General features: G+C 44.7%; 2 protein-coding genes across 3 annotated transcripts in view; one reads left to right on the forward strand and one right to left on the reverse strand.

Annotated features, from left to right (window-relative positions):
- Positions 1–15431: 15431 nt before the first annotated feature.
- On the forward strand, positions 15432–67844 carry LOC138292886 (uncharacterized). 2 transcript variants are annotated; one of them, XM_069231738.1, is made up of 6 exons: positions 15432–15483; positions 35480–35537; positions 35958–36097; positions 46075–46198; positions 64054–64162; positions 65684–67844. In XM_069231738.1, the coding sequence occupies exons 1-6, from the start codon at positions 15472–15474 to the stop codon at positions 65928–65930; spliced, it is 690 nt and encodes a 229-aa protein (XP_069087839.1). In that variant the 5' UTR covers positions 15432–15471; the 3' UTR covers positions 65931–67844. The 2 variants fall into 2 exon arrangements, with proteins under 2 accessions (XP_069087839.1, XP_069087840.1); XM_069231739.1 differs by lacking the exon at positions 64054–64162 and having other exon boundaries at positions 65684–65778.
- A 23870-nt stretch (positions 67845–91714) lies between these two features.
- Positions 91715–144179, reverse strand: part of COLGALT1 (collagen beta(1-O)galactosyltransferase 1) — a 59871-nt gene continuing 7406 nt past the window's right edge. The window contains exons 2-12 of the mRNA XM_069231740.1: positions 142364–142474; positions 141605–141722; positions 114060–114194; positions 113238–113442; positions 112531–112650; positions 109145–109221; positions 108169–108275; positions 97924–98056; positions 96617–96744; positions 96238–96444; positions 91715–93238 (exon numbers count right to left, since the gene is read on the reverse strand). Coding sequence (XP_069087841.1) covers positions 92971–93238; positions 96238–96444; positions 96617–96744; positions 97924–98056; positions 108169–108275; positions 109145–109221; positions 112531–112650; positions 113238–113442; positions 114060–114194; positions 141605–141722; positions 142364–142474 — 1609 coding nt within the window. The 3' untranslated portion in view covers positions 91715–92970. The remainder of the gene's footprint in view (positions 93239–96237; positions 96445–96616; positions 96745–97923; positions 98057–108168; positions 108276–109144; positions 109222–112530; positions 112651–113237; positions 113443–114059; positions 114195–141604; positions 141723–142363; positions 142475–144179) is intronic.

Raw genomic sequence — 144179 nt, forward strand, 5'->3', positions numbered from 1 at the left:
TCCTCGAGCTAAGTCATTAGGCTCCCATTGTTGGCACTCCATAGATCGTCAAGATTGCGACTAAGCCAGACCCCCAGATAGTGCACTGGCTCTCTTGCCCAACAGAGCGGATATTTCAAGGGGAATTCCTCAGTTACGTCCATAAGGGGAAACAGGACTGACTTAGCCGAGTTGATAAAAATACCTGAGATGCCCCTGAATCTAAGAAATTCCCAAATCAATAGGTCGATGTTATCTCACTAGTGTCACGTGTATAATGTGATATCCTCAGCGTACATGCAGACCAAGATGTGGCTGGGTGCAAATAACAGACCCTGGTCAGAGTGATGTTGATGGAGGCATGCTGCAAGGGGTTCCATAGCAATAGCGAATAATATGGGGGATAGGAGGCACCCCTGACATGTGCCCTGAGAGATTGGAAAGGGAGCAGTGATCACTCCATTGATCTGCAGGCTGGCCACTAGTTGGGTATAAAGCAGGTGAATGAGTTGAATAAATCTGGGGCTCATGTCCAGCTGCAAAAGCATTGCAAACAGATAGGGCCATTCAAGGGAGTCGAATGCTTTTGTAACATCCAGAAACACAGCAGCCGCATGAAGGTCAGGGTTTATGGTGTGCAGATTGTGTGCCGTTGACCACCTGGGTACAAAGCCCGATTGGTTCTGGTGGGTAATAATAGGTAAGACTGGTAACAGGTGTGAGGCAATAAGTTTAGCAAGGATTTTATTGTCCACACTGATCATGGACAGTGGGTGATAGGATTTGCAGTGGCGAGGGTCTTTGCCCGACAAGAGGATTGCAATGATCAGCACTCCACGCAGTGAAGGGGGAAGCAAGCTCTTTGCAAGGGACTCCTTATATAATGCTAGCAGTTGAGGGACAAGAATGTTCGCGTAGTTGCAAAAAGTGGAGGAGAGGCCATCCAGACCCAGGGTCTTATCTCAGGACAAGGAGATGATGACCCGCTTGACGTCCTTCGCTGTGAACAGCTCATCTAGATGCCGTCATTGGCCCTCATCTAGCCACAGCAGTTGTAGCAATTCAAGGTAGGGTTTGAGGTCCGGTGGCAACTTAGTTTGAGCCGCCATGTAGAGTTTCATAAAAAAGGCAATCATTTCCTTCTTGGACTGCTGCAGTCCCAACATGTTTGCCTTGCTGGTCATCTACTGACTCAACAATGTACACGCTTGCTCAGGGTCTGCAAAACACAGTAGCCAGGGTCTTGCCATCATGATCCCCGTCCCTGAAGTGACGGCCTCCTTACCAAAATATTGGCCTTCATTTTGACTCTGGCGGTCCGAAGACCTTCAGGGCAGCGGCGAAGACCACTACATTATGAGTGTGGCGCGTTTGCCTCTGCCAACCCACCACATCCCCGCTTGTACTGCCAGGACCGTTGGACAGCCGGGCCGAAGATTAGCATCTCTGACCCGGTAGTCCACTGAAGACCACCAGCAGTATAATGAGTTGACTTTCCGCCAGGGTTTCCGTGGCGGTAGCACCGCCATGGAAACCCTGGCAGAAAGGTTACCAATGACAGGAAATGTATTTCCTGTCACCGGCAGATGACTCCCCCAACTCCCCTGCAAACCCAATACTCCCCACCCCTCCTTCCAGAACAGCACCCCCCTCCCCCACTCCAGAACAGCACCGCACGCCAGAACAGCACCCCCCTCACCTCACTCCTGAACAGCACACCCTCCCCGCATACACGCACACACATGCACCCCACATACATTCATTCACCTACACCTGCATACATTCACTCACCCGCATCCATACTCACATTCACTCACATGCATCTATACTCGTATTCACTCACACGCATCCATACTCACATTCATTCATAAGCATTCATACTCGCATTCACTCACACGCATCCATACTCGCATTCACTCACACGCAACCATAATCGCATTCACTCACACGCATTCAAACATGCATTCAAACACCCATACACACACATGCATACACATTCACACTTACATTCACACATGCAGACAACACCAACTCACACACGCACACACAACACCCCCACCCTACTTCCCTGTCGCACGATTGACTTGGCTTGTCCGGCAAGGAGGTCGTCCGGCAGTCAACAGGTGCTTCCACCGCTGGCAGTACCCCGCAATCAGGACACCGCCAGGCCGTATTACAGGTCATAATACACCTTGCGGAATCCTTTTGGCGGAGTGGGACCGGTGGTGGATTCCCGCCTGAGCCTCTAACAGCCAGCACAACTACTGGAGGATTTTCGGCCAAACTGTGGCGGAAATCCTTCCGTACTCGTAATATGGTGGTTGGAAGACTGCCAGCACTGGCGGTCTTCTGGCGCTTGTGGCTTCGGCAGTCTTTTGAAAAGACCGCCGAAGTCATAATGAGGGCCAATGTGCCTCCCTCTATGCTGCTTCCCTGTATTCCCTTACCTTATCTCTGATGGTGGTCAGTAGGGATATGTCAATACTTGCAAAATATTGAAGCTCCAGGGAGCAGATCTCGCACTCCAGTCGTGCTTGGTCGCCTCACAGTGCACACAGTACTCCTGCCTGTTTCCCAATGCAACCCTCCATAGGAGGCTGGTTCAGTTGATGGTGTGCTCCTATGGTGTGGCACCCTATACTGAGTTCAGGCAACCCTTAGTGATAGTGTGTTGGTGCCTAGGTAGCCAAAGCTTTCTAGGGGTAGCTATGGAGAGCAGATCAGGCTTAGCAGGGATAAGTGTAAAGCACTTATGATACCACAATAGTCAGTCAGTGATGTTCACACAAGAAAGAACCACATTAGATGTTATAAAAATGAAATATTCTTTATTATAATACTAGTACTAACCTAACTTTGGTATATCTCCTCTCAGAGATATATACACACAACAAATATACTTAGATCTACAAGGAACTGGTGCAGCGCTGTGCCAAAATTGGCAGCACCGTGCTGCAGCAGTCCTGAAATGCAAGAATGCGCTGTATTAAAAAAAAAAATACAGCACACCCCTGTGTTCCCCCTAGCACTGGTGCTAAATTTAGCTGCCAGTGCCAATTCAGGCATCCTTGCATCAAAGTGAAAGGTTGTCTGCACTGAAGGGAATGATTGTTTATGTGCAGGAAGGTGTCCCTTCCTGCACATAAACAATCTACAATGGCGATTTGGCACTTCTATGTGTGCTGCAGAATGCAGCATACATAAAAGTAGCAAATCTTCATTATTGAATCATTGTTTATAAGCAGGAAGGAACACCTTCTTGCACATAGACAATCACTCATGGCGTTTTGCTCTTTTGGTGTGTGTTGCAGAATGCACCAAACACGGAAAAAGCAAAAACAACGAGAAATAAAAGTATTTCTCCTCGATGGGCCATGCTAATTCCACCCCTGGGATGGTGTCGGTTTTTGGTGCTGCCACAGATTTACGAATTCTTGTAAATCTGGAGCCACGTCAAAAGCAATTGGCGGTGTGGTGGTACACCCACAGCAACACCCAATGCACGTCCCTCTGCTGTAGAAAACTGCTTCAGATGGGCCCATATTTACAAGGTGGCATTAAGCCACAACATTTGCCCTTGTAAATATGGCGTAGTGCACAGCGCCACCGGAGCGGTACATAAAGCGATGCTCCGGTGGCACTAGTTGCTTGTAAACATGCCCCTTAGGGCAATAAAAATCATAGGAATACATGGGGCCCTATGGGGGGGGGCAAACCATATACTAAGAAAATGGTATAAGAATGGAGGTGTTCAACCAAGGTAAGTGTGTTAGGGTACCAGGGGCTGGGGAAGTACAAAAGGTGAGTAGTAGAAATCCCCCAGGCACCCATGTACAGAGCTGTTATCTAGCCGGGTGTCCGATAGGCTAACACAGCCTGCCAGGGAGCCCGGGTGCAGAAGGGTGAAGTGACGTTGGAAACTTGTGTTTGAATCAATGGTAGCCTCATTTGCCCAGCTCCTGTCGGGATCCATGAACCAGGTCGGTGGAACTCAAGGGATTCTAGACAAGAAGCACTTGAAAAAGAAGAGGACAGAGTCCAGACCACTCAGATGTCCAGGCCATGCAGGTAAGCAATGTTCACCCTTCTTGGGAAGAAGTTGCTGTACATTGGTGATGGAAAGGGTACAGCTGCAGAGTCCAGGTGATGCAGGAAGATCCTTGGATTCACCCACGAGCTGTCGCCCGTCGGTTGCCGGGGTGCAGAAGGGTCAGTGGTCAGCAGACCCACCAACAATCATAGGCAAACGTAGTAAGAAGCTGCAGGAGAGTTTGCAGGATTTTGGGGACCAGCAAGGTCCAAGCGACTCGACCCTTGGAGGGGAGTCAGGGCTGGCCCTTAGCAAGCAGGAGAGCCAGTAGGAATCGTTTGAGCCCCCATGAGGACCCACTGGAGCAGGCACAAGGAGTTGCAGGGAGGCCTCAGCAGCACAACAGAGAAGGAGTACTAAGCCACAGGAGTTGAAGGGAGGCTGCTTTTTTTGGACTTGCAAAGTACTGGAGGCCGGGGCTTCTTCAAACTCAAAGATCTTTAGCAGGAACAGTCACCAAGCCTTGGTAACAGCAATAGACACGGTCCACAGGGGTTTCATCCCAGTGGCTACCGCAAAGGCCCACTGTCTCCCAAATTGGACAGAAAACAAGTTGCACCTCGAGAGGGACACAGAACCACCACCTGTGTAGCAGAGCCTTTCGATGTTCGTGTGACAGCAGGCTCCACCAGCCAGTCGTTGTCACTGAGGTGCCTGCAGATGCAGGGGAGTGACTCCTTCACTCCAAGGGAGAGTCCTTCTTGCTTCCTGGTGCAGGCAGAGTCCTTGTGACCTGGAGGATGCACAGCCTCGGATGTTGAAGAGTTCTTGCATGAGCTGGAGAACCAATGTAGCAGTAGACATCCACCCACTGCATACAGTAGTGTTTCAGATCCTAAGGCAGACCAGCATCGGTTCCGGAGGGCAGGTTGGAGAAGTGTCTTGTAGAGAGTTCCTTGTAGAGTCTTGCTTGGCGAATCTAGGGTCCCAGGCCAGGCCTCGAAAAATCATAAAAATTTTACTAGACCTGCAGGTAGAGTAGCTTGAATAATCTACTCGACCAAACTGTAATGTACTTGAATCGGAAATGGGTCTCAAATTGTGTGATTCTAGGCAAATAATGTATTTTACAGTCACCTTTTTCTTCAATCTCACATATCAGCGCACCTTCAAATAAGTGAGTTCAGCATTTCTGCTGTAAAAAATCCTCTTTTGTTTGAATAAATACACTAAACGTTTGCTCCATGTATAATAAATCTAGCACACATATAGGGTACACATGATCCATTCATGACTTGCCTCTTAGTTTACTGATTGCTTTGCCATCAGGGCAGGAGTGTTTCTCAGTTTATGTTTAAACACTCACTTGTAATAAATATATTATTAAAGCACGATGTGGTAGCGCACGGTCATTTATAGACAGTAAATTTCCAAGAAATGTCCAAAAACCTTCCCACTAACTTGCAACTTTACTGATAAAACTATAACATTTATTAACAATAATCTGTGAAAATTGGGTTTCAGAAAATATTTATCATTTGCACATCACCAAGTAGTGTTCTGACTTTTTTCATCCTATTAAAATATTTTTTTCATCAAACAGAAGTACAAAGAAATGGTATTTCACAGCTACTGAAATATATTTCGAAATGTTTGTAAAGTTGACTTAGTTATATAAATGTTGTGTGTTTGGAAAAAGCTGATACTAAAAGCCTCTCACTTCACATAGGTCAGACAATTAGTTCACCTTACAAAATCCTTGAACTCTGAAGTCACAAGGAAAAGTATTTCCATTGCAAGAAGACAAACTGACATTTGACCTCTATGGAACAGAGCAAACCTGACAAGAATAAGATTTAAAGGCATCTTAATTGCAAATTCAGTTTCTGACTGAACAGAACACCTGTTCTTTGTAAACTGCCAGAAAGGGGCCAGAAGAGTGGAGTGGAATCTAAAAATAGCTTGACATCATAAAATAAAATTCGCCAATGGGGGTGGTGGAGTAGATTTTTCCAGCAAGCCTCCAGGTCCTCAATATTTGTTATGGATGACCTCCAGTATCCCCTCCATGTGAATCAGCTTTTCACTGGTCGCCTGGTGTCAGTCTTCAATCTCTGAGGATTGGTGTTCAATTTTGGTATCAATCGCAGTGATGCTCTGTTTGAGGTCCATTAACATGGTGCGTATATCTGGTTCTGGGGGGCACCTGGTCATCACCCGGCACCGGCGGCGAGCCCTCCTTGGACATGTCTGCCAGTCGTGTATGGTTACACTGTTCAAATGTGATCTTGGCCTGCTTGGCCTTGTGCTTCCCCATGATATCTCCAGAGGCATCCGTGGTTCAACAAGGTGGTGCCCAAGGATACACTTTGGGAAAAGCTGAAGGTGTCAGGTAGCTTGCACAGGGTCGTGCTTCACCCCTAGGGAAGGAAGTTGAGCCATGGGGGGAGCGGGCAAAAGCAGATCCATGCCACAGAATTCCAAAATTAGCACTACGGCGTGCCCACCCAAATCAAGACGGCCAGCTGATCCAGGGAAAGCAACAGCGCCAAATCACAGCCAGGTAACACAGACAGCCAGGTAAGTCCAAGTGTACCAAGAACAGGCCCTATTTCACTTAAATGGCGCCTTCACGAGGGGACTCCCTAGGATGCCCAACCTGATTGTCAGCGGCAGTCCCCTGGATTCAGGGTTTCTCTGGGTCACAGCAGGGCGATCATGGGAGTAGTGGCAAGGGTGTGCAAGAGAGACAGGAGCCAGTCAGTTCACTTCGGGTGCAGATCAAGGCCCCCAAAATGCAGGTCCACCAGGGGGAAAGCCCGCACAGGGGTCCAGGACCACAAGCAGGAGCCCCAGTTGTTGCAGCCAGTTAGTGATCTGGGGGAACGAGGCAATGCCAGTGATAATAATCCTAGCCGCTCACCCGAGCGGCCTCCATCATGCAGTGGACCCTCACGCACAAGCACCGCCCCTAAGCCGCTCGACCCATATGTGAGCCAGATGGCTCCAAAGAGTCCGGGGTCTGAGGAGGGGAAGAAGGACAAGCCAAGACAGTCTTTAATGGTGGGCTCATTAGTTGTCCGACGAGACTCCCCCAGGCGTCGGCCTCTCCAAATAGCTTGCAGTTCAGGATTTATGCAAACAAGCGCTGGGCTGCCAGCAGTAAGGTACAGTCACAGAAGCCAGAGGAGCTCAGCGCACCAGGATGTTGTGGTCTGCCCACAGCCCTAGCTGATGTGAGTCCGCTCTCTGGCCAGTCCTCATATCGCTGCTACCCCTAGTCCCTTAGTGGGTGTGCTATTGGCGTTTATCACAATATCATGCATGCAACACAATAAATGCTAGGACAACATTTGTGGGTATAATATGTCGCAAGTTTATTATTTACACAGGTTGGGTTAGCTTACGGGCGATCCCGGTGTCGGTGATGAGTTTCTTAAACATTGGCCGACACCCATCCTGAGAAAGCTAGAGCTGTTCCATCTGGTGTTCTCTGCACCAGCACGCTTAGCATCTTACAGCTCTTTCCTTTATTGTGGTTTACCACTTTATCAATTTGTCATGCTCCTGACAAGTCAGAGCGAGACCCCGGCCAGTCTCCACAGTTGCTCAGGATTCCAACTGTCCCTTGCGGGATTAAGGAGCGCCGTCACGTCATCCCAGGCCCCGCCGTAAAAGGCTCCCAGCAGCCTGAGGAATAGCTTTTGGCTCCAGGAATCACCATCTGGAGGCCTTTTAATCATTTATAAGCTTTAGGATCGCCCTGTAACTCCGCTTTGCGACGCTTCGATGTTCCTGTAGAGAAATTCATGTTGTAAACACCTCTTTCACATATGTAATCGCCTCTTCATCTCTGAATGCATGAGCTTGTTTGCCCTGTCGTAGGGGTGGGTGGGAGGTTGCTCGCCTTTCGTCAAAAGAGGCCCAGCCCTGAGAGGTCACCCTTTAAATGGACCTCCTATCATTGCCGGCATCTTTGCCCACTTCAAAATGTCGAGTGTGACTGAACTCCGGGCCTTAAATCAGGAAGCCTTCCTCACCCGGCTGCCAGAAAAGAGAACTGGTGATAACTGCTTATGACTGGGAGTAAATCCTTCGCGCGCGCTATTTGGGAAATGTGGCGTTATATAGCTTAGGGCTATGACCTGTACTAGCGGAGCGCAGCCCAGCGCACCTGTGTTAAAAGTATCTTCCTGTTTACATCCTCTTCATGCCACACCTCACCCAAACAGTCCCGTCATTGATAAAACAGGTTTCCGTCCCTATGTCACGTGTGTTGTTGGCAAGCAACGTGTACAACGCTGCTAGGGGCACCGATGGAATGCCGGGTTGAGATTCTGATGTGGTCAGAGATATGAACAGGCAATTCATGGCGTGGGGGGGGGGGGTTTGGCCCTTTGCGGCATCGGCTCGCCCCAGCACGTGTGTTTGCAATTTGGGGGGGGGGGGAGCGACTCTTGCGAAGTCTTTCATTTCATCCTGATGCCGGCTTCGAATCCCGATGCAGCGCACGTACTCGCACGCCTCGCAGCCTGGTGCCCACCCCTCACACGAGCCCTGGTAGGCTCTGAGTGCCTTGTGTGCCGAAGCGGCTGTCTGCCCCCGACCCCGCTGCACCGAGCCCTGGTAGGCTCTAAGTGCCTTGTGTGCCGAAGCGGCTGTCTGCCCCCGACCCCGCTGCACCTAAACTCCCTCCAAGTGGGCGCTTCAGATGTCGCGCACGGAAGGTGAGGCACAATCGATAAACCATTATTTATCTTTACAACTTTCCCCTCTGAGCGCCCGCCACCATGCGGGCGCTGGGGGAGTTGAGGTGTCCGCGCGCCCTCGCCACGTCCTTTTCCTTTATTTCCGCTATTTCATTTATTATTATTATTTTTATTTATTTTTCAAATTCTTATGCCGACACCGGCGCGCCCGCCACCATACGGGCGTTGGGGGAGGTGGAGGTTACCGCGTGCCCGCGGCACTTCCTTTTGTTTTTCTGGCGTTTTTTTTTCTTCTTTTTTTTTATCGCCTCGCGCGCCCGCCGCCATACGGGCGTTGGGTCTCGCGGGCATTATGGGTGGAGGTGTCTGCGCGCACTCCTCCGAGCGGCACCTCCTTTCCTTCGTTTTGCTTCTTTTTGCCTCGCTCCGCGCCCCATATGCTGAGGGTGAGGAGGCGCGGCTTAAGCCTCCAGGTCCTCCGCCCGTTAGCAACAACGGGTCGGGGAGTTTGCACGCGGCGTGGGGACTGCCGCGGCCCGGGCGCCGCACCAGCAGCTCCCCGCAGCTATGCCCCTTCCCAGGAGGCAGAGCCAGCAGCTGCCACGCGCCTGCTGCCTGCCTCATCGGCGGCCCTCCCGCCAAGGGCCGGCGCGGAAAGGCCTCGCCCTTCTGTTCCGAGTACGCGTAGGTCGCCTCTTGGACCGGGTTCTTTACTATGCCCGGCGCCCAAGGAACCAGCAACTACGCCGGCGCTGCCCTCACAGGACGAGAGCCTCTGCGAAGTGCGGGGAGAGAGGGGCTTTACTTCGGTGCCCGACCGAAGTCTGTGACAGAGTACTGGTAAGGTGGAAGGAGGGAGGAAGGGTTTACGGGTGGCAGCGGCTGAAGGGAGCGGGTGGCTATGGATCTGTAACTTTCGTCTTCCCCGCTTTCTCTGACCCATATCCCTTTCCAACACGCAGGGATTTGCCACTGCCTCCAACCCTTGCAACCCCCTCCTCTGACTCACCTCAGCTCAGCCTTGCCCTGCCAGATGTCCGTATCAGGACTCAGCCTCTCTCCCGTCCAGCGCGTTGCTCGCCTTTCGTCAAAAGAGGCCCAGCCCTGAGAGGTCACCCTTTAAATGGACCTCCTGGCCTCACTCCTCCCTCCTCGCCTTTTTGGGGCCATAAACAAGGGGGTGGACCACCCTCCCTAACTACGGAGGCCCCTCCTGGCCATTTTCTCTCTAACAGGGGAGCGACGCTAAGAAGCTGTCCCCCTTATTGTCGCCCTACGTGCGACGTGGCCAGCCACAGTCTCTGTCTCAGAGGGGGAGTCAGTTTGTGCTCAGGCACTTGGCGCACACGCGGCGGTGGCCCTCTTCCCCTCAACGTGGGGGTACCTGAACCACAGGCACCCACAGTCGCACAGGAAGCACCACAGCGCCCTAGGCCCGCAACGAGACTCTGCGGCTTCAATAAGCCCCAGCGACTCCGCAGGTCGAGTCTGCCCAAAAACGGGCTCTGGGCAGCTAAAAATAGATTAAAGAAGCCAATCTTGATGGTGAAGCAGCTGTCCAAGATGAGGCTTCCGATCCCTGGACTATGGGTGGCTTGTTGACGGATGAAAGCGCCGGCCTATAGAGCCTCACACAAAGGTGGCCATTTTTCAGCTGGGCTCTCTAGTGCACCAGTCAAGGTGGACGTTGGCTGCAGTGGGTGGCAGCAGCAGCGATCCAGAAATACAGTGGCAGTTGTGCCAAACGGTACTCGAGCTGTGGTTCACGGGCAGTGGCTCCCTCAAGGCTCCTGCTGAATGGACAGCTCCCTGCTGCACCCCCTGATGGTGGAGCGATGAAGCGGTGGCAGCTGGCAGAGCTTCTTTGGCCTGCCATCTAGCGTGGTGCACAGATGAACGGCACCTACCCAACATTGGTAACAGTTGTGCTGAGCATGTCGCCACAGAGGCAGGGGAGTAACAGCGAAAAATAACTGTGTTGCTTCTAGGGTGACCACCTGGCTGTAAATTTCACGGACTGCCCATAATTTCACCCTGCCATCCGTTGACCTTTTGGTGAAAGGCTACAATTACGGACAAATCGCCCTTCCATCTGTTGTCGTGATGAAAGGCTTAACGGACGGCATTTGTCCATAATTTTAGCCTTTCACCAAAAGGACAACAGACAGCAGGGCGAAATTACAGGCAGATTAGTTTCCCCAGCTGGATTTAAAGGCAGGGAGGCTCATGTGCTCTGAGGGAGGGAGGGGCAGGCAGATAAGAAACAGACCTTCTTGCCAGGGTGTCTCCTTCCCTAAAGAAATGCAGAAGTCGGCAACTTGCAAAAAAACTTGCATTTACTTTAACCAAAGGAGTCACTTGAAGCTTTCTGATGGCAAAGATATTTTCTTTTAGAGAGGTATTGTAATGGTGTTCCAAGGTGAGCTGTGGAGTGTGTGGTTTTAATGGAGTGTTATAAAAAAATGTTAGTACTAGGTATCAATTGTATATTATTCAAATCTGTATTTGAGAAGCTCTTTTTTTATTTAATCGAAATGTATTTGCGCATTTTGTAGCAGCCTATATTATGACGTAATTATATAGCGCTTACTAACCTTGACGAGTTGTTGAATGCATGTTTAAAATAAGGATTTACATATTCACAGTTCATTCAGGGACCTCGGTACCTCATAGTACTAAAAAACATTGGCAAAGCCAATAGGTCTTGTCTACACAAGAGTCATTGGCTTTGCCAATGTGTTTTAGCCATGTTATACACCAGAGTGGCTGCTGTTCAGCATGGCTAAAAGTTAGTGGCATGGTGGTGTGGAGTGTAGTAGAGTGGCATAGGAGCAGTGGCGAAGTGCCCAGTGGTGCAGGGTACAGTGCAGTGGGCTACAGTGCACATGTTTAGGGTGCAGTGGTTTCGATTATTTAAGGTGGTTGTAAGCAAGGAGTTGATCGGGGTGAAGATGGTAGTCTGCCTCAAGGGTTAGGAAATTTAGTAGCTCACTGTCCAGAAACAAATCCCACAATTTTAGGATACCTGCAGCATGCTACTGATGGAGTTCCCCTGAGCACAGCCGTCCTGTGCGAGTGGGAAGGCTTAGCAAAGGTAGTGCAGGAGCATAGGGTTTCTTCATGTCAGTGAGTTTACAGGTTCTAGCAAGGCGAGAAAGCTGTGCATGATAACCCCGGATGGTGATCTGTAGAATGGTCAGTAGGAAACAATGAGCAGTGCATTAAGCCTTCCTTAAAAGTCTTTACTGGTAAACCCTCATCTCATGCAGGGAGGTGGGCAGAAAGCCAGCGAGCCACCCATTTGACCTGTGCAGCTGAATAATAGCATTCTAAGTCAAGAAGACCTGATCCACCCGCAGTCACTGGTAGCTTTAGAGTGGAAAGAGCTACTCGACGGCACCGCAGCGACCAAATCAGATGTGTGGCATGTATGAAAAAGGAATGAAGGACGAGCAGGGGAAGGTTTGCAAAACAATACTGTCATTGGGGTAGCACACCATCTTCACTAGTGGCACGTGGCCCACTACAGAAAGCAGAAGAGAAGACCAAAAAGCAAACTAGGCTTGGAGGGACCGTGAAGCTCTGCCGAGATTTCCATCCTGCAAATCAGTGGGAGAATAGTAGATATTAATCACTAGGTATCAAAAGCTAACTGGTTACCAGTTCAATCTGAAATCTAATTATATATAAAGGGGAAAACAGTGCCATATGTTAAAGAAATACTAATTACATTTTAAAATTCTTACATTTGTATGTGCAATTTACATCCCAAATATTTTGAAGATTCTATGTGTACTTGACACTTAGAGATAACCCAGGTCACTAGTTTGGCTTTTGCTCAATTTCAAAACCATTTAAAGACATGGACAAAGTGGGTAATTGCCTTGCACAACCTTGCAAGGGGTCTGGCCCCTGCTCACCCTTCCCAAGCACGAACAGCGTACCATTGCACCAGAAGAGTTTGCCAAGGTAGATGGGGGTTGCTTGTGCAACCACTTGACAGTGCCTCTTCTGTTTCTCTCCTGTGTGCAGAGACAACTCCCCAGGTACCCAATACCTTCTGTTAGTCCTGGTGGACCCACCTTGTCTGATTTTAGGAATTGTCCGACCTTGTTCTCTTCCTTATTTATCCAGTTATTAGCAACAATCCCTTGAATCACTAGCTGTGGATCGCCCATTTGATCTCAATTTCCTCCTCCTCTTTTATTATCTTTGATTGGTAGCCCTGGCTCCCATTTCTGAGATAAACGTAGAGTCCCAGACATACACTCTAGTGCTGTGAGATTACAGACAAGTTGTGGGTACCTCACATCCTGAAATTAGGTGTGAGACTGTCACCCACACCATCTGCCCTGCCTCTTTAATTTTTTTTTTAGGGTGAAAGTCCATGGGCGGTTGGGTTAAGCCAGATGTTTTTGTTCAATTTGTTTAAACTAGCATAGGGTTAATTACCTTAAGGTTTCCCAAACTGTTTGCCAGGGGTTTTAAAATGTTCAGAAACATAATAAAAATGTTGCTGTTACTTTCTCTTCAAGAAAGATTGGGTAGCTTTGGGTAGGGGTGATGGCCTTTCCGCAGTACTGAAGGGCATTCATTTACTACTGAACAAGGACGTAATGTGACACCTGAATGTAGCATACCAGGAGGCAATCACAAAAAGACCACAGTGAATAAATAGTGCTATGTTAAAAAAGAGTAAATAAATAACCTGACAACATAGTGAGGCATGGTTTCTCTTGCGTGTGTCTGTAAATCTGACGTTTGTTCTTGAATTTCTGTCCTAATTTTGACCCTTTGTCTTGAATTTTTGTACTGAATTTTGACCCTTTGTGCTGAATTGTTTATAGTCCTGTCCCGAATTTGCCTCAATGCCAGGTGGTCACCCTAGTCGCTTCACCCTTCTTTCTGATGACAGATGAGTGCTTCCGGAACAGGCCGGCAGGTCCTTCCGGGTCCTTTATGAGTCAAATCTGTGATGGGCCAAAACACAGAACTCTTCCACAATTGCATTAACCAACAACGTTACTTTACCATTATTATAATCCCTTGAAAATTGCCGGGCATACAAAGATCTCTGCAGCAGCTGTAAGGTATTTTGGCACCAGCCTTTTTGTGACCAATTAAGTAAATTAGAATAGATTTCCTTGCACTTTTGTCCTTTTTGCTAATTTCTCCTGCCATGCCTTAAACCCAGGGGCTATGTTAAACCGCCCCTACCCTCACTTCAGCAGCTACAGCAGGGGTGGGGTTCTTGATGGACCTCTTCTGTCTGCAACTCAGCAAAGGCTCATAATAAACCTAAAATGATAGGAGGATGAGTGAGTGGATGAATGGATGTGTGAATTGGTGGATGGATGGGTGAGTGAAAGGGTGGATGGACAGCTACATGGATGAATGAGTGAAAGTATGGATGTAAGGATGGATGAGTGAAAGGGAAGAAGGATTATTGGATGGATGAGTGAGTGAAAAGGTGGATTTATGAGTGAAAAGGTGGATGGATGGATGAAAGGATGAATGGATGAGTGAATGAAAAGGTGGATGGCTGAGTAAAAGGGAGGGTAGATGATGGCTGGATGAAAGGCTGGACGGACGGATGAGTGGAAGGGTGAAAGGATGGACTGGTGAGCAGATAGATGGACTAAAAGGCTGGATGAATGGATGAGTGAAAGGGTGAATGGATGGATGAAAGGGAGAGTAGATGGATGGATGGGTGAAAGGGTAGGTGGATGGATGAGGGAAAGGGTGAATGGAAGGACAGATGAGTGAAAGGGTGGATGGATGAGTGAGTGAGTGAAAGGACAGATGGAAGGGTGAAAGGGTAAATGGGTGGCTGGAGGAGTAGATGAATGGGTAAAGAGTGGATGGATGAGTAAAAAGGAGGATACCTGGAGTGAAAGGGTGGATGGATGGTTGAGGCAACAGGGTGGATGGATGGTTGGAGCGAAAGGGTGGATGGATGAGCAAAAGGATGGATGCATGATTGAACGATGGAAGGATGTATGGATGAAAAGGGATGACTGAGTAAAAGGTGAATGGATGGATATGTTTGATGGATAGATTTGAATTTGGATGAGCGGATGGATGGACGAAATCGTGACAGACTGAATGCTGGATGAAAGACAATAGATAACAGAATGTGTAGATGAAATGGTGGACATATGCTGGTGGGTGGAAGGATGAATGGATAGATGCTTGGATGGAAGAAACAAGCAAGCTCTTTGGGGAGGGTCGCAATGACTTCCTTCACTTGCTTGGTGCCATAACAGCTTTGGTTCAGAATTATTATCATTTAAATTTTCTGGCTACTATCTTGCTTGAACCCCCTGAATAAATATTTTCCAATTCCAGCATTATCCTGGCTTGCTAAAATGAGTATCACTTGGATTGAGTGATTATAGTTATATTAAAAATGGTCCAGGCAAAACAGTTTTGTGAAAGTACTTTGCAAATAAAATTATTCTTCTGCAATGTATTGCTAATGGGTGCCACAGAACAACGGGTTCGACTATGATAAAAAAGAAACTCTACAACTGCCAAAATGCACCGACTTGTATGTGAAATCTCGCACACCCATAAAGTGGCCTCATTTCTCTTTGTTTATCGTCGTTCACAGTCAGTGGGTGATGGATGAGGCTGTAGTGCCACCTACAGGAGGCCTACTTCAGCGCACTCTGTACTAGCTACAAACACAGACACTTCCCTAGCAACGGGATACTGAGAGACTCACAACAAGGGACTGAACAGAAATTCGGCATGAGCAGCGCGGTGAGTTCCAGCCCTCTATTAACAGGGTCTCTGCAACGACCCTCAAGCTCACTCTTCCACACCAGTCTCTCTGACAGAACCCCCTCAAACTAACTTGCTTCATCCCGGGCCCTTCTCTACGGCTTCTGGTGCCCCCCTCAAACTCTGTGCTCCGCCCCTATCTACAGGCCGTATGCTCTTTGCTAGCGCCCTCTTCACCCTCCCTCCCCCACCCTTTCTTGTCTTACCCGCCTTCATTTTCTTTATCCAGCTCTCACTGCCCAATATCCACTTCTTCCCGCTCTTCCATCTTTTGTCTACTGCAGTGCCTCGAAGTCAGATTTCATCTAATTGGCCCTACATTCCAATAATATTATTTTCTTGTACAGCCCTCCCACCTAATTCTTTACCCTTCAGGCTCCAGTTGCATTCTCTCCCTTAAACAATTGCTATCTATCTATCTATCTATCTATCTATCTATCTATCTATCTATCTATCTATCTATCTATCTATTTTTCCTTCCACACTAAACTCTCTCCTCTCACCCCTTGCACCACACCAACCCAAACCAAACCAGTCTTTTGGCAAGTGACTTTGGACCCGATTTAGAGTTTGGCGGACGAGGTTACTCAGTCACAAACGTGATGGATATCCCGCCTGCCTCATTACAATTCCATTATGTCCTGTGGACATCATAATACAGTGGACGGAATGTCCGTCTCATTTGTGATGGAGCAACTTGTCCGCCAAACTCTAAATCAGGCCCTTTGCCTCTAATTTATGTTCCTCATTCCGATTTCTCTTGCTACGCTACTCACTGCCCCCGCCCGTCTTACTGCTTTCTTCTGTACCCCCCTCCTACTCCATCCATCTCGACAGGCAGATGCCCATTTGGCCAGCTGCATTGAAGATTCCAGGGCTGATCTCCAGCTGATTTAGGGTTCCATTATTGCATTAGATCACGACCCCTCCTTTCTTCTCCACCAAAACAGTACAGACAGCAAAGTTCAATAATGCTTTTCCTCAAAAATCAAGGGGCATATTTATACTTTTTGATGCAAAACTGCACTAACGCAGTTTTGCATCAAAAAGTTTAGCATTGGCTTGCGCCATTTGTGAGCGCAAGCTGTGCGCCATATTTATGGAATGGTGCAAGCCGGCGCAAAGGGTGGGCTAGTGTAAAAAAAAAAAAAATGACATTAGCCAGGTGGGGGTGGCAGTATGGGAGAAGGGGGTTTTGCACCAAGAAATTACTTAGGCTGGTTAAAGGCGAAAAAAATGCCTCTAACCAACCTAGTGTGATTTTCTGACGCAAAACCATCCATACCACATGACTCCTGTCTTACAAAAGACAGGAGTCATGCCCACCACCCCAGTGTCCAGCACAGATAAGCAGTGTCCCCTGGCCATGGCCACTGCACCCTGTGCCTTGCAGGGGGGCCCCAAGGTGGACCCCCAATGGCACTCCAATTAAAAAAAGAAATATTTACCTATACTTACCTGGGATGGAGGAGGCCACCAGTGGTCCCATTCCATGGTGTTTAACCATGGAAATGGGTCTACAGGTCCCCTAACACCTGGTCTGACGAGGCGTTAAATAATGGTGCAAAGCAAGCTTTGCACCATTATTTAGCCCATCCTCCTACCCGTGCGTCATGTTAGCATGGGTAGATAAATATGGGGCTATGGGGTTAACACCATTTTTTAGACGGAAAGGCTTACCTTGCGTCTCATTGACACAAGGTAGGTTTGCACATCTAAAAAATGATGCAGACTCCAATATTTTTACGTTAGACATGGAGTTAGATTTGCGTCAATTTTGCATTAAAAAAATGACGCAAATTTGGTGCAAATGGAGTATAAATATGCCACTGAGTCTTTATACTTTCGATTCTCTCCAAACTCTTTGGCCATAACCCCCTGTTAGCCTTTTTACCCAAAATGCTTAAAAGAAGCAGTGGTAATTCCACTGCCTAGGAAAATTGGCTGTCCCCCTAATGTATCCTGTTTTCTAATTTCCTTTCTTCCAAATACCTTATGTTCAACCAGTTTACCCTTTCGTTACCCCCCAAAAGGTTTTACACGCTAAAGGCTTGCATGTTTTACGGAATGTTTCCTTTCTCTCGTAACCTGTGGACCCCTGGGGGTCAGTGACTCCTACTCAGTGTGTGTGTATATGTATATGTGTATATATATATATATATATCAAATACACTTCCTTAAATAAACATTAAGGCTCCAGCACTCCACGAAGCCTGAATTGTTAAAAGAATGGGCAGAACATAATGCATCCAGCTCTGCAGGGATGATGAAGATACTGATCAAATATGCCCATATAGAAAGAGAGAAAATCTTAGAGAAAATTGACGATATTACCAAATTAATTGAGACTTTTGCTGATAAAAAGTTGGTTGAATCATTGCACAAAGCTATGGAGGAGCGATTAAGTAAAATTGAGGAAGAAATAATTTCAAAAAATCACGTAAATTTAACAGGGACACTTTTGATTATGAAACAGGTCAAATATATACATTTGCCAAGAAATTTGATTATTGGAGACAACTAAAAGGCAAAGAATCAAGTAAGAAAGATTTTGACACGGAAAGGAAAATTTCTAATGTGGGAACTAGCGAGAGTTCTGATACAGATTTTGAAGAATCGACACGGGTCAAGTCACATACTTCATTGCAAGATGAATTTGATTTTTTAAGGAGAGACCGAAGAACAAATCACAGACCCTGGAGGGGAGGAATCAGACCAAGAGGAAGAGGCAGAGGCAGAAGAGACGAGGGGGTAAGAGAAATCTCAACCGACGAAGGAGGAAAGATGACTCGAAGCAACAAGCGATACTAGGAGATGATAAGACTGTGGTGAATTTGTTGAATGTCGAATTAGACGAAGAAGATAAAGAAAATTTGCGATTAGGCCTTTCTTACTGCCAGCCCCATGACTTTGATTACGTACAAACTCGCATAGACTTGTTTTTATTCATAAGAAAATTAAAATTATTTAAAATTCATTCAAACAAGAACAAAATGATATTACCACAGGGAGTGAACATTGAACAATCAGGGTCCTCAATTGAGAGTCACATCAGTCAGAACTTACTCATTGAAGATGTGATGTTAATCAAGGATCTTTGGGAACTGGAAGAGGGTTCCATGGAAGAATTTAGTGAAGAACAAGTAATTACCAGACTGGAATCAGAGGGCATATGTCTGGATCGAGAAGGGTCATCAGGGCTGAAGCCCAAGTCTAGAACTATTCCCGCATACAGTGGAGATATAATTGATCAATTTTCTGACACTTTAACTAAAGGTCTTAAGATCCTGAGGGCTCAGACAGCCAAGAAAGCAAACACACAGACCAGTAGGTACCACAATACACTGAAAAAATTGTCTAACAATCCTGAAATTGTGGTGCGAGGCTCTGACAAAGGAGGAAATGTTGTAATATGGCCTAAACAACAATACATGGAGGAGGCTTACACACAGTTAAATGATCCTGGATGTTACAAAAGAATTGACTTGGAATATGTGGCAAATGTTAAAACAAGTTTTGATTTAGAATTGTTACAATGGAGAGATAGAGGTCTTTTAAGTGAACAAGAATATAAGTTTCTCAAAGTAGAATTTCCTAAATTACCTGTGTTCTATTTAATACCCAAGATCCACAAAAACGCATGTAAACCACCTGGGAGGCCCATTGTATCTATCAAAGGGAGTTTGTTTGAATTTGTATCCCAGTATTTAGATGCATATTTACAACCTTTGGTTAGAAACCTATCATCTTACCTACGGGACAGCAGTGATTTTTTAAGAATGATTTTTGATATTAGCTGGGAGAAAGATTTCCTTCTGATGACGCTAGATGTAACGGCGTTATACACAAGTATTCCGCATCATTTGGGAATCCAGGCAGTTGACTATTTTCTAAAAAAGCGATCTATCAACTTTTATCAGCACAGCAAAATGCTACTAGAAATGATCACATGGTGTTTACAACATAACATGTTTTATTTTAATAATGAGATATTCGAGCAGGTATGCGGTACAGCGATGGGAACCTGCTTTGCTCCTAGTTATGCCAATCTTTTCATGGGGTGGTGGGAAGAACAGATTTTAAATAATTCTCCCCTAGACAAATGGAGTGACAATATTATTATGTGGCTCAGGTACATTGATGATATCTTTATAATTTGGAAGGGAGACTTAACCACTGCCCATGAATTTATCAAAGAAATCAATGACAACACTTGCAATTTGAGATTCACAGGCAAGATTGATTCGCAAAAGATTGAGTTTTTAGATATATCAGTGATCGTAATGGACGATAGAATTGAGACAACACTACACAGGAAGAGCACAGCTGGAAACAGTATATTACATGCCAAAAGTTATCATCCACAGCCATTGAAACATAATATTCCTTATGGAGAGTTGTTAAGAGCAAAAAGGATTTGTAGTACAGAACAAAATTATGCTAATGTAGAGAGTGAAATGATAGAAAGATTGAAACAGAGAGGCTATGCCAATGAGGTTTTAGAGAACACTGTTAGAAGAGTAAAATCCCGAATGAGGGAACAGTTACTATTTACGACAAATAATAAAACTAATGTGCTGGACATCAAGAATGACAAAAAACACAATGATACGGGGATCGTGAGATTTATTACTACATTTAATACTGCACATGACTCCGTAAGAAAGTTACTGCAACAACATTGGCATATGCTCAAAAGTGATCCAGTTATAGGCACACTAATAAGCAATAGGCCCACCATAACTTATAGAAAGGGAAAATCAATGAAAGATTTGTTGGTCAAAAATGATGTGAGACAAGAGAAACCATCGATTAAGAGTTGGTTAAAGGCACCAGATGGATTTTTCAAATGCACCAAGTGTAAGGCATGTAAAAATGGGGAAAACATCAAAACTATTCAATTAACCGACAGAACTACACATACCATCAAAGGCAGATACGACTGCAAAAGTGACTATGTAGTTTATATTTTAAAATGTAGTTGCCCCAAGCTATATGTAGGTAGCACCAAACTCCAAGTGCACAAAAGAATTTTACAACATTTAAGGGCCATAGTTAATAGAGATGGGTCTTACCCGGTTGCCCGACACATCCATGAATTTCATGGAGGTCGCATGGAAGAAGTTAAATATAGTGTAATAGATGGAATCAGGAAGGATATCCGTGGAGGAGATAGGGAAAAACAGCTGAGGAGATTAGAGTCTAGATATATATTGGCATTCGATTCAAGAGAACCAGTGGGGCTTAACTCGAGTGAAGAGTTATACATACATTTAGGTTAGCATTGTTAAATTATGGATTACTTTTCATTAATGATATGAATAAGTTTATTATAACGTGTTAACTATTTTTTGAGATGGTGAATGAGTATATGGGAATCTTTTTCATTTTAATAATTGTCCCTACAAACAATGCCCTACTGAATATTAATATCAATGTGATTGGACCTGGTGGATTTCTCATACATATTTTCTTCAGATGAATACACACAGCAGTTTCCCAGAGACAAATATCTTATTTCATTCATTAATATTTACTAAGATGTGTAAAGTTTCATTATTGTTTCTTTGATATCTTTATGTGTGTACTTGTTCATTTTGTCATGTTTATTAGCATATTGGGGCACTAGGTTTATATATTTTTTCATATAATTCACAAATTTTTTCTCAAATGGAGTATAATGTAGTGGTTATTTAATTTTCAAAGGGAGTGTACTGCTTTAAATCAATGTTACTACTAAGGATATTTAAAGGGGGCCAAAATGGCGGCCCGCAGGTTGAAGAAGGCGGTCACGCCGAAACGCGTTCCTGCTCGGTTATAATAAACCTTTCTAACCTTCGTGGAGTGCTGGAGCCTTAATGTTTATTTAAGGAAGTGTATTTGAAGTACAAGACGAGGTGGCGTGCGTCTAAGTCCAAGCACCATCGGCGATTAGGTGCAGAGAGAGAAGCGCCAAACGAAGTGTTTATATATATATATATATATATATATATATATATATATATATATATATATATATATATAATATATATATAACAGCCAAACATAAAATAGAACATTTTAAACTGTTCTGTACGTGTGAAGGAATTTGAATTTGGAGGCTAAAGATTAAGTTGGTATCATTAGCTGGATTTGTGGGAGCAGCCAAGGACAACAAACAGAATATAGTATGGATGATGAGTGTCCTCAATTGATGCACTGACAAAAAGACTGCCAGACTCGTAGTGGCGGTCGGACTGCAGCGGCTGTGGCGGTCTGACTGCCACATTACGACACTGGCGGTCCAGCCGCCAGTGGCCGACATCTGCACCAGGATCTCTGATCATGACGGGATGATGGCAGTCTTGGTTGTGATCAGCCAGGGCAACGCTGAAGTCAGCACCATCCTGATCATTACAATCTTGTTCTCCGTTCTGACCGCCATAAAAAGGCTGGTGGAGAACAAGTGCAAGGGGACACAGGGGGACCCATGGCACGGGCAGTGCAGGGGTTCCCCCTGCACAGCACCCTTGAAATGCACACTGTCTGCTGTGCAGAAAGTGCACATTTCAAGGGTGCTGGTGCACCCTGCATGCACCAGCTCTGCCGCTGGCTCAATTATGAGCTGGGAACAATGCTACTGCACCTTTCCCACTGGGCCGACGGGTGGAAATCTAGGTCCCTTCCTGTCAGCCCAGTGGGAAAGTTGTAATGGGGATGTTTCCGACCACTAACCTTGTAATGACCCCCAAAGTGTAATACAAGAGTCTAGTATATTGCTTTGTCTTTTAAAATTAAAAAACAAATTAGAAAAACTTAAACATCGTGATAAAACTAAAAGTTTGCTTTTTCTATATTTGTTTGTTGTGCATTTAATCAAATATTTAATCATTTGTGAATCTTTTTGATGTATACTTGTTTCTTTATTTTATGTATTGTTTTGAGGTTTAAATTGTAAAGACAGCTTAGACTGGAGTTCTGAGCTTCCTGTAATGACTTAGAGCACGATTACGAATTTGGCAGTCCGAGGACCGCCAAACTTGTATTGGCGGTCGGACGGCCTCACTCCTGACGGTCCGACTGCCAGATTATGATCCTGGTGGTTGCACCACCAGTAGACCGCCACCTCCAACGGGATCAGGGGTCTTGACGGGTTGGCGGCAGTCAGAGTTGTGGTCAGCCATGGCAGTGCGAGTTCAGCACCGCCCTGCAGATCACAACTCCACTTTCTGCCAGCTTTTCCATGGCGGTGGCACCGCCAAGAAAAGTCTGGCAGAAGCCAGTGTTGGCGGCCACAGGGGGCCCCTGCACTGCCCACGACCATGTCCTGGGCAGTGCAGCGGCTCCCCTGCCAGTACCCTCGGAATGGGCACACATTCCTAGGGTGCTTGTGTGCTACGGCATTGACCTCAGTTCCCTAAGGGAGCCAAGGCCAATGCCATCGCACTGGTTTCACCAGGCTGACCGGCAGAAATGTAGTAATACAATGTTTCTACAAGTCAGGCCAGTGGAAACATTGTAATACGACAGGAGGGGGGACGGTTGGGAGGCCGCTGGCTTGATAACAGCCTCATCTCCGGGGCTTTGGCTGTCCGACAGTCGGACCACCAAAGTCGTAATCAGGCCCTTAGTGTGAGTTCCTGTTATTCCGGTAATGAGTCAGTGGGGGTTCCTGGGTTCCAGTAATTACAGAGCAGGAGTCCAAATAATTCAAAAGGTTAAGGACTTCTCACATACATGTTAATATTGGTTCTTACTACAGCTTTACATTCTCTGATTGCATGCTGTCTCAGAAAGCCTCCCCCTATGATATTCCTTTAGCCTTACTTGAAAATTGACTTTTATTTACAACGCTTAATTGATTCCTCTCCTTTCTGCCTTCAGAGTGACCCTGTCCTTACCTTTCTTCCTCTCCATGACTCTTCTTTCTGACCGTAACCTTCTCGGGTGCATGGTTGTCTCCCTTGATTGCCACTATCGTATATATGCAAATAGGTCACACTTCATTTCGTAGGTAACAAGGTCCCCTTCCTTAAAGCCCTATCCCTGCAACCTACAAAAATTAATCTCCACCAACCTATCTATGCATCTCATCAATCGTTTTTCACCTGGACCCTATTAATTTAATCTACCACAAAGGAATGAGTAAATGCAAAGAATTGTTTCTGGTGGCACATGACTAATTCCAATAACCAAAAATAACCAATAAAGAATGGATTACCCCAAGTTTCAGATTGGTGTATTATTCAGTATAAAGTGATTCAATGCCTCATCAGGGGTAGTAGGTGCTATAAAAATGCAAATAGCATACAAAACATATTTGAACCACTGCAATCAAGGTAGTGGTAACATCACTCCACAAAAACTGCCTTTATACAGTGGTCAGACTTCATCACCACATTTACTGTAGCTATGGTCAACGTTTCCACGACAATGACAACACTGATCTCCCAAGGTATTTCTGGCATCTCATAACTTCTCCTGTATCTTGTCTGATCCAAATTCTGGTGTGTAATGTCATCCTCATCTGGCAGTGAGCGTTTTGCAGGAAGCAGTTAAGGGCCACCATCTTTTTCTCGTTACACTAATTTCCTTGCCAGTTACACCTTGGACTCTTCAGTATTCTCGTTGACCAGTAAAGTGTCTTTTCATTTCCCATCATCACCACTCACTTTGAGCATAGAAGTCCTGATTATCTCATAACTTTGTGATGCTGGAAGCTTCTCCACTACACCTCATGCTTTACTCTTTTAACAACTTAGTGATTGACTTCCTATCATCCACTGCCCCCATTGCCTTACATTATGCCAAATTCTAATTCGAAAATCTTTATTTTTATGGTGAATTAAAACCATACAAATACATTTTATGAAGACATAAAAGTAAAACTTACAAAAAACTCCTGCTTGGGAAGTTTGTTGCAGTACTGGACCTCTCTCTTTTAGTAAAGAATCTTAAAATGTGTTAATGGTAGCTGGAGCAAAATTGATGATTGGTCTTTTGCAACTTTCTAAATGAAATGTCCATTTATATTACAAGTCTACTCAACAAAAATACACACCTATTCTATATAATGTAGGGTCACAGTTAAATCTGATTCATCATTCTCAATACACCTTTACAAATCCATTTGTGCTGCCCTCATCTTATGTATTAGACGTTTACTGATAATAGCATTTAAATGTATTGCTGGCTAACAAGCTTTCCTGCTAGTGCTGTAAGACTTTCTTCAGAAATATTTTTGCAAACCTCTGGGCTTGTTTTTCCACCACAAAATTGCAGACTTGAGAGGCAGAATAGTAACTGAGATTTTGTTTAAAAAATGTTGATGTTATTATTCAAAGTAAATGCAAGTCAGAATTTAAAAGTTTCATCCCTTTGCTGTCCAATGACATCAAATCAATTGTTGCTAATTTATTACCAATGGAGGCTAAATTAGATGCTTTCCTATCTTCATTGGGTAAGCGTAACATATAACTTGAAGGTTTTAATGTCATGCTTGGTAAATTCTTTCCTTTTAGAGGCTGGTATCCCACAGAACTATTATACTAACTCTAATAAAGCAAGCATTGACAAAGCCAAGAGATCTGGCTAAAAGCAAAAATATTTTTAAATCCCAAAAAGCACACATTGCCATAGCAATTCCTAGCACTGAAGGGAACTGCGCCAACGCAGTTGTGCGTCAAAAAATCTAACGCCATTCTGAAGCGCCATGCGGGCGCCGTATTTATTCAATGACGTTAGCCGGCGGAGCTGCCTGGTGTGCGTGAAAAAAAATGACGTACACCAGGCAGCGCCGGCGTAGGGGAATATGGAGCTTGGGCGCCAAAAAATGGGGCAAGTCAGGTTGAGGCAAAATTTTCGCCTCAACCCGATTTGCGCCATTTTTTTTAACTCCCAACCCCCATTGAAATGACTCCTGTCTTAGCAAAGACAGGAGTCATGCCCCCTTATGTCCCCTGGACATGGTCATTGGGCATAGTGGCATGTAGGGGGGCACAAATCAGGCCCCCCTATGCCACAAAAAAAAAAAGAAATGACTTTCCTGAACTTACCTTATGTTCCCTGGGATGGGTCCCTCCATCCTTAGGCGTCCTCCTGGGGTTGGCAAAGGTGACAGGGGGGGTCCCTGGGGGCATGGGAGGGCACCTCTGGGCTCCTTCCGAGCCCACAGGTCTCTTAACACCTGCCCTGACCAGGCGCTAAAAAACTACGCTAAAGCGGCTGGACGTCATTTTTTTTGACCCGCCCACTCCCGGGCGTGATTTTTGCCCGGGAGTGTAAATACGGCGCACATGCCTCAGAGTCAATTTTTTAGACGGGAACGCCTACCTTGCATATCATTAACGCAAAGTAGGTGTCCACGCTAAAAAGTAACGCAAACTCCATGGACTTTGGCGCTAGACGCGTCTAACACTAGAGTATAAATATGGAGTTAGTTTTGCTTCGAATATGCGTTAAAAAAAACTACGCAAATCCGGCGCAAACGGAGTATAAATATGCCCCTTTATTCTTTTTGTTCTCTTACTCACCCATGTGTTTTTGTCCCACTTCACAACTCTCACCCATGAGTTGCTGTTCCCCCCCACATCACTCGCTCACCTGTGTGCTTCTGTACCCCCTACCCACTATGTTGCTCTCATTTGTTAGTACAAGCTTCTCCACCACCATCCTCCATGTTACAGCCCTCCACGACCCGCTACAGGACCCCATTAACATATGGCCACCAGAGACCCGGGCCAGTGTTTGCAGGCCCCTCCTGTCTGCCCACTCAAAATCTGGTTGACCATTGTCCCTGGCTTTCTGCAGGGTGAAGGCTCTTAGGGGCATATTTATGAGCCCCTAGCGCCACCTTGCACCACATTAGCGTAGTTTTGTTTTTTATGTTAATGTCGTCCAACAAGTCCAAAATCCTCACGCCATATTTACAAAGTGGCACAATACATGCATTGCGCCACTTTGTAACTCTTTGTGCCACATTATGCCTGTACCAGGCATAATGTATGCAAAGGGGGTGTTCCTCTGTTATGGGCCCGAAAAAATGGCGCAAGGAAATCTACCACACTTCCTTGCATCATTTTTTACGGCACTTTTAACTCCTGCTCAGAGCAGGTGTTGAAATGGGGCTTCCATTACTTATAATAGGCCCCTATGTACTCTGCAGGAGTAGCGGCAATATTTTGGTGCTACTCCTGCAGAGTACATCTATAGCGTCAATAAAAATGACGTTATTGCCCCCTACCCTGCCCCATGGTGCGGTGTATCTTAGATAGGGGGCACACATTGTAGCAGTAGGGGGGCGCATAGAAAGTGGCGCTGCACTAGGCGCAGCCCCACTTTCCTTAGATATGCCCCTATGACTCTGCTGCCTACAACATGCACAAAGGAGTGTGGATTTGCTCTGCATTGTTCGCCACACCTTTCCAATCAAATTGACAGCTAAATGAATGTATCTTGCTGCCCCCCGAGTGGGTGCATGCCCTGTGTGCCCCCAACCACCTTCCTTCTCTATCTCTACAGCATCACTGGATGTAAATAACTCTTCCCTGTCCTTGTCACTGCTTTCTGTTTGACCTCTGCCCTCCCCAAACTTTCATCGCGCTGAAATAACTTTAGCATGGGGTTGGGATACTTGCGATTTGGCTTTTTAGTTTAGACTAACAAAATAAAGTGGCTATTTTTTTCAGAGGGCTGCCCACACCATATTGAGCAGCCCATCTCCTTCCGTGGTTTATTCATTTATGAAAGTATCTTGTCTCGCTCAGATTTACAGAATTAGTTCTAATCATGCAAAGCACTCAAAAGCCCTCGGGCCGAGCTTTCGCTATACAAAACTGCAAAAAATAAAAATGTGGGCACCGGGAATGGGATATTGCTTTCTTACCTTAGCTTAATATTGTTGGCTCATTCACAACAGAGCCTAGAGATGCAGCCAAGGTAGAGCCGAGTATATCCAGGTTAACACAGAATTAATTTCCGTCTGGAGCACACGTTGCTGTTGAGGCACCTGGGCTGCGGTCGCTGCTTCCAGTGCAGAGTTAACTTTAATCCACACACATGCAACAAGATTGTTTATAAAACTGTTACTATCCAGAGTGCAATATGTGAAGCACTACAGCTGACCTATGGGCACAGATAAAAAGAGAGAGAGGAAAAGGGACCTGAGCAATAGTTTCCAAGAAACTATTCACACACACAAGTGCCTAGGTCACATGAAAGGAGGATCCACCTCTGGAGTCATATTTACCCATGCAGAGGGTATTGATAACGATATTTGCAGAGCTCATGTTACCCACGTTTTTTCTGTGGTATGCTTCATGATTGGTGAGCTCTCCATGCAAGGATTGCTGACTGTCACCTTGATGGACTCAACCAGTCCTTGGAGTTCCAAATCATTTTTGACTGGATAAAAGCAGGGATGTGTTATAAAAATATCTTGGGTATACCCTAAAGTTATTACTTTTATTTGGTGTGTACCCTAAGTATGATTTGAAGGTTCTTTGTAAAATATTTAATGACAATCAATGTTTCATCCATCCATAATGTCTTGCCAACATGTTTCGATCTAATTATGTGCCCAAACAGACACTGGCCTTCCTCAGGGCTCCTATAATCCATGCTTAGTGTGCATTCTAAATCATGCAATAGAATGAGGCATAGGGCTCTCAAACCTGTTTCTAAATGTTTTTCATGAAACATATAAACAACAATTGTTAAAAATATTGTATTAATATTGGATTTCATATATTCCCCCCTTAAACACAGTGGACGCTGCAAATCAAATAAACTATGGACCTGATTTAGGGCTTGGCGGAGAGGGTACTCCATCACAATGATGACAAAGTACCCTCGCCTCCAAAATGGACATCTGCCCACCTCATTTAGAGTTGAGCAGACCTTCAGAATGTCACCCAGTTTAGAGTAGTTGTTCGAACGGCCAGTTTTTACATTCACATATGAAAAATGGGAACAATAAGAGAAAGTAAAAGGTTTTAAATGAAACCACATCATGAGAGAAAACTTCCATGGTAAATGGGGGGGGGAGCTCATTAGTGTTTTCATGTTCAAAAAACGAAAATTCCGCTTTGGAATTTTGTTCTTGAAAATAAAAAAAACATATTGAAAGTGTATCAGATGGCATCGTCAGGTTGAGGTATTTGTACAGCATACTTGCAATACATTGACAGGAACCACAGTAATGAGAGTACCTGCCAATGTTAAGAGAGGTCTGCTGGATATCTCTAAGGGGCTCAATATGAGTTTGGTGGTCAGACAAGCCAAACGCCAAACTCGCCGAGATGAGACGGCCATCAACCCAGCGGCCTCACCCCGCCGTATTACAATGTTCCCACCGGGCTGACCGGTAGGAACATTTTATTACGCGTTCCCGCCATTCAGCCCAGCGGAAACATTGCTACGGTATTGGTCTTGGCTCCCTTAAAGGAGCCGAAGCCAATACCGTAGTACACCAGCACCCTCGGAATGTCCACTGTATGCAAAGCAGACCAGACATAGCGCCATCCGAGGGTGTTGGGAAGGGGGACCCTGCACTGCCTATGCCATGGGCAGTGCAGGGGCCCTGCTGAGGCCCTCTGCACTGTGTTTCTGCCAGACTTTTCATAGCGGGCTCCCTGACTCATGCTCCGGGCAGGCACTGCAGTCCCCTGGCAATCCGACCACCAGGGTTATAAAGTGGCAGTCGGAATTCCAGGAGTGCGGCGGGCCGAACACCACCATGAGTCAGCTGGTCCTTGGACCGCCAGACTCGATATGAGGCTCTAAATTTGGCATGCGTAGGACCCTCGGAATAGTGGAATTTAAGTACTTCACCATACTGTAGCATTTACCTTCATCCGCCAAAGTATAAATCAGGCCCTCAAAAGTGTACCAGGTGATGTATAACTTCGGTTCACTGCAAAACTGCGAACATGATCATATGTGTGTCGCATATTCACACATCATTGTAACTTACGCAGTTTTAGGGCTGTTTGCTTTTTCTGGTCACTTTCCTGTAGTCTCCAACTTAGAGGTGTAATAAATCAGCGTAGCAACATTCGATGATTGCTTATCAATTTTCAAGTCATTGGGTCATTTATTTGATTATCATTCTCATAATTAGGATCAACATAGACAAACAGGGATGCAAACGACTGACAAACACCTAGGCTTATGTTAGCAGTTTACACATAAATGTAAAAACCTTACTACAGATCACTTAACAATCTATGCTTTAAGGGACTTACACACGAAGATGCTCATTTTAGCTGTTTATAAGTAAACATCAAGACAAGTGCAAATGTGGGCTCTTGTGATTGCTGTAGATTTCATGAGCATTAGAATTTTCATTCCAATACTATTTTTTAGTTTTGATAGACTAAGGGCCCAATTACAAGGTGTTCCGAGGACCGCCAGACTCATGGTGAAGGTCAGACCTCCGCACTCCAGGCGGTGTGACCTCCACATTATGACCCTGGGGGTCGGACTGAGTTGTACTCAGCCAGGGCGGCTCTGAACTCAGCTCTGCCTGGCTGATAACAACTCAGCTGTCTGCCAGCCTTCTCATGGCGGGGTCCCTGCCATGAGAGGGCTGGTGGGAAAGCAAGTGCTGGGGGGCACAGGGGAGCCCTGCACTGCCCCTGCATGGGCAGTGCAGTGGACCCTCTGCTCAGCACCTTCGGAATGCGCACTGTCAGCTTTGCATCCAGTATGCATTCTGATGGCGCTGGAGAGCTACGATATTGGACCCGGCTCCCTTAAAGAGCCAAGGCCAATATTGTAGAACTACTCCCGCTGGTCAGCCCGGTGGGAATGCGTAATACAATGTTCCTGTCGGTCAGCCCGGTGGGAACATTGTAATACGCTTGGGGTGCCACCGATCTGATAGTGGCATCCTCCCCACGGTGTTGGCGGTCTGCCTTTACGACCGCCAAAGTTGTTATAAGGCCCTTACTTCTTCAAGGGTTGAGTGCCACTGACAAACCTCTCCTTCCTCTATGCATGATGAGTACTGTAGCTTTTACTGTTTTCTATTGGTGTGGAGGCTTACGTTGTGTATTTGAATGTTTACCGATTGATTTTAGCACTCATTGCTAGAAATGTTTCATGTGCTAAAACAAATGCCCTCTTTTTATGATTTTGTGTGGGCATGATAGACTTACGTCATATACATTGACAGTATTGTATCATGGAGTACAAACATCCTGCTAAGGTAGCTAGGGTATGTAGTAATAGGTTTTTATGGCATGGTGGCTATATTTATGGGGGTATAATTGTGTAAGGTGTCGGTGTCATTTTAACTCCATGTCTTAAATGTTGCAGTGTCATTGTTTATGTAGCCATGCTAAAAACTCTCCTTGTCAGCAGGAGTATGTGTGTTTTGTAATACGTCAAGTTAATCTGACCGAGACAAAGAGCACAATTTGTATGGCTTGATTGGGTACTTATACATGTTTCACATACTGATCTACTTTGTTTGAAATTAGCTGGGCCCAAAAGACATTGCTGTTCAATGCCTGGTCACATGCCCTAAGGCGAGAAATCCAGCGCTGTTCAAAGTAAAGCAGTTTGAAATCCATATTTTTGGTGTCCAGAGCGAGTTTTTCGTTAAGATACAGTTCAAGGTCCTTTTCAATATGCCCCTCCTCTAGAAAGTTGTTTATACGTGTTTTGATTTTTCGTGTTGCCATTCAATATAATTAAGTTTGCATAAGCAGATGATAATATCAGACATTATTTGAATCACAATTGCTGTGTTTTTTTTTTTTTGTTGAGATCCATAGTGCACAGAGACCGAGATCTAGTTGTTTTACTATTTCTGTAGTTAGACAAATATTGCAGTGTACACAGGGAAAATGACCAGCTACTGTAGGACAACTGCATAAAGATCTTACAGTGTGTGGTGATGTACCTTTTCTTGGTCTTGTATGACAAGGTATTTTTTAAATGCCTACCACATCTGAATGAGAACATAGTTTTTTGCATATTTGAATGATCCAGTCATGAGGATACTTTAGTTCGTATTAATGTAGTTTTTACATGACTGGAGTGAATTCCAAGCATTGTAATCCATATTAGGTGATCGGTCTCTGTTTTGTTAAATGTTTGAAGTAGTTGTTCCAAGGAATTGTTCAGTGCCCATTTAACTTTTCACTGAGGCCCTCATTATGAGTTTGGCGGATGGGAAAGAATATCCGTGAAGCTCCCGACAGGGTGGCTGCCGCCGTCGTGGCGACCACACCACCAGGCCTCTTAGGAGTTTCCCGCAAGGACGGTGGGCGGAAACCTCGGTTTCGGCCCGCAGGCCTAGCAGGAAACACGCTACAGCATTGTCTTTGACTCAGCATTGAGCCTGCGGCAACGCTGTAGCCCGCAGGGTGCACCAGCATTCCCAAAGTGTTCACTGTCTGCACAGCAGACAGTGAACATAGCGACAGTGCTGGGCAGGGGCACCCCTGCACTGCCCATGCCAAGTGCATGGGCAGTGCCAGGGCCCTCTGTGGCCCCCGTACCTGTTCTCCTCCAGCCTTTTCATGGTGGTGAATCTACCATGTAAAGGCTGGCGGAGAACAAAGTCTAAATCCGCATGGCAGTGCTGCATGCAGCGCTGTCCTGGCAGATTATGATCTCTGCCACTGCCACACCGTCAGGATTACCGATCCCAGTGGTGCTGGTGGAACCCTGGTGGTCTGAGTGCCAGGGTCTTTATTTGGTGGTTGGACTGCCACAATAGCGGCGGTCCTGACCGCCACTGTGGGGCAGGCGGTCTGAAGACCGCCAGCCTCGTAATGAGGCTCTGAGTTTGTGAGTTAATTCGTTTGCATGCTCATATGAGACTTTCTAGACAAAAAGCATCCGGAAAATGAAGTTGAATGGTATCTTATTGAAAAACTACCCCCAGACACCCAAAACATGGATTCCAAACTGCTCTACTTTGAACAGGTCTGGATTTATCTTCTAAGGACATCTGATCAAGGATTGAACTAAAAGGTTGTATGGACTCAGCTACTGTCAAACCAGTATGATCGGTATGTGAAACATATATAAGTACCTAATCAAGCCATACAAAGTGGGCCATTGGTAATTATGTGGATGATAATGACGTGCATTGCCCTATGAGATGAAAATTGATAAAGAATTACCAAATGTTGCTAACCTAATTTATTGCACCTCTAAGCTTGTGACAACAGGGAGGTGTCACCAAGTTGTGACCAGAAAAAGCAACCAGCCATAAAATAAGCTAAGTGATAGTGATCTGTGAATTTGCAAAACATGCATCACCATATTTACAGTTTTGAAGGGAATCAATTTCACACATCACTTGGTACACAGTTTTTTGATTTACAGTATCCACTGTGCTTGGGGTGCCAGTTTAAAATCCGAATGGAAATAAAAAATGTTCAAGCTAGCCTGGCTGATGAAAGGGTGATACCCTGAAACCGGTCCCAGGATGCTTGTTTCCAGTCCAGGGAGGACCTGGCTTGGCAGTTCGGGCTGGACTGTTCCCATGAGGAACAGGGACAAGACTGATTTGCATATAGCTGGGTCCAAACTGGAGTGGCATGGTGAGCAAATGAACGATGGATTAAACCCAGATCTGTGACTGGGGGTGAGTGTTTGCATTGTTCAGCACTCCGTCCATCATCCTTTTGTGTTGCTAAAGTTGCCCTAAGTAGGAAGGGTATGCCCAGATGTGGGTCCCTTGTTCACTGTGCCACTGGATTCAAGCTAGCCTGGCTGATGAAGCGTAATACCCTGAAACCGGTCCCAGGATGCTTGTTTCCGGTCCAGGGAGGCCCTGGCTTGGCAGTTCAGACTGGACTGTTCCCAACAGGGTCAAGACTGAATTGCATATGGCTGGGTCCAAACTAGGGTGGCATGGTGAACAATAGAACAATGGATTAAACACAGATCTGTGACTGGGGGGTGAGTGTATGCATTGTTCAGCACTCCGTCCATCATCCTTTTGTGTTGCTAAAGTTGCCATAAGTGGGAAGTGTATGCCCAGACGTGGGTCCCTTGTTCACTGTGCCACTGGATTCAAGCTAGCCTGGCTGATGAAGGGTGATACCCTGAAACCGGTCCCAGGATGCTTGTTTCCGGTCCAGGGAGGCCCTGGCTTGGCAGTTCAGACTGGACTGTTCCCAACAGGGTCAAGACTGATTTGCATATGGCTGGGTCCAAACTAGGGTGGCATGTTGAACAATAGAACGATGGATTAAACACAGATCTGTGACTGGGGGTGAGTGTATGCATTGTTCAGCACTCCGTCCATCATCCTTTTGTGTTGATGAAGTCATTCTAGGCAGCGAATATAGGAGACCTGAAGAAGGCCGGGTACCGGCTTGGGCACACAATTTGGCAGAAACATGTTAGCGAGACATCATGGAAGGATGAAGCATTTATTTTCATCAAACATTCAGCAAAGAACCTTTTAAACATATCTAGGGTTCCCACTAAATGCAAGGAAAATCTTTAGATTGCACCCTAAAATATTTTTACAATACATCTGAATCCCTGCTTTTACCCAGATAAAATGTATTCTAAATTCTCAGGACTGTTTGAGTCCTTCAGGGTGGCATTCCCCTACCTTGGCAGGGAGAGGTAACCAATTATTATGTATACCACTACAAACTGTGGGTGAGGTGACCTCTTCACATATCTTTATACACCTGCATAGGTACAGAGGACACCACAGGTGGGCCCTGCTTTCATAACACCTAGTATGTGTACTACAACTGACCTGCCCATCTGCCCTGAGCTATTCTTTCTTGGTCTGGTCCCATTCACAGAAGTGATATGCCTCAATACAGCTTTCTCAGTGCCTTCAATGAGTGAGCACATTGTCCAGTTATTACAGACAAAAGTCAGGCAATCCACTCATTTATGAAGCTCATGGGTTTGCATATAAATGTCATAGTGCATTAACAAATCCCACACAAAGATAAATGAAAGATCTGCAAAGATTACTCTATTTGGTCAAAAAGTGAAGCTAGAACACAAGTCCTTTGGCCCTGAAACGTCTCCTTGGGCCACAGTCAGCAATCTAGTAGTAGACCACAAGCCACATTAAAGAAAACAAGTATTAACAAAGCCATTACATCTCACCTACGAGAGAGCTATTGGCTTTGTCAATGTATTTGGCTATGTTTTACAGCAGTGCATGGTTGAAAGTGGAAAAAAGCGATATGATGTTTTTTTATGTTTATTGTCTGTATTATTGTTTGTAATATGACTCCCTTGAAGCTGGATACTTTCTTGAATAGTTTGGAATGTAAGATATTAATAAATACAAACATTTAAACTGTGGACAAAAATAAATACACTTATATGGCAGTACATATTTCAGGTGCAATACATCTACTGGATAATCCAGATGGGATACAACGTCCACTCAGCTCAGATCCCATGCAGCTACAGCATGTCGGACACGCAGATCCCACATATCTAGGTTATGTACTGCTCCCCCGTATCAAAGGAATCATAGAGCTGTCATGTATCTGAGGTGACATGCAGCTGCAGAGTGACAGGACTTAAACTGCAAAGATTGACTGAACACAATGCATGGATACCCACAACGAAGTTTCAGTCTTTTCAAATTTTTTTCACAGTTGGACCTCACAAACATGGACCCACAACTTTGGGCTTCTCTCCGAATGAAAAAAGGTGTCCCTTTTTCTGTTGCGAAGTCCAACTTTTCCTATCTCCATTGGAAGGCACATTACCAAATATTTCCTGACTTTATTCCGTGAAATGCCATTTGCCCTTGTATAACAAAGGTGGGCATTCATTCAGTGGCAATAATCATCTTTTGCCTTAATTGTTTGATGGCTTTTTGATACTAGTGTGACTTTGTAAAGATTTGGCTGCAGATATCACTTCATTGTTTATTCGTGAGTCATTGTAACACTCAGCGCTCTCTCCTCCTTTCAAATTTCTGTACTCCATCTGCTCATCCTAGTATTGTTCTAAGTGTCTGATCTCTGCTTATTCTTCACAGGCTTTTATGAGATGGGAGCTTCCAGAGCGGTTTCTGAAATCCCCTTATCCCAGTCAAGGTAAGACTCGATTTAAGGCATTAGTCTAGATGGTCAGAGAAACTTCCAAAAGCAACCCTTCCATAATAGCAGATTCAGAATGTAGGAGGAAAATGGAACGGGACCCCGGGGGCGGGCAATATTTTGTGTATGGGGTGAGGCACAGAACCACGGAGAGGAGAACAAAGGGGAGAGAGCAAGGTGAGTGAACAGTCAAAGTCTGGCTTAAGAGTGGCTTATGTATTTTAGACGATGAAATGGGATGAACCAACAATAGAAAATTACACTTTCATCACAGTGAGAGGAAGATATTCAAAGGCGTATAGACAGAGAGGAGGGTGAGACTCATGCAAGAGGGGAGAGGAGCAAGAAAAAAGGAAATTGACTTTCGGTCTACACTTGAGTTCACAAAATGTTTCCATTGAATGTCGTTACCTGTAGGTGGAGCAGATGGCACACCCTCCTTGAGACGCCCGGTGCAAAGGTCTCTTAGAAGTGACCAGAGGAGTTGGGAGGCCAAGCCAACAAGAAGTAAGGCTTTGGTCACTGCATCATGGCCACCACCACAAACTGAGAACAAGGTGAATTTACTTTATGTAAGATTTTCATAGCACCCATACCATTTTACCCGTTTTTTCAACACCTGGTCGAATGTATAGCAACACTACTAGCTGAACAAACTAGGCACATTAGATTTCAACAAGCAGCGAAAAATCTATATGAAAAGTAATATGAGGAATATGATTTACAGAGATATAATCTATTGCCAAGATTGCATCAAGTTTCTTGCTATGCCAATTAATAGGGTCTGTGGTCTGCTGAGTTACGAGTGTATGTGTGTGTAGAGCATGCACACCTGTGGATGGGAGATTTTATGGCATGACATGGAGGCTAACGTTATGCAATCTCCTTATATTGCCCACTCACAGCAGCAACAATAGAGTAAGGACTTAAAACACTTTAAACACTCCAAGGGACTATAAGGTTCAGCAACCAGTAGCCATTTCCTGCTTTTGTTGCTGCTGCTCACAAGATAAGTACCTCTCTACCCTTTGATTACTATTACCTCTGCTAGCATTTATTGATGTCTATAAATTATTATATTATGTTTATTTAACGTGTTTACTGCTATGTATTTGTATATTATTCTTTCCTGTGTGCTCCTGTCCATTTAATATTACTGTGGTATTGGTTTCCTTTTAATATTATATAGCCGTTACTATTAGCTTTTAACTCGGTGCTTTACACTCGGGTGCTTATTTGCCCTTCCCACAGTGATTTCCTGGCTTCGTTAGCTTTGTTTGCCCCAGCGCTGTGAAATCGCATTGCTTGCTCTGTCTTGAACTATGCGCCTGCATCTCGGTGCATCTCTCCCCTCCGTTGCTGCCTCGGGAAGAGGGCGTGTCGGCAATGAGACCACGCGCGCTTGCGCACGCCTTAGCAATTCAGAGAAGACGACTCTGCTTTTGAGGTAAGCATGCGTCCCCTCTTCCTCGCGGCAAGACGCTCCAGCACATCAGCCATGCGCTGTATTCATACTGAAACGCACGTTATCAATGCCTTCTAAAATCCATTGGCTGACCGGCGCTTCGCCTCACTTCCGGTACCTGCCTCTTACCTCGCCATTTAATTTCTGAGAGTTGACCCAGTTTATGCCGCTGGCTCCCCCTCGCTCTATCTGGACCTTCAAACAAGGATTAACTGCTGTTTCTTTCCCTCACTCCCCCTTCGAGATTAAAGAAAAGTCCCTTACGCCCTCCTTTCGGTTTTCCCTTGTCTTCCTCTTAAAGGAAAATGTATTAGGAGGATTAATATCCTTTTGTTTATATATAATTATTATAGTAATATAATTTGAACTATAATGTTTGAGAGCCAATTAGAGGAGAAATTACAACAAAGGCTTAAAGGGATGTTCAGTGATGCCCTAGGTCAGCTAATGAGACCATTACTAAAAAAAGATTGAGATCCTGGCTAAAAATGATACATTTTCTAAAGATAGTGAACACTCAGAATCTTCTACCAAACCACAAATTAAAAAGAATCTCGGGGGCTGACCATAACACCAAAAGTAAAAAAATCTAAATTGGCAGGTCCTGACTGCACAATTTGGTGGTCACATTGATCTTAGTGCTACTGGCACCGTGGATGGCCAGTATGAAGGCCCGAATGTTCCCGTACCTGTTTACAGTGATAGCAACTCCAACCCGGAAAGTTACCTTTGTTACACATCTCAGTTTGATTCCGAACCGGAGAGTTTGGAGTTCAGGGACATGGGAACATCAGAAGAGGCGTCTAGGGCCTCAGGTTAAAATATGGGTATACTAGACCCTCTGGGTCACGAAATGTTTGATCCCCCTCTTGATAAATCACCCCTTTTCTCCTGAGTGGGCTCCCTCTAAACATGTGGCAGATTATAGCTCCTTTTGGGTGAGAAGGGAAATTCCTAAAGAGGTGAGGTCTCGATTGAGATCTGAATATCCACGACCCTCTCTCCCAAATATAATTACTATAACACCTGATTTAGATGCTAAGGTGGTCGCATTTATCAGGACAAGTGGGAAAGACCCCAGAAAAGGCCTTGATAGAGGCTTCAAATTCTGGCAAGTCCGTCTTTTGGACATCAATGGTCTTTTAACAAAAATGTTTGAGATGGCTGAAGAGGGCTATATGAATGATGTTCCAGTGGACCCCAAATAATTACGCCAGTGGGCGCAAAGAGCGGTTTGCCTTTTGGGCAATGCCAATATGGCTGTATCTACTTAGAGAAGAAAGAGTATTGTTCTAAAAATTGATCCTAAACTAAAAGAACTGGCTAATAAGGAAGGAGGACCCTCCTCACAAGGTCACCTCTTTGGGGACGACTTTATCAAAGATATGGCAAAGTACGTGGGTGTATTTAGCTCCATCCAAAAGTCCCAAACAGACATAAAAAAAGTATTCAAAGACAAAGTTTTTGTCAGGGTCGGGAGAGTGCAGGGTTTGTTCCCCGGCTGGGGACAGACCAGTTATTGGCCCTATTTGGGATATTCGAAGTTCGGACAAGCACCTTCTGGATCCTTCCAGGGATTCTATCCTCAAAGACAGAAGATCCGCAACAGACCCTTTAGAGGAGATAGGAGATCAAGAGGATTTTCTTCAGATAGGGGCTTTCCAAGACCTTTCACATATCCCTATAAGGGCGGGTTGCAGCTTAGCCCAGTTTTGTGAGAATTGGGTGTTACTGATTAGGGACCCTTGGATTCTAGAAACTGTCAAGGATTACAAACTGGAGTTTTTAGATACCCCGGTTCAAACAATCACTCCCCAAGAAACTTCCTTTTTGGAGGAAGACTCCAGGTTGGTGACCCAAGAGGTTCAGGAATTGTTGGGAAAAGAGGCCATCCGGGATGACACAGATGGGGACTTCGGGTTCATCAGAAACATTTTCTTGGTCAAAAAGAAAGACAAAGGTCTGCGACCGGTGATAAATTTAAAGAGTCTCAACAAGTAGATAGTATGTTACAATTTCAAAATGGAGGGTATTCACCTACTAAAGGACATACTAAGGAAAAGAGACTGTTTAACAAGACTAGACCTAAAAGAAGCATACTTGACTATACCCATTTGGCCCTGCACCAGAAGTTCCTCGGGTTCAGATGGATGGGAAAACTGTGGCAAATCCGCATTCTCCCATTCGGCCTCTCTTTAGCACCTTGGTGCTTTACCAAGGTTCTTCACCAAGTGGTGACCTGGCTACGATCAAGTGAGGTGAGACTGGTAATTTACTTAGATTACATTCTATTTATGGGTCAATTCCCAGACGTTGTCACAGAACATACTCAGATGACTCTAGAGTTACTTGAATATCTGAGTTTCGCTATAAACACAAAACAATCATCCCTGACTCCGAGCCAAGAGACTCAGTTCCTCAAGTTTGTTGTGGATACGGTTCAAGGAGAGTTGAGATTGCCAAGAGAAAAGCTAAAGCGATTGAGGAAAGAGTTGAGGAAGGTGTTGGGCCCCCTGTATTACCGAGCCCTTCAGAGACTGAAGGCCAAATTGTCAGGAACCAATTGGTCTTATTCTCAGATGATATCTCTTGACCAAAAATGTGTGGAGGAATTTGAGTGGTGGCTCAAAAATGTGGCGCGTTGGAATGGCAGAGCGATTTTTGGGAAAGAACCTGCCTTGGTGATAGATTCAGATGTGAGTTTGGAAGGATGGGGAGCGAGATGTGGAAATTCATTCTTGGGTGGTCGTTGGTTGACTTGAGAGGAGATTACATATCAATTGCTTAGAATTGCTGGCAGGTTCATTGACAATTCGTTGCTTTACCCGGGGAATGGTGAATTGTCCTGTTATGTCCGGAGTGAGGTATGTCAACAAGTTGGATCTAGCCAAAGATTTCTGGAATTATTGTTTGAACAAGAATATTTATGTAGTGGTGGAACATATTCCTGGTCTAAGCAATGGTAGGCCGGATTGGTCATCCAGGAATTTTCAAGACTCCAGCAATTGGAGGTTGAACAGAGACATATTCCTGAGTATTCAAGGGAAATGGTGTCCCTTTGGTGTAGATTTCTTTGCGGACAGACTGAATGCTCAGATTTTGAAATTCTTCAGCTGGAGACAGGACCCAGATGCTTGGGAAATAGATGCCTTCCCACAAGATTGGAAAGGCCTAGCTCCGTACACCTTCCCTCCCTTTGCTTTGATATCCAAAGTGCTTCTACATTTATCCCAGTGCGGGAGGACAGCTGCATTGGTAACTCCGAGTTGGAGGTATCAGGCATGGTTTCCAATATCAATGGAGATGTCAGTAGACTTTCCCCTTCTAATTCATATTTTCAGAGAGGTAATTCTAGGCAAGGAAGGAGACTATCACCCCCTAATAGAGCAGGGACTTCTAGACTTGATGGCCTGGAGGATTTCGGGAGACAATGGAAAATCCCAGGTCTTTCGGCAGAAGCTTTCAAGCTTATATCAGAATCCTGGGCATCGGGAAGCAGGAAAACATATAGGCCCTCATTATGACCCTGGTGGTCCGAAGACCACCAAGGCCGCGGTGGCGGTCTCACCATCGATGGGTCGGCAGTGAAGACCACCAAATTACAAGATTGGCAGCTAGGCCGAAGCCAAACTGCTGATACTCCGCCTGTCCCGCCACTTTTCCGTTGTCCGCCGGACAGGAGGTGAGCACCTCCAGCACAGCAGATGCCGTAATACTGCTAGGAGTATTGTGACGCAGGACACCGCCAGCATTTTTCTGGCGGTCACACCGCCAGAAAAAGCTAGCAATCTTGCATCCTGGCGAAAGGAATAAACATTCCTGTCGCCAGGATACACGCACACACACTTCCACATACCTACACGCATGCACTCACACACAAACACATCCCCACTCACCCACTCAAATGAGACATATACACCCATTCACACTGACATACATAACTAAACAGTGCTGACACGCACGCATTCACTCCCGCCCTCCCCCTCTCCAGCGCATACCCACATTCACACCCCTCTCCCCACATGCATCCATTCACACCCCCCTCCGCACCGCATAGACCCATTCACTCCCCCCTTCCACACCGCACACATGCACTCACACCATCCATCCGCATTCACCAACATACATGCACCCACCTCCCCCTGCATTCACGACGCTCACACACGCATACATCTCCCCATCCCCTCTCCTGTCGAACTGTCACTTACTTGGTCCGTCGAGGAGGTCATCTGGGAGGGGACAGGTCCCGTCGCTTCCACCCCCAGCAGCACCCACCATCAGGACACTGCCACACCACATTGCAGGTTGTAATAGGAAGTGCGGTGTCCTTTTGGCATGGTGGTGCTGGCAGTGAAACCGCCTCTTCCCCGATGACCACTAGCATGAATGCGGTGAGATTTCCACCCAATTTCAGGCGGAAATCTGACAGCAGTCGTAAGGCGGCGGTGTTAAGACCTCCAGCACTGGTGGTCTTTCGACACTCGTGGCTTCGGTGGCCTTGTAAAAAGACCGCCAAAGTAGTAATGAGGGCTAAAGACTGGCTTGGAAAAAATAGATTTGTTGGTGTGTTCACCAGGATTAGGATCCTGTTTCAGCAGATATAGCCCACGTGATTAATTTTCTAACTGGGTTGTTTGGCTCAGATTTTTCTTATAGAACAGTTAATGTTTATCGCTCAGCGACTGCTACTGGTCATTGCTTGGTGGATGGTGTCTCTGTAGGACAGAATATACTAACCAAAACGATTATGCGCAGTATGCGATTCCTCAAACTCCCAATTCCCAAATATTTATCTTTGTGGGATGTTGGTCAGTTCTTAAAAAACTCTGGTAAGTTGGGGCGCCAATTGTCCTCTATCTCTCAAACTTTTATCTTATAAATTGACTGTTTTACTTTGTTTAGTTTCATTCAGAAGAACGTCTAATGTAAGGGCTCTATATAGTACTACTAGAGCTTATCAAATGAAGGGTGTTTGCTTCTACCTAAGGAGGTGAACAAAAACAGAATTTACATCTATATTTTATCCATTTTGTGTTTCGAATGGGACTCTCTGTGTGGTTCAGTGTTTGAAAGAATATGAGAGGAGGACTACGTGTTTGAGGAATCATAGTGCTCAATTACGTACTTCCTACAGATGGCCTCATAAAGCCGTCTCCCCACATACCTTGCAAAGATGGGTGAAAGAGGTCATGAGTGAGGCTGGCGTGGGTGTTTGCAGGTTTGGAGCGCATTCTGTTAGGGCTGCATCTTCTTCAAAGGCCCTTGTTTGGGTCTCATCCTGCAGGATATCTCAAGAGCCGCAGATTGGTCAAATGAAAACATGTTTAAAACCTGTTATTTGTTATTTTAAACCTGTGGTAAATGTTATTGATAATGTTTTAACAGCACTTTAAAGTTGCATTATGTTAGCCTCTGTGTCATGCCATAAAATGTAGATTTTCCGCAGCCTGATGGGCAGAAAATCTAGATTTTTATTAAAGACACGGAGGTTAGGATTATCCCACCTCATTACCCTCCCTGGTGAGTTGTAACTTCTTTCTCTTTCAGACTAGGAGTGCTCCTGAAATGTTTTTTTCCAATTTGTTGTGGCTGAGCCTTTGGAACAGTTTTGGATCAATAATTCTTGTTTTGGGTTTATCTTGCCTGCAGCGTCCAAAAGAAGGAAGATGGCTGCTGGTTGCTGAACCTCATAGTCCTTTGGGATGTTTAAAGTGTTCTAAGTTCTTACTCTATTGTTGCTGCTCTGAGCGGCCAATAAAAGGAGATTGCATAATTCTGGCCTCCGTGTCTTTATTAAAATCCAGATTTTCTACCCATCAGGCTATGGAAATCTAAATTATGTTATGAGGGGAGAGGAATTAATCAATTGGGATTTTTAAAGTGCGTTAATCACCCAAAAGGGTATACAGGCACTTGCAGCTCCTGGAGGCTCATTCAAACAGCCACTTCTTGAAGGCCCCTCGGAATTCCAGAAGTGAAGTTATGGTCCAGAGTTGTGTGGGGAGGCTGCTCTAGGCCTTTGATGCAATGTGGGAGGAGTGTCCCCCACTTCTAGTATGGTAGATGCGGGGAGTATGGGCAGGTGATAGGGAGGTAAAGTATAGTCACCTCAACGATAGGTGGATGAATCAGAGATAGGCCAAGCTGAGCAAAGGTCACTGTATATGTAATATGTGGAGGCAATGTTTTTTTCCTGTCTGAGGAGTACAATGAGGTCTCATCCTTACCATGAGGCGGTAAGGCCATCTCCTGTGTGAGGGGAACAATGAGAAGACAAGCTCCCATTCTGTGTGAGTATGAGAAGATGTGGTGACAATCATCCTGTGTGAGCCTAAAAAAGAGATAACTGTTCATCCTGTGAGTACAGAAGGCAAGGTTTAATCCTATATATGTAAAATGACTCCAGAAGTGATCAGGTTTATTGGCTTTGTAAGGATAGGAAAGATGATCTCGGACCATCTTTAAGAGGTAGAAAGACCCCAGACTGTGCATGTGTTAGACCAGGGTTATGGGAGTCTCTCTGTGTAGGAAAGTGCCACTGTTAGCATGGTTACCCCCCACTTTTGTCTGATATTGATGCCATCTTTGATTGAAAGTGTGCTGGAATCCTGCTAATCAGGCCCCAGCACCAGTGTTCTTTCCCAAAATCTGTACCTTTGTTTTCACAATAGGCACACCCATGGCACACAGTTAAGTCCCTTGTAAAAGGTACCCGTGGTACCCAGGGCCCTGTGGCCAGGGAAGGTTCTCAAGGGCTGCAGCATGTATAATGCCACCCTGGGGGACCCCTCTCCAAGCACATGCACACTGCCTTTGTAGCTTGTGTGGGCTGGTGGGAAGAAAAGGCAAAGTCGACATGGCACCCCTCTCCGGGTTAAATTTGTGTCCCCCTCCCAAAGGGAGTGGACATAAGATGGGTGTAGCCACACCCAGGGACAGTAGCCATTGGATACTGCCCTCTGACTCCTAAAATGTCCCTAAATCCAGGATTTAAGGCCCCCCTGAACCCAGCTAACCAGAATCCTGGTGACCTGACATGAAAGAAGAAGGACTGCTAAGCTGAACCCCCAGCAGAGAAGAAGGAAGATGCAAACTGACTCAGCCCAAGCCCTACTGGCCTGTTTCCTGCTTAAAAGAACCTGCAACAAGAAGCAACGCATCCAGAGTGACCAGCAACCTCTGCCAAGCTCCAGGACAGCCCTGCATCCCAAAGGACCACACCAAGGGACTCCAGAGCCTCCCCGGATCTGTGAGTCCTGACCATCCTGCACCCGACGCCTTGAGTAGATGACCAGGTGGCCCAACCAGCTAGAGAGAGTCCCCAGGTGATTGTGAGCAAGTGCCCACCCTGGGTTGACCACTTCACTCCTCCACAACGACTCCTGCAGAGAGAATCCCGAGGACCGAAGTGACAGTGAACGCTCCGGATGAAGATATCCGAAGCTTCAAAGACCACTGCACCCGCCGCCCCCAGGCCTTGGAGAATCCGACCTCCGGTGCAGCTGCGTTCAGCAGGCGGTCCTCCTCTCCGTCTAGCCTGTGCACTCTGCACCTTTGAAGATCACAGATTTAGGGAGAGCCTAGGCTTGGCCTGAGAATTCACCCTTTGCAAAGAGTAGAGGAAGCAGTATCATGGATTACCCAGCTTCCTAGACAGAACCTGTGTTTGAGGAACATAAGGACATAAGTCTGTTAGAGGAGAGAAAGTACCAGGGGGAATACATCGTTCAATTTAAACAGGCTAGAAAAGTAAAAGTTAATACTTTTTTATATAATGGATGACGAATATATTGTCTCACAGTACCTGATTGGTGTTTTCCTGAAATGAAAGGGAAAATGTAGATAAATGCCTTCAGATCTAGACAATTATTACAGCACTGGTATATGTATCTGTTGTTATGACACAGACCAGAGGGAGTTTTCTGATGAATGACAAGCTGCATGAAGGAGGGACCACTTCACATATACTTACATGGGGGGCAGTTTAGGGTTTGGTGGAGGGGAGAGTTGCTTTAAATCTGCAGTTTTCAGACTGTGCCAAAACGAATTAGCCTTCACCATTTATAGGTGGAGAGACTAATTCGTTTCAGACAGAAACCTTTATCTGGCACCAACTAATTCACGTTAGAAGACCTACCGTACAGAGGACAGGTGTTGTCCATTTTTCATGCCTGGAACTCCCATGTGAGGCAACGTAGTAAGCAACTGTGCTAGTGACTCAGAGAGAAGTCTCATGCATGTCAAGCTCCTTTCTTTTCTCACAAACAAATCTAAGTTTGGGTGTTTGCTTCTGAAAAACAAAGATCATATACATTAGAATGGCATGACATACCAGTCTGCCTTGCATTGATATTTTGCTGTGAATACTCCCATCCTGCAGGACCGTACCCTTTCGATGAAAATACCCTGCCTAAGCAGAAATGGAGTGAAAAGAAAATGCAAACGAGTTATGCCAAGCCAGCAGCATGGTGAACAACTTGCCCTTTCCTAAATAAGTTGGTGGATAACTCGCCCTTCCCTAAATAAGACCCTCGATATCTGAATTCAAGTGTACCAACCAGTGAGCCTGGCCTTCAGTGGGAGGGACAGGGTTGAACAGATCACATCGTGATAGACTCTTAACACTCAAAGAGAGGCACCTTCCTGCATGACTGCCTTCATATCCCTCTCAAAGTCCACCCCTCCGACTGCCCCAAATCTACAACAATCAAAGAAAGGTCCAATGGATAACCACTTGGACCCAATGAGGGACAGTATTCAACTCCCTGGTAAAACAGATCGTGCATAAATTGTTTTCAAGATGCTAAACCAAAAAAGTACATACAATGATGTCTAATTAGTCCTTAAAAAGGATCAGCCTCTGAAAGGCGGCTGTTTGAGAGTATGGGTTGGAAATAATACATTGAGTGAGTTAGATTACGACAGAGAAGAACTACTGTAAGAAGAAAGCTCTGTGTCTTACAGAAAAGCATGAGAGTAGTCAGCAGGGGAAAGGAGGAGCTGAGCATCAACAAAAGAAATGCTGAATTCATTTACACTTGTGTAATATGACATTTATGTTTCCTCAAGACTAACTTGGACATGACCCCGACCAAAACCATTCTTCAAGCCGACCGTGGTGCACTGGAGACTGAAAGATCCAGAAGGGAGGCTGCAGGACGTGTGGAAAGTCAGAGAAGAACAAATATATCCCGTGAGTGGGCAATACATGAAGCTGTTGCATCTGTGTTGATGAATGAATAAATTAACTTTTAAAAATGATAAGATGCCAGGGGGCCATAGCAGCAGCTTCTATTGCAGACCAATGGTTAGTTATACCATCCAAAGTTGATAAGCATTAAGATTATTTATATCAATAGTTACAATATAATAATGAGCTACCTATATTCATTCATATAAAGGCAAACAAAAGCTGACAGCACTTTCAACTGGTTCCCAAAGCATCTGTCTGGACGCTGGCCTCCTTTAGTTTACTTTGGTCTCCCTTGTTCCCAAATCCTATTTTGTAAACAATCTAATTATTCTCGGTACACCATGTAATCTTCATTATGGTTCCCGTATACATGGCCTCTTCTTAGGGATGCCCACCTCTAACTATCTTTTAACCCCCACGCTCATCCAAGCTAATCTGGAAGGCTCGGTAGCAGTCCAGGTACCCCCACTGGCGGCGTTTTGATCTCACTAGTATAGCGGATGGACCATCACAACTGGATAACAATTCATGAAAAGAATAATATTTGGCATTTTATGGCTTGGTTTTGGATACTGTGAAGACCAAATAAGTTTCTTTTCCATGCCGATTACCAGACTGGATGGATTTCTTCCAAATAATTTTTAAGACATGCAATTTATCTAGGAATATTAGCAGACTTTTAGAAAAAGATTTCTATCTTCTCTGTAACAGAATATCTCCTTAGCTACCTTTCTGCTACCACTTCTGCTTACTCGTTATGTATTAGATGTTTAGGTGAATAATCAGTCATAAATACTCCCATTGAAAATGAACAGTGTTCACATTGAGCATTGATTACTATTTTTCTGTCACTTATTCAGTAGCACACCGAAAAGTATGTTTTCAACTCTCAAATGCTCAAGTGTATCAGATTTTTGATATTCCAACATGTATGTTAGTTTATCCCTCATATCTTAAAAAATATATATTTTTTCTAAAAAAGTGACTAAAGATGTCAAAACTGACCAAACTCCTACACATGCACAGCAATAAAAAATGAAAAGGTGATAGTACCCGTGCAAGTACTGCCCCGCCCCTACAAGTCTAGCAGGTTTGGTAAACAACATTATCTCTTTAACAAGTGACCAAGTGTAAATGAAACTGAAAAGTAAGGTTTGCGAATACAAAGTACTGACTAAGTAGATGACGTTCTCAAGTCCTCGGTCACCTGCACATACTGCTTAATACATCTCACCACACGTAAAAACATTTGTTGAAAATGAACTCCATTTTGGAAAAACTGCATAGAGGTAGTACCTTCTGTTCTAACATCAGAAACCCTCAAAAAGATATCAAGTGTAATAACACCACAAGCTTAGCAGATAACTTTTTCAATGCTAGTTGATCATTATCTGTCAGGAATTAAACAATTGTAACACCGAAATTGACATCACACATCGAAGTGTAGCAAGGCATTGGTAGATTTGAATACGAAATTCCTGTAGTAACTTACACACTAGGGAATGTTCACCTGCCAGCTTACTGTCCACCTTCAGATGCACCACTGAAATGGCTGATCTGTACCCATTTTTGCATGATATGATTTTATTGAGATGCCATAGACGATAAGAAATAACAAAATGAGAAGACATTTCTTTCCATAGGACTTTCTTCCATACACCAGCGAGAACGAGACCTGTTTGAAGGTGTAGGCAAAGTAGGCCATTACCCAGGACCCCTACATTACAAGATGAATGTCAAACCAAATATTTTCTCTATCTTACTTTTGTCTATTTCTTTATCTCAACTTTTGACCTATAGTTCAATATTGTTTTGCTTCATAGGGCCTGAATTAACGGACAATAAGTAATAACATTCAAAGTTGTACTAAACAGGGACCACTAAGGTCTAGATTGTGATAGTGTCATTCTGGGTTCATCAACATCGGCCGAATGATTGGTAACAGAATAAAATAGAATGACAACTCTAGCAGGGAAGGATACTGAGGCTGCTTTCTAGTTAGAGGAATTACCATGACTACCCATGCTCCTAAACTTCTGATCTCTAGAAGACACCTTGATATTCTTGGTAATGTCACAAGTGGGGGAAAAATTTACACATGTTGCAAGACCAATTTGCGTAAAATCATCTGTTGCCAGTGTCTTTTGGGGATAGTCTCCAACTGAAGAAATGATGTAGTTGTGCTGATAATTGGGAGGCGATAAAGTTTACCACAAAAGGGCCCCAAAATTTGTCACGGCCATGAAGATCCAAGGATGCAGCTGCCAATTGCTGCCATCTTCGAGGTCCAATCTGCCACTGTATAGCAGGCACCCAAAAGATATGCACTATCAATTATATTCCCTGATGAAGAGAGAACTTCTATAGGGACTTGGAAAGATCTTCTAATAGGTTCGATTTTGGTCCCACCTATACGATTGATGTTCCTTACTGAGGTTAAACTGTCCATAGGCAGCAATTTTGCACAATTGACATAGCTGTTCATAAAGCTTCTGATCAGAAAAGAGCCTGCAAGTAGCTCAAAACAATTGATAACCAGTAACAACTCCTTCTTTAACCATCTTCCTGCAGTAGAGAAGCTGCCACATTGGGCACTCCAATCCCAGAGATCTGCATCTCATTCTTATATATGGAGATGCTAGAAAAATGGCCTGACTGTTCCATACATCTACTTGAGCCAAGCACCAGACCATCTCGTCCCAGACCACTTGATCTAAAGGCACTTTGTAGGTTAAACTTCTTTGTATATGCCTTCTGTTTAGGAGCTGCAGAGCCTGACAATAAAAGGGACCCTGAAATATCACCTGAATGGAGGATGTTAGTAGACCCACCAGTCTTGCTAGATGGCAGAGAAAATATCTGAATATACTTTGGTGGTCATTATGACTTTGGCGGTCTTTTTCCAAGACCGCTGAAGCCGCTGCCGTCAACTCAACTGACCACCAGTGCTGGCAGTCCGAAGACTGCCATATTTTGACTTACGTAGGATTTCCGCCTGTTTACGGGTGGAAATCTGACCCCGTCTGCCTGGCCGACGGAGCAAGAGAGGCAGTTCCACCACCAGCACCACCACGCCAACAAGACTCCGCCCGCTGTATTGCAATACGTGATATGGCATGGCGGAGTCCTGTTAGCGGTGCTGTGCTGGCGGACCTATGCCCTCCCGGACACCCAGCTCGCTGGAAAAGGTAAGTTGATAGTCTGAAAGGGGTGGGGGGGGGCTGTTGGGTGCTTGGAGGGGTGTCTGGGTGCGTGTATGTGTACAAATCGGGTTGCCTGGGTGTGTGTATGTGTGCAAATGGGGGTGTCTGGGTGTGTGTATATGGGCGTGTATGTGTGCAAATGGGGGTGTCGGTGTGTGTATGTGTGCGAATGAGGGTATGTGTGCGAATGGGTTGTTTGGGTGCGTGAATGGATGCGGTGTCTGGGTGTGTTCATGAATGTGGAGCGGGAGTGCGTGTGCATTAATGCGGAGGGGGGAGTGCGTGAATGGATGCAGTGGGGGGAGTGCGTAAATGGATGCAGTGGGGGGTGCATGATTGCAGAGGGGGGGTGTATGTGTCAATGCAAGTGGGGGTGTGTGTATTGTTGTGTGCGGTTGGGTGGGGAGGGTGCGTGCATGTAAGTGGGGGGAAGGTATTTGCATGTGCGTGGAAGTGGGGGGGGGAAGGTGTTTGCATGTGCGTGGAAGTGGGGAGGGAGTGTGTGCATGTATGTGCACATGGAGAGTGTGTGCCAGCAACAGGAATGGAGATTCCTGTCGCCATGTGCGTTACCGCCAGGGTTTTCGTGGTGGTGCGACTGCCACGGAAAGCCTGGCGGTCTGCTGGGTCATAATACTGCCGGCGGTCTCACGGCTGCTGCAGGGCTGGAGGTGCTCCTCTCCGGCCCAGCGGTCCAACCGCCCTGGTGGTTCTGGCGGCATTGAGGTGGTTTGGCTGTAGCCAAACCACCTTTCTCATAATGCAGTGGTCTTCACCGCCAGCGTCGTAATGACCACCATAATTCCTTTTAGTTCTTTTTTTGATCAAATTAAATTGTGTTACTGGTGATAAAAGGAACCCTATCTATAATTCTACCATAAACCTCAGGATTCAATCTTTTGAGATGGGATAGATCTGATTTCCCTAAATTTACAATGAAGGCTGAGGACTGAATCAAATCTTTGCATTCTGCAATTGGTTTAACAACATTTATTTCTCCTGAGTCAAGAAGATCATTTCATCGAAAAAGATGATCTCCTGAGTTTCCGAGTTCAGAGCATTGTTACAAGAGGCTTCAGTAACTTAGGTGAACACCAAGACAAACAGAGAGGAAACAAGGAAAACCTGAAGGCTTGCTCCTGCCAAAGAAACTGTAGGAGTTTCCTTTGGGTTGAAAGTCTTGGACTGTAAGATAGGTGCCTTTCAAGTCCAACCACATTTCCAACTCTTGGGAAGAAGACCATCACTGAGGTAATCTATTGTTTCCATCCTGAAGTGACAATACAACACAAACTGGTTGAAATCCTTCAGATTTATTACAGGGCAATTTGTTTCCTTTCTCTGTCTAGAAAAATGTTGCTAGCAATGGGTTCTTTTGCCCTCTTCATAAGCAATTCCTTCACCTTGGTGGAAATTAAATCATTTCCCTCCTGAGAAAAATGAATCAGGTTTGGAAACCTGTGCTGAATTAGATATAAGTTAGAATCTATTTGAAAGCCACGTACCTTTTGCAAACCCCCCGTGTTGTTTAAAATATTTAATCAATTTTGGGCATGGAGAGCTAACCTACCCCTCATCTTTGTAGGGTCAGTGGGAATAATACTCATTCTTGGCAAAATGACCCCTAGATCTGCCTGCCCTAGAAGAGACCCGACCCCCAAAATATGTAGCCATGGAGGAATGGGCCTTGTCTAGGGAGACGAAGAGCTGAACATATTTTCATGTTGCTCTGTTGTAACCACCCACATAAAACAGACCATGGTTTTCCTGATCTATTTCTGAATCCTTTAACTTTAGGAACACAAAAGGATGATTGACAAAGTGCTGAAACTTTTCAAACACTCACCCCCGGTCACAGATCTGGGTTTAATCCATTGTTCTTTTGCTCACCATGCCACCCCAGTTTGGAACCAGCCATATGCAAGTCAGTCTTGCCCCTGTTCTCCATTGAGACAGGCTAGCCCAAACTGCTAGGCCAAGTCCTACCTTGACCAGAAACAAGCATCCTAGGACTGGTTTTAGGGTAGAAATTCTTCATCAGCCAGGCTAGCTTGAATCCAGTGGCACAGTGAGCACAGGACCCACATCTGGGCATACCCTTCCCACTTAAGACAACTTTAGCAACACAAAAGGATGATGTACGGAGTGCTGAAACTTTTCAAACACTCAACCCCAGTTACAGATCTGGGTTTAGTCCATTGTTCTTTTGTACCTCACCACCAAAGCCTGGAACAACCTCCCTCTCTACCTTAAAACCACTCCTTCCCTCCCCATGTTCACGAAGAAGTTCAAGACCGGGCTTTTTGAAGAGAGGTAGTCAGCTCATAGTGTCACCCCCAGCACCTGGATACTCCTTGGGGTGATAAAATGCACTATGCAAATACGGATTGGATTGGATTTGATTTGATATGATGATTGTGAATTAGCATTCCTCAGGAAAGAGCTCACTGAGCCCAACTAGAAATTACATCAGAAGGTTCCGAGGAACATTTTACTTGTACTGCTAGACATAAAATATGGGTTATTGGGCCCAGGTTTTCCAAAGGCTTGTCTTGGCATGATGCTCAGACTCTCGCCACTCCTATTCTAGGGTCTTTTCTCCTCTACTTAGAAACGGAACTATTTTGGGGTTCCTTATTTGCTACAGTCAGCCAGGGACATCCCACCTTCATCCTGGATCTCGTTGCCTACCTATAGAAGTCATATTCCTGGATTAGAAATAATTCTCCACATATATAGGTGGAGAAAACTCAGAGGAATTTAGGTGCTGAACAACCCAGGGTCATACAAGGGGATATCCTCCATCCACAGTAGTAACCTTGTCTTGCATTTATTTTCATTGCGATCATCATGATATACATTATCATTATACAAGTTAAATAAACATTGATAATCAAAAGGCTGCTTGGCTGAACCAACAAACATCTAAAAATTATGGGTGAGAACTTTTGACTGAGGGTGTGCAAAACTTGCCTAAGTTGCTGTAGCATAATCGTGAGAAAGTACCACAGAATTATGCTAAACTACGAGTAATTACACAAAATGCATCTTGCCCTCAAAAAATTACCTGAATAGTCCGTAAGGCTTAAAACTCAAAACTGTATTTGTGATTTGATTTTTGGGCGCTCATGTTCAAAACACTACATCTTGTGTTCAGCTTTGTAGTTCATGCTCGAAAAATCTGAAATGTTTATAGACTGCCTACCTTAAAGAAACTGCCACTCACATTCAACACTGCCACTCACATTCAGATTTGTAGTTTTGCACTGAGCAGTCTGCTTGGGTACAAAATTGACCTGAAATGTTTGTTGAGGGCCACATACATACACACATACCGGAGTGCTACTCACATACAAAACACTGCTGGTAGTACTAATAAAATTACCCAACTGTACATCTCATATTAAATTTCTAGTCGAATAGAGTATCTTTACGCGACGTGGTATAATGGTGAAATCTCAGTCATTTTGTGTAAAGCTTGTTACCCGAAATTACCAAAACTATGCCAATTATGCTGGCGTCATTATTTAGCCCAGGCCTATTGTTGACCTGATGTTATCATCAATATGCAGATTTAAGCCATCATATCTAAAAATGCTCTCATTACTAGAATCATTACAGGGCATCAGGTTTAGCAATTCTCTCATTTTACTGCCTCTGTGCTCCCAAACCAGCAGATAAACCTGGAAATGCCAGGCCCGAATATTGAGGATACAGTTTGCTACCAGCAGCAGAGTGGGACGAAGTATTTGAAATTGCCCTTGCAACTTTATTCCCATGTCAGAGACAACATGCGTTAAATAAGTTTGGACAGGGAGTGTGACAGGGAACTGACTGAGTTTGTAAAGCACTCCTTCAAGGAGTATGTATTGATCCAAACGAGCCCTGGGTTGGAGCCTTATTTGGAATGTGTAGGTCACCCTTGGGAAAGGATGTTACTCACCAGGTTTCGATTGGGGTCAGTTAGGTTTAAACTTTGCTTCGCCTTTGGCCAGTATGATATTACTAGTATATGTTGTTGCCCTTGTGACAAACTCCCCCCCCCCCAACCTTGCTTCATTTTATATTTTATTTGCAAATATAATAAACATCTGGTGAGAGATCTTTTGATTCCAATTTTAAAGAAGTTATAGATCAAAAATGAGGCGCAGCACTGATTTACTTGCAGTGCTAATACACGGAGGAAGTGGGTATTAGGGTTGGATATTTTTTTTAAAGTAGCTATTAGTCTTCGTAATTCTATGATGTTTTCTAGGACGTGGTTAGTCTGTTATTAGTCATTGGATATTATTCTGATGTATGGTTAATCAATGTTAAAGTTTTAGAGCATCAATTGTGTCTTTGGGAGTCTGATGATAATTTGATTTCGAATATTTTTAGTTGTGATAGCTATGAATGTAATACCCATTTTCTAACTAGTATCTGAAATATCTTTGTATAATTTAGCATTAATTTTATCTTTTTAATATTTGTGCTTTTATGGTCTAAAACGAAAACAATACAGTTGAACGTTGAGTAGGACATAGAGTTTTGTATGGAACAAGCCACTGAAACCTCCAACAAATCATAGAGGTTTCTTTCAAACACTTCATCATCCTCCACTTTATAGGCCTTGTTGTCAGAATTCATATTCAGTATTTTAAAAATATGTATACTGCAATCAAACATAGGTATTTAAATGCTCACGTATAAAGGAAAAATCATACCACGTTCTGGTAGAAAAGAAAAACTACTATGTAGCAAGATTCTTAGAGCCCCACCGTAATTAAGAAGCAAACATGTCCCCAGTGGAGCAAAATAGATACAATGTAGAGCAGGGGTTCTCAAACTAGGGGACAGGTCCCCCTAGTGGGACCTCAAATGATCCCAGGAGGAGCACCAGGCTCTGGCCAAAAGAAGCATTATGCAGATAACAGGGCTTAGTTTTAAACTGAAAAAACATGATCAGCATCAAACCACTCTGTAATGGGCCATCACTAAAATTATTTGTTATATCCAAGTTGGGAGTGTGTCAAAAGAGAAGGGACTCCCAATACTCTTCAAAAGCCCTGTCCCCAACCATCACTCTGTGGATACTTTTACACTTAGTAAATCCTGCCTGACCAGAATAGTATGTTTGGCATCACATACTTGTTTGCATTTTTAAAACAGTAACAGAAATTAAGTGCAATGTTTAAATAATTCTAAACATATTTAAACATTGCCAATTTAATAGAATTACTGTGAAAACTTTGTAAGGGGACCAATTATTTTTTTCTACTGGAGGGCGTGGCATTAAAAAGTTTGAAGACCACTGATGTAGAGGGTATCCCTTGCAAATTAAATAAACACCTTATTTTTGCTAGTTAATGGAAACACAATAGTGATCAAACTACACACACAACATGCACAAGCAGCAGGCCAAGCGAAGTAAAAAATGTAGCAAAATTCAGTATAGTGCAAACTTCTTTCTTTAGTACAATGAAAGAGGAGCTAAAGCATTTAGCTTGCCAGCAACAAGAAAAGATGATGTTGATTGGAGTGATTACTGTTTATACATTATAGTGTCCTGTCTTTGTGTTTCTACTCTGTGCATAGATGAGCATGTTTTCAGTAATTGTAGTTCTTGGCTTTGGATATGTGCTACTGAAATAAACATCAAGTAGAAAGAATGCACAACAGTGCCTGCTTTCTTGTAATAAAATTGGAAAGTTCAAAGGCAAGCCTAAGCCCAAGAAGTATTCCTAATGAATGTGAGCAAGAGGCCAAGAGAACCAAATTCGCATTCCAGTGAGTGATCTGCAAATCGCAAGTTTGAATCCCATCAAATATAACTCAGACAAAGGTCAGCAAATTAGGTTCCACTGAGCTGAATGGTGGCTGCACCTGTTTTCAGGGCTTTGAGACTGCAAGGCAGTGTCACGTATACTTATGTATATGAATATATTAACTTAAGAAGCATGGATGAAATGATACAGGGCAATTCCCTGCTCTGCTGGCTCCGAGACTCCACACTGGTACCCTTAAGGGTATCCTCCATGCCATTGCGTGCCTCAGTAAGGGGCTGATGAAATATGACATCACACTCACCCTGATGGAACTCCACTTGCTCTCCTTGCAGCTCACATCATCTGCAAAACCAGCTGCATGATCCATAAAGCCATCACTACTGGCACCCGCCTATCTGGCTGACAAACCCACCACCATCTCACATGCCTTTCCTCACACATACAGCGAGAATGCCATCAGACTGGAGGTCAAGACAAGGCAACAGGATTTCTCCATCTATTCACCAAGGGTCTGGAATTACATCCCTGTATCCATCAGGACTACCATAACCATGCCCCAGTTTAGGAAAGAGTGGAAGATGACATCTCTTTAACGAACACTACATTATGATGCAGCAACTGTCTGCTTTCACTCTTAGAAATCAGCTACTCCTCAATCACACACTGACTGTGCCTTTGGCTTGGACACTGTAAAACCCTCTGCTGCCTTTCTACTAGCTTTGTGCTGTATCATTACCACATATATGCAAACATATATACAGACATGAAGTAAGTCTGAAGAATAATTGTGGTATATCCCAATCATCATTCGGAACAGTCAATATGGTGGCCATGTCTGAAGGGTCTTAAATAAAGACACAAAACTAAGGGCCTCATTTACAAGGAACTGGTGCATCAACTCCGATGTGCCAGTTTTCTTGCATCGCCCTGCGCCCCCTAACGACACCATGGTAGCGCTATATTTTTAATACAGCTCACCATGGCACTCATTAGCACAACTGCATCAACATTTTTGGCGCAGTTGGGGCGCGTTGCTGGGCTAGCATCCAAAATGTTTACGCTAGTCCAGCAAAGTATGGGGAGGCCCCATTGAAAAGAGCCTAGCATCAGTTTAACGGCTGCCGTGGGCAGGCGTTAAAAAATTATGCTAGAATGGCGCAGTGTAATCTTGTAGATTTCACTGCGCCATTCTTTGGGCCTCCCTGCGGGGGAATGCCTCACTGGCATATATTACACCTGGTGCAGGTGTAATGTGGCACAGGGGTTTACAAACTGGTGTCATGATGACATTGCTCCAGTTTGTAAATACAGCACTAGGTGGGGAATTGTTTTGCGCTGCCATAGGTTAAAAAAAAGTATGCTATGATGGCGCAAGGGGCTTGTAAATGAGCCCCTAGGCTTGAAAGAAATGGCTGTACATAGCGACAACAGAAAGAGACATTAATAAATAACTTTGTAGCAAACACTGTCATGCCTAAAGGAAGGGTATCATGTAATTCAACTCACTACCTAGAGGTGCCTCCCCCAGTCTGGGAGGACAACACCTAGAGCCTGGGGAGGAACTGTAAGGTGTGGCTGGAGGTCCAGCTTCTTATTGCTCTAATAGAGCATCATGACTGGCTTTCAATCAGGGCATTCTCTAGAAAAGACAGAAATATCAAAATCTCTGGCAAACACTGTGTGCACACTTTACCCGTAAAGGATTATTAAACACTGCATTTTCAACTCAACATGTTAGGAGCCAGTTGAATCGATAGCAACTTTTTAACACAACACTACAAATCCTGACACACAACTGCGCACTTTAATATGTTTGTGAACATGGACACCACTTGACTGCGGATCATTCAAGGTCGCCTCTCAATAATCATGTAACACAGACTGCTTGAAAAACCACTCTTGTTATGGAAATCTTGAAGAGGGAAGTACTGGTGAGCTGGGCAACGACAAAGTATCATATCTCAATGCTAGAGATCAGAACAAGAAGGAACGTCTCACACACCTTTGAGGAGGACAAAAGTCAGAAATAAAGGTGAGTAAGGCCACAGAAAGGTTTTAAGACAACACAGATCAGTTAGCCAAGAGACATCAATACCTCAGACTTGACCCATTATTTTGTCCTCCAGTGCACACAGTTAAAGAAGGAAGCAAAGCAGAGTCTAGTGATATGAGGTCAAACCAATCGAGTTGCAGAAACACTAAGGTGCTCCAGATCACAAGGGACATCGTGTCTCACAAACACTTGTAAGGAGAGGTATCCAGTAATAGTCACTTCCATGAAACCGTCATGGACTATAGCGGATCCTTGAGGAGAGAGAAGGGCAAAAGAAATAGAAGATTTGCCAGTACACTAGCATCTCGGAAATCAGAATGCAAATGCACCAGAGAAAAGCAACACAGAGGAGAGAGAACTAAGAGACAGTGGTCAATCACACAAGGGAGGAATGGCAACAAGACTTACTCGGGCCGAAGGCATAGAAAAAGAAACTCCCAATGGCGACATCAAAGTACAGTCATCAAACAGGGAAGAGAGAACATAAGTGCCAAATGAGAATGAAATTCTCCAGTTTGAAGCAGCACACCAACTGGAAAAGCCTCTGAGAACAGCTGATGGCTGAAGGCTAGAAAACACCAGAAGACACTAGTCTGTTGAGTCAGTGGAATCACCACCCGCAACACAATCAAGTTTGTCAAAGGAAATTTTGGGTAATTGGGTTACCAGTTGAGGGGAGGTGAAGCCCTACTCAAGCACCAGCCACAATTCTTGACTGAGGGATACATGTCCCAACCCCCAAAGTAGCCTGTGCCTAACCATCTTTAAACACAGCTCAAATCAATCTGGCTTAACTTAGAAAATAGATTAAAATGTAATACATTATATGAGAACAAAACAGCAAAAACCCAATTAAGAATTGGAGATGCGCAATTTTAAAGATTTACGTGAAAATAGTGTTTAGATACACAAATCGCCAATTGTGATTATCTGGTCGCTCCAGACCATTGGCAAACTCACAAGTTCAGGCCAAACTTGATGGAGCACGGGCCGGATACAGGGACCAAGTTAGGCCCGCTGAACAAAGTGCTTTAGATTTGAGTTGCAAAGTATTCTGGGGTCTCGTGTCGAGGATGCATTGCACATCACTACCCTCACATCCAACATCCTCTTCCTTACCGAAAACCTGGCTCAAACCCATGTGCACCCCAGACTTTGCCATAGCAATCCCTGATGAATATAAAATCAGTCACGAAGACGGCACCAGCAAGCCAGGAGGAGAAGCAGCCAGAGTCCACAGAGAAACCATACAGTGCACCACCTCCACCAACAACACTACCACCAGCATGGAGCACCTCAACTTCAAGCTCTGCATGGACGACAAGACTACCATCATAGAAACCCTAGCATACAGACCCCCAAGCCTGCATGCCAGCTTCCTCACCACCATTCAACACCATCACAGTTTTAATTGCACCCCTAGCCTTAGAATCCAAGGACTACATCTTCCTCGGCGACCTTAACTTCCACATTGACGACCTCAATGACAAAAACACCGCACACCTCCTCGACAGTGTGAGCTGCCTTGGATTAACCCAGACCGTCCACGACCCTACGTGCACTGCAGGACACACGCTGGACCCCATCTTCACCTCCAGCAGCCGCATCACATACAGTCATGTAATCAAACTCACAAGGACTGACTATTCTGTCGTCCACTTCAACATCTCCAGCCCCCTCACCAATAGCTCCAGGACATCTAGCAACCCCCGGGCGTACATCAAAGTTTCAGAGACCAACTAGTCTGATGCCTTCAACATCTCCAGCCCCCCCCCCACCGACCTCGAACAAGGAGTAAAGAACTTCAGTTCTTGGATCACCAACTGTGCTGACAGCATTGTCCCCATCAAAAGCAGCATCCAGAGAAAACCCTATAAAAAGGCCAGCTGGTACAGCCTTGAACTCAGAACAGCTAAACCAGATAGCAAACAGCTGGAGAGGAAGTGGCATGCCAGCAAAGACACCTTCGACAGGGCAGCTTTCAAGTCCTCCCATAACCTCTACCATTGCCTACTGAGCGCAACAAAGAAAGCAGCACTAGCCAGGCATATCGAAACAAGCTGCAACAACACCAAGGAACTCTTTAACATCATTAAGAACTTCCCCAACCTGGCAGCTACTGAAAGCAGCATCACACCCTCAGGAGATGTGCGACAACCTTGCCGACTTTTTTCACAACGATTGCAACCATTTACAGGAACCTTGAACCCCAACCTACACATACTGACTTCATTGACAGATTCACCCACCACCACAACCAACACCAGCCAAGCACTAACCACCTGGAACCTTCTCTCCATCAAAGTCACCATCTCCACCATGAAATCCATCCACCCGGGAGCCCCCACAAACCTCTGCCCGCACCACATCTTTAATCTTGGAAACTAATGGATCAGCCAAGAACTCACCACTATATGGTTATAACTATCTAGTGCTCCTGTGTCTCTCACTTGTAGAAGCACTCCCTGTTCTGTAACGGAACGGGAAGGACCCTATGATGAAGCATGCCACCAAGGGGTAACTCTGGTGGGTGAGGGTTTTACTAAAGTATCAAGTGCTTTTTCTACCTGTAGGGGATATAATGTATTTTTCTTGCACACTAGGGCTCTCTTTTTCTGTTTAATTAGATGAAAAGACAGACAGTTGCTCCATAGTTGGGAGAAAGATTGTTTTGTCGCCTCTCAGTGCTTCATCTGCTCGGAATTAACTAATAGGAAGGCCTATTGCTTTTTTATAATGCATGAAATAAGTATGTCACCTTGCAGGAAACATAATGCAAACTACGGCACAACAGGAATTGGCAAAGCAAATAGGTCTCACTCAGTTTTACAGCATTAGTGAAAAGTTTCACAACTTTTAAAGGAGAATAAGATTTCTTACTACTAGTCTTCAACACCGGATTCTTGACTAAAACCCAATCACCAACATTTACAAAAGTCTTCTTCACAGCATTCCTTCTATCAAAATAACTTTTACTCTTAGAAACTTTCTTTTGTTCCCTGAATTCCCAATCCTTATTAAAACTCTTTCTTCCTTTCTCCTCCAAAAATTCATTGACCCAATGTGGCTCAAGTATAGTATTCCCTCGTCTTCCTCGAAACAAAACAAAAGGAATCTGTCCTGTTGTGGAATGTGGAGTATGTCTATATACTGCAACTTTTTTAATTACTTCTTGTTTCCAGTTAAGACGATTATCTTTAGCCAAAGATATAGTTTCCTTTAAAACTCGGTTGAACCTCTCAACTAATCCATTACACTCGGGATGATATAACGCACATAACTTATGTTTTATGCCACATTTCTTAAGAAATTCCTCCATCTCTCTCGAAATCAATTGTACCCCATTGTCAGTAAGTAAAGTGGAAGGGATGCCTTCTCTAGTAAAGAGAGGTTTAAGACACTCTATTACAGTTCGTGTATCTATCCCTTTAGTAAAAAAAACTTCAGGCCATCTTGAATACATATCCATGACTACAATAACATAGTCAATAGACCCATCACCATATATGGGACCCAAAATATCTAGAGAAATATCTTCCCAAGGTCCCTTCGGTTTATCTCTAATTATCATCGGTTGAACTCTTGACTTCATAGTCTTCTCATTAAGAGCACACTGCATACAGTCGCGAACAACTCTCTCAACTTGAGTATCCATCCCAGGCCACCAATACGAAGATCTTAACCTCTCTTTCGTTTTAGATATTCCCATGTGACTGTCATGTGCCCGACCAATAAGTAGACCTCTTACACTAGATGGTGGAATTAACCTCATACCTCTAAGTAATAAATCTCGATCAACACTTAATTGATCCCTCACATTCCAGAATTCTCTGCACTCCACACTGCCTTGATTCTTGCTCATCCAACCAGAACACACTAACTTACTTATTTCTTGTAAAACTTTGTCAGACTTAGTATCTTCACGCCACTTTTCCTCAGTTATTATTTCGAAATCCACTGTACAAACTTTATCAAGTTGTTCAAAGTCTTCAACATCTTCAAAATCTGCCATTTTAGGAGATACTAATCTTGACAACACATCTGCAGAGTAATTATCAATCCCAGGAACATACTCAACAAGAAAATCATACTCTTGTAACGCTATGATCCATTTGGTAATTCTGCTTGAGATTGCATCAACACCTTTGGACTTAAAAACTTCAACCAATGGTTTGTGATCAGTTTTCACAACAAAAGGCCTTCCCCACAAAAACTTTTTAAATTTCTTTATTGCCCAATAAACCGCCAGAGCCTCTCTCTCTATAACAGAGTAATTTGTCTCCGTATCTTTCAGACTTCTAGAGATGAATGCTATGGTATTCTCAGCACTACGCAAACCTTGTTGCAGAACAGCACCCAACCCTTTACTACTGGCATCAGTTGTCAGTATAGACTGCAATTTAGGATTAAAATTCTTCAGTTTGGGAGCATTACACAAACAATCTTTTAATTTGACGAATTCCTTCTCACACACCTCATCCCACAGAAATTCTTTACCTTTCTTTAATAACTGTCTCATATTAAAGCATGAGCTAGCAAAATCCTGAACGAATTTACTATAGTATTCAGCCATCCCCAAAAATCTCATTAGCTCTTCCTTGGAGGTTGGAGAAGCCAAACTTTTAATCGTGTCAACCAGATCTTTCTTGGGAACCAAACCACCACAAGATATGGTGTGTCCAAGGTAGTCAATGTTCTCCACTGCAAATTTGCATTTCTCCACCTTAATAGTCAAACCATGTTCAGAAATTTTCATTAACACCTTTCTGAGGATTTCATCATGGGCATAACTGTTCTCCCCATAAATTAGAATATCATCCTGATATATACACACACCATTGATCCCTTTTAAAATGCGTTCCATTGCCCTTTGAAAAACAGACGCAGCCGAGATTAAGCCGAAAGGCAATCTGATGAATCTGAACGTACCAAAAGGTGTAACAAAGGAGGTTAGATCTCTTGAAGATTCATCTAAGATAATCTGATGATAAGCTGAAGTTAAGTCAATCGTAGAGAAAACCTTAGCACCCGAAACCATGGTTAGTAAATCAGAAATGTTGGGAAGTGGATATCTGTCAACCATTACACATCTATTAAGTTTGCGAAGATCAACACAAAGCCTGATTTTACCATTAGGTTTTTTAGCTACAACTATGGGAGACAACCAATCAGTTCCCTCCACCTCTTCAATTATCCCTTGATCTTTTAATTTTTTGAGTTCCAATTGTAACTCATCTCTTACCGCAAACGGAACATTCCGTACTTTACTACAGAACGGTATAGCATCAGGAAGCAATTTGATTTTATGAGAATAACCTTTCATACAACCTATTCTGTCACTGAAAACATTCGGAAATTCTTTACATAATTTCTCAGTGAGATTAGTTGTAGACATTATATCCACTCCATCTATGTCTCCTGAATGTTTTATTATAATAGGAGGTGAACTGTTGGGATCAAGCATCACTCCAAGATCTTTCTGATGCCACCAACTTATGATGCTGTCTCCTTTTTTAGAAACGTAGACTTTTGCAGAAGTAAAACGTTGATCATATTCTATCAAACCAACAAAATAACCATGTAAATCAATGGGCTCCAGGTCTGGCGTGAACCTTGACTAAAACATTAAAAAAGCCACCTTCTGTAATAAAAACACAAATAAAAACATACATTTTTTTGTACAAAATGCATCTATGTAAGAATTTAATTTGTGTATATTCAGAGAAAGTTTGAGTTGTAAATTATACACCTCTACATTTCAATGCAATCACCCCAAGGCGGGATGATACATGAAAAAGCTAGAACATTAGTTGAGAAAGCAATACTCCTTTGGGCGGTGCCAAAGCCCACCCTTTATATATTCTAAAGAATTGGTAGCAATAATCATACAGACTGCTGGGTGGAAGGCCAGAGCTAACAAGTGGCATATGAGGCTTGCATTCAAGTGGCTAGGAATGAAACTGTGGCATCAAATACTGACCAATGACGTGGGCGTAGCTGCAGGGAATCGTTTCAATGAACAGTGCTCACTGAATCACCCTGTAGTCCCAGCACAATCTAAGACTGATGGATTTTATCTTTTAATATAGTTAAACTTGCAATTGTTGATTAATCTAATGGCCTACTGAATCATACTGCTATTTACAATGGCACATGCCCTTCGGCTCGGTTTGATAGCCTGCTCCATATTAGAGGCTCCTGGTAGTGTTTGATACATGTGACACCGTGTGTGGAGTTGAGGAAACCATTTTAAATGTTAACATCTGGAAAAGAGTAACTATGGCATATTCATATTCAGAATGAAACTATTGGGTGTAGAATCATTTTGAGCTGTGCAGCACTTACAGAACTGCTGCTGGTAAGACACCGGGCCTTATTTACAGAAAAAGACATATAGACACCCAAACACATACATATAATACCAGCCATTGCTTTCTCAGTAGAAAGGCGAGTTTCCACAGGGAATCTTTGGAGAACAAATCACCGTTTACATTTCAATAATCTTCTGAATCTTGTCTGGGAACTTCGAGAATTGTTACCAGTAGGTGAGACTCTTGTAAAACCCTTTTGCTCTCAGAAGGTTGGAAAATGTCAGCTTGTCACTTTTAAAAATGACTCGTCAACCTGCTGATCCTGAGAAAGGGGTTGGAGTTTTTCTAGTCTGGTCCAAGCCTACAAACAGACTCACTTATGTGTTTCATTTCATAGACATTTCACACCTAGGGGGACTTTAAACTATGATTGGGTGTTGAGAATTGTTTGATAATAGGTTTCAAGTACAGAGGGATACACCCACACCAAAACAATCTTTCTCTTTCTTCACAATTTTAGCGCACAGGTCCCCCATCCACTCTCGCAGAGCGATGAATGTAGAAATGAAGGCCGAGAAACACAATAAAGAAGAAACAGGGACAGCTTGTCAACAATCAATGCAGCCGCAGTGAGTACCCCCACTTGAATGAAGAAAGTGGCTATCATGTCATATAGCTTTGGATGATCAGCTGTTGACTATTACACTTGATTCCAAGAGTTTCAAACAAGCAGATCTACATCATCCTGTGCGTGTAGGGGAGTCAGGTCAAAGCCAAAGTACGCTTTTTGGACAAAAGACTAAAAACATCTGTCTATAATGATTGATCCTCTCATCACTATCGATCTAGCTGTTATATGTCTATTTATCAATAACTCCCAAAGCCAGGACTCGGTCCTTGTGCGCCTCCAGTGAAGACAAGCAAAAGCCAAGCTTCACCTACTCAGAGTAAAGCTTCCAGTCCAGCAAATTATCTTGAGTAAATTCCCCATCTACAAGGGTGTCTCCTCCCGCAAGTCCCCAGACAAGTGAACCCATTGCTTTAATCCCCCCTCCCCTATTCTCAAGGTGACCTAAAAGTGGAACCATGTGAAATTTATGTTGTTTTTCCAGCAATCCCAAAAAGTACCACTTACAGGGGCCCATCAGTCTCTTTCTGGTTAAGGTTCCTAGGAAGGCAGTGGACGGGTGAGCTGTAACTTACAAAATAAATTAAAATAGAAGCCATTTCCTTCCCATTACTCCAAAGGTGGAAATGGCCACTTAAGTTACCCCCTATACCAGCAGTACTCTTGTTCAGAAACATCATTTTCTAATTGATGGCCTGGTCTGAGGTGGTTTCACTGAGCTCTCACGAGCTTAATCAATGAACATTTTATCCTTTCAGCCTCTTGGCAAACGGGGCAGAGATATTTTAAAGATCGCCATTGTCTGAATTTTGTGCACTATGGCACATGGTCATATGCCTGAGAACGTTGATCAGGATGCTCAAACACCAAAGATTTACAATCTGGCAAATATTCTTCCCGAACCCTTGTAATTCAGTTTGTCACTCCCCCCAGTTTGGTAGTTCTCTTAATAGTCCTATCATTTTAGTTTAGGGCAGGAATATGTTGCAACAATAACAACCACTAAAATAGGCAGACTGGAAGGGCGCGGAATCCCCATCTGTCCGCAAAATTGATCCACTGATAGAGTTTGATCGATCATCAAATCTTAATCCTTTTCCTCTTTAGCAGACCACTTACAAATCCCCACTTTGCAGTACTCACATTTTAGTGGATTAATAGTTTAACATTTTTTGTAATGTAAGCATGAGAGCATTTGTTATATGATTAATATATATAGTGGAATTCTCGAAGTGGTTGTTTCTCTTTGTAATTTCAAACAATTGAGATAAAATTAGTGTATGAAAATGGGTACAGGATAAACTCTTTTCAGTATATATATATGATTTAAAAATAACTTTCCTGCAGAGTCTCACTTAAAGACTTCTACCTGCTATTTAAAATGTCCATCAAAACGAGGTCCTAAAAGATGCAGAAGGCTGAATAATAGATATATTATCAAGTGACAAACAAGCCCTGTATTCAGGTTTGAAGTACTTTGTGACTGCAAAACTGATCCTAATGTTGTTTTCTTGCATAACAGACGCCAAACACCAGCAGTCCAGCTCCCACCACTGACTCCAGTCCAGAAGAAAACCATTGAAGGCCAAAAGCATCCACGCCACCTTCGTCTTCTCACACCTGGCACAAGAGCCAACAAGACCCTCTACCAAACATGGCATGGCCGCCCCATTTACCACGACTACCACACCTCTTTCCGCTGGTCCATGTTTGCTAATGTACGCAGAGGGCATGCGCAGGAGTATCTCATTCACCCAGATTGGAACTAATTATGAATGTTTGTGTGGCAGAATGGAAACAGTAGGGGCAGACACATGGCCCAGATCACTGATTGATAACATATTACAGCACACAACGCAATTATGAGTTGTGCGATAAGCACTGCACCCCCTGTACATTTTAGTAGTAACAGGAGATGGAGATTTTGGGGTTACAAACACCACAATCGGCATATTATACCCCATTTTTCAGACAATAGCTGTAACTGGGTGTTATTTATTGCAACCGATAAATTCCAATTCCAGGCATGTCAGGATATATCAGGTGATATATATATATCACACCTATTTCTGGCTGGCCTTAATTGAGGCGTGCAAATTTGATATTTTGGTAATTTCAGGTACTGTCAAGTTTATGAACTATAAGTAAAATGCAATAGCATAGAACACTTATCTCGTAGGTTTATCATTAGGATCATGCAAAGATTGTGAACGGAGAATGGATACCTTAGTTTGCTGCTGCAGTTTGCACCACAGCTGCATTAATAAATGAAGGATGGCTGCACTATTTAAAGAGGAATACATTTGCCCTAAAGCCACCAGATTTCTAAGGCGCTGACCAAAATTTAAACCAGCATGGCACTGAGGCTGATGGAGAACAGCTCACGCTGGGGAAAGCAGAGCACGGTTATGACCATCAGTGCTTATAGGCGATGATAGCTTATACACAGCCCCAGCAGTTGAAGCTTCTTCAGAGCCTTCTCTTGACGCACTGGCATACATTAGCCTACCCTAGACAAAGCACACCTACAAATATTAGTTTTTTTTTGTATATTTTTACTTTATGAACATTTTGTACCCACTCCTCCTGTTACGAATAGGACACTAGTGCATTTTTCTCATAGAACTCCACTTCAGCAGTTCTACTGGTCACTGCACAGCCACATGTGGGATAGGTTTCATTCTTTCCTACCTTGATCTCAGTAGCGGGTAGCATATTGAGTCTTTCTAGGGAGAACCATCTTCTTTCCTCTTAGTTCTCCATTCCTGGCAATTAATTATTTGTTTTGTACAGGCCTTCTGAGTTTTCGACCAGCAGTAGATGTTTTGTTGGTTAACTTTCTTTTCCTCTCTCAGTTCTGACCATCTCATAGGCTGAATACATGTGTGGCGTTGATCAGGTCCTTGCGGATATGTTCCTCTTGAGGTAAATGGAAGAGGTGTCAGACCTAATAGTTCAATTTCCTGTTCAATTAGTTTTATTTTGGGGTTGGGACAGGATCAAACAAAAGCAGTTCTGACCACACATTGTCTATCACGCTGCCATCTAGTGTGCTGTGGTGAGTTCCTAGCTGGTAATGATAGTGGCTAAAACCACATGTTAACTACACAGGCGGTGTGAAGTTGAAAGCTTTTTTTTTTTTTTACAGAATTGACTTTGTACTCTATCAACTGGGTTGAAGCAGTTTCCGAGGCCCCAATCTTCAGCTCCACAGGACATAATATAACCAGATGTGGCTTGGTTGATCTGTTTTTTATGATTTAGCCTCCCGTCATCCCATCACCATGTCCCTGGGTGTATCTCAGAATGCCATGTGCTTCTTCTCTCTTTGTTTCTCTTGAGGTGTGTGGGGTACAGCTGAGAGGCGACAGTATGGGGATTCCTAAATATTTAAATTGCTTCACTTTCTCATGGAGTTCCCTGCCATATGTAAATGTTCTTACTTGCAATTTGGCTCTTTTAGGACACAGTGTTGTGTTTTTTCTTTGTATTAGTCTTTGGTGATGATTATTTCTAGGTTCTTGCAAAATGTTTCCATTTGGTTCAGTAACATTGGCAAAGTGTTCCCACTTCTTGCTGGTAACACAGACTGATTGTTGTAAAGTAATACCTGGATGTTTAGATCCTAAATATTTAATTTGGGTACAACAAACAGATACGTTCCCTGTTAAACAGCTTAATTGAAAATAAAATAAGAAAAAAGGTGCAGTGGGAATGTTAGAAATTGGGGCATGGAATGCATGCCTGCTGCTGTGCAGCCTCCTTTTGGTGCCTAGCTGAAAAACAGACATTTGGTGAGGTCTGTGCCCAGAGGGGATGTGTCTAAAGTTATACATTTACTCCATAAATTGGAAAGTTGAAGTAGGTTCACATGGTATACCAAGATAGCTGTATGAACAATGAAGGTAGCTCGTCAGGACACTTGAGCTTGGTTTTGTGATGAAAATTGAGCCACATCAAAGAAACGGTTACAGGAGCAAACTAGCATCAAAAGATACAACTACAGCAAGTTGGAATCTGCCACCCAAATACGTGAAGACGATGAAACCAGAAAAAAAGATTAATCTTTGTCCGAACACCACCGGGGAGCAGACAGCAAGGCAGCATCGAAGGAACTGCCACGCGGTGGATTTACAATTCATCAAACACTCCAGAGAGGACACCTTAGGCTTCTGTGTCCCTCATGGATAGAAATATAATTGTAACATTAACCGATGTTCCAAGATGCTCGAGTTAGGATTTACAAGCAAAATTAAAATATATGGCATTGTTAGGCTCGCCGTAGAGGAACATTTTAAAAATGCTTTTACCCATTGGTGTGCAGTTCACTTCTATTGTACATTCATATGCTGCGTACACTGATTATCATTTAGTCTTGAGACCAGATTACTGGAAGCTCTTATACCTCAATCTATTTATTTGGCATCAAGCGTGAGTACCATGGCCTATTCCTGCGTCACCTGAATCCCACACTGTATTTGGATTTAGGAAAGATCAAAGCTGCAAGTCACCAAACACAAGTGGTGTATTATTCACTTGCACCAGAAATAGACATGTACCTCAGCTCTTAGTTATTGTTGCACAATAGCTGCCGTCAGAGCTAAAGTTCTAGTTGGCCAGACCTTAAACACCGTGAAGGGTGGATCAGAGGAAAGATGGAGCTCACCAGGCCTCTGATAAGTAGGCTACCCATGTGGAGACTCCACACACTTCCATTTTAGGTTTGACACAAAAGTAAAAAATTAATGGGGTAGAAAAACATGCAAACCATTTTTTTCTAATTTCTAGTGTGAAGTAGTCGGGTATTTTAACTCGAACCAGACAGAATGGTAGGCTTGGCAGCCCTATTTACCATTACGGTGATGTTTCTGCAGGCACTGACCATTTCCGGCTTCACTACTCTGTGATCATAAATCGGTTTATTGTCCATTCCAAGCAGTGCTATGACGTCAGAAGCCCATTTGTTGTGATCTTTACCAGATTTCCTCTCGACAATGGCGCAGCCCTGTACTTCACATTGGAGCCTATACATCTGTGTCTGCCCTTGCATTGTGAGGGATGCTAGAGTACATGAAACATGACACATACCATCCAACCATTTTTCAGGGTTCGCTGTTCATCACCTCATGAACTTAGAGCACATCATTGCTTTGGATGAAACTAGACAACATCTCTGCTTTGGATGGTTCTCGAAGTCTTGGCTGGTCTGCCCGATAACGGCTCTTGTTTCGCAAAAAACAGACATTTTAAATATTGTTGGACCAAACACCTGCCACTCCCTTCCACCCACCTCCACTGCAACTCCAACATCATTTCTCCTCAGCTTTACATAAGTCCAACCCAAAATGCAGGTTCTATCAAGCTCATGGTCTCTTTATAGCCGAGATCAAACCCACAATTACTTCTGTGTCCTGGAGCACGTTATAACAATTGTGCCAGAAATCGAAGCACTGTCCCCATAGTTTCTGAAATTGCCATTTATTTTCTGCCAATCTATAGGTCGTCTTCTCCCTTCACAACAGTGACCAAACAAAACGTTTTCGAATTTGAACAAAACCTCCACAATACCCCACCCACTGGTAAGATGTAAAGTCAGGAACAATTCTCCGTTCTGGGCAAACGTCCCACAGAACTGGCCAAGAGTGTCCAGTCTGTGTAACACCATTCATTTAGCATCTCTACATGCAACTACTTCAGAAAATGGTGCCCTGCAGCCATCCCGTGCTTGCCTTCTTATCGTGCATATGTAGTTCAGACAGATGGTTTTAAAGTTTTGAGTATCCATTTTCGGGAGTAGCCAGTGGGAGGACACGAAAGAGATACAATATTTTAGCTAAGATCAGCATTCTCACCTCTGCTATTTGCCCCTTCAACGAGATTTGGTGTTTATGCCAGTTAAACATTTCTGCCTTAGCCATACAAGTGATCTCGTTACGTTTCTTTTTGTCTCCGGCAAAGTTTTAGCTGGGACTGTTCCCAGATATTGCAGCTCACCCACCTAAAAGGGGTTGTGGTTTGAAGGGCCCATATGGCTGCTTCGGCTGCACGGAGGTTCAAATCCCCAGATTTGACTAAGATCATTGTAAAGCCAGAGACCACCTGGGGCTGATGTGGTCCCGTTAGCAGTGCTGGGATTGATAATTAGGTGCTGGTCAGACTGAGCATTATGTCCTCAGTACATGTAGTTTTGAAGATATCCAATTCTGATTTTATCCCCTTCCTGCCTGGATTGTCCCGGCTCTGCTGTAAGCATGTCTCAAGATATTGGGTATAGATGTTTCAAGTTCACCTCTGTCTTCTTCAGGTATTACTAAAAGTGGTGTGTCCAAGAGATAGTTTCCCCTATAACCCACAGGTTTCTGTGATATACAGATCAGTGTAAACCCTATTGAAGCCATTTTATTTGTCTGCTTCAGTAGTGGTATTCTGGGTTGAATACCACTCATGTGGAGTCTTGGCTGCTAGCAGGCGTACCTGTTTTATTAATTTCTACATTATATCTAGCACTTCTGTGATTTAGAAGACAGGAGACCCTATCTGCCTCAGAACTAGCTCATTGTAATGATGGGCCATTGTTTTTAGATTCCAATAATGACAACTCTAGTGAGTGGTTTTTCATGATGAACCCTCACTGACATTAGATTCTGGACATCTCAGCGATAAGTCGCCCTCTCTGTCTTCATTGCACCCAAGAGCACAGCAGCATTCACTGCTAGATCCCCGGCATTGTTTGTTCAGTATGACGAAATAGTACCTGCCTGTAACATTTATTGGGCAGCTTGTCCTACAGATCACATGAGGGGCACACCCTGGTCATCTAGTACTGGGCATGGAACAGTCAAACTTTGTTTTTCTTTGAAGGAGGAGTTTTAGCTTTGATACCTCCTCAGATCACCACAATGCACAAGGAAAAAGACCCCACTCCAGAGTGTGTTTTCCACATACCTATGTATAAGCATGGATATGCTACTTATTCCTAGGTTTGTGAACTGAAGAAGTAATATAGGGCGATAAAGCAAGCAAGCATTATTGAAGTATCCAGACACGTTACCATGCACTCACGTCCAGGGGTGCAGCTATGGGCCACATTACTCCATAGCTGCGAACCGATTGTTAAATGTAAGTAACATTTTCCATTGGCAGCGTGTGCTGCTGAAAATCATATGCTGTACGTAGACTGAAAAACAGTATCCAGGACCCTAAAGTGGCGGCTTGAGAAGGAGAAACGTGAAATAACGTGAGTGCTGTTGGTTCGACTTGTCCACCTAGTAGTTCTTAGTTATCACGTGGATAAATTACCAAGTAGACGCTTTACAGTTTTCTGCTATTGAGATCTTGCCCAGGAAAGCCATTTTGGTTCCATTTTGTGCAAAATGTGCCCTAGGCACAGAATGCAATGTACTTTTAGCCTCAGCATAAGAAATCTGAATGCATTTTTACAATCCACCTGGCAAGACCAGCTTTTGAAATTCGGACGCGAAAGCAACAACTAGTTGCTTTACATTTAATGGTCTTTGCACAATCAACAAAGTACATCATGGTGAATACCTACTGCTCTTTCAGTCACCGACTGTGGCTGAGAAAACAATCTACTGATGGACTTGAACAGGAGAGACTATCATTTTCAAGAAACAAGGGTTTCATGGACAACTTAATTCTTATGTGCATGCATGAAAAGTCTGCATCACTCACAGAGCAAAATTATAACTTCAAGCAAAGAAATTGCAGAGGGCACAAATGAAGTGCCATGAAAGCAGACATACCGGTCCTGTAAGGACAAAACTGAAGTCCTACGAAGGGATTAACAGTAACCTCAAAGGGGTTACATTGTTAAAAACTTCCATAAAGTTTTAAAAACAGGAATACTAAAGATAGACAGGCATTGCCTGTTCCGTAGACAGGTGGGTACTGCTGCCGGGAGCACACATATTGAAGGATAGGCTTGTTTTTTGAAGGTGTAATAAATAGCAAATCATATTTTGCACTGTGACCATCAAAGTCTGCTGTATTGTTAAGATTGTTATACTGATGTACAAATCGTTTCCATTTAGCTGCATAGTAGAGTTTCTGGCCTCTTAAGATTTGTATGCATTTTTGAGGACGCAGAAAAGACCAAGATTCTAGGACTTCAAGCACCAGGTCGCAAGCCTGAGTTCCTTCATGTTGGAGTATATTAACTGTCCCTGACGTTTTGTGGGTAGCTGTCAGCACATCTGCACCATGTTACAAGGGTGGATAGACTTTCTAGACATAGAGAGAACCCTGGTAGAGAGGACCAATTTATTTTTTTATTTTTTTTTAAACAACTTTATTGTTTCATGGTAATAAAACCATTGCTGATTGACACTAAAACATAGAACAGCATCGTTACAAGCATGGCATAAAATTTACCGTAATCCCACTTAAGAAAATTATCAATGCAAATGTTACAGCGGTCCCAACCCTGGTATGGACTAATTTAATTGGTGATGGTCTGCACTTTCATGATGACATATGGAATCACTGGTAGTCAGAGAAAAGCATATACAAATATCTCTCACCATTAGATCCACAGAGCATGCAGCAACAGACAGCCAGCAAGGATACTTGGATGCAAAATGTTCCATTTGTGGGTTTATTGATTACTTGCTCAATAAATCTGCATAGTTATTGCCCTCTGCTGGGAGATGTTCCACCAAGGATACTTGATGATGCATCACTCAATTCCAAATTGTATGTGCCAGCCTGGAAAATTGCAGTTAGTACACGACCCAGTGTTTAATGTAATATATGGCAGCCATGTTTCCATACAAACAAGAACCACCTTGTTGTGAATTCCCTTTGGAAAAGCTTGAACAGCTAAATGTACCACCACAACTTCCACCATATCAATGTGCAAGGGACCATGTTGGGTAGGCGGCTGGTCACCTATGTGAGCTCCCCAAACCACGCAAAACATATGTGCATTGACGGTCACATGGAGCTGTGGGGTGAGAAACAAATTGCTCAGCGACAAGTTTTAGTGACTTTGCCACTGCAGTTTGTGCTAAATACTGGGCTGCACCAAAAATAAATCTGCTTAATCCCCAGTCAATTCAGACCATAGACTTGAAAGGCATTCATGTGGGGGACAAATGCATAACCTAGCATTCAGAACTCAGGCAATCATCAAGCCATAATTCCTAGCAGTTTCGTTATCACTCTCAATGTCTGAGGATTTGGTAAAAGGAAAGCAGCCTTTGAAACCCCTTCACACTCATTGCTTTGGTACACTTTGCCTGTAACTGCACTGAGTGTGGCTCCCAGGAACATTAGAGACTCTTGAAGGCACAGGTGCATTTTGTTCACATTGATTGTGCAGCCCAAGTTCTGAAGGAGCAGAAGTATTTATGGAGTGTGGGCAAAGCATTGAAGTTAGCTGCTTACTTTTACCAGGCAGCTGCATAGCTTCATTTAGAAGTGACTTGATGTAATGTAGCAGTTTCCCACTCAGAGGTCAAGGAACGGCAACAACTCTTGCCCTTTTTGGGAACAAGAAAATGTAGAACATACTCACCATCTCCTCTATAATGTGCTAAGTCAATGCCAAAGCTGCATTTGAGAAGCCCTTATACCTCCTCTAGAACTCGCTTGTGGAAATTCTTGCTGAGGCTGTGGGTGCAGGGTGATATGTCAGGTAGATGGTTTGGAACTCTACACGTCTGTGGGCGATGATGGAGAGCATGCTCTACCCAAAGTTATACTGTTCCCATGAAAGAGGTTTAATAGTAGATGTCACCCAACAGGTATCGGATGGTCAGGGAAGGCAGGGAGTAAGAACAGATCAGTTCTTATTGGCAGAAGTACCTATACCTTGGGCATCTCTGTCCTTAATGTACAAGTTACTTACCTTCGGTAACAATATATTTGGTAGAGACATATTCTAGTTGCAGATTCCTTACCTTTGAATTTTCCCCCAGGCGTCAGACTGTATCCGGAGATTTTTTCTTCGAACAATACCCTTGCGCATCGGTAGGTGGCATTGGTCGACTCCACAGGCGTCCTTGGCATCGTAGTCGCTGTGATGACATCAGTACTACATAGATGCCGCCTCAGCGCAGTGACGTCAGTTCTTTTCTTTCCAAGCCACAAACTGATCCAGAGAGAGCTACCCTTGGTCAATTTTTGACCGACGAGTTTGTGATTTTTGGTGCATCGAGGGATGTCCCCAAAGACCAGCTTCAAACCATGTGAGGACTGTCACCGCATGATGTCGTTGACGGATCCGCAATGGGTCTGCTTGTGGTGCCTGGAGCGCGACCACGACCTGAATTCGTGCTCTGAGTGCAGGGCAATGCACCCGAAGGCCTTGAGTGAGCGGTCCCTCAAGCTTATGGTGGCCTGGCCCTCAACGCCACATAGGTCCCGGTCTCACTTGAGGGGAAGGTCTCGAGACCCATCACAGAGCAACCACCACTCGTCTTCTTCGAAGTCTTTGGTTCAAGGTAAGCATCATAGTTTTGGTCTGTTGGCCTAATTCATGGTAAGAGGCAATGGATCTGCAGACATGTGCTGGTCAGCCTTAATGTATTGAGCCTGCTGGGGACAACTGTGATAGTGAGGTAATTTCTACCTTTATGTTTTATAGGATTAGAGTAGGCCCTGAGCTCCTCAGATATAGCCTACTCATAAATAAGCCTGCCTTTTTTCCTGAAGGCTGCATGGTGGAAAAAGGATGACCAATGTCTGGGACAATATAAGCAGTTCTGTCTAGCATCCGGTTGTTCACTTTCTTCTTGTGAAGCGTAGTTGGTTTGTTAGTGCCGAAAGCTAGTCAGTTTTATCTCAGCATCAAGTCTGGGTACTTCATCCTCCAGAATCCTCCGGCCTTGAAGGTTCTGTTTTATACCACCCGGTCTGGACTGTTGGGGTAGTACTGGCTTATCAAGCCTTTTTCAGAGATTTATCTGGTAAGGCATGGAATTTTTGGAGTCATTCTGTAGCTTCCCGTTGAGGCGGACAATCAGCAGAGGGAAGATCACCAGTGTGCAGTGGGACAGAATCTGCTCGAGACTTTGAGTATTGTGCCTAGCTCCCAAGGATGAGGTCAGAAACCAAAGGTGTGTTGTTCTTTGTCCTCAGTGCAGGTTTCATGAAGGTTATGGAAAGCCTTTGTTGTCAGAGTAATCTGAGGACATATACATAGTACTCTGAACCGGAGACAACCCACTGCATTGGAATTTATTATTGCAAGAAAAGAAGAATTTAAACGGTGAGTTCTCTCTGCACTTCCTCCAAATGAGCAACTTGCATACGACCTGGCCCTGGGGTTGTTAAATAATTCAGTTCCAAAGCAGTCAATGGTAGGAAGATGTATCTGAGGTCTATATGACTGGTGCCCTTATCCTCTGGCATCAAAATCTAGACCTCAGTGTGCAACAGCAACAGACCACTCAACACATCTGAACCATATATTGCGGAAAACAAAACAATCTGAGGTGTGTGCCAGTCCATTGTGGATTTTAGGGGAGATATCTCGAGTAACCTCGAAACTAAAACTCCTTCAAAGAAAAACAACTAACATTCCAAGCCCAACACTAGATGACAGGAGTGTGTACAGCATGATATTTAAAGAAGCACATACTGCAAATCCTTTAATTCATGTGTATACATTGTTCCTACCTAGCGGATCTTTAGGCGAAGTTTAGTTCAATCTTCAGTGGCCTCTCTGTATAGAGGTCCTAACTCCCCCTCTGTAGTTTTCCTGTGAGTGGACCATGTAAGCTATAGCGACCAGGTCTTGAGCAACCTCCTCCACCATGCAAAATAGGCTTATCTGCCAAAAGGTGATAATACTGTACATAGGTGCAATGCGTTGCTGAGCAATGGGAGTAGTCTGTGAAATGTGGGTACCGAATCGCCATAAATCCATTAATCCCATATCTTCCAGTCATTCCTACTCTTCGCCAGGCAATGCCACTGATCATCCTTCTCGGTGTTGGGTTTTGTCTACAGTTAAAGACATGGTTAAATCGAACTACATTTCCCCCTTAATATAAGGTGTCATTTCACTCTATGGAGCATTTCTTCTGTGGCCTTGGGGGGGGGGCTACCTTTTCGCTCTGTATTAGGGACACATAATGTGGCAATAGATTGTGTGACATCTTTAATCATGCCATTAATCTGGGTCTATCCTTTTCAATGTGACAGTCTTGAATTTTGTACCCTAACTGTTATAACGCACAAGTATGTGGAGGAGCCATACAACTGCTAAAAGTTCTTCATCTCAACCTACCTCTGGTCTCTCCTAGGAAGTGTGTCTCCTGTAAGACATATCAGACTGCATGCTTTTTAATTCCTTTATAACACTAATACACTTAGTTGCGCTCTAAGTCCCCGGAAGTGGCATATTTAATATAAATTTAATATGGATATCTAGTGCAGACATCTCATCCAATTAACTTTTTTCTACCAGTCCACAAGTTTGTGAGTTGTGGCTTCTCTCATGATCTCTCCCTACATGGGCCTTCACATGCAATGTCCTCCTCCCAGCCCGCCTCAGTTGCACTTGTAAACTAGTTATGGCTCCTTCCCTTACTCCTTGCACTATTACTTGGTTTAGGCGTTTGCTGGGCTGCTCAATGTAGTGTCCCCAGTTACGCCACACACCAGTCTCCCACTGGTCTCGGGGAACTCACTTTGGATTGTTTTCAATCAGTCGTTTTCGTGAGATTCCCCTTCCTAATTGGCCTCCTGTCAGGGGAATCCTCCTAACAAAGAACCATACTGTCTGTGCCTTGATCAGCAACCATTGCTACCCGACTCACCAAGTCAGTTGGTTGGTCTTACTGGGTGATTCTTTTGTTGTATGTTTGGCCCACCTCCTTCCAATAACACAGCATGCTAAAAATGCGCTGAGGGTCCTGTAAGGGTATTGGTCCAATCGCAGGACCGTCCCAGAATCAGCTAAATGCATGCAGTCCTCAGGCTGCAGCTGCTGCCACCATCATCATTCACAGATTGTTGCACCCCAAGGATCACCACTGTTTGGACTTGGGTCGTTCATTAAAAGATTCAGCCTGGAGCACTGTTACCCGTGTTTGCATAGTACTATCGTTGGGGGCCGAAGCAGCATGAGGCACCTGGTGGGACTGGGGGAGCCACCTCTTAGGCACCTGGGACAGGGCAGATGCTCAACTTGTCTGCCACCATCTTGAGTGCAGCAGAAATTCAGTACCTTTGGACTTTTTTATGAAAACAAAACCAATTGCTGCTCTTGTGTGTAAACCGCTTTAGCACAGAAGCTCAATTTAAAAGTTGGCTATGGTAGGCTTGTAAGCACCTCACACATGTTCTAAGCTGCCAACACCTTTCTGTATTCAATCAAACAGTACAAGTTACTTACCTTCTATAACGAAATATCTGGTAGACAAATATTCTGGTTGCAGATTCCTTACCTTAGAATTTCCCCAGGCGTCAGACTGGACCCAGAGATTTTCCTTCAAGCAATAGTCTTGTGCGCAGCAGGTGGCGTCGGTCGACTCCGCTGGCGTCATAGTCGCCGTGATGACGTCAGGAGTAGTATATAGACGCTGCCCTCGTGCAGTGACATCAGTTTATTTTAACTACTTTCCATGCCAAAGTGCAGAGCCGCTAAGAACACAGATTGGTGCACCAGAGCTAAGGACGTGAAAGGGGGAATCCCTGTCCCTAGAAATCAGTTTGCAAGCGGGGAGGATGGGTGGGCGGTAAGGCATCTGCAACTAGAATATGTCTCTACCAGATACTTCATTACCGAAGGTAAGTAACTTGTACATCTGATAGAGACTTCTAGTTGCAGATTCCTTACCTTACAATAGATACCCGAGCAATGCCATCCTTGGTGGTGGGCTAGGAACCAAGATCATACTAGTAAGTCCTGCAGGACCGAACAACCAAAATAGACGTCCCAACAGATCTGACTGTCTAGGCAGTAGTGCTTAGCAAACATGTGCAGGGACACCTAGTAGCAGGAACTCCGCATGCTAACGCAGTGGAAGCAGCAGTTGCTCTGGTAGAATGAGCACGCAAGCCCACAGGGGGTTGCTTCTTGGCCAAAGCATAGCACATTTTGATGCAAAGACACACCCATCGAGAGATGGTACACTTTTGCACCGCCTTCCCTTTTTCGCATTCACCTACCCAACGAAGAGTTGACTGTCCACCCGTAAATCTTTAGTACGATTGAGGTAGAATGCCAATGCTCTTTTTGAGTCCAGACGGTGTAGTCTCTCCTCCTCAAGAGAAGGATGTGGGGGTGAGTAGAAAGTAGGCAAAGTGATAGACTGGCCTACATGAAAGGGTGTAATCACCTAAGGAAGGAAGGAAGCCTTAGTGCGCAACACTACTTTGTCAGGGTGCACAGACAAGTATGGAGGTTTTGAGGAAAGGGCCTGAAGCTCACTCACCCTGCAAGCACAGGTAATAGCAACAAGAAAGACAGTTTTGAAGGTGAGGAGCCGCAAGGGACAATTATGCATTGGCTCAAAGGGAGTACACATCAAATAAGTAAGTACAAGATTGAGGTTCCACTGAGGCATGATAAATGGAGTGTGAGGAAATAAATGGGTGAGTCCTTTTAGGAATCTACTCACAATAGGAGATTTAAAGAGTGAGGGCTGATCAGGTAGCCTAAGAAAGGCCGAAATGGCAGATAAATACCCTTTAAGGGTGTCCAAAGCAGAGCCCTGCTGGGCCAAAAAAAGAATTAACAGAAAAACCTTGGATAGAGGGTCAGAAAGGGGGATCAACAGATGTGTTGGTACACCATGCCACAAATTTATTCCAATGACAGGCGCATACAGTTTTGGTTGATGGACACCTGGCTGCCAAGATAACATTGCAGACTTCGGGTGGAAGTGCAAAAACCGTCAACTGTTGGTCGTGTCCAGCCTACATCGGATTGTGAACTTTGCTGCATCTCTCCCATCATTCACAGCTTGGGAGACAATAGCACAGGCCTCCTCCGGTATCTGCGGCAGGACTTGTGCAACTGTATCCCACAAAGAGTGGGTATAGCGGCCCAGAAGGCATGCGGTGTTCACAGACTGCAGCGTGAGACTGGAGGAAGAAAATAACTTCTTGCCAAACTGTTCCAGCCTTTTGGATTCCCTGTCCGGGGGGTGCGGAAGGGAATGCATCTGAAGAAGAGGAAGCCTGGATAATAAGACTCTCAGGCGTAGGGTGTTGGGACAGGCATTTAGGGTCGTTCGGATCGGGCCAATGGCGGCATGCGATAGTCCTATTCACAGGAGCCCCTGTGTTGGGTTTGGACCAGGTACCCAAAAGGACATCGGTAAGGGCTTCATTAAATGGCAAAAGGGGTTCTGAAGTAGAAGCCCCAGACTGAAGCACCTCCGTCAGGAGATTAGACCTGACCTCAACAGTGGGAATCTCAAGGCCAAGGATCTCAGCTGCCTTACTGACCACCACACCATGTCGCTCCCACGGTAGGAGGAGACAGCATGCCAGCGTCAGGAGAAGTATCCAGACCACTGGCGTCTCCCAGTTCCTGAGCCCAGTCCACAGAATGGTCATCCTGGTATTCATAAGCGTCCAGGGACCTCTCTAATCCCTCCAATCCCTCCCCATATTCGTACCCATAAGAAAAAGGGTCAGAATCCGACCGGGGGCGAATGGGCCCCATCGAAGTCAAAGGCGGCATCGGCTGACGCCGCTCTGACTGAGTCGTGTGCAACTGGCACCGGTGCAGATCTACGTGCGGATCCGGAGGTGACCTCGGTGGCCAGAGCCAAAGCCACTGGTGCGGAACCTGAAGGCCCTTCCTCCGAACCCCTTGGGCCGTATTGGGGTCAGACCACCCAAAGATTAGGTGCATGGCCTCATAAAATTCTTTAAACTGGGTGGGGGTCGCTCCGGCTCCGGGAAACTCTGGGAAGCGCGGAGCCGACCAGACGCAGGCTCCGAGGACAGAGGCCTTGGGCGTGGACGCTCACCCGTGTCACGTCAGTTGACCTGAGGATTTGGAAGAAGATGAGTGGTGATGGCTCCATGACCGGTCTCAAGACCTTCCTCTCGATCGAGACCAGGACCTACGCGGACTTGAGTGCCGGGCCGCCATCAGCTTCAGAGACCACTCCCTCAAAGCCTTCGGGTGCATGGCCCGGAACTCGGAGCACGACTTCGGGTCGTGGTTGCGCTCGAGAACACCACAGACAAACCCGATGAGGATCCATCACGGACACCGTACGATGACAGTCCTCGCACAGCTTGAAACCAGACTTCGGGGACATCCTCGACGCACCAAAATTCTCACCAAAAACTCGACAAAACGTTCCTAGTCGGTCAAAAAGAGACCAGGGTAGCTCTTCTCCGGATCAGCGTGTGGCGCGGAAAGAAAAGAACTGACGTCACTGCGCGAGGGAGGCGTCTATATACTACTCCTGACGTCATCAAGGCGACTAGGATGCCAACAACGCCCGCGGAGTCGACCGACGCCACCTACTGACGTGCAAGGCTTTTGCTCGAACAAAAATCTCCAGATCCAGTCTGACGCCTGGGGAAATTCTAAGGTAAGGAATCTGCAACTAGAAGTCTCTATCAGATAGATCAGCACATCCTCTGAAACAACTGTCAACAAGGACACAGATGCCATGTTTCAAACATTACCTACTCCTTTATTGCTCTGGTGGTAAAGAGAATTAAAATGAGTAAATAAGAAATAATAGTATTCACCAGTGTCCTTAACATCATTCCTACTGTCCAACTACTTCAAAGAATCCTTAAAATAATCTGTTGCTGGATTTCCTACCCAAAAGCCTAGTATAGTAGATGGATTGTTTTGCCAGAGCTGCCCCACCCCCGTGAAAGTCAATGCGTGCCAGCACAGACCCATACCCTAGTAGGAGCAACTGATACAATTGTAGCTGTAATGAGTAGTTAGGACAGGCAGTGCTAGTTCACATCAAAAGCCTAAACATATGTTTTAGACCCTGCAATCTTGCATGCTCACTTTACAATTGTGACGGTCTCAAAAATAAAGCCCACTAATTTATATTTTAAAAATATTTATTGTAAAAAGCAAAAAATAAAAAAAACATTTAAGAATGTGCAGGAAGTTTAAAGTATGTTGGCGGTTTCAGAGGAGCAAGGGCAGAAGGTCAGAATGGCAGAAGACTGTGTGTAATTCAAGCAGTGTCTTAAATCTACAGCTTTCTTCCCTGGTTTCTCAGACAAGCAGGCACCTATAGAAAAAGAAAGTCCATAGTTAAGTGCTCAGCGCAGTCAATGGGCTGTTAGGCTGAGGAAGGCAGACTGAGCCAGCTCTACAGAAAGCAAGGTGTGCCTCAGGCCAGCTCAGCAGAAGACATGGACATCAGCAACCATGAACTAGGTGGCCTTCAGTACTGAAAAATCCCAGTAAAGGAGGAATAACGAAGAAAGCTGGCGTCAGAGGACCTGAGCAGGTATTGAGCTAGGTAAAGCCAAAACACAATGAAACCTATGTGTGGGAAGAGGGAAAGTGTCAAGCTAACGGCAGATAGGCAGTAGGCATTCACTGCCAGTCCCCGTGGTAGGACACTAATCTGACTTTAAACCACTTGCTTCCTTAATGTCCAGTAAAAAGATAAGGCACTTTGGTGGGGGGGGGGGGGGGACGGGGGGGAAGAGGGGTAAGGCGGTATAAGCACAAGCTAGACACCAGATTTTACAGCACTACAAGCTCAGCTGTAAAACAGATCTACCTGGTGATGGGAGTGGAATGGAAGGAACTAACAGATGCTAGAGAAAAGCAGAACATAACCTTGACTTTGCCCTCTCCGTCTGTCAGGGCAGTGCATCAAGGATGAGCCATAACTCCAGATGCCCAGCATAAAAATCACAAGAGAAAGAGCAAGACTGAATTGTGCTAGGTAACAATGAGTGGCAGAGCATCACGTGCAAATCAATGCATTCAATAAATAGATTATAGCTCACCCTGTTTGGATGCCGCCAATTACAAACAAATAACAGTAAGAGCCTGGAAGGCTGTGCATGTGTCACACACGGACACTGCTAATTATTCTAGTGCAGAGGTATTCCTTAAAGCCCAATGTATTGTTGTATCCTTTGGCCATGAGAGCTGCAATACAGTGAAGACACATCCAGAGACAGTGCGCAACTGTACCGGAAGTTGAAGAGCTAGCTGTAGGGAGCACAGAAGTTCATGTCGAAGGGCAGCAAACCATGCCAATAGCAGTGTTTAAAACAAATACAAGCGAAGGTTAGCATGAGAAAAAAAGCACAGATGGTAGGCAGAGGACTGGAGAATACAAAAAACACAATGTGGAGAAACAGAAAAGCAGAGCTGGCAATATTTTTTTTTTTTTTTTTTAGCAGAAGAGCACAACGGAAAGGAACAGGGGCAGAATGACCGAATAGTAAAAAGCACAATATACTAAAGGTGAGGAGCAAGCAGGCAAGTGAGAGAGAACCAAACACCGGAGGCAAAAACAGTCCTGAAAATAGAGGAGAGTACCTATCTTAACATTCCCCAAGTAAAAGTATGCACAGGCCAAGGGATAGAGTCCAGTGAATTGTATTGAAAAGACACAGTAAGTGGCACACAGCTGGAACAGTAGTGAGAAAGGGAAAGGATGCATGTTAGGTTGATTGTGGGAAAGCCAATAGTAGGAAGAGCCAGAGAAGGCCTAGGGATGTGTGGCCAGATGACCATCAGGTCACACAGATGGAGAGATGGGGCAAGTCAGAATGGGAAGTTGAGCCACTTGGCATTAGGCCAGGAGGGGTAACGCAGACAATGCACATGTGATCAGAGAGGTATATCAATGACTGTAACCTTTATGAGACATTTTCCTCATCTTGGGAGTATCCAAAAGTCCCAGGTGGCTCTCCAATGGGGGTGGGGCCAGGTGACTCCAGTTGCAGGCCCACCTGCATGGGAAGTGACAATACCAACCTATAAACTGCATCTACGGTGTGATAGATTCGCCTTACATTTTTCCACACCCTACCAAGGACTAGTGAAAGGGCTTATTGCTGGCAGACTACAATACACAGCTCTAAGGTTAGCCACCCTTGAACCATACTCTGAAAGGAACCATTTCAGAAGGAGGAGTAAGTGCAGTGAATAACCTCTCGGAATATACAATATCCACCAGAAATATGTTACCAAAGGTAATTAACGGTTTCGTCTGATTGGTACATTTTCCTGCAGATTACTCTACTTATGGGTGAGTCCCACAGTAGTGCACACCAAGAGGTGGGACCTAGCAGTACTCATTAAACCAAGGAAATAATGCATTGCAGCTCTAGTGAAGTATCCATCATTATGTGCATGAGCCATCAGACAATAATGCTAGGCAAAAGTATACAATGAAGACCCCCACCAAATTTCAGCCACAGGGACACCACCTGTTCAAGACAGCAGAAGCCACCATGACCATCACAGAAGACCTATGAAATCTAACTGAAGGTTCTTTCTTGATGTAATCAATCTGAATACAAAAAGCGACTCCACCAAAAAATCTCATGCTTGGCCACTGCTTTACCTTTCTTGGCCCCCGATCAAAACCAACATGCAGCTGGTTATCTACCAGTTATGATTGCGTTCAAACAATGTAAAAGGAGACCTTTCCTACATTTTCAGGTACTCAAAATAACTTTTGCTACTCCTGAGTAAGCCTAAAGCTCATAATTGGCACTTATGAAGCTCCCTTCATAAAGGCAAAGCATCTGAATACTGGGATGGGGGACTCCATTACCACCCACTCCAACAGAAGCCAAATAGAGTTCCAAAATATTGCATACCAAATTCTGCTCGTCAAGTCTGGGGGTGAGGCGAATGAGCAGCATACCATTCTCTAGCACTTTCTGAAGAACCCCCAAAATTTGCAGAATCTGAGGGAGCACAAAGTAGGCTTTGTAATCAGCTCTAACGAGTGCCCCTTGTAATGATAAGCGAAGGGAAGAGAACAGAGGCATTTCTTGTTTAGAGCTGTGGCAAAGAGGCTGCGATCTTCCACATACAGGTGAAGATTAGTATTTTTCAGGCATAGTCAACGTCCAACTTTAAATTCAGAGGAGTTGTCACCATTTCAAAGCCACTGCTACGCCCAGCAGGGTCCAGGAAACCACTTTGCCCTGCCTTTTGTGACAGTAAATGGCATACTGTGGTCCAGGAACCCACTCTGCCCTGCCTTTTGAGATCATAAATGGCATACTGAGGTATGAGAGACACTACATAACATGCACGAGAAGGGGGGGGGGGAGGAGGGGACCTTCTCAGAGCTAGGCGACTGGCACTTAGGCTCCAGCAGACTGATGTGCATTTGTGATTGAGACAGCGACCAGAGGCACCAAATTGTCATTATTGCTAGAAAAGCAACATATCACAAAAAGGAGGTGTCCATAACAATGGTAGCAAATCAGAGTGATTTTAGGGCAGCAGAACCAGCATAAGCCAACAAGGAGCCCCCAACAATCTAACGTCATATCAATTAGGGCTACCTGGACATCTTCAGTGAATCCAGTGGAGCGCATTCAGGCATACATGCCCAAAGTAACTGAAGTAATCACAGAGACCCCCATAGTGTCAGAAGAGACAAATCCTTATTTCAGAAGTCTAGTGTCAAGGCAGTCTGTCTTAAAAATGGCCAACTTGTGGTTTAGTTGGTCAAATGTAGCCATCTTTTCAATTTCTTAAAGCGTATGGCCATTCCGATTAAGACTGCATGAGGCACTGGCGTTTTTTAAGGCCAGACAGCTTATCCAAGACTTTGGACTGCGCAGAGTAAAGATATTTGTACTCAGTCCAGCACTGGGTTTCAGTTTTACAGAATGTGTTTGAACCACCAAGGCCTATGGAAAGGAATGGGTTAGGAAACTTGGATTGAAAAGTGTGAGCCAGTGCACCTAACAATCTGTCTCTCAGCTTCTGGGTCTTAAAAGAGATTTTCCCAAGCAGCTAGTCCCACTGGAATAGAACCTTAATAAAGAACAGGACAGGTTCTGGAGGTGCAGAAGATGGCTGTAGATTCTGGCAAGAACTTTGAATTTTAGATCTGCAGACAGCATGGGCAATTCAGGCACCTCTGCTGCTTTGCGCACATGTGGCAGTGGGGAACCACAGATTCCTCACCTTGTAAATACATACCACAGGAAAAACTCCACAAGTGGCAGGTCTGTGAGCTGGCTAAGGCCAATATGTCCTGTAGGAATGAGTGGGCAAAATGCCCCTCTCAACAGACCGGACTGTTGAGACAATGGCAGTTTGTGAATGTATGTACGAATGTCCACGTAGCTCCCAACAAATGTCCAGGACAGGCACTCTGCGAGCTAGGGCAGTGCCAACAGCCTTTGCTCTGGTGGAATAAGCACACTGGCCATCTGGAGGCCACTTCCTCCCCAGTGCATAGCAGATCATTATGCAAAGACTAATTCATCAGGAGATGGTCCATTTTATGCACTGCCTTGCCCTTTTGTACTCAGAAGAACCCTTCAAAGAGCTAATTGTCCACCTGATGTTCTTCAGTGCGATCTATATAAAAGCTTGTTCCCTCCTGAGGTCCACACACTGATGATGAGGTGAAGCAAATAATTCTAATAGGGTGACAGCCTGCTGACATGAGATGTATGCTCACTTTCGACAGAAAAGAAGCTTAGCCCTCAACACCAACTTATCTGTGAAGAATGTGGTATAAGGTAGGTTAACAGAAAAAGCCTAGAGCTTACCACAACACTAAGCTGGAGCTACTGTGATGAGAAAGACTGTGGCTCAAAAGGGGTAAAAATAAAAAAAGGGAGTACTAAATTAAGGTATTACTGCAGTATCACTAAGGGTTTGGTAGAACTAAATGTTGCAAACTTTTACAAATCTCATCACAACAGCAACTTCAATTAAGAAGGCTGATCCAGCAACAACAAAAAGGCTTAAAAAGAGTGACAGACAACGCTTTTCAGTCCATGAGGGCTAGTATAAAAACATGAACAACAAAAACTTCAGACAATTTGGCCTGCAGTGGGTTAACTTAGCAGTTGCCGGACCAAGCCAAAAGTATATCCAGACGACAGGAGGAAACTCAAATGAAGTCAACTGCCGCCACTCAATCACCAAGAATGGAGATGGAAGTTATTTAGGCCCGGGTGGGACATCTTCCCCTTCTGAGGTGACAGAAGATCCTCCTAAAGCAGCGTCATCGGAGAATAGATGCTCAGGATTTCTAAATACTACACTCTCCTGGCAAATTCCAGTTCTACTAGGATGACTTAGCCATGGTCACTTCTGATCTTCTCCATAACTCGAGGCAGCAGTGAGAAGGCATACACAAGTCCCATCTCCATTGTAAGTGGAACGCACCAGAGGAAAAAGCATTCTTGGGAACTTCAAAGTGCAGATATTGCACATTCTCCACAATGGTGAAAAAACTGATCCAAGGTTCTCCTCAATGCCAGAATATGCCCTGCGCCACCTCAAAGTAAAACTGCAACTCGTAGTGTGCTAAGCATCAGCAGCTGTGTTTGTCCACTCCAGCATTTAGATGGGAGACAGGGTCACACTGCCATTACTGTCCTGCGTGTTGTCTTAGTGAGCTGCGGCCTCAGCTATGAAAAGCCCGAAAGGCCTGCTTGGCTGGTGTAGGGGGCCTGGTGTCAACAAAATTAAAAGCTCTCACCATAGCCACTTGTGGCTACAGGAGAGAGGATGCAAGTCAAATATGTCTGGTGCCCTCTGCATAACAGCACAAAAAGAGACAGTTTCTTTGGTGCTACATCCAGGATGAGAAAAGTCCAGTATCTGAAAAAGTATTTAAGGGACAAGCATCTTGTAGTTCTTCATACTAGTTTTCCTCCTCATACTAGTTGAGAAAATGCAACCTGCTCATCAAAACTGTCATTGTCTACACAATCTTTTCTGCACTGATTCACAGTTTGGGCTTAACCGTGTGGCAAGGATAAAGTGCCAAAGTCGGAAGGTTGCCAGCTGGCAGTGCTCCAGAGGGGAGACAGACACTCCCTCAGCTGAGGAAATGGAGGATTCAATTCAGAAAGCACAATGGACTGCAATTCCTCCTCTGGCATTGGCATCACTGCGAGGGGGACTGGCACAGTGGGTGGACCCAGACCAAAGTAAATAGCGCATAGGACTAACCTGCCTGCAAAAGTCAAACTAGAGGTCCCTGTGGATCCTTGAAGCATAAAGTTGTACCAGAGGGAGCCGGTAAAGTACCAAAAATACACTGCATGGTCTCCCAAAGAGTCTCCACTTGCTGCAATGTCAACAATAGACCCAGGTGCTCTGGATGCATTCGGCTTATACTTGAAATGAGCTCAAATGGAGATCAGAAGCAAGGTTAGATGTCATGCTGATTCACTTGTGCCCTTCCCAGAGTTCAAATGGCAGGAAGGGCAGATTCATGCTTTGACTTCTTATGTTTCTTTTTGGACTTACTCAAAGACTTCGAACGCAATGATGAGCCAGCAGGGATGACTTCGGGACCAGGAACAGGACATTTCTTTTGACTTCAACAGGTCACAGCATGGAGTCTTCCAATGTTCAGTGACATACAGCTTCACCTTGCAGTCCCAAATGGCCTTCAGATTCATATGGGTGGTCATCACAGGCCATTTAATCGTACTGGAACCACAGGCACCATAGACCAACTTTGTGAGGGTATGTAACCAACATTTGTTTTCAACAGTTTCTACACAACTTGAACCCTGTCGTCTTAAGTGGTGACGTTTTCTTAGCATACGTAAAGATTTTCAAAAGAAGAGTCTTGAAGAGAACAAGGAATAGCTCCAGATCCACATCTGAAGGTAGAGAAAGAAAGGTACGAATGGGTAAGTGTAGATACCAGCATGAATGAGCTCTGCTCATCAATTCTGATGTGGACCACGTCTGCGCAAAGCTGCATAAAGCCACCTATTGAAGCACAGGAGTACTGTTTTGAAGTTTTCCAGATCCAATTTGACACCTGGGGAATAGTCATAAAGGTAAGGATTTGCAGTTAGAAGTATTCACCAGGATGAAAAACTTTCTCAGAGAGGGGTCCCAAAGGATAGGAATAGTGGGTATCGGGGTCACTGGCTTTTGCAGATCTAAGTAGATCTCAGCATCTGTGCCATAAGACGGGAGATCAATATTAGCGTCTGAATCCTTAACCTTAGTGCACCTAAATTCCAGGGTGAGCACCTCCAGCACATCTAAATCAGCTCATCCATGCAAGCACAGCTCTGGGCTCTGTGTAGAGAATCATCATAAAAGCAAGTCCTTAACGAAAGCTTTCATTTTCCCTGGCCACCCAAAGGATTTCCTCCAATTTTAAGGGCAGAGGCAGCGCTAAAAGTGGCTCTGAAAGCAAGGTACGGGACAAACAACATCAAAACTGATATTGATGCCAGTCATGTCTGCATTTTAGATAGGGGTAGAGTTCTCAGAAGTGGTGCCAAGACTAGATCCTGAGCTGGGAATCCCTACAGCTGGAACTACCCAAATTGTTAGGTAGGAAGGACCAGGTAGGCAACTTGGGAGGCAGAAGAGGCCCAGAGAGGGGGGGGGGGAGAAATAGCCCTAAAAAGAACCAACATGGCCAGCAAATGTGTGTTTAGAAAGCCGGATCCTGTTCAGAGGAGGAAAATAAAGAAACACACACCGGGAATAGGTGCTGCTGACTCTTTGAATGGTCTCAGGAATGGGAATATATTTCTTCAAACATGAATAAGAGCTTTTCTTTTGTATGGTCGTTTTTTAATGCTGCTTCTGAGAACACTGTTTGGAGTCTGCGCCCAGTAAGGTGACTTATCAAGGGCAGAGAAGGCAAGCGGGGGTGCGAAGAATAAGTTAGCCTCTAGCTCAGCAATGATCTGTGGGTGCATGGATACCCAGGAGTTGCACACTGAAGGAAATGTGAAAATGGAATATGGGTCAAACACAGATAAAAGCTTGCAGCAGGGCTTTAAGCCCAATACAACAAGATGTGACAACTGATCTAGTCTTCTGAACAAGCAGTGTTAAAATTTCAAATAACTCAAGAAAAGCTTCCAACCTACATCACTAAGACTTGGAAAAACAGGAACTGAAATAAGTGCTGTACATAAGCTGGAGTCAATTTCCTGAACGGGCCAAGTGATCTGCCACCACTTGGTGGTACTTGAAAGCTATTCTGAAAAGGTTGTTTACAGAGTCAATCCGGCACCTGAGGGTATTCACAAGGTGAGAAACATGGGAATAAGCATACATCAGAAATGGAGACACACAAAAAAGGGCCAACAAGATAAAGGAGTATAGTTAAGTGTGAGAGCGCCAGTCTGAAAGATGATACACTTTGAAAGGAAATACTCAACAGTGCTGGAGCCAAATGTTACGCTCAGTAGTCGGAATTGTGCCCTCAAGTATGTGCAGAGCATGTATTTTATATCCAAACAGTGCCAAAACGTTTTGACTACAAGATAATTTATGAAAAAGAGGCCTGCAGTTGGCAGTCAGGTGTACTTGTCAGTGAAAGGCAAATGGTCCTGGAATCAAAAGCTGCCCTTCTAGTAGCCTTTAAAGCACTTCTGGAGTCACTGACCTTTACAATCAGAGAGCCAGTAAAATAAATATTACTCCTGCTGAAAAGTACCAGCAGTCTGCAACAGGACTTTGACACTTCACCATCACTTTTACATGGACTCTGTTATTTTCATAGTTTGTAACTATTCCTGGAAAGGGTTGACGCACATGCCAAGACGTGATCAGGATAGTTTAGGTTACTCTGTTCTGTCCATCAGGGCCCAGGGTATGGCTAGTGTTTGATGCAAGCTTTTTGAGCCTCACAGAGGATCTCAGAACTTTTCTTACACTAGTTCACCTCGTGGGGAAGGGTGAGCTTAAGACTGACAGTACCTTGTATAGTGGAATTAAACATCCGATATGGCTGTGTAGCAGATGGATCTTCTTTGGGTGCATTAATAGGATGTTGTGATGGCTAAACCTTATAGTGGGGTTGTTTAGTGCGAGTGGCGGGATGAAGAGTTGAAGTAAAAGACGGTGACCTTTTCAAAAGGATGAAGTCGGGACATAAAGGAAAAGCAAACAGTGACTGCTGGAAGCTTTTAGGACTAGACATTTAGTGCAGTACAAACCACAGGCTGAATTGATATAACAGTGAGGTCCCAATTGGTCGCTGGTGGGTGCAACGTCAGTCACTCAGAGATAGCCCCAAAGAGAACACATTACCAGAACTAAAGTGTTGAAACTCTGGGCTGGAGAAAGCAGGCATGCCACTCATTTTTAAAGCTGCATGTCTTTATTAGTAGCTGGCTTCCTTCAAGTTCCTTTTTCAGATGAGTTATTCTTAAGGGTATTAAATAAGCACGTGTTGGTCTCAACTCTTTGGCATTTAGGCCAATTCTACTGTAAGACATTACTTCACACCACTATCTAAACACTGGCTTTGTCCATAAATTGTGATAAGAGATGACTAGTGTGCGGGGAAGGGCACACGAGGAGAGGGAGCAGAGTGCATGTCCTGGCACTCTGCTCCCTCTCCTCGCGAGCCCTTCCCTGCACCCTACTTTTATCCTGACCCAGGAGTGGTGTGGGAAATAGATGCCTCCAAGACCAACTTATTACACTTCAGTACCAGACTAGTGGTGAAAACTGGGAAAACGGCACCGTAAGGTGGAAATGAAGAAAGTCACACAAAGCCAGAGGACTAGCAGAGTCAGACGAAGTGATAAAGAGTGAGCAAAGAAGTACTTGTAAGACTGATGGAGAATCCGAAGAGAATATAGCAAGGTGGAAGCAGAACGTACAAAAGGTAAGTAAAGGGAGTGGATGTAAAAAGCAAACAAGTGTGCAGGCACAGAAGCTTAACTATAATCGAAAAGTCAAAGAATTCACTAATGCAACCAGGAAGCCCCAAATTATGGAGATAGAACAGAAAAGATTAAAGCGTCAAGAAGAGATGGAAGTCATGCTTCCTAGTGTGCTTGGTTATGGGAGGGCATAGGGACATCATGCCAAGCACTCAAGGCTTCCTAGTCCAACATGGCTTGCAGGGGTAAAGACAAGAGGCTGTGCAAAGATGTGCGATGGAGAGAGCACCAAATCCTACAAGCAGGGGTGACGTGCATACAAGTAAGCAGCGTACCAAAGAGGAAAAAGAAAGGTGACAGCGTGCATGACAGTACGTACAGGGAGCCTAGACAACATTTCTAGAGGTAAAATGGTTCAAGAGACTCAAGCCTACAATGGGTGGGAATACAAAGGAGAAATAGCAAAAAGGGAATAGAGTAAAGGGACAGAAAGTGACAAATCAGACGTCGAAAAGATGTGAAACTGAAGAAAGCTAGTTGAGGATGGAGAGGAAATGCTATTGGGACCAGGAAGTCTCATAGTGAGAGAGAGAGAGAGAGAGAGAGAGAGAGAGAGAGAGAGAGAGAGAGAGAGAGAGAGAGAGAGAGAGAGAGAGAGAGAGAGAGAGAGAGTGAGAGTGAGCCCTTACAGTAGAGGAAAGCAATCTGGCCAAGTAAGGAGAAAAAAAAAAAAGTCACGTTTTATGACAATGCTCTATTACAAAGGCATAACCACAAACAACCTGAGCACACGAAAGAGGAATAAAGTTACTTTTATGACAACGCACCTACTCTTGGTCCATAAGCTTTTTCCTTAACTTATGAGCCACATTAGTGCCTTGTGATGGTGCAGGACTTTGTTTCTATAGCATGATATTGGCTGTTGTAGAAGCAGTGTCAGTGTGCCATACTTTATACGTGGCATACTTGCGCATAGGCATGTCCACAAAGTCCTTGAGTGGATCTTTCTATAGGTATACTCTTAAACCTTTGGTACTTTGCCTGGCAAGAGTGTGAGCCAAGTTGCACATGCTAGAGAGGATAGAATAAGGAAAGGAAAATAGGCCATTAAGATTTAGTGGAATGGGACTATAAAGAAAACAAATGCACAAAAGACGTGAACTATGGAGAAGAAGAAAGTATATGAAAAAGTAAGAGAAAATTACACTGAAAAGTGAGCGATAGGGATGGGGGAGCGCAGAGAGTTAGAGAGGAATGAAATAACTAGAGGACAGAACTACATGAAGATCAAAAACAGACTGTTGATGACATCAGAAAATAATGGTGGACAGAGCATACAAAGGAATGAGGAATCACCCAAAGCACACTGGAGAAGTGTTGCAGAGCAACAAAGACAGACCAAATAGGCAAGACTGGGGCAGTCTAGCTGACTAGACGTGGAGTGATAAGGCATGAATTAGTAATTCCTGTTCTTTGGCGCAAACCCCAAAAGTCAAATTCCAAAAACAACAAGAATGGTGGGCTCCCAGAAGTGACGGGGTGTCAGAGCATCTATTGAAGGACCTAACATAGCGTTCAGTTTGGGGTGCAAAGCTGGCCTGCTGCAGATCCGTCAAAGGACCATGGCCTCAAATCCCACATGCTGATATACACAGCTGGTTCCAGACCAAAATCCTGAGTGGAGGCGTGTAAGGGTGGGCAATGCTCTTTTCCAATGTCCGATGGCTGCCTCTCCAGACCAAAACGTCAGGTAAGGGTCTGCTATGTTTTCATTTACACATCCCATAACAAACGGATCCGAGAAAAAAGTGTCAGATAAGTCTAGAACCCAAACAGAAACAGGAGACTGAGGAGGCCTTCTTCAGCGCAGACAACCTCTCCCACATATACTGCTAATAAAACAGAAGGGGCACTAAAGCAGAGTCTAATAGATCTGAGGCGCTACAGAGATTCTGCTCTTTGCCAAGTACCGTCACTGCTGAGCTGACCTTCTCCAGACCATGCAGCATTCCTCTGTGTTTGGGCGTAGCTTCCGCTTGTCTTCTCTTTTGGTCATAACTCATCCCTAGCTGCACTGTCCAGTGGAGACTGAATGACATCGGAGTTCTTAGCCTCGCTGCGCAGCTCCTGCTGCTCCTGAGTCTTCTGTGACTTGGCGCGGTCCCAGTCCGTTTTCAGTGTCTCATTGTTCCACACCACCGAGGTCTCAGTATCACTGATGTAACCTTCGTCGCCCGTGTAGTGCGTAGGGTACACCAGCAACGGCTCAACTGAAAAGGCCTTCAGGTCCCGAACTTCAAAATGCTCCATGTACTTTGTGCTAAAGAAAATGGAAACAAGGGATAGAGCGGTTGAAACAGCTGTTTTCCTTCACTGCAACACGGTCTTTTCCACCCCTGATCCCCAGTCATTCTTCATATCTTTCACAAATTTCTCTAAATACTTCCATATAGACACTGAAAATATTCCCTGCTTCATCCATTTAACGCCTACCATCCGCTTCCCTCTAACTTACTCTAGAAATGATCAACCCCCTCTATTTGCACCCGGCTCAATGAGTTTCTTCCACCATTCTGCAGTGCTTCCATCTTGCCTGCTACCCAGGTGACCTGTTCAATGCAGACAGACGTCTATGCATCACCCTACATTCCAGCTAACCCTAGTTATGGGCAGAAAGTGCCTTCTCTACGCACTGGGTCGCAGAGAAAGAAAGTTCAACCAATTTATGGGTTTTTAGAAGGCTGCAGAGGGGTCGACTACTTGTGATGGCAGGTTTCCAAGGAATGGTTTAGATGGTGTATTACGCTGCCAGCGCAACCTAGCTCCAGTACCAGCGGTCACCAGAGACACTAACTGAAACACTTCCAAGGTTTGATGCCACAGTGGAAGAGTCACATTTGGAATGTTTTCTTTCCAGAGAAATTACACTGAAAGCAAAACCTCCTCATGTCAAATAAAACTGCTTCCATATCGATGGATGCCATCAGGCCAGGGAAATCAGTGGTTTGAAAGATTTATGGTCGCTCAGTGCTGGGTCTCCACCAGAGACATTATGTTATAGCGAAATAGACAACTTGTGGAGGGATCTAGAGGAAATGTGCATTAAAAGGCATCTCCCCTCCTCAAACACATGACTCTAGCCTCACCTATCAGAGCAAAGAAAAAAAACAAGCCTGGATTATAGTTATTGTTTTACTTTTGGTCGAGCGCACAACCTAGGGCTCGCTGCACCCACTCCTGTGGTGAGCAGGATCAGCGCTTATCCACTGCATATAAAGGCAAAGGGCCGAAGTGAGAGCTGGATTTCCTTGTACAGTTCATCAGTATGGGTAGAATCGGTTTTCTGTGTACATCTGTTACTGCACATCCGCGCCCCAGGATCAGCCGGGTACCTTTATTTGCAATAAAAAATACAAGTGTACTGCCTTCTCTGTGTCGAACTGGGAAGTGCATTTTCGGTTAGGACCACAGCCTCAAAACATGCAGAGTATTTATCTTAAGTGATGGCTGGGGTGCAGTGGCATCTGTGCCACTTAACCAGCAAAAAAATAGGCAGATAGGTGAGTGCGCTGGCATTAGTCCTGATGCCAGAGGCCCGGTGGAGATGCCACACTGAAGGTGCACTCTAAAGCCCATGATGTAGCACGGAACTTCCACATAAACAAATCAGGACACACGAGGCAAACCCAATCTTGGTAAACAAAGCTTACTTTGCGTGCATCGTTCTCGTCCAATAGGCTTTTTCATTGTGAGCACATGCTAAGGTTTTTAAAAATGAGAGCTCACCCTTCAAAAAATTCTTATTTCCAGCCATGTGAAGTTTCTGGTCCACCCAAGGAAAATGAGTGACGTCAAAAAATAAATAAATCACAAAAACAAAAAACCTTGAAACACAAATTTTCAGGGAGTATTAAAACTGCCTATCTGCTGCTTTCAGCTTTGAATGGCCCTATATGTTTCCACAGCATGTACTTTTAATAATTTGTTATATTTTTTTATTTGTGTACATGTTGCAAATTAACTCTACTAAGCACTCTTTCCTCCTCCTTTCGATGAGGTCTCCTGAGCCCTACAGCGTTCTGAAGCAGCCCAAGCCAGAATCAGAGTTTTGATACCTTGAACCATGCTAGACAAAAATCAGATGTAACGTTGCCACAGTACGTCGGGGTCAGGAGCCACGAAAACTCTTTCACATGTTACCGGTGCTGCAAAACTCATGAACATTAACGCACTGAGACATCACTGTCCTCGTTTTTCAGCCAGACCACTTTAGAGGCATTTGAATTTTTTTAATGGGATTTACCATGGTGACTAAAATTTCCTAAATCTCCAACCTGACAGAAGCACCTGCGAAGCAAGTTGAAGTCACAGCTTTTTTCTCGGGAACTTCAAAAATCACGTGATTTGGTTTTAATGGCAAAAGCTCTGCGTTTTGAGGGCGAAGGTTATTAATTGATATTCTGTGGCAAACGATCAGGTACGTTTTGACATTGTCACTTCACATTTTTTTAGATGTTCTGCGTTGACAGCTCAACACTACAGAACATGCAGAAAATCAGCACTGACCACATTACTTATGCCTGCTACTGCTTTTTCCATGCTCCCTATGCAGTAAATCTGAGCCCCCTAGCACACCCTCAATTTGTGAACCCTTCCTGTAGGTCTTAACATATTCCTTCATTCGTCAACTCAGAGTCCCCTTCACTTGCTGCATTAAGCCTACCTAAATCTCTTATTCATGATGCACATAGTCAACCACGTCTGGCTCTCGGGAAGCGGGTCATTCCTACTCCTTGCATCGTCTCCTGAACCAGGTTGTCCAGTTTGCGATCTCGACCTCCTGCCTGTCCTCATGTTTTTTTTACCTCGCATGAACTGAGTTTTAGAACAAATCCTGCTAGCTCTGTGACACTAACCTCCCCACACTGCTCCTTCGACTCTAAGTCCCTCACATTCAACCACCACCTACTAGTTACCAATCTACCAACTCTTATCTCGGGTGTTGTGCCACTTCTCTACTCAAAATACCCTCTTCCTCCTGCAGACCATCACCCGTGTTCCTATGATGCCTCCAGCTCCACAACACATTCCCAACCCTTTAGCCTACTATGTGACCCAAAGTGTGGCCACCCAATGGCACCAATCTCTCCATGCACCATCTCCGCACTGGCCTGATGCTGCCCCGCTCTCCATGGCAGTTCATGTCAATCCTATTTTAAAGTCCTCTTATAATTAAAATATGCCATTTCCTCCTCTCTGCTTCTCTACACCCTTCTATCTACCCGCTTCTGTAATAAAATGAAGATGTCAGAATCATACACTGGGTGTTTGTTGAACATTATCGGTAGGAATTCATCGACTGGAAGCATCTTGCTTAGAGGTTCTGCATCCAGTAGCTTCCTTGCACCCTGCAGCGAGATGGCATATGCCAACGTCCAGTAGGAGTAATCCGCCTCCACTAGGTTCCGGACATTGGGAACAGACTTCTCAGAGTGCTCCACTTGCATCCTTTTGCGCCCAATGTAACTAAGGAAGAAAAAGGGAGAGGCAAATATCATCTTGGGCAAGACTGAGAAAGACCATTCACTGGCAGGATGGAGGGGATCCCAAAATCCTTCACCACCCTCCTCTCCATTTGCTTCCTTTACATGTGCTACCTCACACTATGGCCCATCAAATCTCACGTTACTGTGCTTACATGAGATCCCAATCCAGCTCTTCTTCAGCCACTTCGTACATGAGATTCATCAGGCGCCGCTTGAAAAAGATCTCAAAGCGCAGGTCGTCCTCAAACACGACCGACCTCTCCAGGCCTCTGTCAACTATCTGCCACAAGGAAATAGACACTCATTAATACCATGGAGAAAGTGTGGCTGGATGCACCAGAGAGTGACCTCGACATCTCAAACAAGGACTTTATTCTTATCACGGATCAACTCCCTCACACGCTGTTACTGATCACAACATCATTATTCTACAGTGCTCTAAAGACCGGCCCAGTCATCCACCTGGTCCTTCCTTCTATTCGCCCAGGGCAAACAAACTCTCCACCCTAGGCCTGTCTCCAACGGACGGGAAATGACAAGTAGTACTAGGTAAAAACGTAACCTAGACCAGTTATTGCAGGACCGGGCATGATCATGTGCAAAAAGGACACATACTTTAAAGGGTTTGTAGTGAAAATAATTGTTAGGACCATGCTGGAGAAACTTAACCCAATATTGCGTGGGTCTCAGAATATAACCTGCTTGGTGGTGAATAGGATTTTTCAGGTCATGAGCCCATGGCATGAACTTCAAGTCGAGCATGCTCAAAACACATCTAGCACAGAACTGCAGCCAAGGAAGGGGGAAGAAGGCTGTCCATCATCATGTTCTGCCCCAGACGGGCTATTATGACAGATTATGGGCACTAGGCTGAATCAGATATGGTTGGTAACAGCATGACTCGGTACAAAGGTGGGATTTGGTAAGTGAAGGCTTAAAGGTAGGGTAGCGTGCTTAGGAGAAAGGCACGAGCGGTATGGGCTAGGTTACAGGCGATGCTTGTGGGACAGAGGATTAAGCAAGAGAAACTCACTAGTGCTTTCTCTGTGCAATGCCAAAGGTCACCAGAGGTAGGGCATAAAAGGTTACTTAGCCCCATGGAGCTTGCCTTGGTGAAGTGAGAAGGTTACAGGGAGGCCTATGTGGGGTGGGTCCATTTTAGCGCATCCTGAAAAGTGCCACTAAAAAGTGAGCTACGCTGCATGTCTGTGGCACTTTTTTTTAGATGCTCTAGAATGGAACTGCCCCACATAGCCCTCAATGGGCACAGAGATGAACCACAAGTTGTGGGCATCATTGGATTAGAGTCTAGGTTCCGGCTGTGAACCTGGCAGAGGGCAAAACGCTAGTGCAAGAAATAGTCACAAGGAAGAAATTATATACAAAAGTCTGGAATAGAGACTGCGCACTATGCGAGGAGGACTATAATGAGAACCCATTATCCGTGCTAGCCACTCACCTCTTTCCAAATGTTGTAGTGGCTGAGGAAACAGCCCAGCTCGCCCTTTGTGAGTGGACGCCCGTGGTACGGGTCTTGGTACCCTGGCAGCATCTTGATACCCATAGCATCTACCTGGCTTGTGTTTAGAGCCCTGAAAGACAAAGCGTATGTGTCACCACTTTCAGGAGCCTCTCTCGAAGTACAAGGTTTCTGCCTTTCCTATCCAAACATATGCATCATGCTCAAATACTTTGGTATGACTCAAATATTCTATTACCCATGGAAACTAAAGCATCCGCCAAGACGACTCTCTCCCTAGCCTGCGTCTGGGGAGAGTAGAACACAGAACTATGTTGCATCAAAACAGCTGCTTTGGAAAATGGTCAAAGGATGCATGTGAAGGGAAACGAAAGACACGATTTGGGAAAGAACTAATCTGACAACGAATATGGCAACAGGGAAGGATGTCTCCGGAAAACAAGGCACTGAACAGAGCGTACTTGGTCACAGGTCATTGGCTTTGGGCCCCTTGCCCGGTCATCTATTTTCTAGTTCCAGGCACTTGCTGTGGTGCATTCTGGGAGTTATAGCCCCAACTACTTTCAAGTAAAGCAACCGGGCTAACAACTGAAAACATGGATTTGTAGGAAACCCCTTTCCTGAAAGAGCTGTGTCCTGCCTACATGGAGCAAACCGAGGGGTAGACTAATTATTCTGCTTCAATTACGTCAGTTGGTACTCGTGTGTCAAACCCCACAGAGGACACCGAAAAAGTGCAAGTGGGGAGAGGACACCCACAAGATGACGAAGCAGGAGGGAAAAAGTTAAGAGGGAAAGGGCAGAACTGGTTTTGAGGAATTGCGTTTTGAGGAATTGCATTTTACCAATTAAACTCTAGTGACCTGATGCATCTAGATGCAGACTCCATGCTCAAGTAGTCACGCAAAACTGAGACCGGTGAAGGAGGTGAAGACAAGGAAAGGAGTGGGGGAGGAAAGAGCGGTGACAAAGGTGAGGGACTGATAAGTGAAGGGAAGGCCCTGGCAAGCGTGTCTCGGAAACCAAGGCTGCTGTGTCTTTAGTAGTGGTGCTCTTCTTTGTAGGAGGCGGGACTGGCTTGTAGTGAGTACCTAGGGGTACTTGCACCTTGCACCAGGCCCAGTTATCCCTTATTAGTGTATAGGGTGTCTAGCAGCATAGGCTGATAGATAATGGTAGCTTAGCAGAGCAGCTTAGGCTGAACTAGGAGACGAGTGAAGCTCCTACAGTACCACTAGTGTCATATGCACAATATCATAAGAAAACACAATACACAGATATACTAAAAATAAAAGGTACTTTATTTTTATGACAATATGCCAAAAGTATCTCAGTGAGTACCCTCAGTATGAGGATAGCAAATATACACAAGATATATGTACACAATACCAAAATATGCAGTAATAGTATTAGAAAACAGTGCAAACAATGTATAGTTACAATAGGATGCAATGGGGACACGTAGGGATAGGGGCAACACAAACCATATACTCCAAAAGTGGAATGCGAACCACGAATGGACCCCAAACCTATGTGACCTTGTAGAGGGTCGCTGGGACTATTAGAAAATAGTAAGGGTTAGAAAAATAGCCCACTCCAAGACCCTGAAAAGTGAGTGCAAAGTGCACTAAAGTTCCCCAAAGGACATAGAAGTCGTGATAGGGGAATTCTGCAGGAAAGACACAAACCAACAATGCAACAACGATGGATTTCCAGTCGAGGGTACCTGTGGAACAAGGGGACCAAGTCCAAAAGTCACAAGCAAGTCGGAGATGGGCAGATGCCCAGGAAATGCCAGCTGTGGGAGCAAAGAAGCTGCTACTGGACAGTAGAAGCTGTGGTTTCTGCAGGAACGACAAGGGCTAGAGACTTCCCCTTTGGAGGATGGATCCCCCACGCCCTGGAGAGTCGTGCAGAAGTGTTTACCCGCCGAAAGACTGCCAACAAGCCTTGCTAGCTGCAAATCGTGCGGTTAGTGTTTTTGGATGCTGCTGTGGCCCAGGAGGGACTAGGATGTCGGCAATTGCGTCTGGGGACAGAGGGGGCGTCGAGCAAGACAAGGAGCCCTCTCAGCAGCAGGCAGCACCCGCAGAAGTGCCAGAAACAGGCACTACGAGGATGCGTGAAACGGTGCTCACCCGAAGTCGCACAAAGGGAGTCCCACGTCGCCGGAGAACAACTTAGGAGGTCGTGCAATACAGGTTAGAGTGCCGTGGACCCAGGGTGGACTGTGCACAAAGGATTTCCGCCGGAAGTGCACAGAGGCCGGAGTAGCTGCAAAAGTCGTGGTTCCCAGCAATGCAGTCTGGCGTGGGGAGGCAAGGACTTACCTCCACCAAACTTGGACTGAAGAGTCACTGGACTGTGGGAGTCACTTGGACAGAGTTGCTGGATTCAAGGGACCTTGCTCATCGTGCTGAGAGGAGACCCAGGGGACCGGTGATGCAGTTCTTTGGTGCCTGCGGTTGCAGGGGGACGATTCCGTCGACCCACGGGAGATTTCTTCGGAGCTTCTAGTGCAGAGAGGAGGCAGACTACCCCCACAGCATGCACCACCAGGAAAACAGTCGAGAAGGCGGCAGGATCAGCGTTACAGAGTTGCAGTAGTCGTCTTTGCTACTTTGTTGCAGTTTTGCAGGATTCCAGCGCGGTCAGCAGTCGATTCCTTGGCAGAAGGTGAAGAAAGAGATGCAGAGGAACTCGGATGAGCTCTTGCATTCGTTATCTAAGGAATCCCCAAAGCAGAGACCCTAAATAGCCAGAAAAGAGGGTTTGGCTACTTAGGAGAGAAGATAGGCTCCTTCAGGTGTTGCTAGCCTATCAGAAGGAGTCTCTGACGTCACCTGCTGGCACTGGCCACTCAGAGCAGTCCAGTGTGCCAGCAGCACCTCTGTTTCCAAGATGGCAGAGGTCTGGAGCACACTGGAGGAGCTCTGGGCACCTCCCAGGGGAGGTGCAGGGGAGTGGTCACTCCCCTTTCCTTTGTCCAGTTTCGCACCAGAGCAGGGCTGAGGGGTCCCTGAACCGGTGTAGACTGGCTTATGCAGAAATGGGCACCATGTGTGCCCATGAAAGCATTTCCAGAGGCTGGGGGAGGCTACTCCTCCCCTGCCTTCACACCATTTTCCAAAGGGAGAGGGTGTAACACCCTCTCTCAGAGGAAGTCCTTTGTTCTGCCATCCTGGGCCAGGCTTGGCTGGACCCCAGGAGGGCAGAAGCCTGTCTGAGGGGTTGGCAGCAGCAGCAGCTGCAGTGAAACCCCGGGAAAGGCAGTTTGGCAGTACCAGGGTCTGTGCTACAGACCACTGGGATCATGGGATTGTGCCAACTATGCCAGGATGGCATAGAGGGGGCAATTCCATGATCATAGACATATTACATGGCCATATTCGGAGTTACCATTGTGAAGCCACATATAGGTAGTGACCTACATGTAGTACACGCGTGTAATGGTGTCCCCGCACTCACAAAGTCCGGGGAATTCGCCCTGAACAATGTGGGGGCACCTTGGCTAGTGCCAGGGTGCCCTCACACTAAGTAACTTTGCACCTAACCTTTACCAGGTAAAGGTTAGACATATAGGTGACTTATAAGTTACTTAAGTGCAGTGTAAAATGGCTGTGAAATAACGTCCACGTTATTTCACTCAGGCTGCAGTGGCAGGCCTGTGTAAGAATTGTCAGAGCTCCCTATGGGTGGCAAAAGAAATGCTGCAGCCCATAGGGATCTCCTGGAACCCCAATACCCTGGGTACCTCAGTACCATATACTAGGGAATTATAAGGGTGTTCCAGTAAGCCAATGTAAATTGGTAAAATTGGTCACTAGCCTGTTAGTGACAATTTGAAAGAAATGAGAGAGCATAACCACTGAGGTTCTGGTTATCAGAGCCTCAGCGAGACAGTTAGGCACCACACAGGGAACACATACATATAGGCCACAACCTTATGAGCACTGGGGTCCTGGCTAGCAGGGTTCCAGTGACACATAACAAACATACTGAAACATAGGGTTTTCACTATGAGCACTGGGCCCTGGCTAGCAGGATCCCAGTGAGACAGTGAAAACACCCTGACATACACTCACAAACAGGCCAAAAGTGGGGGTAACAAGGCTAGAAAGAGGCTACTTTCTCACAGTCTTTGAATGGAAATGTGGAATAAAAAAAAACACAAAAGAAAAGAAAAAAAACACACACACAATAAACGAACAATCTTTCAGAATGTCTGTGCATATAGTACAGGTGCCCATTGACCAGAATGCCACTGATCTACCTGTTGGCCCTCTCCCAGGTATCCAGCTGATGGCAGTTTGGGATCCGCAGATGAGCAGTGCAAGCTGCTTATTGGCCACAGCAGTGCGTTGCTGGGAGATGGAAATGAGCCAAAACCAGAGATACGCTTCCTTGCAGAGTAGATCTGCCTATCAAACCCAGAGTTCCTTAAACCTCCGTGCACGTCCTTCGCAGATGGCAACCCCTTACCCAGATTTTGCCTGTCTTTCTTCCCAGATTGTGCCTGTCTTTCTTTTTCTGACCTGTCCCTGAAAGTTTCTGACCCCATTCGCCAAACAAGCTGGGCTATTTACCCTGGTTTATGGTGCCAGGCGGGCACTGCATCGTTTGATTTCCAAACAGGTGCCTGCTGGGCAGCAATATATTCCTAGAAGTTTTTCAGGCAGACCACCTCCATTCCCTCATTAATAATCATCTGCCTTTCTACGTGCCAGTATTCCTCACTCTGCACTACTTCCAGCTAGTTTTCATAGTCCTGAACTCTTGGGTTCCCTTTCACACATCCGAACCTTAATCTTAGCTCCACTTCCTGTACAACGTGCTGCACCTGTGTCTCTGCGTAAAGACAGTTTCACGGTAGGCGACCCTTACTAGCTCCTTTCTATTCTGACTGGGGCGCTCACTCCTCATGGAAATTGCTGTCCAGTGGATTTGTGAAAAAAAGCTCAAATGGATCCATTAAGCGAGGATGGCGCCATGAATGATATCCTGAGAACCATTCCCCGACCCAACACTGAGTTGAGGGCAGGAAAAAATTCTGTGCCGATCACTCTGGTAGGGGGCGGCGGTCGCATTAATTACAGTACATTTGCTTAATTCTCAATGATTTGGTAATCTGGACTAATATCCGCCAGTGGTTTTGGTGTTCGTGTATCTTCTTTGCGGGGTGCAAAGCGCAGCGCTGGAAAGCTTGGCAGGAAGGCTAAGAGGTAGACTGGATCCTCGTTCCAAAAGCAGACAACAAGAAAGGTCTGATGCAGTTACCCTCACTCTTACCGGCAGGAGGCACCCACCCACGGTCCTAGAGGAAGAGCGCTCCCAGCCGTGCACTGAAAGACAAGGTACCCCCTCTAGCCATCTCCTCCAACAGGCCAGGAGTCTCCACACAGAAATGACAAGGAGTCAGATCTCTCCGCTCAACAACAGAGAGGACAAGTGCTGATTTTGCAAGCCTCTTCAGGGGTGTTTTCCGTGTTACAAGAGAGCTTGAGAAAAAGGAAGGTCGGGAAATAGTCCATCACCAGCTACCCTCTTGAAATGTGTAACAGGAAGAAATCAGTACTTCTGTGTAAATTATGGGTTTGTGCCAGAAAGACAGACATGGAGAATGCAAGAATAATCTTTAGAGGTAACCACCCTTTGAATCCTACGAGTCTTCTGGGACACATTGGGCACATCTAGTCGGCGCTCCTGGAATTCAGGAAGCTTGCAGTGGAGACTAGTCTTGGGCCATGCAATAGAACAATTTACCCTGAATGGACAAGGTGGATCATATCCTGTAGCTGTGGACTTTTGTGTAATGCAAAGTCTGCAGAAAGATAAGCGTTATCCTTCTGCGCTGTCAAACGATACACTACTTCCTAAGGAATTATACCGATTTCTGATTGGAAATTTGAATAGGGGAGTGTTTTTTTGTTTTAAATAATCAGCTAGTTATGTTGATTTCAGCTCTACTGGTAGCAGTATCCCTTCAGGACCAGCAACCAACTTGCTATTAAATGGTTTCGATCTAGAGTATAGTTGCTCATTGGGAATACGACCTTGGTGATTCAAACTTCTTCTGCTTTTGTTCGTTTTTTCAATTATTTTTTTTTATTTTTTTTTTTTACATTTAATGGTTTTTCAAAAGACCGATATTTAGGTAAAGAAGTCCACATTTATTAACATCTCAAAGGGGAGTGGATAGGTAGACAATACCTTACACCCAGAATGTGGTTCTGGAGTGTAATGCACATGCCTCTGCATGGAATGCCTTCCGGTTCACTGAAGACAAGGCTAGGTATGCCTATGAGTCCTAGTTTGGAGGCCCTCAGTAGCACGAGACAGTGATCGGTATGCTGATGAGGACAGGGGACTGTTGAGAAAGGTAAAAAGATAAGGGGTGAGGAGTCCAGTCCAGTTTTTCCTCTTCTAATGAACAGGAAAAAAATATTCTGGATGAGGAGTCCAGTTTAGTTTTTTTTTTACTTCTAATGAACAGGAAAAATATATATTTTGGATGGTGTGTTGCTTTCAGCAACGTAGGCAGAACAGAGTTGTCTGGCAGCATTCTGCAATCCCGCTCACTGGTAACAATTGAGAGCTATGGGAAGGCATAGCAGGCATTCTGCTTTATTTCATACTTACTGCGAAAATTAAGAGAAACTTGAAAATAAAGACACACATTGAAAAACAAGCAGCTATTAAGTGATTGTGCTATATCCATGATCAGGGAAGATGGGTGGTTAACACAAATGCTATGAAATAAGTGTCAATTCAAGCAAGACAAGGGGCTGTTAGGGATGAAACATCATTATGTCAACAACACTGATTTGACACACAGATATATATATATATATATATATTCACTTTAAAAAACTTAAAGCTTCAAGGAGGTTATAGTTCAGCTCACATTTCAAATGTACAAAACTGTAGGAATTCAGCATTTAGGGTTACTTCAAGTAACTATGACTCTTGCGCTAAGGTAACTTGCGCCCTCGCCATGCTCAGTTTCCTCTTCGATAATATGATTGCAAATGTTGCAGGGATAATTTCAATGATGCCTTAGAAGATGTCATGACTGATGTAATATATGGGGTAATTAGCAGTGCATGGTGAGGGCGCAAGTTATAGTTACCTTAGGACATGAGTTATAGTTACTTGCAATAACCAACTAGAACTGGTGAATTTCTATGGTTTTGTATGTTTGAAATGTGAGCCCAACTATAACGTCCCTGTAACCTTTGTTTTTTTCCAGTGAATTTCTATGTTTTTTTTAACGTTAAGTAATTTTATAATTTTAATTACTTTGTTAATCCAACCCCTATAAGCACCAAACCCACACCACGCCAGCCTTCCACCGTGTGCAGTGGGAGTTGGTTGCCTATAAGCACCCAGCTACAAAAGGCCTTCTGCTGTGCGCGGCGGGGTTGGCCACATGGTCTACCTCCTATAACCATCAAACTTTTGTCACACACGTCCTTCAGCCCTGGGATGGCTGCAGTGCCTATAATCACCCAACCCCATGCACGGCCTTCATCTCTTTTTATATTCATGACAAAACCCCATTAAGCAGCCAAACACCTCCATCAAGGATTTCAAAAGATTTTCAAGGTGGAACTGCAGAGAAAACACACTTGCTATGCCTTGGCCATGCACAAGATGCAAGGATGATTTGTACTTTACAGAAGTAAGTGCTTTTTTGTTTGGTAGAGATGTGATCATATTCCTGTGCATCAAGAACGCGTCTCCAAAATCAGTTGGAATTGTGCGGGGGAAGGGCTGGCGGGCGGCCCTTTAGTAAGCTATCCATCAATCACCCTGGGAAAATAGCGGGAACACCTTGCATACCACTAATGTATATGGAGTGGGGGTCAAACAGGTGCGGCTTCTAGGCCATTTTACATGCTCGTATCACTACATAAGATATTGCGCTTGAAAGAGCAAGGATGCAAACACCTCCATTTAGGATTACAGATAACTCTGCAAGGTGAAACTGCAGAGAAACACACTTTCTTTGCCTTGGCTATGCACTCGGGAAACCTAGGACACATAGTTTTCAACGATGGGGACCATGGGGGAAGCCTCAAGGCCCCCGCAGTCCCAACCAGCTCCCCGCCTCCTGCAGGAGCCTGCCTTGCTCCTGCAGGCAGGGAGCTGCTAAATATGCGGGAGCAATCTCACCTGTTTCCTTGTCTGCATGACAGTGAGCAGGGAAAAAGATGAAAACTCTCCCAGCAAGTGGGAGCAATTTTACAGCTCCCTCCAAGCAAAAGCAAACAGCTATCGCCTGAGGCTGGGCACCTTCGGAGATAGCAGGAGCAAGCCAAAGGGGGGTGGGTTAGTGGTCCCAGGGCCATTAATGGCTCCAGTGGGTGGGTGGGGGGCTACATGCCCCCCTCATTTAATTGGCATGGGCCAGCCCTAGGGCCATATATGGCTCAGGAAGAGGATGTAGGGGGAGAGATGCCCCCCCCTTCTTTTTTTAAAATATTACTTTGCCCCGGGAGGTGGGTGGTTCCCGTGGCATATTTAAGCCCCATAAGTGGGTCCGCATATTCCCCCCCCCCCCCTCGTTATGAATAATGCACCGGGGAGGTGGTAGTCTCCAGCGCTTCACTGAGCCCGATTGAGAGGTCCATGCAGCCCCCCTCCCATATTTACATAAAGCCCCAGGGAGGTGGTGGTCCCAGGGCCTAAACAGAACCCTAGAAGGAGGACCCCGTGCTCCTTAACTTTAACTATATTCATATGCCCCCCTGACCTGGTCCACCTGGGGGGGGGGGGGGGGGGGGGGAGGGGCAAATAGTTATCAAGCGCAGGAGACTTCATTTATTTATTTATTTTTTTTGCCACAAATTCGGGAATCTGCTGCGATTTTGTGGCAATGGTTTATTTTTTATTTTTTATCCATGGTGGGTTCCCAGGGGCCCTAGTGACAAGGCTAGGGGAATAGGGTATTCCTACCCTGACCCACCAAACCCCCTTTTTTAAAACATTTTTTGGGGGACTTGGCTGAGTCAGACTCCCAAAATGGCTATCACCACTTCCTGGTTGAAGTGCTGGCAGCCAATCCGAACACTGCACAAGATTGTGAAAATTTGCTAAATGTTTGCGCCTCTAGAGATACAAATTTGGTTGTCTTGAAATCTCTCAGAAACTACTGAACAGATTTACACCACATAACAAAAAGGGCGCTTTCTAGACCAAGCTGTACCTTACTGCCAAATTTAGTTTATTTCCGTACAGCAGTTCAGGCCGGTGTCGTGTTAAAAATCACTATGGGAATTAATGTGGGAAACGCATGTTATCTTGCCTCCCCTCACCCCCTTTTTCTCGACACCCACTTGACAAATCAGCCCCAAACTTACCACACACAATAAGACACAGCAGGGCATTTTGGGGGAAAATTTCCTGAAGATTTGTCAAACGTATTATAGTTACAATATTACAAGTCACGAAACGCTTTTCGCATGGAAACTAGGTCCTAACTACAATTACCTACTGGCAACCAGCAGTCGGTGTGTGTAGTAGTAGAGTAAGTTGAACTTAAGTTTAGAGCTCAGCATGGGTTTAGAGAATGGTAAATTTAGGGCAAAAACTTACATAATGTTCAGGGTAAGAAACGGTGGGGGTAAGGTTTGGGATTGTTTTAAGGTAAAAGTAGGAAGATAAAGGATCAAAGTTGGGCTTAGATTATGGTTAGACCCAAGATGAATGAAAATATAGGGTTAGAGTATTAGAATTAGGAATGAAGTAGCTGTTATTATACTACACTGATGTAGAGGACAGTTAAATTAAACATACAGATCTAACCTAGTTGGTCAATGTGGTGTCATTCGAGGTAGTAGCAAAAAATCAATTTGTTTCTGCGATCTGAAGTTTCACACCTTGGTAACAACATTGAAAAATCTGTCCATCATTCTCTAACACAGTTAGTAGGGAAGCAGAGGATGGCAATTCCAGGGACTGTGGACGCTTCATGGCTCTTCGCTAATTACTGCTCAGTCAAAGGAGTTTGGCCACTATCTACACAATGGTTTGGGCAGCAGCACAGGAACAAGCTTCCCCAAACCACTGGAGTGGTAAACAAAAGGGACAGCACAGCGACGTTAGTCAGCCAGCCTCTTGGTGTGACGTGGAAATCCCTGGATTTTTCAGCATCCAACACTATTTCAATTAGAATAGTCACAATTAGAGCACGGATGCAGGGACACGGCACCTTGCACTTACTTTCCATCCACTGCATTAATTATCTTGCATTCGATCTGCTGCTCGTAGAGAGCCTTCAGCATCTTCTCTCGACGATCAGTTCGGTGCTTCAGATTAATCATGAACACCTGAGGAATGCAAGATTGTAACACGTAACCACAGCTTTTATTGTGACCCAGTCTGCACGTGGCATAGCACCATCTCTTGGACTTGCTTGAGAACCTCTTAACACATTGGTTCTGCTAGAGACTCAGGTACATAAGACTTAGCAGTTGTTAAAAAACACAACTTCTGCACCACAGGCCCTGTCATAATAAAAAAGTGTAACCTGCAGAACCCGCTCGACAGAAGGTCACATCCCAGAGAGCACCTCTGCCAGAGAACCCCTCAAAAAGCAAAAACAATCATCACTGCCAGCAAATCAACCACAACAAATACTACCCACTATTCTTGAACGCCCCACTTCCCCTACTCCACCGCCTGATGTAGGCCTTTACCATCACAAACATCACAACGGAACCCATTTTCATAGGAATTAAGACTGTCACATTGGAAGCCAAGGGTGTCTGAAAGAGCAGGCCACACGAGAATCAACCACAAATGACACTTCTGAATCATTCACAAAACTATGAACAAGCCACATTCTACCCACCGACTCCATCAGAACCATGAGTGTCCCAAGTGATCAGCAGGTCCTGGAGCAACCACCTGACAGCAGCCTCAAAAATTAGCTTGCTTACAGACGTTTGCGGAGTGCATAATACAAGATCACAGGCTGACGGCACTCCACAATCATGGCCAGTGCTGGCATTCAGAGGACGAGCCAAGGACACAAACCAATCCAAAGAGCACAAAAACTTCAGCTCTGGGGCCTTCAGATTAGCACTAAATGGAGATGTGCAGTCATGCACAATGTCAGTAGAGAAGATACTGCCATCGTTTTCTTCTGCTCTGAACTCGTATTCCTGACAGCATGAAGAGTTGAAACAGGTCTTACCTCATCTAACCCCATCTTGTCCGGGACCTTGGGTGGGATGTAGACATAGCGTGAAGGTTCCACAGGAGGATTCCGGACTGTGGCAGAACAAGAAGAAGAAAGGTAAATATGTGCATTTATTAAGTTTAGCCCTACTCAGAGGCAAAAGAGCTCACTTCGGTCAACTGAAAATGCGTTAAAAAAAATAAATAAAAAAAAACAGCCCTAGTGTTTGATGTTAGGAAAAGGACAAAAGAGCCCAAGAATCAACTGCTATCAATACGAGTACAGACAGAATTATATCTAGTAATAATAATGGGCAGAAAAAGGCATCCGTCCAGAATGTGTGTGTGTAAGGGTGAACACACAATGTAAAGCATCTGAGAGTGAAATGTGTGCTTTGTGCAAAGAGAGAGATCTCTATCCGGAAAGCAAACCTGATATGAATGAAGTCGTAGCCATTTTTTTCCTGTTGTTTTTTTCCGTTAGTGATATACGAAAATGTTATGCAACATTCCACAAAAAAATATCCAGCTTCACAAAGGTTGCCACATTTTTTTTCTTTGCCACATTCACATCACAATAGAAACTGTTGCAATTAATGTTGCATACATCCTTAATTAGCAAAAATGGCTCTGCATAGGTCACAGAAAACAGTGTTATTTTCCTGTGCTGTGCCACGAGGCACTTAAAGCACTGCAAGTGGAACCTTCCGAGAAACGTCCTCAAACATCTTCCAACTCGGTTGGGTTTAATATGAGGAGATTGGTGAGCTAGCAAAGCTTTCCAGTGTGCAAAGGGCAATCGTGTTAAAGTTTGGAAAATATGCTGGCAGGTGGATGGGGGCCTAAAACTTTAAACGCCCCTTGCTTTCATGTACTTAGTACAGAGAAAGGGGAGCTAGGAAGTGCCAGAAGCCCAGCCCCTGAAGGACGTCGAAGATAGACAGTCAAAGCATAGCTTTTAGAAAACTGCTCAATGCAGGCAGACACCTTAACTTAATAGAAACAATAGACACACTTAAAATAAATGTACCATGGGGTGCTACTCTGCCAAGACATTGAAAGATCCAATAACCGAGCAAGACTAGTTTTATACCTAGCGAAAGGCTGCAAGAGATCTTTTCTTCGTCAGGTTAATTTTTGCAAAGATCATCTGTACAGCAACCGAGTGTAATCCATCCTGCAAACTGCAAGATTTGCACTGGAGTCAGGCTGCACCCAGAACAGCGAGATTGTCTTGAGATGCACACACCTGGTTTTTAGAAGCACGTCTTTGGCTAGTTGATGGGCAGGTAAGACCACAAAAAGGAAGATACAGAAAGAGGCTGAGGCAGTGAGGAATAGGAGCACACCAGAAGAGTGGACTAACTAGCAAGGCGAATGGAATGTGGGCTCTGGTAGGGCCAAAAGAAGGGTTCCAGATTTTCTCTGGAGCACTAATTATTACCAGATTGTTCACCTTTCAATAACCTTGGAGCTGTTTTTTTTGGTATATCAAAATCCATTAATATATTTATTAAAGGAATTCAATTCGGATCTCGGATTTTCCGCCATTTATTTTATTTATTCAAGTAGGGGAAACTCCTGCCACCCTTTTCACTACGTTTGCTCTACTTGTGCATTTCGCTTTTCTCGTTAAATGCGAACTCCTAACCTACCTTTATATTTCCTAATTCTTACCCTATTTTAAAGTTAACCCTTCTCATACACTATCACTTTCCCACGTATCAGCCTAATCGTTATCTTTTTTTTGATCGACCTGGTTCTCTGCTATTATGTTTTCATCAGTTATTTTTGCTATTTAGATTTATTACACGGCGGTTTATAAACCCAGAGATAATTACAGTGACTATATTTCGACAGGCTTCACTGTCTCCGAGACCTTTTCCTAGGAGCAGTTAGAGAAGAAAATGTGGATACTGCAACTGGTCCACTGGCTCTCGCGGCTGCTCTAACTCTTTCACGTGGACATGCACCGCCACGCCTCCACGTCTTAATACTGCGCCTTTAAGGGCCTGCAAACTGCCCCGGCTCCTGTAACTGCCTAGTTTGCATTGGTCAGGTGGGACACGCAGTTAAAAGACGCCTTGTACGAAGAGACGTACAAAGAGACAGTGTTCACCGTCCCCGTGAGCGGGAATTGAATGAATAGCAACTGAGCCCCCACGGGCATGGCCGGCCCGGGTCTAGTCCAGGCCCACGCAGTCCACCGGCGGACACACCCTAGCTCTGACGTTACTAGCTTCCCTGACACGTATTACACGTTTAGGGGCGGCGAGGCTGGCGGGTATTCCTGAGGCGGAGGGGGAGGCTGCGTAATTCCACTCATTCATAAATCCTTAAATGTAGAGCCTCTTGGAAGGAGGGAGGGAGAGAGAGAGGGGGAAGAAGAGTGTGGTTGGGAGGAGGGGGGAGAGATGCGGGGGCGGGGAGAGATACCCTTCTACAGGGAGGGCTGCGACTTGGAGAGAAAGCAGGAGCGTAGGTATCAGTAGTACAGAACGTACAGTAGCACCAGGGACCAGAGTTGCGAGGACACTGCACGCAAGTTGTAGCTGTCGGGCAGCGTCGTGCTGGGACAGAAAATTAAACAGGAGTGGGGCCCATTACAGGATCTGAATGAAAAAAAAGAAAAAAAACGGCCCACATATCCAAACCTAGGCAGTTTAAAACTTGTAGAGACACGCTGTATACCTAGGTGTTCTGCAGGGTACGAAAGACGGCATGCATTTGTGCACGCTGCAGGCAATGTTTGTGGGAATGTGAGGCCCACAAACGGACAAAAAAAAAAAATCGGCCCACCAACCGACCTGCCAGCCGAGCACTGCCCAGATGCCCTACTGGCCAGTCCGACCCTGCTGTCAAGGGCCCGCTTTCCTTGCTTGCATTAGGGCTCAAAACACTGAGAAGGATGTTCCTGGAGTGACCCCCACAGTGAATACCACGAAGATGAGGCAAACAACATCAAGAACGTTTAAGGTAAACAAAGAAAACGTCCATGAAAATAGACGCCTCAAACACAGGCTGGTATTGAATTAGCCACGCACTAAATAAAAATAGCGACACGTTGTCTATATGGGCCGGAATGCGCCTCGAGGCTTCGATGAGAGGTACTAAAGTGCTATTCAATTAGTGCAATACATCAACTCCACCTCTCAGCCAACCATATAAACACACCCAGAAAACGTGATGGACTCCAGCATTTATTTGTGCCGAGGCGTGCGCGATAGGTTAGAGCAGAAAACAAGCCACCTGTCAAGAGAGATCCTTTAAAATTCAGAGTAAAGGATTGAAATCATTCTAGTGGGTGAAAGAAGTGTGAGAGGTAATGTGTGACAAATACGAAATGTTTGCAGAGTAAAGAATTTCCGAGAGGCAACACACCGCCCAGCGCAGGCCACTCACCCGATACCTCCAGCAGCACGTGCATGAAGCTGTCCACCTCGTCCCGGAGGCTGCTGTGCGCGCGCAGCGGCACGGGCAGGAAGCCGTACACCTCCTTGTTACACACAAACATCTGCACTTCTACGTGTTCCAAGGCGAGAAAAGGAGAAGAAAAAAAACAACAAAAAAAAACAGCTGTGAGAGGGGGCATGAGATGAGATCATTATTTAGAGGAGAGTGACCGGATATGGGTTTCACTCCTCTCCAGCTGTGTGTACACAGGCCACTTTGTGGAGTGCATGAGAAGAGAATGCTCTAAGGGGAGGGTGGGGGCGCTCCTCACCGTCCTATTCAATCTAGGGGGCTGCACGAGGGCTCAAACCACCCCCGAGTACAAAGTTCCCTCTGCATAGAAACTCACGCTCTTCCAACTCTGGCTGCCCCCTACTGTTCACAAAGCGCCTTCTTCAGGCCCAGCTTCTGCCCAACCTAGTCCCCTAGCTCCTATGATCGAATCAGCCTTTTGGTGTGCATAAAGCGCTTTACCCCCTCCTCCGTTCCGACTCAGACTTGAGCACTTGTCTGCCCACCAGATCTCGTTCCCACACTAGCTCTCTAGACCCCGCTCCTAACTCTGAAATGATCTTTCCACATCACCTGCCCCCTAATAAGCCCTCACCCTTCCATCCGGGGGAACCACTGCCCCATCTCATCACTCACTTCCTCACCTGCCTGCTTGCTGGAAAAGGCAAAGACTATGATATCATCGAAGGACCACGTGTAGTCGGGATGAGGGGGGTAAAAGGCGAGGTCCCGGGAGGCTTCCTTCCGCAGGTCAATCAGGAACGTGGAATGGACCATGGGAACGGCGAAGCAGCCCCGCCGATCCAGCTTTCGGATGGGTATGTAGGCCGGTGTGCGCTTATAATAACCCTAGAAAAAGAGAGACCAATAGAAACGAATCTTAACAGGTTGTCCCACACACAGGGCAAGCTCTTCTCGATCAAGCATGCATTTCCGACATACTTATTAAAAGTAATGTCTTTTCTTCTGTTTGGAAAAGTGTTTCCGCAATAAAGGTTTATGTACAAGAATGGACAAATCCATACTTGGGAAGCAGGTGAAAATACGTCAAGAGATGCACGATTGAAATCTGCATCCTGTGCATCAGAAGGTCAAGAAGTTATAGTAACAGCATGCATTATCATGAGCAACCTTTTACCGTCTCATCTCCTTTCTTCCCCTGAGCCAGACATCAAGCCTTTGTCTCGGGCCCTTCCAATTACATGCAACCCCGTTCACTGAGAGCATCCAACACCCAATGCTCACGTTCCACCTGCAACTGAAGGCCTAGGTAAGCGCCATCACAGAAGCCGGGTGGAGGAGCCAAGATGAAGGCATGGGTTTATGGTCAAGCTGCATGCTTCATATTTTTGCCCAGGGCACCACAGAAAGTTGCAGTAACATTCCCAGGTATGGATCTCCGGCAGGCTAGTTCCCGCAACCCTACGTGCAACAAGAGAGATCGTGCACGGTCAGCTCAGACTCACCTGGGCAGTCATCCCACACCAGAAGTTAGAGTACGCCGCTCGAGACTCCATCATCGGTGCCACCACAGTCTTATTTTCAGCAATCAGCAGACTCAGGGTGTTTGGGTTCGTCAAGAGATTATCTGCATCAACAAACTGGAGAGAAGCAGAAGACATTAAAGGATGATGGGGACTGTGTGACAATGAGTGATCCAGCTACAAGACTAGGCTTAACATTTACCGTAGTGCACAGAGGATAGACAGCTGCTAAATTTCCAAAAGAGGAGGGGACTTTTCAAGCGAGGAAAAGAGAGCTTTAGTGCTGAAATTTTTTGGCATCAAGCACAATAAACGATTATTGTACGGCTTAGTCTTCATGGAAGTGAAGCATAAGAATATTAATCTTATTTTCAACATTTGTTGCCCATGCCTTTAAAAAAGGAACTTTAAGGATAGATTAAAGATCGGAAAGTTGCGCGAGGAGGTATCTACTGTGCATTCATCACATGGGGGGGAGGGGGGGGGGGAATACAGATTTCTGCAAACTGCTTGCCTTTTAGTGCCATTAAACAGTTTGGGCCCATCAGAGTGATTCTCTGGTCTTTAGGTGCCTATCCGCTCAGCTCTGCTGTATCCTATCTACTGAAGTGTAGTCCCTGTGTGCCGGAATCATGCACGTTTCACTCTCCATATCACTTCAAGATCTTTGCTGTAGCAAGGCCAGCTCTCGACCCCAGACTGAGGGACGAATCGAGATCTAACTGCAGAATACGAAACGGGAATCAGTTGTCATTGTGTGGTATGTCAAAATGTCCGCGTTGCAAAACCCTTGGCCATTCAGCATGGAGCAGTTGTGTGAACTGAAATTAATTGTCAGTGGGTTGGGGATAGATGCCTTCAAATTTGGATTAGCATGTGTGGGGTGTTAAGTGAACTGCCCCTTTTATAATCTCTAATGGGGATATTTATCTTGTGGAGAAGACACACATTCCACATATCCCCGAATTTCGTGCCCGGTATCAGCGGACGCTAAAACCCCAGCAAGCTTAGATGTGTTCACCACCAAAGTAAGCTTGCAAACTCAATTGGGATCTTGCATATTTAGCATTTGTTTCTTGGTCATCAGACTCTGTACCCTATATCTGTCCCCAGTGAGGCATTCCAATGACCTGTGATACCACTTAGTCAAAGATTTTCAACCTGAAATTCTTGGTGCAATGAAACCAATACTCAGAGGTGTTTGGAGACTCTTTCCTATAAAATTCAGGCAAAAAAGTTGTTTGTCAAGACTTTACCAAAATAAACAAAATGCAAGACTACCATACCACCTGAATCACCTGTACATTTGGTAGGGACAAAACGGCAGAAAGGGGTTTTAATTTGTATATGGGGATACACAACTGGTAATCATGTACTATGGTCCAATATTGCCATCAAGGGGTGCCAGTGACATCAAACCAAGATGTTTAAGGTGGAATCGTTTGTAAATGTCTCTAGAATCCAGACATGACAATATGGGACCATAGCACCCATAATGTACTTCACATAATACACATTTATTTTGGGAATAGTGCACTTAATTACTTTCCTTACCCTCAAGCGCTGTAAACCAGTGAAAGTGATTGGATCACTATGCTAAGGAAAGTAATTAAGTGCACTCATGCAGTTTAGAGAATCTGTGACTTTAAGGCCACAGTATAAGAAGACGGTTAACTTCAGCATGTGGTTATTTTCAAACCTGGATAACGATACACCTATGATTAAGGCTGTGCCGTCAGCCGAAATGCGCCAGGGAAGAACTTTCGTTTGTTTGTCGATTTACAAGTGTAATAAAGTGCCTCATACCGCTGTTTTCTGGCTTGGCACATTTCTTCTTGTGGAGAAGTTTTGATGGGAGATATTTATATTATTATATATATTTTCCAACAACTGCCGATGCCCACGAGTACAATTAATCTGTGAAGTGATTAATTGTACTTGTGAAGAAGGAGCTTGCGCTCCGATAAGCGGCGAGTTTTTCTGCCATTTGGTGAAATAAATTAGGCACACTGAACTATTTGGCAGTGGTACGAGGTTTCACTAGTCTATAAATTACGAGTAGTGGGCATCGGCAGTTGTTGGAATATTTGGGGTTCGCCACCCCTCCACGAGCTGACGGCGTTGAAGTGGCGGTGATACGGCGCAGTTCTGTTTGGAAAATATATTATATATGCGCGCGCGCGCACACACACACACACACGTACGTACGTACAGACACACGCGTACACACACGTACAGACACGTACACACACGTGTACAGACACACACGTACAGACACACACACACACACACACACGTGTACAGACACACGTACAGACACACACGTACAGACACACACACACACACACACACACACACACGTACAGACACACACACACACGTACAGACACACACACACACACGTACAGACACACACACACACACGTACAGACACACACACACACACGTACAGACACGTACAGACACACACACGTACAGACACACACACACACACACACGTACAGACACACACACACACGTACAGACAGACACACACACGTACAGACAGACACACACACGTACAGACACACAGACACACACGCACGCGCGATGCACAAGTCTCCCTTAAAAGAGTGGCACCTCTGACATGCCTAGGTGAATACACTGTGCCCGTGGACAGTGTGCGGGTCGGTGCGAGTACTGGAGACCTAGACTTTTACAGCCTGGACACTATCCCCTCCCCCCCCTTCCTATAACCTCACCACCCCCTTCAGCATCCACCCACACAGCAGCTATTCTGATTTATAATCAGAGGATCACTGGGAGCCAATGAAGGTCACACTTGAGTGCCCAAGAAGTATGAGCCCACGGGACAATCTCAGTCAGATCGCATTCCCTGCAAAACCGATGCAAACTCTTGCCAATAATTTCGTGCACATTATATGGTTAGGTTTTCACTTTAATTATGGTTTATTCCAGGGCTAAAATCTTAGCCCTCAGAAATTATACAAAGTCTGTAGACATCAATTTAGTTTACGAAATCCACAAATCTCGGTCATATAAACAAGGCTCAGTTCCTGTCCCCATAAGTTAGTTGACAGCCTACTGTGGCCCATTCTTCTTGCAACATAGCTCGACCACTCACTAAGAGTCAATTACCCAATCCACTGGCATAATCACAATGTAGTTACCTCAGTATACCACAGAACAATAAGAAACAGGAGCATCCCCTGGAGATGCAATTCATACAAACAGTGAACCCAGACATTCTAAACTCCTATATTCTAACTTGACCCTGTTCATTTATCTTGGAAGTGTGTGTTTGGCTGCGATTCTCCAACAATTCAATGCATGTATTGGTTAAAAAAAAAATTGGAGGATGATTCACATTTGCTCCTAGTTTGTTGGGTCTGCAACCATTTAAGGCATCAAATCGAACATTTTAGCTATGAACTCTTGGGTGAATTTGCTTCAGTTTTTCCAATTTCCAAGACTTGAACTACATGGTCGCTTTAAGCTTTCTACTGGCCCCTTAAACTTTTCCAGACCAGTACTGGAGTCAAGAAGTTCTAGGCCTAAGTATCCCTGAAAACTACTGAACTCTCATACCCCCAATATGCTATCTACTGCTGATGAACAAACACACCTACCCATTTTCTCATTAGCATGGCTTTTCTCAGTTTTCCCAACTGTATCCAGATTGCACCGTGAATGTTTGCATTTTGAATCACCACCCTCTGAAGGAAGAAACCTTGCGGCGGTCAACTCCCCAGTACATTGTCTCCAAGTCATACGGTGACCTACTTAACAGTCTCAGTCAATAGTAAGTACACTTTTAGTCTACTGAAGCATGTCCTCTCTCAAAACCTGCTGCATACTTTGTTGGACCTTGTGCCCCTGCTCAACCCAACTCCACCCCGCCAAAAAACAGTAAGTCTATCAAAGAAGTCAAAGAACTACCAACCACCACAGACACAGGCCCCACACAACACATGTAGGGCTGGATCAATTCACTACACCCCCTATAACACAAACACGCGTTTGCAATGCACTGGGTCTCATATTTGCTCAAGACAGAGCTATTAGAGTTGTAAATTCCTAACAGGACATTTCTTGCCACATAAATTGAAAATGAAAAGTAAAACAGTTGACATAAGCAAGCTGATTCAAAGTGCCATGGCTGCCATGAGTGCGAGTGGAAAGGAGAGACACAAAAGGAAAAAAAGAAGTTCGCTCACAGTCAAACATACAGGCAAAAATGCAATTATCCATGTAACAGGGTCGAAGGCCAGGGCGGTTAAAAAACTGCCCCAAGGATGGACAAACATATAGCATTTACCAATGATAAAAGGATTTTTGAAAGGTAAGCCCATGAATGAGTGATAGTGATGGTTGTGCAGTGGCCGTGGTTAAAGGCCTAGCTGGATTACAACACGTCAGTGTGTTGGCGCGTTCAACCTAAAAAGTAGTGAAAACACAAAATATAGCCTCTCCAAGTATCAAAGCCACCTCCCAGTGGCACTGAACCCCCCAAAAGATGGAGAGGATACACACAGTGCACACCATCAAACAAGAAACCAGTAACCTGGATAAGAATACTCTACTCCATTCAACTGGTTTTGCCTCCTGTATATTAACTACCAAATTCCATCACAACACAACGGTGCTACAACAATTGTGATTTCACTACGTTTCTCTAATAAATATGTGTTTGCTGTTCTTACGCTGAGCCAAGTATCTGCCATTAGATGTGATTTTTTTTTTTTTTTTTTTTTAAACGAGACTCAGGAAAGAGATAATACTGCATATGAAACTGAATGCAGCTACTAACATTTCATCAACTTGCTGTATTTTGGATCTAAAAAAGTGGGCATTTTATACACATTTTGTTAATATCCCGCAATGGATAGCTCACAAGAAGTGGTTTAGCCTATAGTAGAAAACAAAGCTTAGTTTGACTCATTTGAAATAATTTTAAAACAGGACGGTTTCAAACCCAAGTTAATTTCGCAGCTTTTGAAGTAGCAGTTATGTCAAAAGGCCACTCACATTTTGTCTCAAACCTTAAACTTCTCTTTTTAGACCTGTTGCACTAAATATTAAAGTGCTGCCTCTTTTTACACACACATATTTCTGAGTAGAAAACGTTTCTTTACATACCCTATGCGTGAATCACCATATAACTAAAGCCCTGAGAGATCGTGCAGAACATTAGATACACACTTATCACAAGGACGGGTCACAAATAGGCTTGTATTCTGCTCGGTGGTATTACATAAACTTTATTTTTCCTGTCTCGAGGGTAGATAAAATAGAATTAGTAAATTGCTTGTTGGTACTTACTTTGTTTTAATAGGGACTGCAGGATGTACACTTTCACTTAAGAAACCTACTTATTTTGTGTAGCATTTAATACCTTTTGAAGCAATGTGTTGAAATATTAACATCTGGATAAAGTCATACGATGCCATATAATTTACCTTTAATTACATTTCATGCACAATGTGCCTTTTTAGTTACATAAATGTGCCTCTTAACGACACATAATTTAGTGAACACCATGCATATTTTGGCCCTCCCCTGCCTAATAAACCCAGTTCCCCGGATTACAACTGCTAACCATCTGTGAGGAAAGCTGGCACTAATCTAAAGGAGAATCTCGTCGTGTTTGTATTAAATCATAACTTAAACCTCAGAATGTGCAGTTCTCACGGCTAGAGGTGGGGGCTTAGAAATTACACTGAAAGACAGCTGTTCAGGAAGCATATGGCGCGACATAGATCAGCGGAGACATTTTAAACTTCACTAACACAGTACAACGAACCCGCCAGATTATAAGTGGGTGTCATCTAATGCAATTAAATAACACACGGAGCAAAATTAACCATTCCACCAGCAAGCATTCCATTCAAAGGAATGACTGCTTGAGCTTGTCTGAAGCGTTCACAGATTTGGCAGAAGACTTAACAACCAAAGAGGCCGGCTGGATCCATCTTTGTTTATGCCGGGTGCCTGTATTAGCAGGCAGGAACAAACGGTCATAGAAACAAGCCGTACTTTGGATGAGTTCCTGTACAAAACGAACCGATTAACCTGGAAATGCACAGAGGGAAAACGTTCGAAGTTCTCGATGCACTAAACAGGACACAAGGGTAATAACTTTATTGGAGTCAATCAGTAGTTTTATATTGAGATCAAGTTCCTAAATCAGATTTTATGTTACAACTGTATGCAATTTAGGAGCAAGCACTGTGCAGCTTGCACTGGCAGCTAGAGTGCTTCCGGTCAATACAATGGGGATGAGAGGATTGCCCTCAAACCCACTTTTTACCAAAGAAAAACCCGCAGTACTGATCTACAAAGCTTAAGAAGAAGTTTCTTAAAATGGCTGCTCCCCAATCAACTAGACTGAAACTGTACTCCTAAACGCACTGTGCTGGTCTACTCCAATTATCAGGAGTTCCTTGTAAAATGGAAGGCTGATTTTTGCACAGCAAAGGGTGGCTTTGTACTGGAGTCGCGCACTGTCAACCTGCTGCAGCAAATCTAAACGGAACATCTTCTGAAGTACTTAAGAAGACTCACTATAGTTTGAGGTGGACCTAAAATTAGTGGCATGTGGTTAGCGCCCTAGTATCTGAAGCACAGAAAAGGCTGCGGTTTGTAAAACCTTGCCCTGCGGTCAGGGTTCAGACTCATTCAACAAGATTAAGCGTGGTCCTCAGCTGTTGACAAGGCATTCCAAGTATTAGACGCAAAACTTTTCAGCAGACCCTGTGCACCCCTGTTCTCTAAACATCTTGGTCTTTGCCGCAACCCCTGCTGATCTATCAAAGGAGGCAGCAGGCAGCCACCATGGTGCCATTCCTGGTCCCCCCCCCCCCCCCCCCAAGTCTCACTAGCACCACAGGATCACATTCACTGAGCAGGGTCCAACCACCTCCGAGAGAAAGGGCAATCCAGATTGGCACAGCGCCCCTTCCAGAGGCCCAACATTGCAAAGAGATTACCACCGGGAGACCATGGACAGCTGCACAGCTATTGTTAGCATACCACCGGGGCGCAAGCCCTGGCTGGGATATTATTTATGAAGGACATCAGTGAAGCACATCGTTAAAGATGCGCAAAGTTCACAGCTGTCCTTGCAATTGTGCAGCCGTATAGCAAAACGAGGTTCTAGGTAGCAAAAACCATGAGCAGTGTTACAGTACGTTTACAACGTCAGAGACTTGAAAACGAAGTAACTTCATAGATCTAAATTCCAGGGTTATTCGTGTAAACCAGAGTCAGTCTGGGAATTCGCTCATGCTCCAGCATCAGTGTCTGAAAACACACTCCTTATACAGGCAGGCGTAAATGTAAATTACAATTATATTTGGCAGACAGACAAACATACAGGAAATGCAATAGTATTTCCCAGTTCAGGAGCTTGTGGGCTTCAATGGTTTGCTACCGTATGTACAGAAACGCACAAAGGATATGAGGTTAGAGAATCTTCTAATTCAAACATATACATAGCACACTGGTGGAGCTTTCTCAATGGCTCAAAAAATGTCGCAATATCTTTCAGGACAGTACATGAGGGCCATCTTGGATTCACCGACTAAGGTCTGGCCTGCAACTCCTTCCAGACAAAGGTGTCCACTGGGTATGGCCTGTTGCGAGAAAGATTACATCCCCCAATCAAAATTTTGGCTGTGGTGGAACAGAGACTCAAGGATCCTGCCCTGCTACAGACTAAACAAGGATTTGCAATGCAATGGGTCTTGAGTTTGCTCGAGTTAGAGCTGTTAACATAATTCCTAACTGCACTTTTCTTGCCACTTAAATGAAAAGTAAAACAGTTGACATAGGCGAGCCGATGCAAAGCGCCATGGACGCCATGAGCCTGAGTATGAAGGACAGACACAAAAGGAAAAGGAAGTTCGCTTGCAGTCAAATGTATCCGCAAAAGTGCAATTAACCATGTAACAGGGTCTATGGCCAAGGTGGTAACAAAGTCGTCCCAAGGAGGGACAAACATAAAGCACTCACCAATGATGATAAAGGATTTTTGAAAGGCAAGCTCATGAAAGAGTGATAGAGATGGGCGTGCTGTGGGCGTGGTTAAAAGCCCACAGAGATTACAACATGTCAGAGCGCTTGCGCGCTTGACCTAAAAACATTCCCGGATGCCTTCCTCACAGGCAGGCCAAATAAAAAGTTTTGCTTGCATTTTAACATTGCTAATTATATTAAAAAAATAAGGTAGTCCAGAGCAAAAAAATCTAACTATTTAGGATAACTTCAGAGACTTTGATTTTTGCTTTATACCGGACAACTCAGCAGCGAAGGTCTCCTTGCATCAGCAAAAAAACAAAAAAAACAAAAAAAAAAAAACGACAACCATAAAGCAGAGCTCAGATCAGGAGAATGCCTTGGGCCTGTCGGAGAACCATCGAGACAGCCCGTGAAAAACACTAAAAGCTCAAAAGGGAACAAGTGTCTCACTCGTTCCTGGCATTAAAGTAAGCTCTGGCTGGGCAGGGAACCAATCATTACAGTGCTGGATTACAATCCAAGCTGCACTCTTTGAAGGACCTGCATAAAACTTGCTAACTTACAAGCCCAGCTAGCAAAACCAAAACATGAACCCACACTGAGAAAAAAAGCACATAAGAATATTCAGTTTAAACCAAGAACTACGAGCTTCATGTACTTCCGCTGGTACAGAAGCAGATCAGAAGCATGTTTTCCCACAGATCAGAGCAATGATTTGCGGATAAAACAAACTAAGAGCAAAGAAATACTACAGTAATCTACCACACTTCCTAGGACATGGACCACTGCAAAACCATTACGTTTTACAGGCTCGCCTCTGACCCCTTATCAACTAGAAACCTGTACCTGTTTCTATTCTCTAAGAAGATATTCCAAGCACAATTCAAAAGTCAATACCCCTTTGCAAGTGGTAGATACAAGAACTCATAACCATCAAAATCATTGGAAGACATGTATAGTTAGGAATGTATCTGATTCAAGATGTGCCAAGCCTCATCCCCAATCTACCCACTTCATCAGGGCCGCACCAGCCACCAACTACTGGCTGTTATTAGGCAAAGAACCCACAAATCGCATCCTGGACTGATCACTGAAATTAGAACAGCATTACTTTGCAAATATGTCTGCCATATTGATTTTGTCATTGAGCTGGCGACTGTTACAGTGCATTTGAATTATAACTGCAAACAACTATATCAGACGTCCATTCACCGAAGTAAACTCAGACACAATAAATATTTGTGTTCTCCAACATATTGGTTTGAAGGCATGGTTCATAAGATGGTTAGAGCCTTTGTAAAAGGATTCCAAAATATGCTTGACTGAACAGAAAAGAATACACATCAGTGGAAGCGTGACTCAAGAGATTTCATTACACATTTTATTTCTGCATTCTTATAAAGAGAGCTGTACACGAGGGTATCAATGTGCTGTACATAAAACCAGGTGATGTGTGTATTTCAGTATTGAATGGAATAACATTCCATTGGGGTGATCTTGACATACAATCAATATAGGTTGAGGGCGGTGTTCAAGGCGAGATGTTTCTTTAACGCATACTACGAAGGGCAGTCTGGCTAAAACGGTGATGTGTACAGATGGATTGATGACTGAATCTAGTATATGTAGCGTGTCAGTAATGTCACAAGTAATCCTTCATGACCAAGTCTATGTTTTAGCTATATAGAAATGGCTAGGGAAATCCTATGCCAAATGTTAAGTAGGAGATAGAGATGAGGATTCTGTATTGCCCTGAACTCTACAAAGACGCATTCGCACAGGAGATCACTATACGAGTAGACTTAAGGGCTTTGAGACTATTAGGGGCAGTGGCAGAAGGCAGTGAAGCCTTACATTGGTGATATAAAGTACTGACCCTACTCCGTAAAGTGAAACCCTTCCTACACTAAACAGATTTCACTACAGTAGTACAAGCACTTTTCTGGTCTTACTCTTGGATGGGGGCAGTGCTCTTTTGGCCGGGACAACTGAAACTCATGACTCCGTGGAAGAGTTCATACACATAAAGGTTCAACCAAAAGGACTTGCGAAAACGGACTGGATGAAGCCAGCTCTCAAATTATTGCAGTAGCACAATGCTCAGGCCAAACTCGCATTCCGCATCTAGTGCATCAACTACAAAACAATGTGCTCTGGCAACCCCCGCTACCCAGTGACATGAAGAAGATATTGGCGGTGGGGTCACTTAAGATACACAATAGTATTGTTATAGCAAGGCTAGAATAAATGATGTGCAAGGAAAAAAATGGAATGCCATCCGAGTTCAGACCTGCTAAGCCCCAGCCCTGCAGGAAACTAACATCTTCTTGCATCACAAACTTAACAAAACATCACACAATGGCCAAGACGCCCCCTCCTTCAAGCCTCACCCAGCCTTTGCATCTATTCTAGCTTTGCTTTATATCCACATGTGTACTGAAGTCCCCTACGCTAAAGGGTCAGCACTATTCCAGATGAAATGGAGTTACGCCGACCTAATTCGGGTTACACGAAATTCCACTATTACAACACATCACGTAATTAAGCACTGTACGTGATATATATCAGGCCTTGCAACACTGCATGTTGGTGGGTTAACCTATCTCATGCAGCTCACACCCGGCCTCTCTTCTATGTTTTTTTTTTTTTATGGCATTTGTTCCTCTCATTTGTATTTACTTAGTGAATTGCTGCTGCCCTTTATTGTTTCTCGAGATATTCTCTGCATGCTCCTTTACCTCTAGACAGCACAGGAGCAGCGAGTGCACTTCAAGGTGCAAGAAAAAATGTGTTATTAAAATCCTTACAAAAAAAGTCTACCATTTGTAACCAACAACCTTTAACACGCCTCTTTTGGTGGGTAACATCACATTACCCCAACTCCCCCTTTGTTTTGTTCCTCTGTTTCTGTGGAGTTTCTGTTATTTGGTATTGTCCCAATCAGTTTAGAAACAATTTATTGGCCATTTTATAAATGTAAACAACGATACACTATAGACTACCAACACAGTCACCCGATTTAGAAGCAGAGGCCACGTGGAAAGGCAAGCGGGTGGCTCAGTAGCGCTGTCTAGGGAACATAAGGACAGCCCCTCACAAGGCAGATATAAATCATACATTCCTAACGTTACAACTATAAACGAAATTACAGCAGGCAAAATAATAGTACTTCATAACGGGAGTATAACGAGGATAATCACAGATCACCTCTATCCCAAGACTTTTTCAGAGGAATTAGACACCAAAGCTCTTCCATAACAACTTAATCTGATAGATCTTATTTAACAAGACACCTGACTGTAGCCTTTTACACAGCACCAATGCACACTATTCATACTAAAAATATGAATACCTAAAGCATCCAAAATTTATAACTGGATTGTCACCATAACTAACCCAGGTCTACTCAACTATGCTTAAACTGGCAATTTAGCAGGCACACAGTTGAACAATTACAAACATACATGAAATTATAGTTGGCAAATAACATGCACGCCCTCACAAAATGGGGTAAACACGGATTATCACTGAAAATCTTCAACTCCAAGGTTAGTTCAGAGGAGGTATCCAACACCAACATCTTTGCCTACTAAAGTAATTCATATGATTTTATGTACCAAAATATCTACCTACAAGCTTTGACGCAATTCAATAACAACCCACTCTTAAATGTCTACTGTCTTTAACAAATGCTTCTTGCAATAATAAGCCAATCAGACATATGACATAACTTTTACCAGTGAACCAGTTGGGCCTACAGTCTCGAACAGTGACTTGCCTGTCACCATCACCAGCTCAGTCCAGCTGTATTACGCATAACCTTTCCCACTAGGCAGCCACTGGGTACAGTCACAAAACTGCAACCACATGTAAAATTACAGCTGGAGAAACTACGTACAACGGCTGCTAGTAGGAAATAAAAAGGATTAGCACAGTGAAAATCTTTTATAGCCCCACAGAGGGTGACCAAACCCTTGCCTACTATGGTAGTCTGTGAGATTCGGAGTAACAAAATAGCAGCCTACGTACTTCAACACAGTTTAATAATAATCCACTGCTAAAGCAGCTAGCTACTGGATTTAACATACGCGCTTTACAGTAAGTCAGGCCTACTAAGTTTGTCGTAACTTTTCATAATAAACAGATCAGGCTTATACTGATCATTGAAAGATAAAGCGGGTGTAAATTGAGGAAAATTGGCGCTCAGGGTGCCTAATCCACCCAAATAAACAATGGGGAACCCCACTAGGGAAACACCCAACCCTAAAGGTCAGAAAACCTTATAATTCAGACAAAACACAACGAGGTGCCCCTAACACATACAGTAAACAAAAAAAATTTTTTTGAAGCATCTACATATTCTTGTGACAATCAGTCCATAATGCCATCAGTAAGTCTTGACGTAGATCAGTACAAGTAATCGATCAGTCCAAAATTTATTAAGAATATGATTTCATATTGAACAGTCCACAATCCAAAGCAATATGTATTTCCAACTTCCAGCCAACACGTGTTTCGTCTTTGGGAAAAATTAACATCCCTTACGACTTCTTCAGGGCTTGCACATCCAATGACACCATTGGTAAAGCTTAGTAATGTCAGGTAATCCGTAATTGATATCTCGCAATGTCAAAATCCACCATATATAAGTTTCAATACACCCAATATTCTCAAACTTGAAGATTCACAGATGCAAAAATTGGCGGCTCCGTGTCAGAACGCCAAATTAATCTATAAATGACTCCGAAATCAAATGCCGGCGCCTCCAATTCAGGATGCCCAGCGAGTGCGGTAAAGTGTATGTATATTAAAGGCATGCCGTAGTTGTATGTGTGCTTGTGAATGGTACAATACATTGAAGACTGTTTTCCATTTTGGGAGGCTCAGGGCTACCTGGATAAACACAAGCAGGTAGAGGAATCCCCCACCCCTCCCCAGAACATATTTGTAGATTGCTGAATTCCTGTGACCTGGGTTGGACACCCTGGAGGAAAAGAGAGCCAGGCACTCCAGGCTACCTCAAAGGGTACTCTTTAATTCAGAGAGAGGTACTAGGAATCGGCCTGAGCACATGTCAAGAAAAAGATGGGGCTGATAAGAGAATCAAAGAGTAGGGCTGAGGCCCTGGGGTAGGTTTTTGATACACGTCACTGTGGCTAACTTCCAGGTGTGAACCACTAGTCACTCCCATGGTCTGTATTAAGGAGAGATCAGATTTTGAGTTCCTCCTGCTGTGACAGGTGCGTTCTGGAGGAAGGGCAGAGTAGACGGTACTTCAAAAGATAGCAGACCCTCAACATGAACTTCAAAGACTCAGAATCTAAATCACACTTTACAAGATCTTTTGGCACATTTCTGTGGAGGTTGATGGTCTAGAGAATTCTGATGGGGAGGAACTATAAAAACGGCAGGCTGACGCGGCCACGCAGCACTGCTAACAGAAGTGGGAGCGGAATTACTCTGACGCGGTCTGTGATTGTGTTCTTAAAATTGTTTAAATCAGTTTTTAATGTTGTGCTATTTGCACTTTACAAGACCTTGTGGCACATCTCTGGCTCCTGGTAGATGGTACCCGCCAGTTAGAGCTGGACCTACATTGCAGTGGTTGACGGTCTAGAGTATTCTGATGGGGAGGAACTATAAAAAAAAGGCAGGCTGACGTGGCCAAAGGCAAGCCAGTCTGCGCCTGTCGGTGCCAGGATTGTGTTGAGCGCCAAACCCTTGGTCCTACTGCTCCAGAAAAGTCAGCACTGATTTGTTATTCCAGAGAAGAGCTCCTTGCTCTCAATCTTGGAGGTAAGAATCAGCTATGTGCCCCATGGGAACCTTATGAGGGTCGAGATTGGACACACTGCCCCAAATGCAGCCTATTTCTGACAGATAACAATCCTCAATCTAGCCTTAAACAGAGCCCAAATGTGTCTCAAATAGTCAACAAAAGGTATTTAAATGTATCTTATTATATATGAGGTCCATGGTTAAACAATAATGAGCTTCTTGAACTTGCAAGCACACATATGCCAGGTATAGTGTTCATTACTGAAACCTGGGCAGATAGTACTTCTGGCCCAGATAATTCAGGCAATTCCGACTGGCTACACCATTGTTAAACCAGACCAGCCTAACAAAAGAGGGGGCGGGTTAGTCATTGTAGTGCGTTACAATATTCCCGTTCATTGTCATTCTGGTGTTTGTGAAATACTAAACTTTTCAATGGAACTCATTAATCATTATTCCTTTAATAGCCTTGTTCTCTATCGCCCTCCAGGCTCACGTGCACCTTTCATTTGTAATTAAAGTCCTCTGCTGGAATCCAGAGTTAGAGAGGTGGACTTCACGGTGTTAAGAGATTTCAATTATCACCTTCAAAAGAAGTCGGACAGAGATTCAGCACTTCTGATTGATGTAATGACTAGCTTAGATTTACATCAGCATATACATTTCCCCACGCACTCAGGCAGGTACACACTGGATGGTATATTTTCTAACAACCCATACATTCAGGATAAAGACTTTCTTCCATTGATTTGGTCTGATCATTATGCCATTCATTTTGATTCTAATATACCCTCATCTCTGGCTAACAAGAACAATAATTTCCAGAGAATTAAAGGCAGACATTGGAAGGGGAAAAAATAAATAAATTAAAAGTCCACCCACCCTACACTTGATTTTATCTGAATTTCGACCAGAAACTAAGGCAAGCATTACTATAAACGCTGACAATATGGTTAAGAGTTACTCGGAATGTAATAGCAAAGCGGTAGATACCCTAGCTCCTCAGAAAACATTCTCTAGTTGCACGGAAACCCCTTCAGAACCATGGTTCACGAAGAACTCAGGAGTACAGAAACAAGAATGTAGGAGGCATGAACAAGCTTGGAGATGTAAATATGATGATCAAGAGAAGGAAGGATGTTTACAAGCAGTCCACTGCAGTCTACAAACATTGATTCTAGGAGGAAAAAAGTTAATATCACCCTTAACAGAATCTCACAGTCCAAGAACTCTGCGAGAGTTGTTTAATACCGTAAAGATTCTGTCTAAATTGTCAGAGGAAAGAAATAACAACTGTACTCAAGCCCTCTGTAATACTATATCTGATTTTTGTACTAAAGTTAAAGAAGTTTATGACACTTTCCAATCAAATAATCACTTTTTATGGACAACGTTGACAGGTAACGAACTACAATGTCAACCTTTGACAAATTCTTTGCACTTAGTACTCAACGGTTTTCAAAATGATTACAACTAAAATATCACGATCTCTATTAGATCCCTGCCTCCTAAGATAATGCAACTCGTTCCGGATATTATAAGCAGTCATCTAACCATCATCTTTAATGATGTAAATAAGTCAGCCTACTTCCCTCAGGAGTGGAAAACGGTCTCTATTTGACCTTTATTAAAGAAATGTCATTTGGACCCTAATGAGTCCAGTAGTTACAGACCAATTTCAAAATTTCCTTTCTCCACTAAAATATTGGAAAGGGCTCTGAATTTGGAACGGATTACTTTTATAGACACTAACAATTTGCTAGATAGCAGTCAATAAGGTTTCAGAAATCCCACAGCACTGAAACAACACTAATAGATGCATCAGAGGAACTGAGATCCATACTGGATGAGGGCGGCAAAGCCACATTGATTCTACTGGACCTCTCGGAGGTGTTTGACACTGTCAATCATGCGATTTTGATTGACCGCCTTGCCGGACTGGGGATATCTGGTTCAGCCCTTAGCCTAATAAAATCTTTCCTCACTGACAGAGTGCATCATGTTGCCATGGAGGGCGTCCTTTCTGAATATTTCTGTCTACCTTCTGGTGTGCCGCAGGGATCTTTACTGAGCCCCACCCTGTTCAATCTCTAGGTTTCCCCTATGGCTAAACTTATCAAATCTTTTGGTTTCTCAGTGATCTCATACATCGATAATACACAAATAGTGGTTTCAATCTCCACCAATCCAGATGATACTGCTGCCAATTTCAGTTATTTTATGATACAAATAAAGAGCGGAATGAACAGGAACTATCTTAAACTGAATTCCAGTACAAGAACTTTGTGTTACCCAGGGTTAAACTGGCATCATGGGGAGGTAGTAGCTTCTTTCTCAGAACACCGGAGTTCTATAATTCTCTTCCTTTACACCTGAAGAACTCTTCTGACTTGTGGCAATTCAGAAAAGTCGCTGAAGACCTGGCTCTTTACACAAAAGACATCAGGAGTAAAAGGCCACAATCCCCATGGTTGGCCTCAGAGACTCCTGCTTGCCCCGTGGCCCTCTAAAAGGGATTCTGAAACTGGTGTCACTGAAGTGGGGGCCTACTGACCCACTCATGTAAAGTTCTACTGCTACGCACCAACGTATATCATAGCATTAAAATCCCAAATGATTATTGTGCATGTTTGTGTATGTGATCTGTATGGTACTTGCATTGTGTGAAGGAGTGAGCCAGAGTAATGGAAAGTTGTTGGTTCCATTTTGGAAGCCCCTGCGCACAATATGAAGGTAAGACTTTTTCAAGATAGAGAAAGTGTAATGCTGACAATTCTTTAAGCTGGGGAGAGGAAACTTAAGCATTGAAGTGGGGAGACGAGGCTCGTTTAGAAATTTAAGTAGGCCTTCTGATGAGGGGAATGCTGATGCTTTTCCTGTAGCACTGTCATCTGGTAGATGGAGGGGGTAAAGGGTGGGACTGCAGTCTCTGTCGTTAACGTCTAAGAGACGCCCTTAGATGAGGCCAGCCTTTTGTCTTTTACCGATCATTGCTCAGTGTAGCTGTTGATAAAGGTGTGAGCTTTCTGCACCTAACACATCACATCAAGTTTGCTCCAGCCTCGAGTACCCAAAACAGAGGCACAAAAAGGTGTGAGCATTCTGCACCTCAGCTGTGGGGGCTCCAGACTGGAGCCAACCTTGGTGTGCATCTGTACACAAAAGCTGAGTCGGAGGACACATAAAAGTAAAATCATTTCAAACCGGTTCTGAAAAAGCAAAGAATCAACACTGCTTGCTTTTTGTGTGTGTATAAAAGAGGAAGCCACTGACCTACTTATTGTTCCATTTCAAAGGCCTGTAAGACACCCGGTACTAGTCAGATAAAGACTGTGCAACCAGAACTGGTGTCTGCTTGACAGCAAGCTTCCCAGGGGGCACATCATCTCAAGTCTTGCCCTGCTGGAAAAAGCGGATTCTCTCACTTGAAGTGCCTAAAAGTAAATCTCCCTGCTGAGAGAGGGTAGGACCCTGCTGATTCCTGCAGAAGCTGTGACTGTCCATGGAGCACCAGAACCAGCTTGACGAATATTATGTGTGGGTCTACTAGAAAAAGGAAGGCTGTGGAGAGTTAACTGCTTGTCCTGAGAAGGTGGTGCTTGATCTCTTGGTGCTAGTGGTTTTGGGTGGGAATTAGCAGATAGTTGGCACTGCTGGGGACGTGAACTGTGCTAGATGTAGATTGTGCCATCTCAACCATGATCAATGCCCGAGGCAGATTGTGTTGCCACAACAAGAACTGTGTCCAAGGCAGATTATGCCACTGCTATAAAGAACCTCAGCCAATGTGCACATTGCCAAAACAAAGATCCTGCTGTGGCTGCTCTAATGCTCTACTGACGTGATGGCCCACCTTCTGCACTCACCTAAGACCCAGAAGTATGTCCACTGACCACGGGAGACCGCTGCTCATCCAGTTAGCCCATCTGCAAGCGCATCGAAAGGTGGCCACAATGGTGCTCTGCTGCAGCCCTTTTCAGGATTAGAGATTGTACTGCTAACCACTTGGTTTCTCTGAGAAACGAGAAGAGATTCATGCTGTAGGCAGGGAAAAGACTGATGGTTGCATTGTGAGGAGTCTGAGCTGAAAGAGGACTTTAATTTTTTTTTAGCTTAAGTACTCAACAAAAGAATAATCTGGTCCGGAGTCTTGATAATTGCCCAAGAGAAAGTCTAGAAACCACATAGGGAGGTCAGCCTAGATTTACCAAAGGAGAGTGAGAGACTTGGGAGAGGGGTGAAGTGGAACAGAATCCAAGACGCAGTCGTCCAAGCAACAGTGTGCTTTTATACCTGTTAACTATTTTTTTTTAATGTGCAGATTAAAAGTATTTCTCTTTGGCTAACGTAAAGCACCTGGTTGTATAATCACTTACTAAAATGCTGGGCGATTGTTGAGCTCTGAGTTTGCGCACCCTCACACTTCCTCCCTGAGAAGTCTGCGAATTCCCACTATCACCACCACTGACAGTCAGGTGCTGCAGGGGTTGTACTTAGTCCAGTTTTGCAAAAGTATAGTAGGACAGACCCTGGGACATCAGAGACAAATGGAACCAGATTTACAGGAGACGATAAACTGCATCTTACTACACAGTGATGAACATTGCAACAAGTTTGACAGCTGCGCTTGTCAAATGGTTGGCCAAAAAATTTAACCAGAACTCCTGTGCCAACACATTCTTCCTGTCTGCATGCTCTGGGACTGCTTGCCACAAGTAACAGCAATCAATGACCCTTTATCTTGATTCAGTAGCTTGCCAGACTGACTACAATTGGGTATGGTTGACGATGGAGGGCAACTAATAATAGCCTAGGAGAATAAAATATATATATGCTCCATTGTTCATCTATATAAAATGCATTGCTTTTAAGATTTCTGATTTGGCCAAGCGACAAAGGAAAGGAAATAAAGCGGTCCATAGTCTAGACTCTAAAACAAAGAATCCACATTTTTCATAAGAACAACCAACAACTATTGTTTTCTTTGTACCCAACAATGACCTGAAACAAAGCTTCAGATGCTATACCTTTGGTGAATGGCAATTAATGATGCCCTCTCCTGACCTCTGTAGTGACATCATGCCTTTCAAAAGAAAGGCCAAATGCAAAACCAAATATGGAAATGATTTTGGTTGAAGGCCAGGCATCCATGTCATTTCAACAGCTCATCAAGAAACGGATCAAGATTCACAGTACATCCTCTTCTTTAGGAAGGAGTGCTATGCTTAGACTCATCACTAGCACAGGCAGTAGCATATGGGACCGTGGAATGGCGTCGGCATTGATGCAAGCTTCTCCACACATTGCGCTAAAGCTCAGTGCTGGCATTTCAGTGCTGTAAAAATGCAGGTTTCTAGTACCTATGTATCTATCTGAATCAACCTCACAACAACGAACAGTTGAGTCATCCCTACCAGGGTGCAAGAATGGCCTGCAAACTTCTTTGAGGTGATCATCTTTTTGCCAAACTGCAATAGGAGTGAGGATAGATGGCACTGCGGGAGGAATGAAAAGAATATTATGGTCACCTGTGAAATTCATGTCTCTTCTTGTCACCAGGGTATGAGGGGTTATGGTCCTTTTCTCTGATCTAGGTCCACAGTACATATGGTAATTTTCAGATAGGCCACTCAAGTTACTTACTGGTTTTGGAACTTACAAAGCAGACTTCTTTTAGTGACGAATGTTGGAAGCCATGTCCTCTGGTACACCCTTGTCTTAAAGAGGTGTCAGGGTGGCTGGGGTTGATGCATGTGGCAAAGTTGAGGAGGTGGCATCACTTTGTTGGACATCCATGTTTTGGACAGCCAGAGATTGGTGTGACTGCTATTGGCGAACAGTAGAGACCAGTGAATCAAGAGTGCATTACGTTTGTCTGGGATCTCTTATTTTAGCCCTCATCACTAACTTTTGCTTATTACCACAGTCCCTCCCACGAGAAGGTGTTGCTTTGCAGTTGGAGTGATTTGCATCACTTGCCTAATGAACAGAAACACTTTCAGAATTCGCAGCTTAGCGAGCCAAGTGCTCTCATAATGACAGTGGGGGATATGGCTCATGTGCCCATACAGCTTCCACTGATTGTCACTTGGCGAGCTGGGCAGCACAGTGAGCCAAATTTAATACTTGGGGTCTTGTAACGACACCACTTGCCTTGAAACGTGAGCCTGGGATGAATCCTCTGCATTGAAGCGGCAGCCTCAATGATAAAAGACCATCCTGCGCTGAATGGCAGGAAACTTGATCCGATTTGAGATAAAGGGGCGCTTCCAATCCCACCTTCTTTTAGGGAAAAGGTTTTGAAACATTATCATAGCTAGGCCTCTTGCAAGCAAACAAAGACTATCTTCAGCCTTATGGCTCATAGAGAACAGCAGTGTTTGTACCCGAGTCAGTTGGGCAGATGATACGACACTATAATGATAATTACTTTCTATTCCACTTCCTCTATCCCCTCTCCTGACATTCAGTCAACCACACTCCTCGTGAGCTATTGGTAGCTCTCCATCAACCTGTAAGTAGCTCTCCCGTGTGCATCTCAGCCTACTAAATGGGAACTTTTTGCTTGGTTGAATTAGTATATGTATGCCAAACTATTTGTTCAAGGCACAAATAGATGAATTTCCGAAAAATGTTTAAAGCGGATTTTCGACTTCCATACCAAGCACACTGCAGTTGTACTGGCATTTATTACCCACATAGGGGCACCCCAAACTGGCAAAGCCTTTCTTTACATTAGTGCTGGACACCCTGCCTGACGCAACTTATGTGGTCTTGTCTGCTGTTGTCACTATTGCAACACTAATAGTGAAGTAGCTCGCAATGGTTTTAATTTAACATAAGTAGCTCTTATTGAACAAAAGGCTGGAGACCCCAGCATTAAACCCAACATCATGCCTACTATAATATCTAGGCCTGTCAAGCCCAGCCACCATCTGCTGGCTCCCTTGTTCTGGTTTGGTGTCAAGAACTGAGCAGTGAAGGTAAGAAAGGGAGTCTCCAGATACTTTGGCAAAGGGACTGAATGAAGGGAAGAGATACGGAGGATGAGACACCACTGATGAGACAAGATGACGAAATAGTTTGAGCTTATCGACCTGGCTATATAGAAAATAGAATGCAAAAAGTACACTGTTCCTAACTCTAGGGTGAACGATTAAAGTTTAGGAGCTAGAGCCCTCACACACCCGAAGGGTGTCATGCTTCATCATCGGGAAGCTCCTCGTCAGACCGGCTGGTGCAATGTCTGACGGGCTCCCCTTTCGGGGGCTCTTTGCCGGAGATCTTTTTATATATGATGACTGCCGTTGAGTCAAAAAGGTCAGGCACTTAATATGGCAGGAGAGTGGAAAAAATATATTAAGATTGATTAGAGACCCCTAAACTAATCTGTTTACTAGCAATCAAAAGGGGTCACGATCAAGATTAAAAACATAATTAAGTGGACAATGAGAATAATGCTCAACCACTTTGAAAGCCTGGAGTACTGGGAAATTGTCACCTGACCCCTAGGGTCTGGTCAACATGTTTCGCGTAAATGTGGTCGTGAAAGATCCTCTAACGCTTCATCAGGACCTATATCTAACTTGACTTCTCCTGGCTATATATAAAAGATATCACTAAACAATTATGTGTGTGAGAGAAAATAGGTACCAGTCACTTACATTTTGAGTAAACTGTCCCGTCAAGAGTCTCAAACAAAAAAAGGTCGCCCCGCCCTCTTCGTATGGGGGGGGGGGCCCTTGGGGAGTAGCACGATCCAGCCTATTGCTTTTTGAAATAGGCGTCCTCGATTCGGGAAACCTACCCTCGGCGTGCTCACCCCGGAGACCATATAGACTATATAGAAAATAGTTCTGCTCAGAATCTGCAAAGAAAATTGAAAAGGTCTGTAACAGGCACAAATTCGCAGAGAGGCAGGTCTGAAGGAGACTCCTGCCCAGGCGAATAGAGGAAGGTGGGCAGAATATTTACCCACGTATGCTGTGCCCAGAAAAAGAAAAAAAAAAAAAAAAAACAGCACACATCCATCACAGTGCACGTACACTACAAGGATGTGTATTACTGTGCTCACAACAGCAACTCCTCCTGATAACAAATGCTTAACACTAGAGACAGTATATAGAAGTGCCTGTGCAAGTAAGAGCACATTCCACCAGGTAAGAGAACCTCCAGCAAAACACAGACAGAACATTAAGAAGATATTCAATATTGTTGGTTGCCTAAAAGTAGCCACCATTTTTAGAATCACTGCCTCAATCTCCGAAAAAGGACTTTAGTCTGAACAAAAACAGACTCAAAGTTCAGAGTCACAGTGCAAATGGACCTCCTCGAGCTTACAACAGCAGTCCACTGGTCTCAAAACATCACATTGTTCAATGACAACATCCTAAACTAACGCTCATCAACCACTTCACCGTTATCTCATACACATGCCTCATGCTATGCTAAGTACGGAACAACCCTTCAGATTTCACTCACATGCAATGGTCAAGATTTTTAGCTACACGCACCGAAAGTCACTAGTTTCCACCCTATGCATGCAATGTATATGTGTATGTATGTATATATATATTTAAAAAACCAAAAGGTTACAGGGACATTATAGTTGGGTTCAGATTTTACACATACAAAACCATAGAAATGAAAAAAAGTGCCCCCACCATGCAGTTTTCTCATCAATAATTTTATTGCAAATGTTGCAGTGATATTATCAATGATTTTTTAGAAGATGTCATGATTGATGTAATATGTGGGTTAATTACCAGTGCATGGCGAGGGCACAAGTTATAATTACCTTAGGGCGTGAGTTATAGTTTCTTGAGATAACTATAACTGCTGAATTTTTATGATTTTGTGTGTGTAAAATCTAAATCAGGTTCTTGTAACCTTTGTTTTTTCTGTGAATTTCTACAGTTGTTTTTTTGGTTTTTTTAACATAAATATTTAATTACTGTATATTAATCCAACCGCCTTTGCGCCAACTCCCCCGCATGCAGTCAGCCACATGCTGTAGATGGCCTTTGGTCGTGGGTTTTGGGGGGGGTTGGGAGGAGGGGGGGGGGGGTTAATTGGCTGCAGAGCCTCCAACCAACCAAACGCTGTTGGTGAGGGGTTGTGCGAGTGGCTGTATAGGCTTGTGACTAGGTGTGTGTGGTTGTGTAAGTGCGTAAATGGGTGTATGAGTATATGAGTGCATTTTTTTTTTTTTTAATGTGTGTGGATGCGTCACAGATTTCCGTGAGGGAGGGGGAGATTATGCTGAGCACCGCATGTAGGAGGCTGGCCTGGCTTGTAGTGGGTACCAAGGGGTACTTACACTCTGTACCAGGACCAGTTATCCCTTATTAGTGGAGAAGAGGTGTTTCTATCAGCTTAAGTTGATAGAAGGTAGCTATGGAGAGCAACTTAGGCTGAACTAGGAGACATGCAAAGCTCCTACGATACCACTGGTGTCATATGCACAATATCATAAGAAAACACAATACACAGATGTACTAAAAATAAAGGTACTTTATTTTTATGACAATATGCCAAAAGTATCTCAGTGAGTACCCTCAGTATGAGGATAGCAAATATACACAAGATATATGTACACAATACCAAAAAATTGCAGTAATAGCAAAAGGAAGTAATGCAAGCAATGTACAGACACAATAGATTGCAATGAGAGCACATAAGTATAGGGGCAACACAAACCATATACTCTAGAAGTGGAATGCGAACCACGAATGGACCCCAAACCTATGTGAGCTTGTAGAGGGTCGCTGGGACTGTAAGGAAACAGTGAGGGTTAGAAAAATAGCCCACCCCAAGACCCTGAAAAGTAGGTGTAAAGTGCACCTACTACCCCCAGAGAGCACAGAAGTCGTGATAGGGGAATTCTGCAAGGAAGACCAACACCAGCAATGCAACAAAAGGTGGATTTCCGGACGAGAGTGCCTGTGGAACAAGGGGACCAAGTCCAAGAGTCGCGACAAAGTCGAGATTGGGCAGATGCCCAGGAAATGCCAACTGAGGATGCAAAGAAGCTGCCACCGGATGGTAGAAGCTGTGGATTCTGCAAGAACGAAGAGGACTAGGAACTTCCCCTTTGGAGGATGGATGTCCCACGTCGTGAAGAAGCTTGCAGAGGTGTTCCCATGCAGAAAGACCGCAAACAAGCCTTGATAGCTGCAAGGGTCGCGGTTAGGGTTTTTGGATGCTGCTGTGGCCCAGGAGGGACCAGGATGTCGCCAATTGCGTGAGGAGACAGAGGGGGCGCCCAGCAAGACAGGGAGCCCTCACAGAAGCAGGCAGCACCCGCAGAAGTGCCGAAACAGGCACTACGAAGTGGAGTGAACCGGAGCTCACCCAAAGTCACAAAAGGAGATCCCACGACGCCAGAGGACAACTCAGGAGGTTGTGCACTGCAGGTTAGAGTGTCGGGGACCCAGGCTTGGCAGTGCACAAAGGAAATCCTGGAAGAGTGCACAGGAGCCGGAGCAGCTGCAAATCACGCGGTGCCCAGCAATGCAGTCTAGCGTGGGGAGGCAAGGACTTACCTCCACCAAACTTGGACTGAAGAGTCACTGGACTGTGGGAGTCACTTGGACAGAGTTGCTGAGTTCCAGGGACCACGCTTGTCGTGCTGAGAGGGGACCCAGAGGACCGGTGATGCAGTTCTTTTGGTGCCTGCGGTTGCAGGGGGAGGATTCCGTTGTCCCACGGGAGATTTCTTCAGAGCTTCTAGTGCAGAGAGGAGACTACCCCCACAGCATGCACCACCAGGAAAACAGTCGAGAAGGCGGCAGGATCAGCGATACAAGGTTGCAGTAGTCGTCTTTGCTACTTTGTTGCGGTTTTGCAGGCTTCCTGAGCAGTCAGCGGTCGATTCCTTGGCAGAAGGTGAAGAGAGAGATGCAGAGGAACTCTGATGAGCTCATGCATTCGTTATCTAAAGAATTCCCCAAAGCAGAGACCCCAAATAGCCAGAAAAGGAGGTTTGGCTACCTAGGAAGGAGGATAGGCTAGCAACACAGGTAAGAGCCTATCAGAAGGGGTCTCTGACGTCACCTGCTGGCCCTGGCCACTCAGAGCAGTCCAGTGTGCCAGCAGCACCTCTGTTTCCAAGATTGGAGCACACTGGAGGAGCTCTGGGCACCTCCCCTGGGAGGTGCAGGTCAGGGGAGTGGTCACTCCCCTTTCCTTTGTCCAGTTTCGCGCCAGAGCAGGGCTGGGGGATCCCTGAACCGGTGTAGACTGGCTTATGCAACGATGGGCACCATCTGTGCCCATCAAAGCATTTCCAGAGGCTGGGGGAGGCTACTCCTCCCCAGCCCTGACACCTTTTTCCAAAGGGAGAGGGTGTAACACCCTCTCTCTGAGGAAGTCCTTTGTTCTGCCGTCCTGGGCCAAGCCTGGCTGGACCCCAGGAGGGCAGAAACCTGTCTGAGGGGTTGGCAGCAGCTGCAGTGAAACCCCGGGAAAGGTAGTTTGGCAGTACCCGGGTCTGTGCTAGAGACTCAGGGGATCATGGAATTGTCTCCCCAATGCCAGAATGGCATTGGGGTGACAATTCCATGATCTTAGACATGTTACATGGCTGTGTTCGGAGTTACCATTGTGACGCTATACATAGGTAGTGACCTATGTATAGTGCACGCGTGTAATGGTGTCCCCGCACTCACAAAGTCCAGGGAATTTGCCCTGAACGATGTGGGGGCACCTTGGCTAGTGCCAGGGTGCCCACACACTAAGTAACTTAGCACCCAACCTTTACCAGGTAAAGTTTAGACATATAGGTGACTTATAAGTTACTTAAGTGCAGTGGTAAATGGCTGTGAAATAACGTGGACGTTATTTCACTCAGGCTGCAGTGGCAGGCCTGTGTAAGAATTGTCAGAGCTCCCTATGGGTGGCAAAAGTAATGCTGCAGCCCATAGGGATCTCCTGGAACCCCAATACCCTGGGTACCTCAGTACCATATACTAGGGAATCATAAGGGTGTTCCAGTATGCCAATATGAATTGGTGAAATTGGTCACTAGCCTGTTAGTGACAATTTGTACAGAGAGAGCATAACCACTGAGGTTCTGGTTAGCAGAGCCTCAGTGAGACAGTTAGGCATCACAGAGGGAACACATACATATGGGCCACAAACGTATGAGCACTGGGGTCCTGGCCAGCAGGGTCCCAGTGACACATAACAAACATACTGAAAACATAGGGTTTTCACTATGAGCACTGGGCCCTGGCTAGCAGGATCCCAGTGAGACAGTGAAAACACCCTGACATACACTCACAAACAGGCCAAAAGTGGGGGTAACAAGGCTAGAAAGAGGCTACTTTCTCACACATCACCACTTAGACAATAAAGTCTCAACTGGCCAAGGTTAGCCTTATTGTCCTTCGTTTGGGGGGCGGGGGGGTGAGAAAGTAGCCTCTTTCTAGCCTTGTTACCCCCACTTTTGGCCTGTTTGTGAGTGTATGTCAGGGGATCCTCTTGCACTCAAAAAAAACTATTTTGGGCAATTCTTGCCCATGAGGAGTTCCTCAGAGACCCCTCCACCAGTATCTTGAGTCAGGATACCTCTACCCTGACACATTATATCCTTTTTAATCTTTATTTTCCCCCCTGGGGGCCGTATCCCCCATTCACAAAATAATGGCTGAAACTTTTCTCTCAGGTTTTGGCCAGCCAATTCTGGCATTGCTGTTGGCGCGTGATATGCTTTTTTTTATAAATATATATATATATATATATAAATAAATAAAATATATATTTTTTTTTTCCAGTAATAACTCAAAAACTAACTAACAGATTTACACAATATTACAAAAAGAGATCTTTCTGGACCAAGATCTAGCTTGCTGCCACATTTGGTGTAATTCCATTTAGTGGTTCAGGCTGTAGTCCTGTCTAAAATCCCTATAGGAAATTGCATGGAGAAAATCTGTTTTGCCCCCCCACTCCACCACTTTTTTATTTTGACTTGGACCCTGCATGACTAATCACCCCGAAAATTACCAGACTGCAGCTGAGTTGACTGTACACTAATTTTGCGAAGTTTCGACAAACTTTGCCAACGTTATTAGCAAAACCAAAAAAAAAAAAAAAAAAAATCGCTTCTCCTATGGAAAATACGTCCTAACTATAACTACCTGCTGGCAACTGCCAGTAGGTAATGCATAGATATGTGCATAGAATACTATATGAATACAATTGAAAATCTGCGCTAGGCAGCATTCAGAATACAGATGGCCAACAATGCAGAACCTTCACCTGGAAAGAATGGACTGTCAATCTCTCGTAAAAAGCTCCTTGCAAACATTAGATTTGTTAACAGTCTGTTCAAATGAGGCACTGCAAATGGCTTCAAAAAAAGTAAATAGGATGCAAGTTGAACTCAATCAGCCTGCTGAGTAATTAAATCAGTCTTTAAACATTGGCACGTCACAGGCAAGTGTGAACATTCCACAAGATCAACAAAGTGGGGAAACATATAATCAAAGAACAGACCAAACAGGAAACACAATATGACTACATTATCAACACCAATATTCTTCTGTGCAAAAAAAGTATGATTTCTTCATCTCTGCTAGCGATACGCAAGAGAGCTTGCGTCAGGAAACCCTCACTAAGCCTGGCTAACTGTTTGCGTGGCATGCAGTCTAAGGGGAATCATTCCACAGTCCCCCGCTCGAGCTGCCTCTGCCCACCGCTGAGAGGAGCTTGGGATTCTTACTTACCAGTATGTAGTCAGCCCACATATCCCGGGCAGATTTCAGTGCCGCCTGCCGCAGTTTCATCACATATTCATAGCGGGTGCTCGACCAGTGCTTCGGGCCTTCCTCGTCCGGGTAGGACCTGCAATGGTCAAGAAGATTGAGCTCAGAAAGACAAAACTCAGTCAGTTTAAAAGAACAATAAAGTTAAGGGATGCTTCAGATAAAGAGAATGGATGGCAAACCAGAATATCAGGGCCGGATTGGGATCCAAAAGCAGCCCGGACAACAATGCTCAAACCAGCCCCCTCCCTCTCCTTTCTACTCCTTGATTTATCTCTGTTCTATCCGTCGATTCTCCCTCCTCTGCTTCTTGTATCTTTTTTTTCCCTACCCCATCCCCCACCCCCCCCTCTCTGTCACTATAAGTCTGCCAAGGCCTACTGCAATTATCCTCTGGGAAATGGAAAAAGTGACAAAGGTACAAAAACGACCTCCAATGGCTCCAGTCCATGAGGAAAACGCCAGATAGAAAAAAAAAAGGCAAACTGGCCTTGGCAGTGATTGAGAACTCGCAGAACCAATCAACAACCCGGCAACAAGAGAAAAGTAAACCTTGACTGGGAGGTTTACAACAACAACAGGAATTAAAGGCAACTTTACAGCCCAAACCAGGTGGATGAATCCCCGGAGCAGCAATAATGTTGAGGATGGAGATAAGGCTGGCAAACAAACAATGTTGTGGAGGGAAAGTGTTGGACAACAAGCACGTGCCTAACTCACCTCGGCTCTTCCAGTGGCCGCCACTCCACGTAGTGGTACTGGGTCTGCACATTTATCAGCCACTCCCTCAGCAGCGCTGTTGTGTTGTCCACGTTGTGGTCTGTAGCCACCCTGCAAGCCATCATACAAATGCTGTGATAAGCAAAACATACTGTGGTCGGCATATCTCAGACAGAGAGAACGGTTATCTACTCAGGCACTAGGTTAACCGATGCATGTAGTGCTGCGCGCAGCCTGAGGGGATGCTCAGGAGTGTTTGGCACCCAAGACCAGCACAGAAGTCTCACGGCAGTGAAGCTATATGTACGTCTCCTTGAAGAGGCTTGTTTTCAATTAGCGTTTCAACAGTCTGGAGAACTTAATTGCACATAGTTTTCTGATAAGTTGAACCAGATGCAACCCCCTTGCAAAGCGAGAACCCTGTCCCGTATTTGTTTCATAGTTTAAGTCTGAATTAGTGGAAAGCACACTGCAGTTGGGTAATTACTGCTCACTTCCAGAGACGGCACCATCTGCTCATTGGGTTTCCTCAGTTGCCAACTACTCATAAAATTGTCTTCTGTAAGCCCCCTTCCCCACCCCCCACCATTCCTTCACCCCTTGTCATCTCAAAGGACGAGCTGCTTGAGCCAGATCCAGGAAAGAATAATTTAAAATTGTCTATCCCCTCCCAGTCCTCACAAAAATATCACATCTCCCATATTTTCCCCTGCGACTATTTTCTCACATCCAGTTGCACCCGAAGCATAGAGTATTACATTAAGCTGAACATCAGCCCCCTTTAAACTATTCCACATCAGTCCCAAACCTCTAGTCTGCCAAGAGCTTATTAATGATACACTCCTGGACAGCAGCAGCAACTCTGCTCGGACATGTTGCTACCCCTTTGCACTCACTGAAAAGGTTCTAAATGAAACAACCCCATTCTCAGTCAAACCTTATGTGCCCTTAAGCGCATGTATCACCTCCTGCTATATCATAAGCATCTCGCAAATGGCAGACACGCCAGCCTTTGCACCTAAAACCCACTGTGCCATGTGGAGGTTCGGGTTAGTTTCCTGCTTAACACCACTCTACTATAATACTCTACCTGCATTTCACATAACCATAGAGTTACATTCAGCCCAAGTACACTCCGGCTGCTTTGTGGATTCCAGATGACACAGACCCATGTATGTTCTGCTACTATCAGATGGAGATTCACCCTCGCTAGTTTCTGTCACCACCCACTCTTCACCAAACAAATATGAGAATGCAGTACATATTTTGGTGTGTATTCAGGTCAAAAAGCTCTGCACGCTTGGTGGAAAACGCTAGATTGTAAACAAGGATCAAAAGCTTAGTGGAAACCGGAGAAATGCAGGTTAAATAAGGTCTCTGTGGAGCAAGGCAAACGTGGCTCTAGCAACACGAATGTGGGTGCTCTGAGTTTAAGACTCCACATTAGACCTTCACCTTTATACAGCATTGCACTAACTTACGCGACAATCCAGTGCCTCCTACATCATAGCTATTTCACACTAAACGGCTGCAGGCATGAAGGGTTCGGTCTCAAGATTTGTAGATGGTAGGGTGCTTGTTTAAACACATTATTCGTGAAACATTTACTAAGAGTTGTATAAAACCTCACAAATATGGAATTTTTAAGAGGGGGCGGAAGATACCCTCTTCTATCTGCAAGCAAGTTACCTAGCAGATGGGTATCCTATAACCAACTGTTTTTATGAATTAGGGGACACCAAAGTCTGTCTACAGAACCTTTGACCAGTGCTGCTGTTTTGATGGGCATGAGTATGGCCACCATCCACGTCTGAAT

The sequence above is a fragment of the Pleurodeles waltl genome, chromosome 4_2 (genome assembly GCF_031143425.1).
Source record: "Pleurodeles waltl isolate 20211129_DDA chromosome 4_2, aPleWal1.hap1.20221129, whole genome shotgun sequence".
Classification (NCBI taxonomy): domain Eukaryota; kingdom Metazoa; phylum Chordata; class Amphibia; order Caudata; family Salamandridae; genus Pleurodeles; species Pleurodeles waltl.

Bases quoted from the DNA above. Each gene is read 5' to 3' on its own strand.
- LOC138292886 (XM_069231738.1), top strand. The intron at 36,098-46,074 runs GTGAATTTACTT...TGTTTCCTCAAG, and splicing joins CACCACAAACTGAGAACAAG to ACTAACTTGGACATGACCCC. The intron at 46,199-64,053 runs GTGAGTGGGCAA...TCACAATTTTAG, and splicing joins GAGAAGAACAAATATATCCC to CGCACAGGTCCCCCATCCAC.